A 143,153-nucleotide genomic window follows, 5' to 3' on the forward strand; every position below is an offset into this window, starting at 1 on the left:
GAAATTAACGGAGCTCTTTGTTTTGACAATACACAGTCGCGGAAGTATGTACGTAAAAAGCTAACGCTACATCTATGAGCTCATGAGCAGCACCTACTGGTGGCATTTCGCAAAAGGATATACACACGGCAGTCCTTATGCTTCACCTGCAGGGGAGCCAAGGCGACGTGTTGTTCGACAAACTTATCGAGGACGTCACCGATCTCATCCGGACGATGGACGTGCCTCCCACAGGACAGTCGCCGGCGCAGAAGGCCGCGCTGGCCTACCGGACGTGCGAAGACATCGTCGCCAAGAACAACACCAACCTCACCACCCTCGTACAGATCCTTGAGGAGGCCGGACTATACGCGCCACCCGGTTGGAAGGGGCCCGTCGATGCTCTGAACGCGACGTTCTTCCTGCATTTCAAGTGGCGCATTGCCGCTCCATTGAAGTTCACGTATGTCCGCCCCGCGCACCGAGGGATCACGTTGCGGATGGCACCCAGTGAGTCACTGAAGGCGTACGCCCGCAGGAGGCTGGAACCTGGCTTTTACGATGGGCTCAGAAACGATTACCAGGTGTTTCACACGACGTTCGAGCCCAACAAGCTTCCCAACGTGACGTACGACGACTGGAAGAAGATGGACGAGAACGTCGTTACGGATTCGATGAACATTTTGAACACACTGGACTCTACGAACGACTTCGCCGGTTGGAACGAGACTACCATTCAGGACGCGATTCGAGGCGTCTCACAGCGACAGTGGACGAGCATTCTCGACATGTACTTCAACCGCAGTAACTCCCTCAGGTTTTACGTAGACTCTGTCTTCCTGTTTAAGAAATTCATGCACCTTCCTAATCAATTTGGCGCCATGGAAGCGCAAGGCTATTTTAGGTGGTACATGGTAGAAATCCTGACGAGGAGAGTGTATGCGCCCTGGATAATCAGGGAGTTCCCAACGTACCAGGACGCGATGAAATACCAGTACCGCTTCTGCTACGCCATATTAGAGCAAACGGCCAGCTACGCGTTTTTAGCGCCGTACGTCTCGAAGATGTTCACCGCAGACGTGAAGCACGACATAAGACAGCTATTGCAAACGGTGCGCGAATCTTACAACCACTTGTTCGCCAAGGGCGACCAGCTACACTCCAACGTCAAGAGGCTGCGCAGCTACGCTAACGATACGGGACACGTTTTCGACCTCCTGTCACTCTCACAGGAAAGTTCACTCCAAGAGAACTACGCCACATACGAGGACATGACATCGGATCCGCTGCTGAACTGGAAGCGACTCATGGTCGGCCGGAGCACTTCCCTCTGGAGTCACGTGTCAATGGAAACGGCCGGCGTTCTTCCATCGGACCTGCTATATTACCGAATCAATGGCGTGTCCAACGACATCATCCTTCGGCCAGACGTGGCCGTCTTGCCGGCATACGACAGCGGCGCGCCCCTGCTGCTCAAGCTCGCAAGCCTGGGTTCACTCATGGCGTCTGCCATGGCCAAGGTCCTGTGCGTGACGCTGGAAAACACGGCGCGCTGGCGCAAGGCCGCTGACTGCATGTTCAGCCTGCGGGATCCCAGCAATGACACGGAGTCAGGCGGCAAGATGGTCGTTCTTCAGCGCGTAATTGCCCTAGCGGTCACCGTCTCTGCGGCCATGACAGCGACCAAAGGCGACAAGCCATTGACCATCCCTGGCGTGCCCGACCTTTCTGGCATGCAGCTCCTCTACGCTGTTTGGTGCTATCAACAGTGCGGTGAGAGAGAAGGCGGGCGTTTATGCAACGAACCTCTCAAGGAAATCGGTGTGTTTGCGGATGCTTTTCAGTGCGACGCTAACGCAATGATGAAAAGGGCGAATACGTGCACTGCGAAATGGTTTAACACGCAATTGCAAGCTACCATTGTGCCAGAAGACAGCGCGCAGTCGGAAGGCGTCACGAAGCTGGGCAATACAACGCAGGCACGAGAAACTTTGCCGTAGCGATATACGTTATTTTTATAGTAAAGTGGTGTCGATTGTGTTTTGCTTGGTACTGTAGTTCGCCCCATAGAAAAATTAGAAATGGCAATGGAAACTGCTGCATACATGCCTTGTATCCTTAAGAGTACAGATATGGCACCTACAGCGGAAGTTATTTGCGGCTTGAAGTAAAAATGCACGGCATTGTTCACACTATGTCGCGTTTTCTCTCTCCTAATAGCAAGGGTATAAGATGCGTACTTGTTTGCACGTGTAATTAGCTCTCCCAGGCCCTGTTAACCGTTGGGTTGTATAAGGATACCAAAATCTCCCGACGCCTCCTCCGAGGCTAGCGTACTCCAGAGTTTTGAGGACAGCTATAGATCGGTGCTGCGACAAAGAGAATTGAAATATGTGCTAGTGTATTAGCCGCAAGATATGCGGCAATTCGTATAGTGTGGAGGAACACCAGTGAAAGGAAAGGTTGGGCATCCTTCCTTGTGGATTTATTATGGGAAGTCCACTGGATATGCAGGAATGGAGACGTGGTGGTGCTGCTCTTAATGGCAAATCTGCTAAGAAACTAGCTTTTATATGCCCCCAGAACGTTCAGTCGAGTTTTATTATTGTAACAGTGACAGCTTGCATAGTCGAATGGCAAAACGAGTGTGGCTCCGTTGGGTCGCTATAGCAGTCGAGAGTAAACTACACTTGTCAGTGGCAGAGCGTGGAACAAGTCGTCTGGTTATGCAAAAAAGGGGTGAGGCGTGCAGACAGGATACAAGAGAAGTGGACAACACGTGTTTTCCACTTCTCTTGCGTCCTGTCTGCACGCCTCACCTTTTTTGCATAATGAATCCTTACCAACTAGCCCAGCTTTCTGTCGTTCTAATTTTGGTTAAATGACGGCTCTTATCACAGGTCGCTCTGGTCGAGTCATTTTCGTTAGTGGAGGAAGCATTACCGCTGTGGAGATGAGGTGACGAGTGCCATCATGCTCTCGTGGTTGTTTGCTTTTATTTGAGAGATCGTGCCTTTAATGGAAGCCAGCAAGATTTTAACGTGAGGTGAAGGCCATGGCCGTGCAAACAACGCAGCTTCTCGCTTCAATGGGCTATGCGTGGCCCCGGGAGGTCACTGGCCATGATATGCGAATTCCGATAGCGCCGCTGTTTCCAAGAACGGCGCTCTTAACCAACGTGTTGAAGTTGGCATCCTCCACTCAAATTGTGTACTGGATACTATAGCGAGCAAGTGTGACGTCACAAATGCCGAAACAGGATACTCGCAAATCCAAAAGCAATTTATTTCTTTGCGTGTCGTCGTCATGGAAGCATTACCACAATTTGGAAATAAGGTATCGGCACATACCTACAATCCTCTAAGCAAACAAATAGAGCCGAATTTCCTCTAGTGGAAACTTTCTACAACGTACCCCTTTATCCGCCGCGGTATTCTACGACGTCTATACTGCTGACCGTGAGGTCGTGTATTCGACTCCCGGAAATGGCGGCTGCATCTGGATGGGGGCGAAATGCGAAATCACTGGTGTACTGAGATCCAGGTGCACGTTAAAGAACCCCCAGGTGGACAAAGTAGCGGGGCGCTCTCCATTACGGCGTTCCCCATAATCCACTGAGCAGTTTCAGGAGGTTACCCACAATTTAATAAATAAGACACAATCTCCTTCGGATGCGACTTTTGAACCTCTCAAGCTTTCTTATAGAGAAAACACTGGGAAGGCGCGAGATGGAAATTCAAGACGACGAGTAAAACGAGAACGAGGTAAAAGAGGGAGCATATGTCGCCTTGAAAAAGACAAGTCCACTTGTCGAAGCGTTGGCTCCCGTTTTTACCTTGTTCTCGTTTTGCTCATCAAGCTTTCTTATAGTGATATGCGACATACCGTGCAGGTTTTGGCACCTTTGCGAAATTCACGTAGTAGAATACAGTTTGTTTGAACGAAATGTTACATGAGGGTGCACTGCTTACGTATATATGTGTATCAGTATTGTGTGATATAAATCCAAAGCTATAGTGGCTCTACATTCTGCCTACAGCAGAGACCATGAAGAGTTCTGGTTTTGCGCATGCTCGTGTACCGCTCAACCTGCTCTCCGAGCAGGCTAAGCCGTTTGAGTCCGTTTTCTCCAAAGCTGTCTAAGTGGTGTAAGTTTGTGAAATACTGCAGATTTCATTACGAGGCGCACGGCGCTGGCTTAGCGCTGCCGTGGCCGTGGGGGCATATACGCGGCGGTAAAAAAAACCGCTCGCCCCTCCTTTGCCTCCACGCCTTTCGTGCGTTTGCAACATAAGCTGAGATACCGTGCCACGTGTTTTCAGCGTTAAATGGCAGAAATGGTTAAGACCCGTTAAGACGAATTCGAAGGGATCGTGAAAATTTGTCTCATCAGAAGCTCATCTCAACAAAAGTAATCCACAAAACTCAAAAGCTGCTATTACTGCTGTGTCTAAATATCCACGAGAAAAATGGTAAATAAAACATCGTTAATTCTATAACGCAGATGTAGAGAAACGTTTGTATACATATGGCTCGTGGGATACAAAGCATTGCCTTATTGCACGCTTAAACAATTGATTAATCGTTGCCTGTCGTGGTTGTGCAAATCCCAGCGCTGTTACAAAATTAGACATCTCACTTAACTTGCTCAAAAACATTTTAACATTTTGATGCTCTCATGTTGAACAGAAAATGCACCGAAGCGTTCAGGGATGCATCATATTTTAGCAGCGATGATTCTTGTAGCTGTAGGGTAATGTCATTTCCATAGTTACGCAGCCTGCAGAGGCAATACCCTGTCATTCTCGCACGTCGCCTGATTGTTCATTTGGTTCCCGCTATCCCTATCTCCCAGTCATCCCCTAGTCAAGCTAGACTTATAGCTATAGTCTAGGGGATGTTGGCAGAGGCACGTCGAGGACCTGCTGAAAATTTTGTTTGTATGGTGTCAGCCCTGCTAGTTTCCGCGTCTCTGTCGACGTTGGCATATAGCTGTTTATGCCCACAAAGCACCATTTGCATTTCGTGTAACTATAGCAAAGACGCCTCCTCCAAGTCTGCCGACCTGGGTCCCTCACTGAGCCGAGCATAGCAGGCGCTAGTGATGGCTGCAGAAGTTCAGCGTAACCAAATTAGTGGCTCGTGTTAAGCGGATTATTCTTGCCGTTGGACTTATGGGAAACCAAACAAATGTTCCCACTTCTTCCTCATACTCGAAAATTCGACTTCACCGGGTTCGTCTTAATGGGAGTTTACTGAAGTTAATTTGCGGTGATTGCGATCTCCAATGTCCGGACACACAATCGATTAATCAGCGAGCTGTCACTATTTCCTCAGAGGAACACTATAACAGAACGCAGCAGGCTTTTTCCATGCCGCAGTGAAGGATCAACCAAGAACAAGTGACAACAACGAATAAAATGCATTGGCGACACTGTAATACTGTAACATGGCATAACTTATCGTCATGGTTCGTGCAAGGGAAATGTCGGGTGATAATACACAAAGCAGGAAGTAGTAACACGCCTGCACCGAGAAGCGCACCGGCAAATTGTTTAGTTTACAGTCGGCCGAAAATTAAGCACAATCACAGTGGCATACAGCAAGTCTCAAAATACGCACCGGCAACTCTGAGACGGGACATCTTCTCGTTTATTTAAGCTGCGTGTCGCATCACTGTAGCTTCTAATCGAACAAGCCATGTAAGTCACACAATCGACGGCATTTGAAACGGGATTTTGATCGTGTTCTTTGTTTTTAAGCTCGACCGACTGTAAAAGAGACAGTTATGCAGTTTTGGCAGCATTGGAAACGAACGATTAATGCAAATATTGCAGTTCGTCTCAGTTATTGCAGCACGAGTGTCAGTACAAAGACAGCACATGCTCTTGGAACAACGCCGGCACAAGGGGCGTCCTTTCTTTTTTACATAGCATCTAAGAGCATTTATTCACCAAAACCTTATGGGTCGGCCCGAAGGGAGTTGGCGACACGACGCTGCATTGGTGTTGCACTCTTCCCGATTTTGCTCATGCTGCTTACTGGTTGTCCTGAATCAGTCATTTCTTTCATGACTGAATTACATGGAATGATTCACGCTGTGCTGGAAGTGGCGAAGAAGAATCTCGCGGGTGACAGCCGACGCGTCGAGTCCGTCAAAAGAACAGGTTTTTTGGCACATATTGTCTTCTTGGTGGCTTGGTGTCCAGAAAAATGAATGCGGGGGGGGGGGGGGGGGAGGGGAGGGTAAGGGCATGGAATGGGGCGTACGTGGCCCACGCAAGAAGGCGGGGAGCAATACGATGGATGCACTTTGTTGTTTGTACTGTGCGAGTACGTCCGTGAAACCACCCGCAGCCATGTTGGACTAGGTAGCAATCGCAGGGGGGATGAAGGGCGATCTGTACAGGATCCCACGTGGTTCTATAGTTTACGCCTTGCGCCGACCGTGGGTGAACGATTAGACGCGGACAAGAAAGTTGGCGTAGTCGCGTCTTTCTTCCTCGAAGGAGCAGCCTACCTTCCGGAACTCTGGACGTTCACGTGAACCTGCATAGAGCGCGTTGACACATGACATACGTCATTTACGTAGTTGAAGAAAGAAAGGGAGAAAGGAAGAGAAGTTACCTAATATATATACATTTATTTATTTATTTTTTATTTTCATACATACTGTTAGCCTCCATTTGGAGGCTGTTGCAGGACGTGGGAAAATACATTGCATCAAAATAAGAATGACAAACTTATACACTTGTTAATATTGTAGTTTACAAGAAGACGTAGTTGAGCAATACAATAAAAGGGTGTGACCTTCCTGAGTCAGCCCTTAAAGGTTAATGAACAGAAATGCAGAAGCATAAGATAAACAACAAAAAAAGTACATCAAAACCAATTAGAGACAATATGCGGTGTCTGCAGGCGATACTGGTAAATCAAGATGCGTACTCAGACATATTTTTCCAGCATAGGAAGGAAATCATCAGGTGAGCAAATTATAATATCACTAGGCAATGAATTCCAGTCTCTGATTGCCTGGGGAAAGAAAAAATACCTGAATGTGTCTGTGTGGAACCTGCATTCAATTAAATGTTTATGATGTTCAGTTCTAGTGTTTCGCTGTTCAGTGAAAGATACATATTGTAGATACATATACGTATTGTAGATACAATTTGTAGCCCCCCGTTAAGGAGGTGGAACAGAAACTTGAGGCGTAAGAATTTCGCACGCTTGTAAATAGTCGGGAGGCAAGCTTTATCAAGGAGTTCTGTCGGAGAATTATTACGGTTGTACCTATTATAAATGAATCTGATGGCTTTTCTCTGTATTGCTTCTAGGCGTTTTATGCACTGTTTGGTATGGGGGAACCAGCAGGTAATACCATATTCTAGTATTGGACGAACGAATGAGGTGTAGGCTAGCATCTTAGTGTCTGGTGAGGCAGAGCTTAAAGAGCGTTTAAGTGAACAAAGTGTTGTAAATGCCTTAGAAGATATGTGTGACACATGTTTGTCCCATTTCATATCAGGTGATAGGACAATGCTCAAATATTTATAATCATCGACTATATTTAATTTTTGCTGTTCGATCGTGTAGGTGAATTCTAGTGCGGTTCTTTTTCGGCTTACTCTCATAAAAACAGTCTTGTCTAAATTAATCTTCATTTGCCATGCCTGACACCAATTTGCTACTTGCGCAAGCTCATGATTTAGTGTTACTTGATCATTATGGTTCCTAATCTCCCTATATATAATGCAATCATCTGCAAACATGCGCATCGTTGATTTCATGTTATCTGCCATGTCATTGATGTATAGTAAAAAAAGAATTGGTGCTAAGACTGTTCTTTGTGGTACTCCGGATGACACCTCTACCGAATCAGATTGCTGACTTTCGATTTCTACGTACTGTTGTCGACCTGCAAGATAAGCTTTTATCCAGTTTATTATGCTGCCAGATCCGAGAATGTTTGCCCAGGAGTTTAGGATGGGATACCCGGTCGAAGGCCTTCGATAGATCTAAGAATATATAGACCGATTTACAACCCTATACAGTAGCGGCGTTTACATGGATACAGTAGAAGCGTATCGTAATCGCCACCGTTTACATGAACCCGCATTTGGTTATCCAGCAAACTAATGGCACCTACTATCGTATTTGAAAGTTAGCGCTGTCACTTCCGATAAGCCTGCTTTTGCTGCCATGTTGTAAAATGCACAAAAAAGAAACCCCGCAGGGTGACGGCTACGTTTCTCACATTCTTTTTCATTTGTCCGCATAGACAGATTTACGCGACGTTTATTTTGCGGTAACGCACCGCATTGAAAAAGAATAATAAACATTTCCCGCGTGTCTCTGTGGTTTCCATGTCCAATGGTAGGGCCGCCTCGGCGCCTAATACCTCAGAGAGGATTTGACAACGTTAATGACGCCAACCAAGTAACTCGTACATGTCAATGTCATTCATTAATGACCATGACGACACTTTCAATGCACCTAATGTGCTCACGAGTGAAAAGAAATCGCGAGAGGCCTGCTTCGTAAGCCGCCATTTTTGTTTTGATGTCCTGCAGTTCTGCATCGGCCGCTGTCGGTTGGTCGGCCGGTTGACATCCCGCTGCAAATGCTTTCCCATATTACTTGATACGATACGATTATGGCTACATACCATGCACTGCTGAAATGTGCATTCACCATCTCAAACTACCCTTGTTTGGCGCATTATAGGTGCGATACGCTTTCCTAGCGTATCACCTCGTTTACACGAGATGAAATACGCTTCAAAGTTGATACGATACGCTTCTGTCGCATGAATTTATAAACGCTGCTAGTGCGAAACAGCCCACGGCCCCTCGAATGCAAACCTTGCTGAGCTTCAGAGCAAAATACCTCCCACTAATGTCTCAAACGGGCAATAAGAAGTAAGCAGTCCGGAAACACAAATTTTGAGATATATAATTCACTCGCGACGTTTTTATCGCATCACAATAGCATCGATCAGTGGGGCCCATCAGCCTTGTAACGGACGTATATAAACAGGTGGTGGTGGCGATTTTGGCGAGATCACATGGTTTGCGCGACGTGTTTGACAAGGTGAGCGTCGCTTAATATAGTGGCTTCATGAGCTCCGCAAAAATCTTTCTAATTAGCAGATTGATACATAATCATGGAAAAAAAGTGTAGGGAAGCGTAAGACGAGCACGAGAAACTGTCGATTGCAATTACAATAGTGACGTCGCTCACTGACCATTCAATCGATAGCGCTGCCACTGCTGGGGCAACGCAGGAAATTAAGTGTTCTCTCACTTACTGCTCAAACTATAGGAAGTTTTGTTTACTCAGCGTGTTCTCGCTCGCTCGCTCACTGCACTCACTCACTCACTCACTCACTCACTCACTCACTCACTCACTCACTCACTCACTCACTCACTCACTCACTCACTCACTCACTCAATAAATAAATAAATAAATAAATAAATAAATAAATAAATAAATAAATAAATAAATAAATAAATCGGCATTACGTGGGTTTCTTCACAAACTGCAAATTTCTTCCGTTACCGCATGATATCCGCAAATGACAACTATTCTTCAATACCGGAATCAACGCAATTACTGTAGCAGCGCGCCGTTACTTATAGCGCCCATGGACGCCACTCACCTACGGATAACCGCGCACGGGGGTCGCGCGGTGGTGGGGCGTGCTTGGCGATCAGCACTTGAACATGTCGCAGAGCAGCTTCTCCATGGGCGTGTTGCCGATGGTGCGCTGGAAGTAGAGGGCCTCGACTCGTTCCGCCGGCACGTACCGCAGGGAGGGCAGCATCAGCAGCAGCCGGCCGAATCTGCGCGAGCGGAAGCGTCAGTGTTTTTGCACTACACCCCGCGCACAAGCTGCGGCAGCTCATTCGCGCACGGCACTTGCGCGTACAAGAGTAGTGGGCGATTTTCAGTGAAAGTCCTTGCGAGTGCGTGAGAATGTAGCGCTATCGGTAAGCCTTCACGACACGTCGCAGACGCCATATTCAGATCCCGTTCACACCTCACCACTGCAGTGAAGGCGACAAGTGCGGCCCTGATGATGTCAATTGACGACATTACAGAAAAAAAAAAAAAAAAAAACATCGCTGGCAAATTATGAAACGAAGTAAATGGAAAAAGTTAAGCTTTCGATGGGATGCTAGCATGATCTTGAGACAAGTACGAGAAGTTTAGGGCAAATGGGGCTAGACAAGCATTGTTCGACGGAAAAATCAAACAAGGAAAATCGATAGTAACATCAAAACTCTTCGTTTTACTTTAGGACGTCGTCAGAGCCATACAACTTGGGCATGTGGCTCGATAATATTATTGTACAATAAACACATGTTGTATAGCAGCTGGAGAAAAACAGCTGAGCAACGTGCTCTTCGGGGATCATATAATAGGTAATCTTGCGGTGTAGGAATGTGACGCCATCAGGGCTCAGTGGTAGTAAATTCAAGATTGTTGTCGTGGTACCTTGATAATATGGCACGCACCCAGTATGTGGGATGTGCCAGGAATATTGATTGGAAGCAATCATTTCGTTTTCTTTCATGTGTTTCCCGAAGCGTTTTATACAAGCCTAGTGGGCATATATGTTGTTTTTCGGCTATTATTTAGCTGAACATGTGGTGTAAACCCATTAGACATTAAACTGCATGCAGATTATTCATCAATAATAACAAAGGAGGCTCAAATCGTGTGCCCATGCTGTTCGCTATGAGAAGAAGAAGCTGGAGGTTGCTTCGAGGAGCTTGGCCTACGAATATCACACTCAACGCGTGCACTGCGACTTAGAACAGCAGGTCTCTGCACCTGTGATAAACTTATTTTTCTTTGGTACAATTATATTGCTATGTTTGAACATTAAACTAGTCAACATAGCGTTTGGCGGCAATAAAATCCAACTTTTTCAGTATTACGTTTTTCAAAGAATACATCACGTGTTCATTTGAAACCGCGTCGTCATTCGACACCATATCAGCAACTTGGCTAAAGATGGTAAAGTTAAATTTTTTCTTTTGGTATCATGATTCTGAAAGGTTTTTCGCACTAAATATGTCGAGCAAAAAAATATCTCTGCCTAAACTAAAAAAAATCAGCTACGAGAAGTGTTTAAGGTGCGGCTTCTCACAGTTCTATAACACCAACATGGTGGCCGTATTCCCGTTAGTGCAAGCCAGATGTTGTGAAGGACGCATACTTTACTGCATTCTTTCTCCACATCATTTCATATTGCACCATTTCTTCATGCCGCACTTGGCGCTTTTCTCACAATGTGTCTACTGAGAACGCCAAAGGCACACGGTGGCTTGACTTGCTACTCCATTCTATAACTTGGTGAAGGATGACGTGACAGACATGCAAGGAACACACACTTGCCGCAGAGTGCAGACACATTAAAAGCTACAATGTCCTAATAATTCCTGTGGTATTTAACAACACCAGCATCGTAGCATCGCGTGCTACGAGCAGGTAGAAATTACGCTCGGGTCGAGCGCGCTCCGCAGCTTAATGTCGATATCTTAAAGCAATTTTATTGCGACCTGAAGAGATCAGCAGGGGTCTGTGCTTGCATGCACGCACAAAGGGCACATTGTGTGTTATCCGGATCACAGCTCTCTTCGCAGACTGGCGAGTGCGACTGCCCAATTTGAGTGGTAAGGCGTTAAGGATCGACATTCCTTCCTTTTCACTTATTCAGCTGTTCGGTTGATTATCCGGCTGATCAACAGACCACAGCGTAAACACGTACGTCAGCGGAGCGATGCTTGACTCTCCCGGCGTGCGAAGGTCATCGCTGGTTGCGTAACTGAGGTCAGGTGGTCGAAGCCCCAGCTCACCTGACAGGATGCGTTGGATGCTGCGTCTTGACGTGCTGCTGCAGCATGAGCTGCGCCTGGTCCTGCAGGGCTTCCACTTGGTGCGCGTCCTTCAGGCCTCGGGAGTCTGCGTAGGCGGCAAGAGTGGTGACGATGTAGGACAAGAACACAAATTGTCATTAATACTTAAAAGAATCTAGAGAACAGTGAGAGCTTAAGCTGTCAATAAAGTGGTACTCATTGGCGCTCCGAGTGGCCTGACAATCCGGCATACAGAAAAGCGAGAATAGTTCACAAGGTGCAAGCTACACGTGCAATTATTTGAAAGTCGGTTTTCAGCAACTGCACTGTGTAAAGGTGCAGCTTCGAAATTGTACTTTCAGCAGATAGCAGGGCATATTTCACTGCTTGACAACTCAGTTGGTCCTGTAATAGAATAAAAGGGATGCTTAGACTTGTTCTGCTTCATTCACTTCTGATGCGTTCGCTGGTAATGTCAGTGTTGTGTTTTTTGAAGGGGCGCTCGGCCACGCAGCCACGCGGCCATATATTGAATGCGATCTGCGCTGAGTACAGAGTAGAGGTACGCCGACGGCTCACAGCTTCGTGTGCGCTTTGTTTTCGCCGCTTAGTTGCGTTGAAGCGAGGCAGCACGAAGGTGAATTCGCTTGCTGCTGTCACGCTTCTTCACTCCATCGTTCTCATAGCGAGTTTCACGGTCATCGAGTGAGATGTGCTCGTGTTTGCTCGTGCGCGCGTAACACAACGCTTGTTAAATTAGTTAGTAACCGGATGTTCACGAGTTTATACGGGTGATAAAACTATACTATCCTCACTTCGCATACCTGCCGACTAGTTTGCTATTGCAATCGATGCCTGCACAGGGAATGCTCTAGACACAGCCTTACAATTTAGTGTGATCACGTGGTCACCAACAATGTGGGATTTCATAACTTTAGACCAATAATCACCGAGAAGCGTTATTCAAGGACAGTGATCAATCATCTCGAAGAGCTGCACTGCCCACCAGTTTCTGGCGACCAAAGTGGTGGGATGCCTAACAGAGATACGTTTAAGAATACTGGGGTTTCGTTAACATCGAACGGATGACCCCTAGCCGCGGAATAGACACTGACCGGCTTTGAAGAGTAGAATGGCCTTGAGGCAGGCGAACTCAGCGGGGTCGACGCCGATGGCCCGGAAGCGCGCCAGCACTTCCTGCAGGATGCGCACATCGGTCAGCGGAGCCACCTTGGAGTTGGGGTTCTGTGCTGCGCCCTGTTGCCCTTGCTGGCCGCCACCTCCACCCGGGGTTCCGTTGTTGTGCAGTGCGAGCGCGGCGTGCTCGGCTGGGCTGAACAGTGGGCTTGCCTCCAGGGGCAGGCACCACTGGATGGCGCACAGCAGAAACAACTCGGACCACGTCTCCTCCAAGATGATCACCTGCGCAGGACGAGAGGGCGCGATGCTGTCATCGCGGCTGCCCGAAATCCATGCGCAACAGTTACTTGGAAGCGGCGTCCGAAAGGAGCATACATGTCGCCTTCCTGTGTCAATAACTCGGCATATAGGCTCGTACGTACCATGACATTTGGCTCCAAAAGGACAGCTTTAAGAAAGTTGACCTTTCTTTCCCCCTGTGTTTGGTAAAAGGTTGGCTATTCCGTACGTAGACACTCCCGAGGATGCTCGCAAAAACAACATTATCAAGGTCTAGACTTTAAGAAACGATAAGAAACTCACAGCGGATTTTCGCGATGAACGCGTCCCGCAGCGGTCATCAGCAACGGTGCTCCTTCCACGAGCAAAGGTAGGTTTTACTCGGGGACTATTTTCTCGGGCAGTCACCATATCCTGCCCTACTCGGGCAGTCACCCTAGTTTCCCTACTGTGCTTCTACGTAACAATGTCACCGTAGCACTGGCCAACATGGAAGCCAGCCAAGACCAAGCAAGGCACGTCGTCGACCTCATATTAGCCAGAGACCGCTTATGGGCGGACGACGTCGCTGTACAATGGAACGGAAAATTTAGTGGGACTGCCGGACACAATCTCGTACCTGACGTCAGTCACTTCTCGAAGAATGCGGTATCAGCCCGTGTAGCGACAATGGAGCTTTTCAGAGTGGCCCACACGTCCGGAGGAAAACATTCGTCGCGGTGTCGCTGATCTTGAAGGCGCTTCTATATTGTCACCTCCTCGAGATTGCGTACGTTGAAGTAGACGACTGAAAGCGCTGCTGACACTGTGCGAAGGTAGCGAGCTTGGCGTATACAGGGTGTCCCAGCTAACTTTGGCCAATGTTTAAGAATATGCGAATGCCACGTAGCTGGACAGAACCAATGTAATGTTGTTTGCCGTCGCTTGGAGATACTCAAACTATATATTTTTTTTCATTCCGCCAGTTAAGATAATTAGTCCGAATTAACTAATCAAGTTCTCTAATACTATAATTAGATGAATAGTGTCAATGAGAGAATTGTAGAGACAATTAAAATCTCCCGATACAGCTAATTGTCGCTCAATACTTGCTATACACAAAGGTGTTTTTCCGAGCGTAAAAGAAGATCACAAATGCACGCAAAATTGCCGCGCGACTGGCCGCTCAAGGCATCTTTTTGCGTGTTTTTTTGCAAAATCACGAATAAGGGGGCCGACAGATGGAGTAGCACACTGTGTTATAGAAATTACATGTTCATAGGCCCACCTATTGAAACTAAAGGCCAGCCTTTCTGAGGCACCTTATCCCTGTTTATAACTGTGATAACACGTGGTCGCTGAGTATTCAGTGGTTATATTATATATATTATTTAGCTTCATTAGTAAGTCTACGTATTCCACTAATTAAAATAACAAATGATAAAAACAATCCGCGGTTCACTCATTCACTAAACCGACCGAGAAAAAAAAATATTGCACGCGGCCGCAAAGCGCGCGCGCTGCCACGTACTGGACAAAATACAGGGTTTTTTTAGAAAGCTACTGCTCTGCGATACGCGCTGCCCGGGATAAGTATTTTTCTCACGATCTACCGTAACTGTTCATAACTAACACAAAAAAGTTTTGGGAACAAGTGTGTCCGGAACGACACCATAACAACATCACCTTGCAAAATGACGATCACATTCCCATTCCAGAACATGATCGTCTTAACATCTTCAATGCATACTTTTCATCAATTTACGTCAAGTAAGACCATTCAAACGTGCCTGAAGTAGCTGATCTTGAGTATACCTTTATGGGCAGCCCATTAACATCACTGTCGACGGCATCGCGTCTATTATAACTAATATGAAACTGTCCACATCAGCAGGCGTTGACGAGATTAACGCAAAGATACTAAAATATACGATCACCAGCCTCGGCTAAAGTACTATATCACATCTTTTGGCAATCATTATCCACAGGACAGCTTCTACATGTCTGGAAAATCGCGAAGGTCTTTCCCATGTTAAAAAGTGGCAATAGAAATTCACCTAATAATTTCAGACCCATCTCATTAACATCCGTCTGCTGTAATATGCTTGAGCATATCATCGCCTCCCATATTTATGATCATTTTGAGCAAAACAACTTTGTCTTTTCAAACCAACATGGATTTAGGAAAGAATTATCGTGCGAAACAATTTTTCGAGTTCACAACTGACCTACATTATAACTTAGATCAAAACCAGCAAACCGACTGCATTTTTGTTTTTTATTTTTTCAGAAACCTTTGATCTTGTTGCTCACTGTCGACTAAATTCTAAGCTATCTCCCTTGTGCATATACTCGCTAACGCTATCAAGGATCAGAAACATCCTTATCAGCCGGCAGCAGTTCACCGTTGTCAATTACTTTTGCTCCTCCCTTTCTTACGTTTCTTCTGGTGTGCCGCAGGGCTGTGCATGTGCTAAGTCCGCTACACTTCTTCTGATACACATTAACGACTTACCGAATAACACGTCTTAACATGTGTGAATTTTAGCTGACGATTGTATCCTTTACCGAGCGATTACTAATACTAATGACCACGAAATAATTCAAATTGACCTTGATCTTATTAGCAATTGGTGTGGCTCTTGGTTAATGTCGCTAAATACTAATACATGTAAATAATGCCATTCACTTGCAAACATTCAAACTCAGACTTTTGTTGCTATATTAATGACAAAGCCGTGTATAATGGTTATTCTTTCAAATATCTACGCGAAACCTTAACATCGAACCTTTCTTGGTTTACGTATATCGCTAATTTCTGCTGCAACGCCTCGCGGTCCTTGGGCTATTTATGCCGGAACCCGAGAAAGACGCCGACTGATGTACGTGCCCTGGCCTGTCTAACATTTGTACGCCCCCAACTTCAATTTGCCTCTGAAGTATGGTCCCCTCATTACACTTATTTAATTAATGTGCTAGAATCAATTAAAGATAGGGCCACTAGATTTACTTCACAAAATTAGAACCCCAAAGCAAGCATGACTCAAATTAAAAACAACTTATCTATTTCTCCTTTGAACATCCCTCGCGATATAGCCCTCCTATCCTTGTTTCATAAGTACGTGCACGAATCGAGGCCATTACCGATAACTTTGCAAGTCTCTTCATTCGCGTCACGAAGATTACATATTCATCTTTCCTTCACGCACATCTATGGCAAAACAGACACCTTTAATACCTCATCGGCGCTTCCACGCATCATTCACTTGTGGAATGACCTTCCCGATGTCATGGTAGCTGAACATAATAACGCATTTCTTTAATTAGCGATTTATCTGCATTTGTTTCTCGTCGTGCTTTTATGCGTTACAAAAGAACTTTCAGTGCTTACAGTAATTCTCGTGCTTGTCAGTACTAGCGAAGACGTTTTTTTTTGTGCAATATTTACCAATGTTCTTGTTTTTTTATTATTATTTGTATAACTGTATGCTGTTTAGAATTGATACGTTTTTGTAACCCTTCTTTGTATATAGCACTTTATTACTTTGCGTGTTTGATCTTCAATGCACTTGTTGTTCATTATTAACAATGCTCTCTGTAATAATTATTTAGATAACTGTTGCAGTGTTCTATTCATATAATTATTTATATAAGTGTAAGCTGTTTAAACCTTGTTACATATTGTGGAGCCCCCCTTACCAAATGCCCTTTTCAGGCCTGTATGGTATATTGAATGAATGAATGAATGAATGTGTGTGTGTGTGTGTGTGTGTGTGTGTGTGTGTGTGTGTGTGTGTGTGTGTGTGTGTGTGTGTGTGTGTGTGTGTGTGTGTGTGTGTGTGTGTGTGTGTGTGTGTGTGTGTGTGTGTGTGTGTGTGTGTGTGTGTGTGTGTGTGTGTGTGTGTGTGTGTGTGTGTGTGTGTGTGTGTGTGTGTGTGTGTGTGTGTGTGTGTGTGTGTGTGTGTGTGTGTGTGTGTGTGTGTGTGTGTGTGTGTGTGTGCGTGCGTGCGTGCGTGCGTGCGTGCGTGCGTGCGTGCGTGCGTGCGTGCGTGCGTGCGTGCGTGCGTGCGTGCGTGCGTGCGTGCGTGCGTGCGTGCGTGCGTGCGTGCGTGCGCGTACCTGGTCTCTGAAGGGCAGGTTGGAGAAGGACGGCAGGTTCTTGGCCCACTTGACCGCCATAAAGAGGAGGCGCGCCGACGTTTCGTACACGCTCTCCTGGGCCACCGGGTACAGGGGAAACTCGCCGTAGCCCGGCATGGGCTGCTGCGTCTGCTGCTGGCACAGCAGGGGCGGGGGCAGCAGCCCCACCGGAGAACGCCGGCTGGTCGCCGTGGTCAGCGACGCGTCGCCGAGCCCGCCGCCGTTGCCGATGTCGTCCCGGCAGCCACCCGACTCGGAGGTGTCCTCTGCGACCGTGGCGATCGATCCCATTCATTTCGTACATGCCTTGTTTATTGGTATTGTTTGCGGTGTACGTAACAACACTGCGTATTAAACAGTACAAAATAAGATTATGTACTTAGTGTCCGGAAGTAAAACAAAGACTATGAGGGACTCCGCATTTCAAGAGCTTTTAAACGCGCTCCCAATGCACGATACACGATTGTTTTTGCACGCCTCCCCCGAAGAAATGTGGTTGCCGAGGCCGGCGCGCGTTAACACAGTGGGATGCGCCGAAGTTAAGTTTAGAGAAACACAAAGTCGGCTTACAGTGTTTTTAGAAAAACTGCATTTCCATTTCTGTGGCAGTAAAATTTCGATGACATCATAGGGATGTCATATACGGCACCAGTTTTTTTTAAATGTGTGTGAGGTCAGTGCTTAGTCCAGGAAATTCGCCCAAGAGTTTGCAAATTTATGTCAAGTCTGCATATTGAATGTAATGAGTATTTTTTTATTAATTGACAATCAACTATAGCCTCGAGCCGGTGTACGCTGTCAATATCTATGACGTCACGTTAAATTGGTGCTGTGATTTCAAGCTCGTGTCTCCACCAGCCTCACGATTTTACACTATTTCTGCCTTACATACTTCTGCTGATGGTCTAACTATAACCCATATCTAGTATTCCAGGGACGCAATTCACCAACCTATAGCTTAGCTTTACCCTAATCTCTGTGCCCTCTTATAGCACAGAAAGGAAACCTATATACATTCGCTGGTGATGCTATTGGATGCGTCAAATAATTGCACACACTGAAAATAAACAGTGATTAGGCGATTTATATTATACGGAGTAGCTGTCGTACAAAAACGTATCGTCATATGTAAGTGTAGACATATGTTACAAGAACTGTAAACTTGTAGCAAACAGACTACGACGCATATCTATAAGACATATTGCCTAGGCATGGGCCGTGAAATTAATTACAGTAGAAAATTGTATGTTATACGCCGACATAAGCTGATGTTTTTATTCAGTGCTTGCTTCACCGTTGTGAAGAATTTCCAGCAAGTTCGAATTTCGCCGCGGCCAGCGCAGCTGTATAACGGAGGTTCATCCGGTTTCTACGGTCGCTGTACGACCTCAATTGAAAAAAAAAGAAGAGTCTGAGAAAAAAAAAAAAACGTTAATATGCTAAATGATAACTTTGTGTTGAATGAAAATTAGTCCTTGCACTTAAGACTCTCAGGTATAGCCCAATGCCGGATCAAAATCTACAAGATCCCTTCAAGTTCGTCAAAGTTGTAACAAGCACACCTCTCAGTATACGTTTGGCTTAGGCCGTTGTATGGGTCAAGCGTGTAATCACAGTGCTTCTAGTACGCATCGATTGCCTTCGGACAGACCGCACTGAGGTGCGCGTCGGATACAGACTAGCGCGTGCATTCACGAAAAGCTCTTACGGTAGAATTTTTCGTAGGAACAAATTCCAGCCAATCGTGATGCTGAACACAATTGACGAAGGCTGCCGGCAATGGGAAAAGCCCTGGACCCGGTTTCACAAAAATTACTTCGACAAGTAACCGTCTTCTCATGTGTCTTACGGCAAAACCGTTTTTCTTTGCCTAAACACGGAGACGGAGATATCGTGTGCGGCAGGTTGGCGTCTTGATGCCACATACTGAATTTTCCGTCCCCTCGTGGTAAAATCAAAGATGGCAAGTATCACTTATGAAAGAAAAGCTTTGTGAATGCGGCCTCGGAGCCGTAATTCGCAAAGCTTTTCTTTCCTAAGTACACCTTGTCACTGGCCGGCCGCACTCTCTAAGAGTATGTTAAGCACGAGTACTGGCTCGTATTTTCTCTTATACGAACCATCCTAGCATCAGAACGTTTTGGCAATACGGGCCCACATCTTTTACTTCCGAGAATGGTTTGTCGTTTAAGCGGCTGAGGCTATGGTATGCAGAGCATATCGTTCACAGTTGAAGTGTATAGATAGCGCCACAGAATGCGTTCTATAACTTCGTCACACCCGCTAGAACGGCATGCAATCGGATGACGAAAGCGTAAGTAAAAGCGACGCCCAACCACACACGACCCATCAAAGCTGTTCCGCGACGGTGCAGCCCAGTTGGCAGGCGAAGTTCTGAGCGGATAACACATAACTAACGCTTTGTATATGGTGTACTATGCATGAAGTACGTAAATAGCTTTGCATTGTATGTATTCATATATTTCGTTGAACATATCGGGGCACAAAGTTGACAGAGACATTGGTAGCTTGAGAATACGTATAGCGCGGGTGTATACGTGCTCAGAAGCCAAGGCTGGCTTCAGGTCACCTAATGTATTACTTATCACTGCGACAGCAGTTAGAAGCTCGAAACTGAATTTTCTTCGTCCGCGAGCGCTTGATCGCGGTGAAAGCCTTAGACGACGGCGTGTCCTCTGAGGTCGCGGGTGCGCGATCCCGACCGCGCGCCGCCCGTTCTCGGAGGCCGTGCATGCTCGCGCGGTGCCGCTCACCTTCCTTGGTGGGCGCGTCGTCCCGGCGCTCGTACTTGGCGGGCCGGTGGTGCTGCAGCTCGCGCGACTGCTGCTGCTGCTGCTGGGAGGCGGCCCTGTCCAGCGCCAGGTAGCGCGCGGCCGCGGCTGCGGCGGCTGCGGCGGCGGCCGCGGCGCTGGGCGCGTGCGGGAACACGCCCACGGCGGCGCCCTCGCGCAGCAGCCGCTCCGAGTCGGCCAGCGACTCGGGCCGGATGGTGGCCGTGTTGCGCGGCTGGCGCTCGTTCTGCACCGCTGCTTGACGAGAGGAGAGCGAGAGGGGCCTGCTGTCAGCCTTGTGCCGAGAGGGTGTCGCTGATTGCGCCGTACGTACGCCCCGTGAGCAAAAGTATACGGACCACAGGGTCGCCGAAAAAACAGAATTTCTTCGTAATTAACACGCATAAGCGGAAACTGACCAGTGCGCTAGAAAACTTGTAATGCCAAGTTTGGACTGCAGTCTTTAATTTCAAGTTGCATTTACAGAAAATGAGTTTTATTGCGCGATCCCAGGTCCGTATACTATTGCTCACGGGTGTACATATGCTGTTGGCTGCCCCGCCCCCCCCCCTTTTTTTTTTGTTTCTGATTTCCCTATCGAAATGAAAATCAATTGAAGAAGCCTTTTCCTCCGCATAACAGGGGGACGGCTATTTCTTCCCAATTTATAAATAATTGATGATAACAAGGAACTCGGGGTGGTACCTTCGGGGGATGACTGTCGAAGTTAAGGAATAGCGTCCCGGTATAGGTCTGCTGAGATACGCTACAGGGAAGACACTTATTGGTCAGGTGCGTTCGTTAAATCTCGTGAGGCGTGCGTTTTCTGTGAAGTGGCATTGCCTCTGGGATTGGCCCGTGTTACAGACCGCATTAAAGCCCTTGCGAAGACACATATTGCGCACAGGTACATAAGGATCGGCCCGTCGAGTCACCAGCTTTATTAGCACTGCATGTCTCCGCAGAATATCGGCCTATCCATAGTTAACTCGGTCATGCAGACAGCCGTCTATGCAAAGTAGGGGGAAAGACCTAATTAAATTTCAGCTTTAGGGAACAGGCCCTGCATCGAGCACAAATTAAAAATTTGCCGTGCGAAGCTGTGGCGCGCCGCGCCTTGTCATGAGGCCTAAAAGATTAATTTAAAAATTGCTGTTGTCCCATTAACGCCTTACACGGTAGGTAAAAGTGAGTTGCTAGGGATAAACTGCAGATTCTTGCCACGCTATTCGTAGAACATTGTGACGCCGCAATGTGACACACACGCATGCACGCACAGGCAGGCAACTTGTTTCAACGCTCCACATATATACACTCACAATCATTCCGCAATCACTCGTCGTCGCGAGGGTCGCCGCACTCGGCTGGGCCGTGCGCGAGGGGAAATTTGAGGGGCGAAACGAGATCAGGAACTCACTATATACCACTTGTGGTGGGATCGAATTAGACACTCTATACTTCCACACCCCCCGTTTGTACACTCCCCTACTCTCTCAGGGCGGCGCCTGCCGCGTACACTCGGCGTTTCAGGGCAGCACAGGGTCCGCAACGGCGTCAATAAGTCCTCGACTAACTCACCTTAAAAGCCTCGGCACCCGCTCACACACACTCTCTCTCTCCTTGCCGCCTTGCCGCCAGACGCCACCGAACCCTTCCTCACGTGCTCCATCGCCGATCGTGACCGGTGGCGTGAATCCAATCAGTGCACCGGGCCCCTCGAATCAGCCACCCCCTGCTCGCCATCCCCACTCCCGCGTTCTGCACTCGCGCACCCTTTCGAAAGAAGGGGCGGGCGCTCGGGCCCCATCGACCTCTAACCTCGTTAAACGCGACTGCGCTAACCCTCGACCGCGCTGCTGAGTGTGTCATAAAGCGCTCTGCAAACGCTCTTCTGTCAACGCTGCGGCAGCCGGCGTGCACGTGTGGTCCAGCGAAGCGAAGTGGGTGCCGGGTTGGATGCGGTGCAAGCGTTCAAGTGGCAGTAACCGGCACAAACAAAGCGTTCAGCCGGTGTTTGTCAGCTTGCTGTTTGCACAGTACGAAAAGTAAAGGGACGTACACAGACGTTCAGTTTTCTTTCAAACGGCGCTCCGTGTATGATCACTAATTATAATTTACAGTGCCTAATGCGCGAACTATACAGTTATATACAGCAAGCAAATTAGAGATCGACATGCAGGCGAGAGTTGTATTGTCTAAAGTGCGCATTTGCTTTTCTCTTTTATATATTTGGGGAAGGGCGGGTTTGGGTTCACAGCTTTTTCAAGGTATATGCATGCTCACCGTCCTTGTTCATGCCCATCTGGAGGCACTTCTTGAGGCGGCACGCCTGGCACTGGTTCCGGTGCGCCTTGTCCACCAGGCACCTACCGGTGCCGGCCTGGCACCTGCGTTTCACACGCGCGGAGTCATGCGCCGGGTCTTACGGGATAGACGCCTGTACGCACGCCCTCTACAAAACCAAGGCTAGTAATGGCAACTGCTTTACGTTTATGCATGGCGCGGAGATTCGGCTCCATTTCCGAGTGTTGTCCCTTTCCCCCTGCGGGACACGTTTACTCTCAAACTTTATGAGCGAGGCCGTGAAGCGTTTGTGGAACACCGTGCGGATATTTTGTGAATATGCACGCTTTCATTTAGTTGCGTGCATACACATCACATGTTTGGATAGTGTGCTTGTGATGATATGTGTATACGTTCGCATCTTGTGCATGCACTGTCAGACACACTACGAAAGTATGCGGCAACGGAAAGCAGGCGCTTGCTCCGTGCATTATTATTTCTTTTTTTTTTCATTTTTTCTGCCGATTTCCGTTTCGCTATTCACCTTTTTCCCTTAATATACTTCTTTAAATATCTATTTTTGCCTTTCTTCCCGTGCAACGTAACAAACCGCACTTTTTCCTCGTTGACCTCGCTGCCTTTCCTTCGTTTTTCTTTCTCCATCTCTTTCATCATCATCCTCGCCTTCTACTTTCTTTATGTTTAACCATTTCCGTTTTATCCCAGTGCGGAGTATCCGGCCAGAGGCGTGTTCCAGCGGCCAACCTGTCCGACATTGCTCTCGTTGAACCTTCTGTCTCGCTCTCAGAATAGGACGTTCATTCCGATTAACTTCCCTAATGCCCCTTTCTCTTTCTGTATTCTCTCCGTGTGCCTAGTCAGACCGAACGGGTTTAATATATAGGGGTTGCGTTCACAAACTAAAAATAAAGAAGCACAGGTTCGCGTGCAACATGAAGATACAATACAATGCAATATACTACAAAGTACAATATATATCTTAACGCAAGTGTTAGACGGTGTCGTGCGACGTGACATTATGCACATTATGAAACCAAGGCATCGGATAATATAGCTAAATTACAACTCGACGTTGAACAGATGCTTCAGTGCATTAACACATTAGTCGAGATCGCACACAGTTACAACATCGCTTGGCAGCTTGTTCCAATGATAAATTGCAAGAAACCTTGGTGAGTTACCATGCAAGTTAGTGCGCGAAACGAGGGCTGTGTTTTATATGCGTGATGCAAGCGCAGAAAAATGAGATGGGCTGGCCTGATTTGCGAATGCATAAACGGCGAATCCCTGAAATAATGTCTGCGAAAGGGCGAGAGAGCGCGGTAAGCCTTCGCTTTTCTAGTGCGGGTATAACTTCCATGAGGCTTTGATAGATGTCACACAATGGAAGCGTGGATATTTTCCTTTGATAAAGTGGGCTGCTTTATATTGAATGACTTCGAGTCAGTTGATTAGGTATGATTGACTAGGGTTCCAAATAAAAGCGGTGTATCCTAATTTCGAGCTACCTAAGGTTATCTATGCAAGAAGTTGAGTCGAAGGGTTGGCAGAGTGCAAGTTGCGTTTACTTAATCCTAGTGCTTTTGAAGCCTTATTGGTTACTGCATCAACGTGCACGTTCCGAGAGAGATTAGAAGATGGATGCCTAAGTATTTTATTGTAGATACAATATCGACCGCCACATTGTGGATTATGTAAGAGTGCGGCTCCGGGTCGTCAGATCTTGTAAATTTGATGTACTTCCTTTCTGAGGCATTTATTTCCATCTGCCGTTGTTGGCACCAGTGCACTATTTGACTGATGTCAGATTGCAATGCACTTACATCGCCACTATTAGTAATCTGCCTGTATACTGCGCAATAGTCTGCGAATGGTCTGATTGGGGACGACAAGTGGTTACTAATATCGTTAATATAAATTAGAAATAAGATTGGCCCCAACACAGTGCCTTGTGGAACGCCTGATTTTACCTTTATTGGTGAGGATAAAACATTATTAACAAAGACAGACTGATAACGATTGGACAAAGACTAGCAATTCATTTAGAAATCTTAGTGTTAATGTTTAGGGTGGTAAGTTTCATACTTAGACGGTTATGGGGGACCTTATAGAGCGCTTTCGCAAAATAAAAAAAAAAATATAGCATCGAGATCTATATTATTATGAATTGCTTCATGAATATCGGTTATTAATTAGTTCAAATAATTGAGTTTTGCAAGAACGGCCTCGCTGGAAACAATGCTGATTTCGTAAGAAGTTATTAGTTGTTAGATATTTCATAATTGCAGATTATTGCAGATTGCAGAAGTGCCCAAGAAGTTTACATAGTATGCTTGTTAGCGAGGTTGGCCGGTAACTAGAAAGAACAGAGGGATCACCTGATTTAAATAAAGGAATAATATGCACAATTTTCCAGGCATTTGGTACGTTACCGCTATCAATTTATTGCTGAAAAACAGATCCTAATATATGATAAAGAACGATTTGTTATTAGGTTATCATTACATAATGATTCTATCGCAATGCTATTCCTTCCGCGCTTCGTCAGTGATCCGAGCGGCGCTCAGCCCACGCAATCACAGGCGTCGGCCGGTCAACTGATAAGAAATAAATAGAACCGATCGAAAGGAATCCTTGCATTACGTCTGTCGAGCATTCGGTATGCAGCCTCCTGCGTAGATAGTTTCCTCCAAGATATCACAACTGCTGATGCACATTTATCTGTACGTGTTTCTTAGAACTGAACTCTCTTTCTTTTCCTCCCCACATATATGGTAACAAACAAGAAGGGAAGTCGTATATACCGCTACGATCAAAAAGAAAAAGAAAAGCGATCGGCCCACTGACGCGATTAGATAAATCTTCAGCTTGACCAAGGTTGGCTCGACGTTTGCCGTCCGTTACGCTCAGACCACTGCGCGCGCACCACGGTGTGGACATGCGCACAAGTAATCGGCAGAAACGCTTGTGCGTTGCCTGTGCACAGCTCCTGTACGGCAGCAGCGGAAGGCAGCACACGGCCCCGTGCAGAGCCAATTGAGCGGAACGTGACGGTGAGTTCACTTGGCTATAGGCCGCTTTTGCGGCTAAATTAACGCACTGGGCGCCGTTCGCGTCTTGGGAGACATCCCGTAACCTATAACTGTAACCATTCTGTAGCTGCGCGCGCGACTCGCACGCGCCGCTGATACCGTGACATCACGACGGCCTCGAGTGCCCGTATAATTGTTATCGCAGTAAAGGCAACTTGCTATCATCACCAGTAAACTTGTCAAAACCGTACAGCCTATCATTGACTTCAATACTTTCACGGATGCCAGACTATATAACTTGGCTGCAGCTTGCCTGTAGATGAGCTTCCTGCGGACGCTTCGCTTGAAGAAGCCGCTGCACCCGTTGCAGGCGAGGATGCCGTAGTGCTTGCCGCTCGACGTGTCGCCGCACACGACGCACGTGAGGCCCGGCGAGGAACCGCGCCGCGAGCCGCCCGACGTGCAGCGGGACTCGTCCGACGAAGCCTGGCCGCCGCCGCCGCGCAGAGACGGGGGCGGACCGCCGCCGTCGACCTGCGCCCGACAAGCGTGGACGCGTCGCAAGGTAAATGTCACGTCGTCTGGTTCGGGCGACAGAGCCTCTTTCGTCGGAGCTGAAAACATCTGCTAGTCCCCGCTCCCCGCTCTCTCGGAGGATAAAAAGCGTGTGACAAAGGCGAAACCACGTGACGACAGCGAAAATTCGATTTCGAAGTCGCGGTCGAAGCTTCGAGCCAGTTATGCTCCCGACGCTGCCGACGCCACCAGGCGAAGCGGCGGTGACGCCGATAGCACGAGCGGCGAACCTCTGCCGTGGATCGGCCCGGTATTACGCTATCTTGGGGATCGGCCCACCTATGGGGAGTTTTGTGTCTACACACAGACATGACCGAACTAGGACTTAACAAAAAAAAAAAAGAAAAAATATCGCTGTAAAATTTGTTACGTCCTTGTGTTTCTTAATTAATTATGACGACGACGAACGCGGGAACACTGGCACGAGCGTGTTCGCGCGGTAGCGCAGAGGGGCGCCAGCGAGTCAGCTGTGGAAGACGACGACGTCGGAGCCAGTCGTGATGAATAATAGGAACCTTTAGGCTGAGGCCCAACTCCAGCGCGGCCTATTCAAATACATGTGAAACGCTAAAACGCTTTTCTGAGATAACCCCTGGACCGATTTTAATGAAATTCGTTGAACTTGAGAGAGATAGTTAAATTCTAGTGACTGTTGGAAGCGGAATTTCGATTTAGCGCCTGAATTCCGTTAAAAATATTTTCAAATATTCGACAGTTTGAAAAGAATAGAAGCACGAAATTTACAAACCTATTGCTCTGCATCAAGAACAGATATCGCAGTTCTGTAAACGGCATCCATTAGATCATTAAAAGTGGACAACTTCGATATGTCAATTTATATCTTACGTGAATTTGTTACGTTGTGCACAAGGATTCTGCAAAAGCTGTATTTCCACATTACTAAATGCCTTTAGACTAATGTATAACATATCGATTCTGCCCACTTTACATATAATATTAGGCGAATTCACAGAATTGTAATATTAATTTTCATTGCTGAGTTATAGAGCTGTAAACTTGATAGTTTCGGTTTCTCAAACTTTTCGGTTTTTCACTATATTTAATAAAGATTGACAACCTAAATAAAATATTCGAGCCCGACAGTCACCAGATTTGAAGTTTTTCTCTTAAATGCGACAAACCTCTTCAAGTTTGGTGCAGTAGTTGCCGAGAAAAACGAATTCTCCTTTTACACGTATTTACATAGGAGCACCCGACCTAAAGCTTCCTCTTAACAGCTTCGCTGTTTAAAAAAGAAAGAAAGGAAGAGAGAGAGAGAGACTTTGTGTAAGGCCAGCGCTATGACCCAGTAAGGAAGAGCACCTGCTTCGCTAAGGCCCGTTGTTGATCCACCGAGCACGAGTGAAGCCAAGCACTCCAATAAGGAGGGGTAGGGCAAGGGAAGTAAGGAGAGGTAATGACAGTGTAACATGAGCATAAAGTGTGTGTTCTGCATCTGCCCTTATCTCCGGACAGTTGGCAAAGTGAGCTGTGCTATACGCCATCAGAAGTTGAAGAGCATTAGTGGGGTGACCGAGGACAGTATTATAGTTTTTAACTTTGCGAAGGACATGTGCTTGTTTCTTGTTGAGTGGAGGGTGAGGCTGGAATAAGATAGTGCAGTTTTCCCGGGTGTTCTTCTAGTGCTCAGCTATTTGCTCTTTGCACGTGTCGATGTCTTTCACTGTCGTTGGATTTGACCAGGGAATCGAGCGGGCCCGGAGGTCAATTTCGGGGGCACGTTGATCGCTCTACGCACTTGGAGAGCGATCTAAATGAACCCTGCAGCCGAACACAAGGCAGACAATGCTGCTCTCGACAGAAATCCATAGCACTGCGAAACGAAAAATACAGGATGCCGTATACGTGCAGTGCGCGCAAGAGCGCCCCTGACACACTTAACGCGGGAAGCGGCCCCACCTCCAGGTTCCATCCAGCATTGCATGGCAGCCTGCACATTGTGACATGCTGAGACTACGTGCATATCGCGCGAGCTCACAATTTATTGTACACTATTGCTGCTTCTCTCTTCTGTTCCATTTCCTTCTTTTTTTCCCCCCAATACGTATTATATAGCATAGCAGGCCAGAGACGAAGATCCTCCCGTCGATCTTTCTGCTTTCTTGGCATTAAAAATTTTGTTTCTCTAGGTCATCTTACATACGGGGCCAAATTGACAAAGCTTTTTCGTTTGTTCGTATATATTCAAACTGTCTGTCATTGGTCGTTCGCGCTCACTATTAATACGCTATCACTATTGTTGGGCTTCTGTTCTGGCCTCTTGCCCAAGTCCCCGGGACCCCGGAGCCGTATTCTGGCCAGGGGCCGGTATTCACAAAGCTGTTCGGTATACGCTAGAAAAATTCGTAATAACAGGCCCGGGCCAATCGCGATAATGAACTGTGGAACGTGGTCAGCAAATGGCAAATGATTATCACCAACAGACGGTTTTGTGAATACACCCCTATATAGTGACTGCATATACGCACAAAGCATTTCGCACGTATAATCCTATGTTCAGCGTCAGGATTGATCGGAATTTTCTCTTATGAACAATTCTAGCTTAAGACCTTTTTTTTAATGCGAGGCCAGGCTGGCTACTGGGCAGCTGTAAAACATTCGCTTTGATGCGCAACAATGGATCGGTGAATGCTCGCGAACACTATCAGCTTTTCTCATCATATATTTATTTACTATTATTATAATGATATTTTTTTGCACACATAAAAACAATAACAGCGAAGAGGAAGAGAGATGCCGGCAATAGTACGGTAACCATGCATGCAGTGGCATGAAAATGAAAATATGACGGAGACCGCATTCGTGCATATACACTATATATAGTATATACAGGAGGCGACAGTAACGTGCGCGCGTGCACTCACCGTGATGCCAAGCTGTCGTGCGGCGGCAGCTGCCCCTTGCAGGTAGCCGTGCACGGATACGGTTGCCGGGGAGGCGCACAGCGACAGCCGGGCTCCGCACGGCGACGGGTCACCCGATGGGCACGGGCGGGTCACCGGCGATGGGCTAGACTCTGCGGCACAGTCAAGAAAAGAAACCGCGGTCTTTATTCCATGGATACACGTATCTACACGTGATTCATAGGAGAACCTTAAAAGTAATCATGTATATAGATATTTCGACAGAACGAACGAACGAACGAACGAACGAACGAACGAACGAACGAACGAACGAACGAACGGACGAACGGACGAACGGACGAACGGACGGACGAACGGACGAACGGACGGACGGACGGACGAATGAACGAACGAACGGATGGACGGACGGACGAACGAACGAACGAACGAACGGACGGACGGACGGACGGACGGACGGACGGACGGACGGACGGACGAACGAACGAACGGACGGACGGACGGACGGACGGACGAACGAACGAACGAACGAACGAACGGAAGAACGGACGAACGGACGAACGAACGAACGAATTGATTCAGGGGCTTTCTCATGTTGCCACCGGCTTGGGGCGAACGTTCAAGGTTTAGAGCAAGGCACGTAAAAATATTTTATATACTGAATCAGCCGTGATGGTGCACAATACCCGCTCAGTAAATAAGGACCATCGGTCATATGTGATGCTTAACACTCTGGTTGTCATGAGACCACCTATAGCAATAACAACTGGCCTCGGCCTGTCACAAAGTTACTAGAGTAGGTTTAGGCAAGGTAAGTTTTGACTCTGGATGTGATCAGATCTCATATATAGCAGCATTGGCGTGTCCCTGGCACATAAATTTCCTGGGAACTCTTAGTCGCGATGGCTCCTTTATACCGCTATGTGGTTCAGGTGCTCACAGTGAGAAAGACATTTATATGGTCTCGATCTTCTGCGGAGTGAGAAGAACCCAAGTGAACTGTTGTCAGAACTATCGGCTGCACTTACTTTTGAATGCCTGTGGTACACACCGCCAGAAATAAACGAAAGGGTAGGGCTGTGTCATTCGATCGCGTGGTCTATAGACTTCACGCGGACCTTCCGACGACTGCGCAAACCGTAACCGTGATGTGAAGCGACGCTTGGCCTGCGGTACCCCTCCTAAATACGTCACTCATAACTTAAGTAAGCCTCATAGTGCCTGCGGAGCTGTCGTTGTTAAGTCCGGTCGTGCAATCTCTTAGCTGCCTTGATAGGTTCATAGATGGAATCCTTTAATGTGTTACATGAAGGCCGTTAGCAATAGCAAGCATGCTATGCGGAATTCTTGAGGTACAGTGGCTAAGCCATCCATCTCCCCAAGAAGTGAAAGAACGTTCGACGTTCTTAACTCGTTCCTCAACTAAGTCCTCGCGCCGAAGTGAGGTATCACAGATAAATAATAATCTCTGTCAAACACTTGCTTCTAGGCTTTCATGAAAAACCTGGTTTCGATGTGAGGCCAGGGAAAGTGATTTTGAAGTGGAAAGAAAGAGAGAAAAGTAAAGCCATTTCCACGCGGTGAAAGCTGTCAAAACAGCGAAGCTGGTGGTCGTTTTTTCAAGTTTGAACTCGCGTTTAGCGCTATATTCATGAAAGCCTTTTGTCTCGTTGTCGTCGTTTTTCTATAGATTCGAGCTTCAGTTCCGGATTGTGCACACTCTTCAGTTGCGTGAGGTTGCGATCAAACCACAGTCTATCACCCGCCTTACAGCTGTGGCAGCAGTTACGGTCGAGGAATTCTCTCTTACAGCCACACCTTACAGCTCTGTGGCAGCAGTTACGGTCGGCCTCCTTAGCTGAGGGTCAGCTTGCCTCTGCTGGAGCTTCGCTTGCATTCTCTTGAAAGTGGGGGTTGGCTTGCCTCCAGCGGCGCTTGGCTTGCGCTTCCCGTTCTCGATCCTCGGCGGTAACGGCTTCCCTCCGCACGCGCTTGACTTGCACTTCTCGATCTCGAAGCTCGGGATTTGCTCGACGTCGGCGCTGCCGCTCTCGTGCGAGCTCCCGCGGCCGCTCGCGTCGAGCGGAATCCATGGAGCGGAAGGGCGCGCGCCGGCGAAACACCTACTCCTATACTCCCCTCCTCCGCCCTCCCACAGCACGCGCTCTGCCCCTTGACCCCCTGCGTGACACCGGATAACGGACGGCGAAGGCTCGACTTAGAACAACTCAGCTGTTAAAAGTACAACGCTGTAACTGCCACTCACGTGTGGTCGCCTCAACAATATCGCCTATACGCCTCACAGCAATCGATTGCATTGATAGAAGCTTCCCATGTCTTCGTTTCTCTGCACACGTAAAAGCTGTGGATGATCATATTTGGACTACTATAGAACACAACAAAAGCGACACGCTTTCTGCCTTTCTTTTTTCCCCCCTTCCAAACATGCAATCACGCGTCCTCCATCAGTGCATCGTGTTAACGTGGCCGAAGGCGTGAAGCTGTTCATTGAAAGCTGCACAGTTCTGCGGGGGCTTCCGTCGCACAGGAAGTTTCTTTTCCCGACTGAGAACGGAGGCCGGCCGCGTTCGCTTTGAAAAGATTGCATAATAAGAGAGGCACATCGTCCTTCTTTGCAGCGGGCGCCGTGCCACATGCAAGGTGATGTGCACAGCGATTCCTTAAGCTTATATGCGGGAGCACCGTTGCCTCGTTGCGGCTATACGAGCGGAAAAGACCTCGTTATCCGTAAGGAGGATGGTGGTGCTTTTATTCCCTGATTTCTCGCGGAACAATGCAACTTGGCCGTAGGTCACTATTATAGTGACCCTGTCTGTGGTTCTCAACAAAAGACGCTCGGCCGAGGCAAGGCGCCTTTCTTACTTGCGCAACAGATATGTGGTCTGCGGAAAGTATAAAGACGGAACGCCACCCGCAGTGTCGTTGTACTGACTGCGGTGCTTATTCTCCCAGGCACGCGTCGTTGTCGGCTGCGGATTCGGCAAAAAGACATTGGGTGGAAGGTGTCCGCCTCTTGCGCAGCATATTGTTGTTCATTTTGTCACAATGTGTTGGCGCGTAAAATCGCAGAACTCACTTTAATTTCGTCACGCGAAAGAACAGAATTTATTGCGTTCCTTGCTTTTTTTCTTCCATTTGCAAATCTGCGCACGCACGCACACACGCACGCGCGCGAACACACACACACACACGCGCACACGCACGCACACACACACACACACATGTTTATTTTTATGTTATCTAAACATAAATACCCCAGAAAGTGAATGGGAGAAAGGCGCCGTGGTGGCTCAGTTGGTAAGAGCATCGCACGGATGATGCGCAGATATGGGTTCGTATCCTACTGGCGGCCAGTTTTTTCATCTACTTTAATTTCCGTATTTCCATTTATTAATAATTTATTTAATTCAATTACGATCAACAGCTAACTTCTCCTATGCTGTCCTTAATGTCATTGTTTGTTGAATTCTTGTTATGACTAATAAAAATCGGGCCCTCCGTTTCTTCTCGATCATTATATATATATATATATATATATATATGTGTGTGTGTGTGTGTGTGTGTGTGTGTGCGTGTGCGTGTGCGTGTGCGCGTGTTTCGGGGCTCCATCGGCATGCAGCCGCTGCGGTACCCGCGACCTCGGCCTTCGCAGCGCAAGAAGACACCGGGATCTGTACCTCGCACGCTAAAACTACTAGACGTTAATATTCGCCACCACAACCTACCAGCCAACGGGTTAAAAGCAGCTTGTGGCGGCACCTCTACACAGCTCACTCTCGGCTAAACTCCCTGTCGCAGACATATAGAGAGACAAGGGCAAAAGTTCTGCAATCTCTGCAACAGTTACGCCGATCTGGGCAGGCATGACAGATGAGCATGGTCGACTTGAAACCAGCGAGAATAGCCATGGAAGAGAAGAGAGGGCCAAGAGCTACAGAGACCGCGAGAAAATCCACTCGCGTCCACGGTCACTCCGAGGAAACAAAGGCGCCAGCCTTATCCACAGCGCCAGCAACGGTCAGCTGCGTCGAGTGTATATAGCGTGTGTGAAGAGGCGCAAGCTGAAAAATGGGCGCCTTCCGCTCCGAGGAGTCGGTCGGCGTTTGCGGGGAGCATCACGGCGGGAAGAAGACAGAATGGCTGCCACTTGCTTCTCGCCGGGGCAGATCGAGCCAGTGCAACGTCCCCGCACCGAGAGAAAGAAGCCGGGGGCGGGAGAGGGACGCCTATATCGATCCGGCGGTCGCTCCCTGATGCCGAGGCTCGCACGAATCGAGCCTGGAGATTCCTTCTCGTGATTCTCATGAGCGGCTGTGCGTCGCCACCCGCAGGCTGTGGGCTATGCCTCCCACCAGCGACAGAGTCGTCTCGTGCACTTATGCGAAGATCACAAATTTCATCTTCAAAAGATTGAACAGACCACTGAAAAGAATCGCCAATCCCTCACCCTCACCTCGTGCTTTCCTCGGCTGCATATGGCTTCCTGCATATGACGAGCGTATATATTATGTGCGCTTAAAACAAAAGAAAAACTCATTTACACCCTTAAGGTTGCTTATTTGTTACAATGCTAACACCGCTAGCCTCGTGTTTACCCTGTTTACCTGCTGAGAAACGTAGCCAGAAAGAATACTTGATCTGTATGTATGTATGTATGTATGTATGTATGTATGTATGTATGTATGTATGTATGTATGTATGTATGTATGTATGTATGTATGTATGTATGTATGTATGTATGTATGTATGTATTAAAAAAATTACATTATGGGGTTTTACGTGCCAAAACCACTTTCTGATTATGAGGCACGCCGTAGTGGTGGACTCCGGAAATTTTGACCACCTGGGGTTCTTTAACGTGCACCTAAATCTAAGTACACGGGTGTTTTCGCATTTCGCCCCCATCGAAATGCGGCCGCCGCGGCCGGGATTCGATCCCGCGACCACGTGCTCAGCAGCCTAACACCATAGCCACTGAGCAACCACGGCGGGTGTGTGTGCGTGTGTGTGTGTATGTATGTATGTATGTATGTATGTATGCATGTATGTATGTATGTATGTATGTATGTATGTATGTATGTATGTATGTATGTATGTATGTATGTATGTATGTATGTATGTATGTATGTATGCCCGCACGCACCGCGCAAAAGTCTGTAATCAAACCGTTTACTCAGTGCAGTGAAAGCTGACAGATGAAAACTAGATCAGTAAGCCTGGCCGTGATATGCTATGATAAGCCGGGATATGCACATACGAAATACACCCTTAAAGGGGACACATATGTATGTACACATTTGGTGTTGTTATATTTTGTACGGCGTCTATACAGATGCAAATGATAGAAGCTTATATTAGAAATGATTAAAGCCAAACTATATAATTTATATGTTTGAGTTCATGAAATTGCTTGTTTAAACCGGGACATTACTGGTTTGAAATTATGGAAGTATTGACAGCTTCTACTGCTCGACGGAAATATAGGTTTTTAGTTTTAGTCATCCAGAGAACTGAAGGTTACGAGTTATGGTTTTAACGTTAACACGGAATGCGTGAAATGTGAAAAATAACATAAAAGAAGCAGTGCGAAAGAAGTCGTGAAAGGAAGCCTCCGCTGCTCCAATCACCTAAACCTTGTGATTGCCATTACCCGCCTTGCACTATTCAAAAGAGCACCATCTCGCGCATTTTAGGACTGCGAATGTTTATAACCAATGATATGCTCACAAGAGCGTTTCTGTTTTCTTTTCTTCGAGACAGCTCGCGCTAAACTCTGAGCAACATAGGCGACCAAGAACATCTTTCTGGCAGCGGCGCGGGCGTTGGCCCATGATCTCACTTCCAGCCACCCCAGTGAACCTCAACCAAGCCTAGCAAACACTGCACGTAACTCCGGAAAGGAAGCAAGCTGAGAGTAGAGCAGTCGCTTTCGAACTGGCAGCGCGCGGCCTGTCGAGTCGTCTTTCACGCACAACAACGAGCTTGACTTCCACTGCAGTCGCTCGCGGATGGAAAGCCTGATGGCGGCGGGGGCACCCACCACCACCACTCACCATCGCAGCCAGCACCACCACCCATAAAGCAGAGGAGGAGGGAAAAATAAGGGCGTGGCTAAGTAAATGTACTCTCTCCCGTCGCCCGTCAGGGCAAGTGGCGGCGCCAAAGAACTCCTCCGGTCTCTCCTGTCCGCCGCCAATCACAGTTCGCGCCGGCCACCGTCGCGCTCCGCCCCATTTGTCTTGCTTCTGTGTCGGGGAATTGCGCCATGGCAAGCGGGGGGGGGGGGGGGGGAGCTGGATTGAAAGAAGCAAGGGAGGGGGTATTGAGAGAGGCAAAGGTGGGGGGGAGAGGGGAGCGTGCTGGGTGCCACCACACCGCTCACACGACAACCACCATCATCCAGGAGATGCAGACGCTGCTCCTTCCCCGCCGCATTCAAGAAGGACGCGAAGTGGGGCTGCCTGCACGCGCGAGAAGTGCAATCTCTCCCGTCGTCGCAAGCCCCGCCGCCATCGCTCCTTTTTTTTTTTTTTCCCGTGATCGACTCGCGCTGCGCTGTTTTTTGGCTGCTTGATTTTCCCGCAGGAGGCCAGAAGGAAGCCGTGAGGGAGGTTAGGGAAGTCGAGATTGGACGCTGGAGGAGAGTGCCAGGCACAACGCCCCCTGGCCTTCCAAAAACGCGATCCCGACGTGCTGTCTGTCAATCTCCAATAGCGCGCGGGCAAGGCGCAAGCACGAGAAACGCCGTTCGCTGCCTCGAATTTGATGCATTGCTCGGTTCCAACCCGTCGCATCCCCGCGCAGCTGCGATGGACGACGAAGCGGAGACTGCCGGCGCTAGCCTTTAGATACCGAGCCGGGACTCATCTGGTTCTGCTGCTGCCGCCTTGGGATGATGACGAAACGTGGGGCTGGAAAGGGCGACTCGCCGTCTTCGTCATCGCCCCCCCCCCCCCTCCCCTCCTGTGACCTGGCTTGTACTTGATCATTCTTTTGGCGGCGCGTGAAAGGCACGTCGCTAAAATTTGAGCCCGAGCAGTTGTCGCTATAGATTTATATTAAGAGACTACAAAAGGGGCGACCGCACGTAGTGCTACAGTTTTTTACGAGTCCGACCGTATCATCCGTTAGAAATTTCGTTACCTAAAGAGATGGGTGGTACACTGCGACAGATTATAGGGGGGGTGTAATACACGAGTGTCTTTGTACACTAAAGTGGTTCGTAAGGAGAGGCACCATCAAATCCTCATGACTGACATGCTGTTGAGGAAGTTAATAAAAATGTAATCGATGATAAAAGGCCCTTACAAAAGAAAAACAAACTTGATGAAATCGGCCAGAGTTTAATTATTTATTTACTAGCTTATCTGTTACGCTTGCGCCTGGGGACTGATATCAAGTGCTGAAGAGCACCAGATGTAATCACAAGAATTGTCTTATGTAAGAGCGTTTATTCATTGGCGGTCGTTAGGCTACAGCCTCATGATTGAAACCAGCGCATGACAAGACTCTCACCGCGGCTGTGACCAATCGTGGGCGGCACATGTACCGGAGAAAAGTAACCTTATTTGATTGGTTTTTCGTGCATGTTATAATCCAGGCCGAGGCCTAGACAAATCTCTCGGAGCGCTTATGTGTTCTTTCTTCTGAATGGATTTCCTTCCAACAGAATTCAACGCAGAGCACGTTACTGCTTCAGGTTGAACGCAGCTAGCGTTCGCGGTGCTTTACCTCAAAGAAACGCCACGTGCATTCAAGGTCAGAGGCATACCTTACTGCTTCAGTTTATATTGTGCCCAAAGACTCGAGTCATAAGGAAACAGAAGCCGAATTCACAAAGCTTTTCGGTTATATAAGTGCTGCTCACTGCTGGTCGGCAGATTTTGCTGTTAGTACACATGTAAATAACATCACCACTGGCTACAAATAACATCGACCTGCTGGTATACGAACAACTCAAGCGCAAGTAAATATATTAATGTGGCTATACGTCCAGTTTAGTTGTACGTATATAGTGAGATGATACGTGCGAGGTGATCAGCTGTGCCATGGCAGGCTCTGCCGCAGGTGTGTGCGATTAGTGTTATCGCATATTACTCGAACAAGGGCGATTTTGGAAAGTAAAACGCTATATATAGAATTAAAATCCGTATCTACCACAACTTCATTCGTTTCTTATAGCCTTCGGAAAACGGTACAAGGGTGTTTCCACGACATCCTACATTTTTTACATTGTAGCACACTGAACATTGTAGCATGGTCATTGTAGCACACTGAACATGCGGTTATTTTTGGCCCGTCAATCGTATTTCGCGACTCTAAAGAGCGCTGGTATACGCTGTGAAACCGGCATGGCCCGTATACATTCCCGCTATATGCGGCTTCGGAGAGCATCTGCGTAGCGGCGCCATGCAGCGTATCTCGGAAGCGCGAATGGGCGGGAGGGGCGTTTTCTTAGCTTCAACATTTCCTTAGCCTCTGTCACGCATGATCACTGTAGGCGCGCGATCCTCTTGCATTAGTCAGCTTATATTACAAATCGCCTATTTGACCAGCTGTATATATATCTGGGACCGATATTTTGTAACAGTTCATTTGTCATTCTTATTTTGTTGTCAAGCGGTGGACAGAGTGAGCAGTCTCAGTGATAGCGGCGGTGTGCGAACCATGGCCAAGCCAATGACTATAGAGGTGATGAGAACGGAAAGTGGATTGATGGTGCACGTTAGAAAATATTGTGCCAGGCCTTCAGCATGTATACATACACAAGGTGTTTCAGCAAACACTGTCAAAATTTAAAAAAAAAGCGCCTGTGGCAGATAGCCCAATTCTAGTCCATGAGCTGGTCTGCTTGAATAGGCGGACATTATATGCACGAAAAAATCGAAATGCATAATCGACCAAATAACAAAAATTAACTAATGTAGTTTTAAACTAATTAGCTTAGGGCACACATGACAATTTACAAATTTTAGCGGGCGAGACTGCAAGGCATATATCCACTTGAAAAGATTTGTTTGGATGACACCATTTACGAGATATGCGCAGTCAAACTTGCGGTAAACATGCACTGTCGTTCCATCTAATTAATTTCTTAATCAAACGTCGTTTTGTGCATTGAAGCACAGAAGTACCTAGAACGCCGATGCATTTCTGCGCACAGCTCGGAAATTAATATGTCGAAACTGGTGTCATCCTGATAATTCGTTCCAAGTGGATCCGCGTTTCGAACTCCCCGGCTTGAATTTGTAAATTATAATATGGGCCATAAGGTAAATCGCTCAAAAACTTTAGTGATTTTTGTTAATTAGTCGATTATGTATTTCAGTTTGTTTGCCTGTAATGCTCGCCTCTTCGAGTAGACCAGCTAATGGACTAGAATTGCGCTATCTGCCACAGGCAAGCTGTGAAAATTTTTAAGCGTTCGCTGAAGCACCCGGTATGTATATACATCGGACTCGATCGACATTCGTAGATGCAGCCTTCGTTCTTGGCGTCGAAGCAAGCGAAAGCGGGCGGATCTACGAGGCGGAAGTTGCGCAATTAAAGGCGTATGCAATCAACAACGTTAATTGGTCAATCCTGATAGCCGGCGCACTATATACGTCTTCTGAGGGCTTCGTGTATCCAAGTGCTGCATATATAGCGCGCGCGCGATCTTGCAGAGACAGCGCATTCAAAGACGCGCGGATGATTCGATCGATCCTGTTAAATTGCGCTATTGCATTTAACCATATATACTACGCCGTACGACATGTGTAGCATGAATGCACTGAGTTTTTATTTTGTTTTATCTTTTCAAATGTTCGTGTCTGATTTGGTTTGGAAATGTAAATGTATACTATAATATTCGATACGTCAGACCATTGTACTGTGTGCCCTGTTTCATCCACAAGCAGAAACGTTTGTATGTACTATACTACACACGTCTGTGTATAGGCACATGCGTTCACCGCCAGCTTGACACGCGTTGGCCGCGAACGCGTTGACGGCATGCAACAAACTTGCGCGTGATCGAGACGGCAGCCCGCGCTGCCTTAGCGAATTTCGCACGTAAACGGCACCGCGGCTGTGGATTAGACAAGTCCTCGAGGAGCGTGCTTCAAACGGGTTCGTTTCTTGGCCTTTGTTTTCTGCCAGCCCGGCTCTTCTTTCAATCTGACCCGAGCAACCGCTTGTTCTCGAAACGCGCATTCAGCCAGTGCCTCGTCGCACGACAGCACGCGTGTGTGTATGTGCGCATGCAGACGCGGGTATACACTAGAGTCGACGTGCCCGTATGCACAGGGCGAGACAAAAGTCTGTCGCGTCAGCTGTCACGAGTGGGGAAAGTGAAATACTGTCACCAGCGAAATTAGCGCTGCATTTACTGGTGATTGTCGCCCCGCAGCCGTGATCTGGCCTCATTCTCGCCTTGTATATATATATATATATATATATATATATATATATATATATATATATATATATATATATATATATACACACACAACAAGCACGGCTGGGAAGCATACGCAACTACGTGTACCCGTCCACCGGGAGTACACGCGTCATGCTTGTTCATACATGGACTTACGCCTGCGTGTAAAACCTGTGTCTACCACGGCCGCTCGGTGGAAAGGCGTGCGTTTACTCACTCGATTTAGCCCGCGAGCGACTTGGCCCCTATTCACTAAATTTCTCTTATATACGTGAGAACGTATCCTCCGCGGCCGGGTATGCATGGTATGTGGCTCTTAAATCGGGGGACCCGGGTTCAATGCCAAAAACAGACACGTAATCAGTTGTTGATGCTGTCGAGGGAGCCCGAAATGAGGCGCTATATAGAAACCTGCATTTATATATGTACACATAGACTGCAAGTACTTGGTATAATAGTTTCCTGCGATAATTACTAAAGGGAGCTCTGGCGTTACGATCGTTGAGCCACCGTGGGCACGATGGTTACTATATGGGATTTGTCGATTCTTCGTACTTGTGGCTTTACCTGCCGTGGTTGCTTAGTGGCTATGGCGTTGGGCTGCTAAGCACGATCGAGGTCTTGGGATCGAATCCCTGCCACGGCGACCGTATTTCGATGGGGTGAAATGCGAAAACACCCGTCTACTTAAATAGGTGCACCTTAAAGAACTCCAGGTGGTCAAAATTTCCGGAGTCTCCCACTAGGCCGTGCCTCATAAACAGATCGTGGTTTTGGCACGTGAAACCCCATTGCTTGTGGCTTGAGACGTTCTTGCGGCTTTGTTTATTATGCTTTATCTGCCTTCACTGTGCTAAATTTGAAGACAATTTATACTTTTTCTAAATGTAAAAGAATGCGTGAACACGGATAAGCGCTACTAATTGCAGCGGTTCAGCCTGTCGAAGTGGCCAAACCGAATCGCGCCAAGGGTCTCAGCGCGCTGGTTTGCCCGCGAGAAAATTTGCACATGCCTTTTATGCCGCTTGTCGACGCATGCGTGGGTGGCGACGTGGTTTCCATATTGGGCTTCTGTGTTCGAATTCTGCCGTCGGACAAGCTTGGTAATGTTTATTTAGTTGTATATAACGCATTACTGTGTTGAACATAATGAGTTGCAAAGTCACAGAAGCTGTTTGAAACCGGAAAGACGAGATTTAGGCAAATCCATGCATTAAGCATGATTCCGATGCTGACTGAACCTCCTCGCTTGCAGCTCCTGTAGACACTAGAGCCAGAGTTCCCGTTAGCAATTACTGTACGAAACTCTATGCCTGGAATGAGGTAATGGATGGTTTGCATTAAATGCTGTACAGTGCGCAGATACAATCGCTTTCCGTCGTGGTGAAGCAGTTGCACGACCAGCCTCTGTCGGAAGAAAGAATTTTGCAACACCGCGCGACTTTGCACCGTATCAGAATGCCACGCGAGCGCTAATCCTCTTCTTTAAATCGACCGGCCTGTGTGAACGCCTGTGATGGGAACGCCTTTTGTGTTACCTGGTTCTCTCTATCTCTCTCTCACTCTGTTTGCTCTCTTTCCAACCCGGCTATATCCTCCAACTCAGCGTAGCAAACCAGAAGCTCGCCTGGTTAACCTCTCTGCCTCCCTCCCTCTCTCCCTCTCTTGCATTAAATAGTAAGGCTAATTATACAAGCACTTGAAAGTCGTCTGTCGAGTAGAGAAATGATGCGCTGCCGCTACATGCTTCCAATATTTCTATGCAGATGGAGAGCAACAACAAAAAAAAAAAAAAAAAAAAGAAGAAAGATGTCTTTATTGAGTCCGAATCGCAATGGTTTCTACAGTCATCACGAAGTAACGCAGCATGTCCACTATTTGCCAAGCTCAACCAACACCGGCCGTTTTCGCACAATCGCACGGCAGCAGCATATTGTCGCGAAAAGAGTATAGCGCGAGCCTCTTTGCTTGTTTTCTGGGAATTTTGACGCGGAGGCGAACCTTTGTACCCCGAATAATCGCGGCGGCGCCAGGCATGTACTGCCGCCCAGCCGCCGCGCCTGACGTCACACGTGCACCTGACGCGTCCTCGTCCCACGCTCGGCTGTCAAAAGCCGATTAGTTATGGTCCGAGTGCTTTTGTGTAAGGAGTGTTGACGCGACCATTTCTTGACCCCTTGAACTCTGCCGCTCATTGGATGATGTCGGCTTGCCTGATTGGTCGGGGTAACGAAATACCTCATTGGTGGAGAAAAGTGTCTCTTGGATGCTGTGTAAACTTATTTAAGGAGTAGTTCGAGTAGTTTTGAGAGAGCAAGTAGACAGCAGCAGACACGGCGCAACTTCACCAGGGGAGACCAGGCCGGTCAGGCAGGCCGACGACGACGGGTATGACATCGTTCTGTTTGTAAATATTTTTATACAGTTTAAACTTAATACGGCAAATGCCAAGTGAATAAATTTAGTTATTGAAATGCTACTCTCGTCGTCGTACCTGTGAATTTGGACTTGCCCCTGCCAGAACTCATCCCCATTCTTCTTCCGTCTCCCTGGTGAGTTGATGCGTCAAGTATCTAACGGCTGCGTCACTTCGCTACAAAGTGGTGGAGTGTGCGGGGTACTGAAGTCCACGCTCTAATATCATGGGCCGTGGCAACAAACCCGAAGAACCTAGCTCTAACAGCTCGACTATGACCGAACCCCCTACTGTCCTCACTACCATGTCCACCCCTCAAGCGGAACCTTTCATCGGACCGCCAGTATTTAAAGGCACACCAGAAGAGTCAATATCCGAGTGGCTGCTTTGCTACGAATACGTAGCCTCCCTCAACAACTGGGATGAAGGGACGAAAGTAAAATTCTTATATTTGGCATTAGAGGGCAATGCAAAAAAGTGGCATACCACGAAAATTTTAACGGGTGCCCCTAATACATGGAAAGAGTGGACGACGCTCTTAAAAACGTCTTTCACAAGTCGCCACTCAGTTGAGATCGCATATTTGCGGCTCCAAAACCGAACGCAGCTGCCATCAGAATCTCCCGATGATTATTACTATGACGTTGTGCAGCTGTGCACGAGAGCCAATCCATCTATGACGGAAGAGGAGCGGATGCGGCACCTCGTGCGCGGATTGCGTCCGGACGTGCTGGAAAAAATTCTTGTTGCAAACCCGGACAGCTGCTCTGCTTTCCTCGAAATTTTACGCCGAATTGATTGGGCAGCTTTTTTGATGGTGCGTGCTTCGCAACCAGAAGTGACCGGCACCTATTTCTCTACCGGCCAGCAGTCGTGCTACCCATACGCCTCGGCACCTCCAGCCGGAGTGACACCCGCTGGAGCAAGAATGCAACCGCCTCCGACATGTCTCGCCACCTGCGCTGCTGCAGAGCGTCACTGCCCGCGAGAGGCCACCGACCGCGACAGGGACTTGAGGGCGATCGCGGCCTCTATGGCCCCATTATTCGACCGCCTGAAGGCTATTGAAGAAGATGTATGTCGCCCTGCAATGCCCTGGCCAGCGAGAAGTTCCCGTGACGACGACGAGCGACCACGCTGCCAGCTATGCGGCCGCATCGGCCACATCGCGCCCCAGTGCCTACAACGGTTCCGCGAAAACGGACCCCAATGGAACGAGCAGCGCGGCGGTCGGGATGAGCAGCCTGGGCGACCATGCGAAGGGGACCCGCCCGGCCGACCATTTGGCAGTTTGGCGAAAAGTCAGCCCCTCGCATCGCCTTTCCGAGAGAATGGGACTGACGCAGAGCTACGGCAGCGCTCTAACTTTGAGCAGAGCAACTCCGGCTTGCTTTCCCGACTTCCCCATGATTCCGCACCAGCAAGCGAAGAAAATCCATTACCGTTGCTCGTGCTGGATCATGTGGACATCGGCGAAAGGCAGAGAGAGGATTCCTGGATGCAAGAAATAATACAGCACCTAGAGCAGCCGAGTGCGCCCGTTGTCAGAAGAATGAAAAGAACGGCACGAAGCTTTCGATTGATCGACGGTGTGTTGTATAGAAGAGCGAAAGGCTTTCAAGAAGGTCGCATGACACTCGTTGTCCCAGGGTGTTTGAGGTCGGAGGTGTTACGGCACTGTCATGTCGATAGCTCGGCGGGCCACCTCGACGTCAGGCGCACCTGGGGGAAAGTTCGCCGCCGTTATTTCTGGCCAAAGATGTTTTGCCACGTCAGCAAGTACGTCCTATCCTGCTCTGACTGCCAGAAACAGCCGCTCGCCCACAGAAAGCCAGCCAGTGTCGCCCCCTTTGTAAGCTCCAAAAATGAGCCTCTACTGCAGGTAGGCCAAGGAACTCAACGCGGAAACCAGAACGCCAAGAAAGTGGCCCACCGAGTGGAGCCTCCTCAGATGTTGGTGAACCAAACCGGCAAACAACGCGACGATTTTAATGTTGCGCGGTTAGAACCGTGCAACGTCAGACAGTGCTCGGATGATGACGACACAGACAGCGAATCTAATAACGAACGTCCAAAGAAAAAGAAAATGTGTTGTGTTCCTCGCGTGGTGCATCAATGTAGTTCGCGTGGTGACCGGAGGCATGCCGCGTGTGATCGTCTGTGTGAGACGTGGACTAGTGATCGTGGACGACAAGACAAGAACCCGGACGGGATTAAACTTTACTCCAATTGGAGTACATTTAACTGGAGGACATTCCACAACGAGGCCGATCCGAGAACTATCACTGCTTACGACACGGACACTGATGTGTATCACAGCGCAAGCGAATAATCTTCCTTGTTAATTTTATTGTGTAGCGCGCGATTGAACTTTGATGTTTCTTGTCTTGTGCATTTTGTTTCCATTTTGTTAAAACTTGTTTGTTGTTTGTTTTGTTTTATGTGATGTTAAATCTTCCTTACGGATATTTCAGTTTTTTATATGAATCCCTAAATGTACGTGTTTAAATTGTACGTGTTAATTTGTTAATTTGGTTTTGTAGTAATGCTTTGTAACGAGTGGGACACTCTTTTTCGTAGGGGGAAGGTGTCGCGAAAAGAGTATAGCGCGAGCCTCTTTGCTTGTTTTCTGGGAATTTTGACGCGGAGGCGAACCTTTGTACCCCGAATAATCGCGGCGGCGCCAGGCATGTACTGCCGCCCAGCCGCCGCGCCTGACGTCACACGTGCACCTGACGCGTCCTCGTCCCACGCTCGGCTGTCAAAAGCCGATTAGTTATGGTCCGAGTGCTTTTGTGTAAGGAGTGTTGACGCGACCATTTCTTGACCCCTTGAACTCTGCCGCTCATTGGATGATGTCGGCTTGCCTGATTGGTCGGGGTAACGAAATACCTCATTGGTGGAGAAAAGTGTCTCTTGGATGCTGTGTAAACTTATTTAAGGAGTAGTTCGAGTAGTTTTGAGAGAGCAAGTAGACAGCAGCAGACACGGCGCAACTTCACCAGGGGAGACCAGGCCGGTCAGGCAGGCCGACGACGACGGGTATGACATCGTTCTGTTTGTAAATATTTTTATACAGTTTAAACTTAATACGGCAAATGCCAAGTGAATAAATTTAGTTATTGAAATGCTACTCTCGTCGTCGTACCTGTGAATTTGGACTTGCCCCTGCCAGAACTCATCCCCATTCTTCTTCCGTCTCCCTGGTGAGTTGATGCGTCTGATATCTCACGGCTGCGTCACTTCGCTACAATATACTACATAGCTGCTCTTTAGGTGCACAAATTTTGTCAGAATTGCCTGTGACAGATAGCACCATTCTAACCATTCAGCTTCATTACTGAATGAAGTGGCCATTACATATACCAGAAATCAAAATGCCTAACTGACTGATTGACGTAATTACACTAATTACCATTTTCATTAATTACTCTAGGGCACATATTTCAATCTACGAATTGTAGCTAGTGAGTTTGGAAGGCATATTGACTTAGAACGAATTCAGAGGATGGCACCGGTTTCGAGATTTGGGCCGTCAAACACGCGTTAAAAATGCACTGTTGTTTCACTTCTTTTTTTCTTTTTATGCAAACGCCGTTTTATGCATTTTCAGAACCACAAGAGTAACTGAAACGCCAGTGCACTTCGTCGCACACTTTGAAAATTAATATCTCGAAACTGCATGGTGCAGTTCTGAGGATTCGTTCTAAGTGGATACGCCTTGCGCTCACCGGCTACTATTCGTAAATTGAAATATGAGTCAAGTAATTAATTAAGAAAGGTAATTATCATACTTATGTTAATTAATCAACTTCGCATTTCGATTTATTGTTGGAGTAACGGCCGCCTCATCGAGTAATTTCGCTCAAGAGTCAAAATTGTGCCATCTTCCACAGGCAGTTAAAAAAAAAATTTCGTTCGGCTAAACAAAATTACCTGGAAATTACATTGACCACAAATAAAGAAGGGGACAGCGGGAGAGAACACATAAACAACACAGTCTCTCCTGCTGTCCCCAGTGCCAAATCACCGCCACTGAATCGGTTCGGATAGACGACGAGGACGATGATGATATGCATGAGCATCCCCTTGGAAACGGGGCGCCTCGCACATACGTCCAATTAAACTCGTTCTTTAAAACTCTCCGGTGCGTTTAGATATTTAGGTATTTTAATAAAATAAGCTATACCTTATTCATAGTAGGAAGTTCGCTTCATGGTTGGGACTGCCATGAAGCGTGGCGGGAATCAGCAAGGTGGCCCAGTCCGCTCCTAAGCGTTCAGACTGAAGCTATATAATCTAAGGACATTGCTTGTCACCATGGTTATCATCATCACCATCATAATCGCCGCCGTTGTCACTGTCATCATCATCATCATCATCATCTGCTGTCACGTTTCCGGTGTTCTGGCATTGCGTAAATTGTTTCGCATGCAGACAGGCTGTGGAACGCTCTAGGCGGAGACGAATACCACGGCGAAGAGTCGCGGGTGGGAATCAAACATAGAACAAGTTACGTCAAGAGGAAACTTGATTTAATGGACCGGGCGTTTCAGCGAACGCTCACAATATTTTTCAAGAATTTCCTGTGACGGATTGCACAATTATGCAGCCCGTGAGCTTGTCTACTCGATGAGGCGAACATGCACAAGAAACTTAAATGCATAATCGGCTAATTAACAAGAAATCAGTAATAATGTTCTAACTAATTACCTTATGGCACATATTGCAATTTACAAACTTTTAGCCGGCGAGTTCGCAAGGCGGATACACTTGGAGTGAATTCTCAGGATGACACGACTTTCAAGATATTGATTCCAGAACTTTGCAGAGAAATGCATTGGCGTTCCAGTTACTTTTGTGCTTCAGTGCATGAAAGGAGGTTTTGTTAAGAAATTAAGTGGAACCTGCACTTCTGCCACAAGTTTGATGGCCCATACCTCGTAAATGGCGCCACCCACACAATTAGTTTCTAGTGAACATGCCTTGTAGTCTCACCCGCTGGAATTTGTAAATTGCAATATGTGCCACAAAGTTATTAGTCAGAAACTTAATTAGACATTTTTGTTAATTGGTCGATTATGCATTTTATTTTATTCTTGCAAAAGACGTCCGCTTCTTCGAGCAGACCAGCACATGGACTAAAATTGTGCTCTCTGCCACAACCAATAACAATAATAATAAATAAAAATAAAATAAATATCGAACGTGTTCGCTGAGACCCCCTGTATAGTACGGTGTGCAAGCGTAGCATAGTACGGCAGCTATGCTGCAGCCTGTCCGACATCACGCGCCGGCGAGTCTAAAGCGCGACAGGTGACATGAAATCACTCGTTAAATATTTCGCAAGTTGGGACGGACGCTGCCGCGACGGCGTGCCGCGCGCCACAGCTGCGGCGCAAGCGAAGCGGTCGCGAGCGAGAGGCGATAATTGAATGACGAGACGGGCCTCTTCATCCCATTCCAAAGACGGCCTGTGTATATCGATGTTATATAGCCGCGCGCATACACCACGCTTTCACGTTGTGCAGTGCCGATCTTGGCTTTTGCCCGTCGCTATTCCGTCCGTAGCTCCCCCACCCCAGTCGTGTTTTCCTTCACGAGTTCTTTGGACCGTTCTTCCGTCTCGTTCGTTCTTCGATGCAAGCGGACGCGCGAGTATACCTGCGGACACGAGCGGCTCGCGTTCTGGCCCAAAGCACGCGCTTTTTCTTTTAATCGAACGAGCTGCGACGTAGAGGCTGTCGTTCAGGAATCAGACGGAGCCTATATATTTCCTTGCCGCCGTCGAGGGGCGTGTATACGCGCACGTGTTGTGTAACTGGGCCCAAAGAGTCGATGTAAGAAGCAAAGCGCCGCCAAAGGAAACGCCGACACAGACCCGCGTCGCCTTGCGGCGGTCGCTTCCTTTTTGGGTTCCGTCTGCGCCCCCCTCCTCTTTCCTCCTCCTCCCGTGACTCCGCGCCGCATCGCATGCATGCATGACAAGCGGTCGGAGCAATACGAGACAAGAAGGATAAGTGACGAGCATGCGGCATTATCCTCTGCAGGGTCGGGGGAGACTCGGAGAAGTTTGTGCCTGTATGTGCGCTGTAGTCGGCCAAAGCGTGCGTGTATATATGTACCACCTGTCCGAGTTCTGCGACGCGTGCGGTTCTCGACGGTTGCACAATGTGCGGAGATGGACTTATGGCACCGAAGGCGGCGTTCTCCCTCTGTACTTCGCGCGCCTTTTAGCTGCGGCCAGCTTGCGCGTGAACACGGACGACTAGACCTGCGGGCGCACACACACGTGCGCGCTGAAACCAAGAACTAAGCCGCGTGCCTGATTAACCCAAGCGAAATTCCATGCACTATATAGTACCCATTACCCCGGCAGTGTTTGATTGACTGCAAAGCCGAAATTTTCGTTTAGCACTCTTACAGTACATACGTATGCTGTGCCTAGTTTAGTGCACGCAACTTTCTGAACTCATGCCTATTGTCTCTCTCTTTCGTTCCTTTTCCCACCAGCACACGAAGGGTAAGGTCAACTAGACCGAGTCTGTATATAGTAAACTTCTACATTTCCTTCCTTCTCGTTCCACATCGTGCTGTATGGAACACGCCCGTCCTATCTGGCTTCTCTCAAACTAATTTTCTTTATCCTTTTCTCTCTCGCTCCAATCAAACATCCCGCTCTTCTAATTAACATTTCAGTGGAACAAGCGCTTAGGTACAGGCGTCTTCTCCACGTCGTTTGACATACGCTTCTTGTTCCAACGTGAATTACGGCTCGCGTATTTGTTCAACGATATAACCTCGCGACACACGCCCCGCTGCGCTGAAGGTCTGCCTATACACTATAAGCGGGAAAACGCTATATATCACCCTTATAAACGGCGCACACGCATGACCACGCGGTAAATAACGCACAACGATTCTTTATCGCTGTAGAACCAAGAGTGGTTTCGCGCGAATTCCCTATGTTTATATATAGATTTATATATACGCATACACACACAAAGACCCGCTGCTCGAACACGTGTTTCGCACGCGGCTGTCTAGGCGTTGCGTCGCGACCGGCGTTCGCGATCGACAATTGCCACCGTTTTCCTTCATTCTCTCACTCTACGTTTTACGTCCTTTGGCGCCGTCAGTCGCCTTGGCTGTTCTACGCGGTATACATGGCAGGGGCGCGCTCTATTGTGGGTGCGTAATTTACTCCCGCGCGGTTTCAGCGTTCTGGCGACAAAGGTCGACGTCTCGCGCGCCTTCGAAAGCGAGCCCGTAACCACCGAGCCGTGAAAAAAAAAAAAAAAAGAAAGCGTTTGAGCTCGTGCTATTTAGCAACGCTCAACCCATCATAGTTCATGTGTGGATTCCGAGAACGGGAGTGTATAGTATATAAACGTTAAGAAAACGTTTCGATTCTGTCATAGGCAGTGCGAAAAAGAAATATAACGTAAGAAAGTAGATAAAGAAATAAGAATAATAATGAGGCGAAAATGGAGCAGCAGTATCACGCACTTGCTAAAAAAAAATCAAAATAAAACGACGTTCTGCGTCTTTGTGCGTGCTTGCACTACGGGTAGATAAATGAGAGAGGAATGGGAAAATTTTTTTTTCAAAGACGAAGCTGCTACTGGCGCGTGGATCTGGATACCGGACAAACGAGGAGTGCATTCGGCAAAGGGAAATAAGTAACATAAAAAAGTATCGAAAAAAAGAAATCGGCCCTTCCTTAAAAAAAAAAAAATAAAGCAAGGAGGACAAGAAAAGATGTTAATTGTTGTATGCTGTCACGGATACACATGCTGTTGCGGGGGCGCAAGCTTGTTCTGTCGCTGTTTTCGCCGACGTATACTGCAAGAGGCCTGCGAAGCGTATACGCGCCAGAGAGCGAGCGCCCACGAAGCACGCGTTCCAGGCCATCGAAAGCGCACATATAGGCACGCGCGCGCAGGGATGAGGAGAATAATAGGCCGAACGCGCACCGTGGCACGCGCTTTGAAGCGCGAGAGATTGATGGCCCCTTTCTTCCCTCCACGAGTCGTGTAGCGGCGCCACAATGCAACCATGCCGAAGACTCGCGGGCATTGGCGGAGCCGCGACAAGCTCGTATACGAAGACGTAGCTGCGCGCACTAAAAAGCGTCCTCGCGACGCAAGCTGGAAGAAAAAAAAAAAGCAGAGGAGAGATACGCGAACGAACGTTGGGTGCACCTGCCATGCGCTCTGGGCGGCGACGTATATAAGGGCTACCGTGCAAAGTGCGCTTATATGCACTCTAAAAACCGTTGCACCCTTTGGGGTCTATATCTGCCACGCAACAATAATCGTCGTCTGTCTTGCTTGCGTTTCCTTTCTCGAAAACGCTGCGCTCGTTCCTGTCGAGAATGGTCTGTCACGCTGCTAACGCGCATGCCGTTCGTGACTTGGAAGTACCGGGCCCGCCGCGTGAAAGAAAGGAAATGTGGGCAAGACAGATGACGAATACCGTTGTGTGGCAAATATGCACCCCAAAGGGTGAAATCGTTTTTAGAATCTAGGTTACCGTGCACTTGGGCGCGCATTTCGCGAAGACGGGGCAGCTACTCGATTGATTGATTGATTGATTGATTGATTGATTGATTGATTGATTGATTGATTGATTGATTGATTGATTGATTGACGGGGTTTAACGTCCCAAAGCAACGCAGGGGCCATGAGAGACGCCGTGTGCGGATTAATTTTCACCTCATGGCGTTCTTTAACGATGCACCAAAGGCACTGAACAGAAGCGATATTGCATTTCGCCCCCTTCGAAATGCGGCCGCCGCGGCCTGCAGTAGAACCCGTGAAATCGTGCTCAGCCGCAAAACTCCATAGCCGTCGTGCCACCGCGACGGTGTAAGACGGGGCAGCACTTCGTTGAAGGGACGCAAAAGAGAAAAAAATAAATCTCTTTAGACTGATGAAGTATATTCTCTCGTTAATTTAATCTTCTTTCCTAAAATAGTATTCTTTCATTACCGATTACTAGGAGAGAAAATGAAGGCCATATTGCGGCCGGACTGGGTGACGCGCGCGCTCCCCCTCATAAACTTTAATTTAGTGAATTTCGCGCGCTGAAATTGCAGCGCCGCTGCGTCAGCGTGACGTCACGGACATTAACGCACTTTTCTCGTATTTGGGCCGTTGTAGCGCGGTAAAGGTTCTCGACACTTGCTGAAATCAGTCTTTGGCTACATTGAAACACGACGTGGCACATCACCAAAAACACATTAATGGGTCCAGAGCCAACGCGGTCCGAACACACGATGGCACAGCGAGCTATTGTGGGAACTTCTATGTATAGGCAGCAACGCCGCCCGTCTTTTCTTGCTTATTAACCCTCCTCTCACGGTAGGATTCTGGTATTGCAGACGGGCAATTTACTAATGTAGCTCAACTTATTTTTCTCTTTAGCGCCTCGTCCCCAATCTAAATGCGGCCGCGCCGCCGCCGGAATTCGAGCCTGTGACCTCGTGTTTAACAGCGCAACGCCACAGTCACTAAGCCACCGCGCCGGGTCGCCAATCAGCATGAGGAGGATGAATAAAGGTTGAGAGCGAGGGGAGTCTGCACCCAGATGAACTTAACCTTGCAAATGAATGTCGCGCGCAAATTCTTCTCCAAGGCGCTGTACTTAATTCAATAGCATTCTACACTGGCCAAGCCTTGAGTCTTATTTCGCGATGTGTGGAAGTATATGTCCCCGGCGGACGGGCAAATGCAGCCGTATGGGAAACATACGGAGTGGGGACTGGGGAGCAGCAGGGTATATGGTGTGACGCTTTTATATGCAGGGTAACGCACGACAGGAAGAGCGGCGGTGGTTGCACGCGCCTGTTCACGGGGCGCGCTGCAGATTGCGCAACGTTCTCCACTATACACTGCGCAGTGTAATGGAGGTGGCTGTATGCATACTAAAGGCGACAGCTGTGATTCGCATATTTCTGCGCACGCGCTTATGTGGTGACATATATATAATCAATAGGTAGAGAGTTCCCTATATTAATAATAAATAAATGCGCCCATCTGATTGACGAGACGGTGAAAAATACGATGAAAGAAAAGGTAAATACTTTTCTACTAGTTTTTTTTTTATTCCGCTCTTGCGCAGTCTGGTTAGTGAGATGGATAACTGGGCGCTTTCGTGACATGATAGTATGTATATGCATTGAAATTGTAGCTTAAGAGTACACATGACGTGCTTAAGAGCAAAAAAAATAACAGTTGCGCTTTTGTGTTTTGGTTGACCATATGTGTGACATTGCAGACCATACGTATAGTAGGCAGTAGAAGGAAAACAGCGGAAGAGTATACATCATGTGGATTAGATATAGTCTTCAGGAGGATAGAAACAAGTAGCGTCGTGTTTAGTAAGAGGGGTCATTACAGTTCCCACATAGGCCGTGCCCCTAGCTCTTCAAATCTTTCTATGTTTATTGTGCGTTGTGCGGACGTGATGCTAACCCTAAATAACCACCATTTCTCTTTCTTTTCCTTTACATGCAGGTGGCACAGTGGTAGTAGTAATTGGTAGTAGCGACCACCTGTCGCTACTACATCGCTCTTCGGACCGATGTCCGGCGCGGCCTTTCGGTCTTTCACAGTCTCCTCAGTGAAACGCCAACCTTTGTGCTTTCGTTATTATGTGCGGATTGATCACCAGAGTTTATGTAACAGGGCGAAACCGATCAAAAATGACCTGGTGAAGGCTCCGGCGCAGTAAAAATGCCGAATTGTCGTGCTTGTTTTGTTAACATAGACGTGCTAAGCTAACTTGAGACTTTGGAAGTAAGTAAAGACTGAAGTTGAATATTCCCAGTACTTCTTACATCGAACAACTTTGGGCCCGCCACACACACATACACACAAAAAGAAAAAGAAAAGAGCGGTAGAAAAGAACAAGAAACGAGTAGTCAACAGAGGGAATGAATTAATGAATGAAAATCATGGCCGCTTGGACTTGTTGGATAAAAATTAATATCGCAGTTGGTGGCAAGAGAAAAGAAATGCAGTCAGCTTAAGAAGACGCGACAGGACATACTTGGTGTTGTTTCTCAGGCATTCTCGTGCATGAGAAAGAGCATGCATTCTCGTGTGGACGCGACTACCTGTGCTAAAGATCAGAAACGAGACGACGGAGGTGGAAGAAACAATCGAGCACGAGACACGCGCCCAGATTGCGTTTGACGCGCGCGCTGGTTTCGCCGTTAATGGCTGCATTGTGCGTCGCTTTCGGTGACGTGTCCTGAAGGCTCAGCGCGGCTATATAACCGGTTCCGAATAAAGGCGCGACAACTCGACACGTCCTGTTTGCGTGTTGAAACCGCGCGCTTGTCAGCTGCCTAACGCTAAATATCGGGAGAAGCGGTGTGTTGCACGGCTTGCCGAGCAACAGCGGGCGTCTTGCACGTACCACCCATTTCAGTGACTGTCTCTGACTATTAAATACAAGGATTTGAAGCAAGATGATTATATTTGTGGCTCGTAATTGTATCGGATATTAAGAGAGAAAACTTGTTGTCAGGTAAGGCAGAGAGGTCGACCTGAGCTGGTGTCCTCTGGTCTGCTATTATACTCTGAACTGGGGAAGAGGGAAAAGGAGCGAAAATATTGGAATGGATGATTACGAGGACAAGAGAAGGAATAAATGCTAATGTACATTCGACATCGGCCCTACTAGAGCCGCTCGTCTAGTTTTGTGTCATGCAGGAACTTCAACAGCGCCTTTATTTTTGTCCGTATTCCAGCATGCAGTGTCAGGCCATGGGCCGAGAATACCATCCTCCGTCAGTGGGTGCCTGCCAACGCTGCCTAGATCATCGCCCAACGTCCGCGCTCCAGCACATGTACGTGTGCTGGGCAATCACATAATATCACAGGTGAGTGAATATAAACTTTTCCGTATACGAATCGAATGCGAATAGCAAGTATCGAATATCGAATCGAATATCGAATAGTCAAACGCAGACGCATATATTTACAGCATGAATATTTATTTCGGCATAACTAGGTACCACGCTTGTACTGACTAGTGAAAGAAAGACAGCTATAACTATCATGGACAGTTAGTATCAGTTTTATGTACAAGATGACTGATAGTCATTAAAATAACCGCACGAATACTCTCTTGATCAACATCTTTAAAGCCTTGTTGCAAACAAGCTTTCCAAAAATGAATGATTCCCGTATGAGTACTTTTCCAAAAGCAGTAAATAAATGGTTCTTGAAAAAAAAAGATAAGGCGTGGAAAAAGAAAAGAGCCCCTGAAAGACTTGTACGACGTAGGCACATGCATGTGAAAGGGAGCGTTGCAAGGAAAACATCACTGGTGCAGCATAAAAAGATAAAACTGCTTCATGATTAGACTGCAAGAAACATTAAATTACAGACTACAAGCAGAAATCACAGGCTGTCGTGTAGGCTTCTACCGCGAAACAGAAAACAAAGCTTGCTGACAAGGAAATTCATTCACCCGTAGGCACCTGGCACATTTTAACGCGACAGCGTTAAGGAGCTGGTGTCGCAGAAAATCCAACGTCGGACGTCGTTTCGGCAAAACGTTTTTCGAACCACACATACCCAGGCCTTCCATGTAAAGCAAGGAATTGACTGAACAAATAGAATTTCTCAAGCTAAAATATGTGCAAAAATCGTAAACTACAACTTAAACACAACCTGTAGGCATGATAGCTCTCGGGCTGTAATATGAATATACGAGAGAACATAATTCTGTTAAGCGAAAACCTAAATAAACCCCTTTTCCAGTGTTTCTACAACCCATAGACCGGAGACGGCGTCCGCCATTTGCCCACGCCGGCGCGTAAACATCTCGGAGTCCACGGAGCGGCACGCCCGCTTCCTTGAAACACTTACAGATGGCACTCGCCTTCGCCTCAACGCCGCCCGGGCAAGAGGCCGCGTTTCTACCAGAAAGCCCGCCTTCGTGCTTAACGTTCGCCGCGAGTGTTTCCCGCTAAAAATCACGGTTGCATACTCTGCAGTACCGCGAAAAGAGCGATGGAACGAAGACTGCAAGGCAATGTTAAGAGACAGGAAGAGCGGTTTGGGATCAGAGAGCAACGGGTATAACCGATATTCTACTTGATATTAAGACAAAAATAAATGGAGCTGGACAGGTCACGTAATGCGCAGGTTAGATAACCGGTGGACCACTAGGGTTACAGAATGGGTGCCAAGAGAAGGGAAGCGCAGTCGAGGACTGCAGAAAACTAGGTGGGGCGATGAAATTAGGAAATTCGCGGGCGCTAGTTGGAATCGGTTGGCGCAGGACGGCGGTAATTGGAAATCGCAGGGAGAGGCCTTCGCCCTGCAGTGGACATAAAATAGGCTGATGATGATGATGACGCTGCAGTTGTCAGGAAGCGTGAGAAGCACTCAGGGATATTTGAATGCTATCGTGTTCCACTCTTAAAGGCGATCTTAAGCGTTCTCCAAATTTTTGTTTCAGCATAGCTTCGAAAACATTTGTTAACTCACTTGTGAAAACTTGTGATACTTTGTTTAGCAGACGAAAAACCGTAATCAGATTTTAACAGTCGGTTCTTGCGAAATATTTGGTTAGTTTCGATATTCGAAAATACCGAATAGTCATTTGCGAGTACGAATAGTCAGTGTGTTATATTCGATTCGTGTTCGAAACTTCCAATATTTGCCCACCCCTACAGTAATGTAAGTTCCATGCAGCAGTTCATACGTCTGACAGCAAAACCACGTTTCAGTCTGTAAGTTGTTATTAAACAAAAATTCACCGATTGACCAGTTAATTCGTTCTTTCACGGCGCACGCTTTACGATGTGAAATGTGATATGTATGGAGCTGGTCGTTGTGGATTTTAGGTGTTTTAACATCTCACTGCGTTGAGCCACCTGAACCTCAGGTTGCGGAGGGTAGGTGTTTTAACATAGGAACAAACTTATTGAAATTCTAATTAATCCTTTTTACAAAGACAAGCAAGAGCCTAAGAGCGTGTGGAAAACGGCCCCGCCAGAAATCGGCATCAAGATGGACACATCTCTCACATCACATTCTGGCTTTGCTGCTGACAAACTCAACAGCTCCTGCTCTGGCAAGGACATAAGCAATGTCTTTCAATGTATGCAAGTAATCATATCGCTTTAAATCGTTACTACTGCTCGCGGCACAGCCCAGGAACTTACAACGAATACGGCCATGCCGGCGCTAACATATCACTTTGCCTCCTGCCGCGTCCCATTTCTTTCTTCTTTTTCCTTTCGGAAACGCGTGCAATTCTATTATCTTCTAACTTAAACAGTGTTTCTGAGTTCGATATATGGGTGTGGTAATAACTTCAAAGTAATTAGTCATTCCCAAAGTCAGTCGCAGAGGAATGTCTACTGTCACAAGCGCTCGTACAGTCCAGTAGCCTTCAAGAAGTGCAGAAGAGATTTTGTAGCCTTTCGCATGCAAGAATGCAGAGGCCATGGTCCCAAGATCTTTTCCTCTGAGAGCACTCTATTATCTAATAGGCTGAGTTTAACTTGTAGAGCACGTCGTTGAGCGTCATTATTTTTCTTCTCTCTCCTTATCTATTCTTCCCCTTTGCCCTTCCCCAAGTGTAGGGTAGCCAGCCGTGTACGTTCTTGGTTAACCTCCCTACCTCTCCCTTTTCGTTTCTCTCTCTCTCTCTTTCTCTCAAAACAACTACGAACGCTGAGATAAATTCTGGGGTTTTACGTGCCAGAGCAACTACCTGATTATGAGGCACGCCGTAGTAGGGGACTCCGGATAAATTTTGACTACCATGAACAACGAATGCTAAGGTATATACGAGTATATATATATATATATATATATATATATATATATATATATATATATATATATATATATATATATATATATATATATATATTAATGCTGTGAGGAGCGTCGATACCACGTGTGGCATGCTGCACAGATTTATTGCCGCTGTATGAACTCTATCAGCAGTGAACAGCTATGATTTCCGACTTACTTTACAGGGCTGACAGGCATCACGCCGCTATAGCGTCCCGGAGCGGCGCTACATGCATGCATGCGAGCACCATGCAAACGCTTACGAACGACAGCGTAAAATTTGCGCTTCACTTCCTTGCTTTTGTAACGCCGCGCCTACTCGCTAAGTACACGCTTCAATTGACTGGTAAGACATTTCACCACTTCTAAATATGAAACAAGAAAAGAGAGAGGTGAGTTCACTTTTTTGAGGCAGCCACTCGGCGACGCTACACGACAAGTGGTGGCTTCTGAGCGCCGAAGTCACTATAAAATTGTCCCAAACGAAAAGGCCGCTAACAAGGCCGCGCACAGCCAAATGACTCGCTCCTCTTTCTCGCTCCCCGCGCGTCACCGCGCTGTTCACTCCCCACCCCCACCCCGCGTCTGCGCGCGTCTGCGCTCGCACCTTTTGCGCGGGCGCACGACGCACATCGGCGGGGCCTTTGACGCGGCAGAGGCGCCTTGAATCGCGGCGCGACGCTCGCTCGTTAGGCGCCCATTGAGACGGGCAGACACGCGACGTCTGCTCGCTGCTGCCGCTCACAAGGGCGCGTACACGCGTCGCCGCGCGACGGCGACACGCTGGAAAGTTGACAGGTTCGGGGCGCTGAAGAGAGCGGCACCAATAGCGTGCAGCATTCGCCCAGCTAAATGATTTACAAGATCTGTCTCCTGTGCTCTGGTGTTTTCTGTTGTAAACACCAAATATGCGCAACGTTTGCCTCGCTTCAGTCAGAGTGGTCCATGGCGCTGGCTGATGCGTACAACCACTGATGTTCGGTGCTTACTTTTGACATTCAGCGCAAAGAAGCGCAGCGTCGTTTTTTCCCTCCCCATCCACAATTCTGCAATTATTGGCGAGAGCCTATAACGATGCCGTCTATACCAATAAGGGGGGAACACGTGAGTGGTGTCGAACTAGCTGCTGTGCATGCCGACTGGAATCTGGTTACAGTAGCTATGCGAACCAGAATGTTCAGGTATACTGCCGAGTGTGCCCCAGAGTGGGCCTGCAAGGCGTTATATAGCCGGCTTGCACCACCATTACAGTGTGGCACGTCCTTTCTTGCACCCCAAAGCGCCATAGCTGCAACGCACACGGTGATCTGGTGAGGCGTGCTGCTCACCAGAAAGATCTGGTGCTGGATGGTGTGCACGCACACTAGTGTTACGGGGTGCCGTCCGCGGAGCGCCCTGCACGATAAACATAGCTCTTCGTATGAAGAGTCGCCTTCCGTGAAAGCGGCTGGCTAGAGACAAGGGGACCCGTATTTACAAAGAAGTTCTTATGCTAGAACTCTTCGTAAGAATAGGAAGGAAGGAAAGAGAAAAGCAGAAGGCAGGGAGGTTAACCAGAATAACGTCCGGTTGGCTACCCTACACCGGGTGAATGGGAAAACAAACGTGACAGGGAGAGAGAGGAGGGAAGGAAATTAGCGGTGAGTTCGCTGACGCGTGTGGGCTAATAGTAATTGCACTAATTGTCACAGACGTTCACACAAGCCCGTCGTCCTCAAGAAACACAAAAGTGCCTTCACCGCTTTATGGGCTGACGAGCGATGGGGGCGGTGTTCCAGCAGCACCTGCACGGAAAGCGGCCGATTGTCCAGTTTTTGGAGAGCATTAGCAAGTTCTTGTCTTTCTGGTGCATATCGTGGACAGTGGCACAGCAGGTGGTTGATATTTTCTTCGGTGTCGCAGACCTCGCATGCTGCAGTGTCGGTCGTTCCAATTAAAGTAGAGTATGCCTTTGTTAAGGCAACTCCTAATCAAAGGCGACAGAGAAGCGTAGCTTCACGTCGAGGAAAGTCCGAATGGAGGTCGGAGTTGCAGTGAGGGGTTTTATCGATACAGTCGTGTAAGTCTTAAGTTTTGCGAGTTTCACTCGGTCAGTGAGAGACCGCTTGCCAGGTGTCGAAGCTGCCTTGCGGCGTCTGTCATCGAAAGCGGAATTGGAACGCTGTGCTCTTCTTGATGTGATGTGCGAGTAGCGTTATCGGCGGAATCATTGCCACTGATTCCACAATGGCCAGGTACTTCGTAAGAATATGTTACTGCCAATTGTCATGCTGGTCATATTATTAGCGAAGGAGGCATGCCTAACACCTCTTAAGAACAAAAGCTCTGCGGAGTCGGCCCATCTTCTTTCGATCGGGAAAACCTCGTGAATATATATATATACAGCCCCTGTTGAGGCGAGTGAAAGGGCTGGTGCACATTTTCTCACCAATCACTAAAGTTTACGCCGCAATATAGAAGGCGATCACCCAAATTGCGAACGATTCGTGTACGTAGCTACAGACAGCGATGTGCGTGTTGTTGTGCCATTACCACAAGCCCGGATTCCGAATCTGCAAGATGCAGAATTTATCCGGCGAGCGCCCTTTGGACAAACCCGGGGCTGCGCCGAAAGGCGCAGCGCCCTAATTCTCCCTTGACAAGTCAAGATGCTGAGCCGTCAGGCAGTGGTGTCCTCCGGAGAAGCATCGGCATACAACGTGTTCATACGTGTCGCCAAGTGCCAGACAGCCCGGCGCCGTAGACATCCACTAGGTGACCTCCGGCCCTTGCCTGAAGGTCACCGCGCCCGCCACAATTGAACCAGGTGGCCAGCGCGGTCGCTGGTTGGACCTCTCGGACGACCGTCGAGTGCTCGCTTTGTATTGGGCCGTTTGGGTGACAATGGTTTTGGGGGCTTATAAGCGGAGGCGCGCCGCCTGAAAAACCGGATCCGCCGACCCACCGGGAGCCAGTGCCGCTCTCGACTGGAGCGAGATGTGTCACGCGTTTTCGCCGGACGTTGCCGTGCGGGAACAGTCGCGTTTGCTGTGAGCTCTCGGCCCCAGTGCCGATCCCTTCATGTCCTGTATAATGACCTGTATATAGTGTATAAAGTCCCTTTTGTTATTCTCATCGACGCCTGGCTCGGAGTCTTCGCTACCAACGCTCTGTCACGAAACGGGTGACGAGCGCTACGGGACCACATAGTCGTAATAGTGGTGCAGCGGTGCAAAGTCGTAACAGTGTGTACGTCCCGTTGATATTCTGCCGGCAACTGTATACGTGTAGCTTCCATAACGCTGCACGGGTGTTTAGCTAGGCCTGGAATGTATGCACTCAAACTTTTGCTTTCTCTCTCTCTCTCTCTTCTGTCTCACTCGGAAGCTGGCCGCCCGCTTTGTCACGGATGTCGCGCCGCCAGCACACAACACGGGGGGGGGGGGGGGGGGGGGGGGAGAGCATATATGCGCTAGCGTCAAATGGCGCGGCGTTAATAGCAACGCGCGCGACGGCGGCGTCCGTGCGTGCCCGAATGCGCACCGGCGAGGCGACCACGACAGGTCTGCGTGGGAACGGGTGTCACACAAGTGTACGGGAGGAGAGCGGGCGCGTTACGCGGGGCATCCATTGCGCACCGCTTTTATTTCCTCGTCCCGATGTGTTCCTTTTATTTCTTTATGACATTTCTCTCTTATTCTTTTTGTTACGACGGTCGTTATTGTCGACTGTTGCGCGCCGCCCGCACTTGTCCATCGTGATATCGCGAGCTGCATTGGCGTGTTACGCGCGTTCGACACGGATGAAACGATGGCATCGACGTGAGCCAAATGGAGGCGCTCAGTGCGGCTGGGGCCTTATAACTTTTAGGATGCCAGGCGTTACCGTGTTAGCAAGTTATTCTTCCAGTTGGCGTTTTTTTATACAATACGCCAAACCCTACTATTGACAAATTTTCACAAATTGGCAAACCCTACTCAATTTTTTTAATTGGCTTACGCCCGTTATTGCAGTGCAGTAGGAACCGGCCTCCCCCCCGCTATCACTTAGATTTATTTCTGCACATTACAAGGGGAATGAGAGCTTGAAAGTATTGTACCTCGCCGGTTCCCTCTCGACTAGCAGGATCGAGGCGTCTTTTGACAGCGCTGCCATGTGCGAATCATTTGCGTAATGATTTGTTATTAATTTTTATAGTTACACGTCGCCCAGCGGGCACTACTGTAACGGGAACATATTGCACAAATATTTCCATCCAATGCACATGTCATCGGTTGATATAATGATTAATAATAATTACGAACAGCGATGGGTTACAACTGAAGGAATAATAGAATAAATCGGCTGTATGAATTGACGTGATTGGCAGTTATACTCAGCCAATTGCAAGATAACTCAACACCAACTTGCCCAATTTCGTGCTGTAGAAGTGGACAGACAGAAGATTAATATAATGAAATCGAGTGAACGATACAGCCTATGTGAAACAATAGTAAACGAAATCAAGTCGATATGGTCCTAAGCATTCCGTTGTATATTACGGAATGGATATTGTCTAATACGGAAGCTGTTTGACGAACAGAGCAGTAACAATGGCTTTACGAAGTCTTCGAAACAGCCTTGCATCAGGGAGGGACAAAAGACGAGACGAAAAAGCAAGCCACGCCAGCCACACACATGCATAATCATTGTGCAAAATGGTAATTCCTCAGTTGGTTCAAACTTATCTTCCGCACTTTTATTTCTTTAGTTCATTGCTTCGAGCGCCTTGTATTTGGGTTATAGATTATATAGGGTTCCATCTGCCGTATTGCTAAGTCTCTTGGTTGACCTCAAGACAGAGGGACGTCGGCGATGAGGCAGTGGTCACTCGACAACGTCTGTCCATTCCGCTAACCAAATGCGGTCTACACATTTAGTCTGCATCCGTTGGTCCAAGAGAATTGTAATCTTACGGTTAACTTTACTATCTCTTTTATTACTTTATTTATTATATGTTGAATAGGGACTCTTATTTTGGCAGTAGAGCATAAATAAATGGAGTAACTGGTGCACTCTCTACCTCGATCTCTGCAAAGCAACCGACGTATAACAGAACAGAACAAATCCAGTGTTCACACTGCAGGTCTGATTCCAGAACCAGTACGACTGGTTTTGAACTGCGGCGTTTGCTTTTCTAGGACATTGAAAGTGTATACATTTGTAATACTCTGCCACATTTAAGTGGATAGCGATTTTGCGTGAGACTTCTACCGCATTTCAGATTTCAGCAAAACTAATTTTGGAATAGAGAACGAGAGAAAGGTAAATGAGATGCAGAAGGCGTGAAGGTTATCCGGAAGTAAACATCAATTTTGCTACAACCTTACACTGGAAAAGAGGTAGAAACGCAGAAACACTTGTGCACTGAGATTCCGGCGATCTAACAGTTTTTCTGCAAAAATTTGCGATATATTGGCCATCGTCGCAGCAAATAGTCTTGCTACCAATCCGATCACTGGCTTGAAAGGAGTGGGCTCAACCTCTGAACAACGAAGAAACGCTCCTACGTATAAGCGAAATTTTGTGAACGTGGTTCTCCGTTTCTTTACGTGTGCCGATCGCCAACGTATACGGCAACTTTGCCGTCTTCGCCGAACGATCATGATCTTACTTCCTGTTCTAATTAAAACGTGGACGTCAAAGAAAACATAATCTATAAGGCAACGTTCAATTTTCTAATTATCTGGGCTGCGTTGCTGATTAAGCGGGTGGGGAGGACAAGAGTGAGCGGCGCCATGCACGGTCGGCGCCATGCACTAGCACGTTCTTCTGAAACCAATGCACGGTCAGCGTGAAAAGTTTGCGGCACGACGGATCTGAGCAATTGTTGATCTTCAAAAGAGTTTGCCCCCGTAACTACTGAAACCATACAACGCCATGTTTTTGGCGTATAGCTTGTACGCGCTGGAAACCCTAATACCTGGCTGCGTGCCCAGGCTGCGGAAATACTCCGTGTTCTCTCAAATGCTGTGGTCTGTAAACTTTTGACACCGACTATACACTAGTCGTCAAGCTGTAGTATAGTTTGCAACCACTTGTCTATGATGGCTTGTATGATACATATTACGCAGCCATGCATGCACATAGTATAATATTAAAGGAAAAGCGAAAAAAATAATTACCCCCCCCCCTTTCCCACGTCTTGCTCCACCCTCTTCCTTTTAATTTTAAATTCTTGTCGGTTTACATAAAAAGAAGAAATCTGTATACCTTTCTGTTATGATGGTGATGATCGATAACTTCTAATAGCATCCCCGTCGAAGCGAGGCGGCAGCAAATAGTGACCTAGTCTGCTTGAGCTTATCAGGTATCATACGTATGTACATATATTGCAGTCTAGCATTTTGCCTATCTCTCCTCTATCTTTGCTCTATTCATTGAACATCTCTATCAAAATATTGTACAGTTATCTAGGCCTGTAACGACTCCGACTTTATCACTCCCTTCCGTGTATCTTTTTCCGCCAATACTCAAAACCTGTCTTGCTTATCTCGACTGCAGACCAGCTAATGCTTCCACCTGCGTTGAATCTCAGCGCTTCTAAAAAAAATAAATTACGGGGTTTTAGGTGCCAAAACCACTTTCTGATTATGAGGCACGCCGTAGTGGAGGACTCCGGAAATGTTGACCACCTGGGGTTCTTTAACGTGCGCCTAAATCTAAGCACACGGGTGTTTTCGCATTTCGCCCCCATCGAAATGCGGCCGCCGTGGCCGGGATTTGATCCCGCGACCTCGTCCTTAGCAGCCAAACACCATAGCCACCAAGCAACCGCGGCGGGTAATCCCAGCGCTTCTGAAAGGTGGACGTTCCCTACAGCTCTTGCTTGGTGGCATTACATTACGATGTGCTGAGTCGTCCTCGAACTCTTGCTACAGCAGACATGTGCCTCATCCCGTTGCGAATATTTCCTCCGGTATGTTTTACTTTGTTAAAAAAAAAAAATGGACACCCGGTCGTGAAAATTGTTGTGGCGTGTGTAGTTGAACGACGGGGATTAGACCCTGACCCGGATGTCTGACCGATTCGTCATCTGGCAGCAACTGAGTGAGCCAGCGCCCATGGCCTCTGCTCGTGTATGGCGCACCTTCTTCTTTATCTCCAACCGTGAGTTCGTGTTCTATTGTGCGGGTGAAGATGATTCTCTTAGACGTCACAGGTATACAGCCTTTCTTGCCATGGCGAATTGGGAACAAGCCCATAGTCAACCACGGTGTGATGTCATCGACCTAGATGAAAAAAAAACATAAGAAAGAAAACGGACATTGAGAATCTATATAGACGACGGCACCGAACCACATAATGCTACATGATTTTCCATCCAACTTGTCGTCCACCCACTCGTGTTGAGAATGTTCGAGAGGAGTGGAATGAATATATTAATTTATCCACTCGACGTTGCAGGCCCGAACTCTGCACGCCCTTAAGAATCGTCTCTTGAGGAATGTCGTCGAATATGCGGTGACTCAATTACTATAGTACAACCACAGTACGCACGAGGTTCCTGCAAAGCTATAGATGCAGCACTTGATCTGCCTGGACTGAAAGAACATCGATCCTCGGTGCTTGCCCAACTATGCACGGTTAAATACGATTTCAGGCGGTTGTACACTTCCGATTGTGTTCGAGCCCCCATGACTGCCACAGTGGTGATCGCCCTCTCAAAGATACTGCAGCTCTTATTAGCATCAGGAAAATGGGTGAGGTGAGTGGAAAACTTGTGGATGGGCTGTGGATGCAGAAAGGTACACTTCAGTCCTTACCTCATTCGTTGCTTGCGGCAACGCAATACCAGAGTCATCGCTACACCTTTTTTGAAGAAAACTTGCGAAATAATATCGCCACCAATGGAATAATGCCTTCTTTCAGCTTTGATGGCTGAGATGAACCCAGTCTGCGTAAGCAGACCCGTAAGGTCATTATGCACCCGTTTCGTCTCTCGTTGCAGAAGCAGCCGCTGGTGTTTCAAAGACGCGCTTAGAGTTCGATGTGCGAATTCACCTGCACGGGTGGTAAGTGCCAACTGAACGCTTGGTGAATAATTTATTTCCTTTTGGAGACGGTTGAGGTCATAACTTAAAATTCAGCAACCACCACTCAATATAATTTGAGTTTTTTTTCCCTTTTAACGCGACACATTTCATTCAAGTTTCAACGGCTGCCTACTGAGCTCGACTCTGCGCTTCGCACTCGCATTTCAACCAGGACAGCCTCGGCTAAAAGGTTTCTCCTATAAGCGTTCTCGTAAGCCATAATCACGCAATGCGCGCATAAGGCACAAAGAAAAGGTAGGCGACAAGTGTCGCTTTCATAAACGCGAAGCATTACGGAATTACCCAATGCATCTTGCCGTATGACAGATGCTTGCATGGAACACGCAAGGATGCCTCTGTAAGAACACTTACAGCATGTGACTCCCTCATTGCGAAAACTTGGTTAGAAGTCAAACAGTGGTATTGGTGCCTATATGTATTTGTTTTTTACAATGATCTGTGGCAGCATGGCAGCCACCGCATGACCATTGTCATAAGTCTGATACATGCACTTGTAGGCCCATTGCAGTGCGGCCACGATGTAAACTGTGCTGTAGAAACGTGATGAAGCTCCCACTCGAATTCAATAGCGCCGATACAATTCAGTTCACACGCAGGGAAAACGTTGTTAGCTTGAAGAATGTATATAATTAAGCGTTTCCAAAGTGTTCTTTAGTTATAGATAAGGCAGGCAAGATTACTGTGCCCCGAAGTTATTGTTATTTCGCGATCGGTTGTATATTGCGTGTAAATAGAATTATTAGGAAAGGCCAATACATGTACGCGCACCTCAAAACACGTAATAAGCCCATAACTTTTGCGTGAAAAAAGTTGAGGGTGCTCTAGGTTCAAACAAGGCTGAATTAAGAAACAATATCCCTAGTAACCATAACCGAGAAAGTGTAAGAGTAGCATTGAAGTTTAATACGTAGAATACAGAGGCAATGTTCAGTAGCCCGGAAAGGGAATAAGAATTTATGATCGCCAGTCCGCTTCTATTGAGTCTGTGCAGGAGTACGTTTATCTAGGTCAAGTACTCACAATTACTCACCCTGATCATGAGAAGGAAATACAGAAAAATAAAAATGGGTTCTAACGCCGACGACAGACATTACTAAATCATGACTGGGTGCTTAACGATGTCCTTGAAGAGAAAAGTCTACAATTATGGCATTCTAACTGTAGTTATGCTGTAGAAACTTGGAGGTTAACAAAGAAGCTCGAGAGCAAGTTAAGGATCGCGCAAAGAGCGATGGAACAAAAAACGTTAGGCGTTACGTTAAGAGACAGGAAGAGAGCGGTGTGGATCAGAGTGCAAAAGGGGGTAGCTGATAGTTGACATTAAGTTTAGTTGACATTAAGAGAAAAATATGGAGGTGGGCAAGTTATGTAATGCGTAGGGTAGATAACACCGGTGGACAATTAGAGTTCCAGAATGGGTGCCAAGGGAAGGAAGCGCAGTCGAGGACGACAAAAAATTAGATGGTGTGTTGAAATTAGAAAATTTGCCCGCACAAATCGGAATTCGCTCGCGCAAGACAGGGGTAATTGTAGGTCACTGGGAGAGGCCTTCGTCCCGGCACTGTAGGCTACTGATGATGATAATAGTAATCCCTAAAGTTTGGTTAGACTAAGAAGCTATGAATAAGTGGAAAGAAGCGAAATGGGGCTATAGGGTGAGATTAGAAGAAGCCAAACTGGCTTGTGTTCGCAAAACTCCGCATACGTAATGAGCAAAAAGAATAACGAGGGGCATAATTTTTCTTTAGTTGCAATCATATGAAGCGAATAGACGACGAAGCTTAATAAAGAATTCAGGAAATTAACTGTTCTCTTAACCGATTTTAATGTAGAAATATTAATGAAAATGAAAGCGGACGAAAAGACAACTTACCATCAGTGGTAAGCAAACACATCTTCCACATCACGCTTGCGAAGATCTACCAACTGAGCTACAGCAACGGCTGTCTGATCTCCTTCCATTTTCTTGTGTATCTGTACTATAGCCCTGGGAGTGTTAGACATCGTGACCCACGGGCAAGGAGGCGGATGCGGAACATCTTTTCAGCCACAGCTACCACGTTGACCAATAACTTTAGCATCAGGCAACTGGCCAATAAACCATCGTATGCTACGGCATTGAACCAAGGCTGCGAGGTTCGAGGCCCTCGCAATGAAGCGAGCTGCCTGTAACTGCAGGTGCTGGCTGGAAGCGGCCTTCGCCGCAGCAATCGTCTCGTTATCACGTCGGTCGCTATCATGAGTGGCGGGCGTTCGAGTGCGCGGGAATGAGGAAACACTCCTGCGAAAATTCTTACGAATTTTGCGAATACGGGCTGCTGTGCCCGTTAATGCCATATCTATAGAAATGCGGGCTGACCGAAAAGGATGTCATTAGGATATCGCGTAGTCGCTGTCGTCCCTTTTTAGTCACCGCAGGGCGTTTAATTTATTTTTCTTCTCTAAGCGTGCTGTCCTCCTCCAATCTGCGGCTGTGCTTCGTTGCAATTGGACAAAGTCTTGGCAAACGCTGTCTCTCACGTCATCAAGTAACACGTCAAATCAATGGAAACAAAACAAAATAAAATAAAAATAGAAATGAAATGACAAAGAACTCGAATATTTGGTTGACGTTAAACTAGAATCGACGAAGCGCGGATTCCGATGGAGGATGCTCTATCTTCTACGTCTTGAGCATTTTCATTTTTTGTGGCAATACATCATTACTGATTGGCCGGACAGCTTGACAATAAGGGCGGTAACTTACTAAAAATGTTCGTATACAGGCTCAAGGAGGAAAAACCAACGACAACCAACCGGCCATCAGGAGCCCGAGTATACAATAGTCGCATTCATTCAGAGAATGGCTGAAAAGTCGCAACTATGCACTAGGCGAATATTAGCAGCTTCCTCTCAGAAGGCAGACGCCGTATACCGGAAAGGCTCGACGTTTCTGAGTGGCATACGTGTCTTTACAGCGAATGGACATCCAGTAAGTATAAACGAACCCCATTGGTTGTCACTTTTGTTGAACAGTACGTAACTAATTCTATGCGGCTAAATTCTGTTCATATTTCATCCAAAAGTAGAGCGCTTTACGAGGCAAGAGTAAATCAGCACTGAGTAGTTCCAGTTTGGTTGCACAGCCTGCCGTGTATGCCTCTATGTGCCTAAATCTAGCATGCGTTCGTTGTAGGTCCGAGGTAAAGCCTCCGAGAAAACGTTAAGACGAATAAGGGTGGCCACGTCCTCACTTCTTTTGCCCCAGAACTGAAGTAAATAGGCCAATAAATCAGCCCATCTCCCAAAGTTGGTTGGGCCATTGCAGCAGCAACAACCAACGAACGAACTGAGGCAAGCTCATGAACAGCTTCAGCAGCACCCAAGGTGTATGCTGCAGCTCACAGCGCTGGCATATGCGCAAGAGAGCCGCCCCACCTGAAGCAGCCAAAGCTCTAAATGCCGAAGCCTTGCGGGTTAAGAACGAGCAAGCTTTCGCAAGAACAAACAACGCCGACGGAAGGACGATGGCTGTGAAGTACGAATTACGAGAACTAAGGAAATTAATATAACAGTCCGACCTCAGCAAGCTATTCATATGCGTCAGGACATGTCATGCTTCATTTTAGTTTTGGCTGCGGAGGGTAATGATGCACCTTCGCCGATAACAGAAAGAAAGTATGTGAATTTAGCCAAGTAAACCTGATATAGCCATTGCTCAGCTGTTCGAAGTCGTTTATATGGAAGTGAACCACCGGCTAACGTGACCGTGACGATTTCGTGTTACGAGCGACGGCAGCTACGCATAGAACCACCAACCCCCTTGACCGTGTGGGCTGCACAAACATCTTAAACACATGCGTACAGCGGACAAACTGTACCCAAATGGACATAGGTCATTAAAGACTCAAGTGGTCGCGCGGCGCCGCAGGAAATGTCGCTAATAGATGGCATCGCGTGCCCACTGACCGTGCTCGTCGGACGACGCGAGGCTGCTCCGCGACGGCGGGCTGTGGGTCCTGGTCGCGGCCGCATCCATCGAGAGCCGAGACGCTGATTTCCTGCACCGCGCGCCTCGCCAAAAGCCACGCGTTTGCCGCCCCAGCCTCCCCATCGCGTCGCTCACCTTCCCCCCTCCCCTTTCCCCCCTACACCCCCAAACGCGCAGTCTCCCTCCCGCTCCAGCAAACGCGACTTTTCCTTCTCCCATCCCGCCGCGACGGCACGGCACACCTCTTTCCCTGTTACTCTCTTCCACCATTTCCGCTCACCCATTTCAGCCAGGGTCCTTCTCCTCTCTCTAAACTCTGGTTAGAACTTCGAGCACCGCCAGTCACGCCTTTTCTCCTTCCTCGCGCGCCAGCCTCGAGGCCTTTCCTCTTCCTTCACCCACCGTGCTCTCCCGATGTGGTGGTAGCTCTTCGCTCTCCCAATCTCTGCCTACCGCGCTCTCCCAGTCGCCGTCGCCCAGATGTGCGGTGGCGGCGCGAGCGATTCCGGCGCTGTCGCGTGTTACGCCTTCGCCATTGTTTGTCCCGCAGTGGGCGAGCCGTGTGTCTGATTGTACCGACGTTTGCGAGCTTCGTCTCGGTATGCGCGCCGCGTCTTGCTTCCTCTCCCTCTCCGGATTAGAACCCTACCGAATTCTTCGCTTCTCCGAGCACTTCCATTTACTTGTTTCGTTGTGTCATCCACCCTTTCCCGCGTAAGATTCCCCCACCTTCTTTCTCGAGAGCTGTGCGCGAGTGAGTTTTGGTTTTTTGTGCGCCGTTGGTTTCCCCCTTCCCAAGGCACACACGTTCAGTCAGCGGTGCGTGTTGCGATAGCTTGTTGCACGACTTTCGGCCATAGCGTCAAAGCTGTGCCACGTATTGCAGCGAAAGGCGAACACCAACGAAGATGGGTTGCGCGATCGTGTTTGTAAAAGCAGCCGGACAGCAGGAATGCGCCACTACTAAAATATTCAACTCACGAACGGTAACTACTTGCGAGGCACGCCATGCGGATGTCTGGGTAATTTATTCTTATTAGATCATGTGCACCTAATTAGAAGTTTGCGCGTTTCTTCGTAGTGCTATATCCTCTCTTTCAGACCCTTCTGCTGCCGTCTCTCAGGGTTACTCCTTGTTGTAAGTTGCTTGTTAGGCTTGTATTGCGATATCCAGGGCAGTAGTGATATGCGGTCAGACAACTAGGAGATGAATTCCAAGCGCGGCGCTGAATGATTATTTTGCAGAAGTATGAGGGTATAATTTGTTTATCGCGTTCGCCATTACATTTTTGTAGTGGCTTCTTAATGATTAGCTACAGTCCAGTTGCCTCACTTTATTCGATCATTGACAGTTAGGGAAGCCAATCTACTCGCTACAATGCTAGTTATATTTAGGTTCACGGAAGGCAATACTTTTGGGTCGCATTTTGTTAAGACTATTTTCCTCCGATTTCACCCATTTCTTATCGTTCCTCGTGGCGAGTGACCGCTCCTGACGGCACCAGAGGCGTGGCATCATGCGGAAAAGCAGAAATAATGGGAAATTAAAAAACTGTAAAATAGTAAACAGAAGCGATAACGACTAGTAAAAACACCGCTGAACAAACAATACATGTCGAAGTACGAAATAAAAGTAAATATCCGAATAGAACATTGGTCTTCTCCATGTTTCTGCTGCTTGTACGTTCCTGCGGTTCGCTTGATTTTAGAGCAAGGGGTAGCTTCACGTAGATATCTTAATATGTGCAACGACAAGAACCGCATGTTTCTTGACACACGCAAAGATACACAAACAAAGAAAAGGACAGGAAACATTCGTTCAATAACGTCACGCTTGCATTCTAAAACCTTTGGTGTGGCTGGTACAGAGACAAAGGGGCCGGGGGGGGGGGGTGGGGGTGGGAGGGTTAAAACTCTATCGTCTCCACGGAGCACGTAGCGAGCTGTATGTTAATGAGCTTACAGAGCATTTCCTTTTTCTACACTCACTGCAGCGGCTTGCACACAGCACGCATGGAACGGCCGCTTCGCTTTACCACTCCATTTCGCTTTAGGTGGAGCATAACCTAATGCAACGGACGTTTCCCAGAACTGCCTCTCACGCGCGCGCGCACAAATTTCAGCCGATGGCGTAAAAGCCACCGCGAATGCTTCAGAGAGTGCCGCGGCTTGCACAACAGGCAACCCTACCGAGCGGCGAAACGCCATGTCTGCGTTCCCTAGAAGCGAGCGAGAATCCCGAGGGGGTCGCTGAATGGCGTTAACGCGCACTGGAAACAAATGTGGGGAAAAAAAGAAAGAGAGAGAGAAGTTAAAATAGGAAAAAGGAACTTGCTAAAATGAAGGCTGGACGAGAAACGCATGACTCTAGCGAGCAGTCAGAGTCAAGAAAACGCACTTTCTGAGTCAAGTGGTCAGAAGCCTCCGATGGTTTCCCCCTCTCTCTCGACTTTTAAGAGAAAACAGAACTAAGGGCGCCTGCATCAGAGGCGGGGCACACCGGCCAATTGAAGGAAAAGAAATTAAACAAGAGCCAAAGCTGGAAGAGAGAGAGAGAGTAAGAGGATACGGAGGCGTGGCCTAGCGGCGGCGACGCCCACCTTGGCGCCTGCTCCTCGGGGCGCGACCGATCAATGCTGGCACGACGTCGGCGCGCCTTTTCTCCTTCTGGCCGCGCCAAGAGCCTGCCGCGTCTAGGAACGCCAGCGCGACACCAAACTACTCCCGCCCTGTGCAGGCAAACCTTGTTGTGACTTTGTTCGCTTTGCCACTGCGCACTCCTCCTCTCCACGTACCATTTCTTATTTGGCCAACCCTTGCCACAATCTGTCGGCTTCTCCGCGCGCCTTATCTTGCAGAGGCAAAGCCCGACTCGCGGGAGCAGCTCGGCGCATCTCGCACCGTTACGAGTTGGATTGCAACTACTCGCGTCCGTAAACAAGAGTCGAGGGTCTCGCGCTACTGAGTTTCTTACTCTTGTTCTTCCTCCCTTAATGCATCACGCGGTATGGCCGAGCGATGATTTTGCTCGCTTCTGAACCGGCAGTGACACGCGTGGTCGAACAAACGGGCGTAATCTCCGCTGTACGTCGTCTTTAAGTAAACTCAAACTAAAGCTCGTTTTTTTGTTTTGTTTTTCAGTAGGGTGTGCTTTTTTAACGCATGAGGTTCACAATCTCATATGCTGACTAAAGTAAACTTCTTCTTGCTCCAGAGACACTACCCTGTCAAAGAATGAATATATGCTTCAGGCATGCAATAAAGATGTGGATAAGGGGAAGAGCAACAAGATTTCATATCACACGGACCATGTAGTATAGCTTCGAATCAATTTTGAGAACCCGAGGTCTTTTAACGTGCGCCTAAATACAAATACGCTCAAGGTATTGCCTCGCGCCGTAGCATCGGAAGGCGGCCGTCACATGGCCCCAGTTTTCCTTTCGCGTATCTTTTTTTTTTCTTGTAAGGTACGCCACTGCTAACTAACTGCGGGCTATAGCTAACTGCACTTCGTGTACTTGCCAAAAATGTTCATGGGATAGTTCTTGTGACCCTGTCAATATAAAGAAAAAAAAGGAAACAAATGTTTTATTGGACCTCTGTTTCTTTATTTTTATAAATACACATGAAGAGCAGGAGCTATTGCTAATGGTGAACTTAACAAAAGCAGAGGCTATATTGGAGTTACAATAAACACCACAATATAGGCACCACAAAAATTCATCCAACCCATGAAAAGTCAGCTAGGGAAACACGTGTGCGGAGCGGAGATCAGTTTCAAGAGGCAGATTATTGCGCTGGGTTACAGGACGGGTAATAGGGTTCAGGTTAGGCGCATAATGAGGAAATAAATGGCTGTGACTGCGCAAGCCTGCTTGTGGCACAAGAAACACGCGTACAGAAGTTAAGTTGTCACATATAAAACTAAAGTGCGCGCAGTAACAAACAAGCACAATGCGATCGCCTTAGCTTCGACGAGCAACAAAACCCTCTGCAAAACGTGGTCTCATTGGTAATAATATTTGCACCCTAAGAAACGAAAGCCGGACGAGCAAGGAAGACGACTCTGAACGCCCTAATTTTTTTCTTTTTATATTTTTATATGGTCTATGTTGTTGCAGACAGCTCAGCAAAACTCTATAATTTTGCTCGAACAAGAATAACTTACCGCGAAAGAGCAAAGATACTTCATAATTGTATCATGATACAGATACAAGATACTGCGAAGATATGTATTTGAGATAGAGATGCAGGATAACGGAGCATTAATTGTATCTTACACGATATTCCTCTTTTGTATGTTAAGATACTTAGATACATTAGTTAATTACTTATTATAGCTTCTCTGTAGGGGCCACTGCATAGCAATAATTGGCTTGAAAATTTCGTAACTCCTGTCAACAAATCGGCTGTCTTTCGAATGTCCTCCATTACCAGGTAGTATATTTTAACGATATATCGCATTACGAAATTGTCATTAAAAGAAAGCGTTACCGCAGAGCCAAACACGATATACATGTTAACAGAAAAAAAGCACTCTTATTATACAATATCTCGACCGATTTGAATAAAACTTGATGCATTTATAACAGGAAGTGAAATTACACCGATAGTAGGACGCTCAATTTATATTCAGGGCTTCATAGTTAAAAGAAAAATATGGCAGAAGTTTGTTTTAAACTCGAGGTACATTGTTTACGAAAACTGATATCGCAGTTTGGTAAAGCACACGTGTTACAGCACTTTTGGGGATACAGGTGCTATATGTTGCACTTTACGCGAATTTGTTGCCACGGTTACAAAGGTTGCACGAGAAGAAAGAAGTCATCAGGGGAAGGGCGGGAGGTTAACCAGACAGAGCGCGGTAGCATACCCTGGACTGGGGACAGATGATTGAAATATGAAATGTAGAAAAAAGTTCACAGGTTGCACCGGTACACGCACAATCCAGCTCTCGTTGCTGAGCCAATCACAAACGGCCATATAGGATGGTACATTTCTACAAGCACATCAGCGCTTCTTGCGGATTTGTATAGCATACGCACGAGGCCGCGGTCCCAAGATCTTCTCTTCTGCGAGAAGCTAAGCGCCCTAAAGCTGTCCGAAGGGCAATCCTTTCATTTTCGTATGTCGGGCAGTCACGCAGGAGATGTTTGATCGTGCGAAATTTCTGCTAAATTAGTACTTCAATTTGTAGCGGTGTATTACAGATTACTTTCGTCCCTTGTAGATGCCCCAAGAGGTGCAGCGCACAGAATGGTGATAATACCTCTTTTGCTGAGTTGCAGATGGGTAAACATGCTTTCGTTTTCTTGAACTTGGCGAATTTCGATTAGTGGCCTAACTCCGTAACGTACAAAATATTGTTGCCATTTCTTCTAAATGCACAAGCCTTACAGCGGAAGTAAAAAAGAAAAAAGAAACGTTTTCTCTGTTCCCCGCATTTGTACAGGAGGCAGTGAAGTAAAGCTCCCAAGAGGCTGGCAGGGCTTGTATCAGATAAACGCGGGCACATTTAATCGGTACGAGGCACTGGTCTGTCCTAAGGCGGGTCAGCTTGCTTGTGTTCGTTTATGCAATGTTGTAATCGCCCACGGTATATGTGCATATACATTATACCGTGCAATCGCCCCACATGAATGGTTAGATTACGCATTGAGTAGGTTGGCACGTGAACGGTGGACATAACAATTTTTATTGACAATACGTTGAACAACGGGATTTTTGCCTTTAGGTGGCATTATATGTGTCCGAATGTCAATGGCATAGAAAAATTTGACCATTATTTAAAGCGCTCGTAAGTTTACATGAGGATTAAAGTTTGAGGTGGAGCTGTATGCGCAGCTCATGATGGCTTCGCAAAACACTCATCTTGCTTTCGCTTTGTCGCTGTAGATCATAAGTTATGCCACAGCAAATGATGTTCCATCTAAGATAGCATGCCCACTATCAACATCCATGCTCAGCTATTCGGTATAAATTTCTAAAAACAGGCTCGCAAACAGTGAAATCGGCCTCGCGGATCGTCCTCATTTGGCATTTGGCATTCGCCTTGTTGTAATACTGCGTGTTTTGCATTCCATCAAAAGGGCGCTGAAAAAATACGGAAGAATGTTGGCAACTATTAAAAATAAGTCAACTCTCACTAAAGAAAGTGAGCCACGATAGTAACCAGTAAACATTACGTTCACGACATGCACAGCAGCAGTGAGAATGGTGCAAAGTAACGAATGGTGAAACAACGCGGATAGGTGCGACGAACAGGAAGCAGCTATCGAATTACTATATCGAACAGCAAAGAACTAAATCAGAAGAAGATTTACAATAAATCAGAAAGCCGAGCCCTACTGTTTGAAGTGAGGTCATGGTATCTGATTCTGATAGTGCGATATCATAGGAGAAAATCTGCCGATGAGAACTTTTCGTCTGTCGAGTGTGGAAACACTGGAGTAACCTTTGAACACCTGTGTTAACATGTCAGCATTCACTCGGGGCTAAATGAGAACGCAGATATTGATTTTAAGGATAGCAGGATAACGGTAAATGAACCTGCCGTGGAGACAGCTGGGCTCATGTAGTTGATACGAAGACCCCATAGAGCGAAAGCAGGCTCCGCATTCTCCCGTACGCGTTCTCGCGCTGCTGGTTCATCATGACGGCAGCCATGTTGTCCTAACTCAAGGCATTCAGGTCATTTCAGGTGGCGAACAGCTGACTAAATTAAGCGCAACTAGCGCGGAATAATTTGGAAACAAGTGTTATTGTATACCACGGGACTTCAAACAGCATGGGGCTGTGGGAAAGCAGTACACAGCGGGACTAGTTGACCGCGCAGTGAGCGTAACAAGTGCGCTAAAGCGTCGTTCTCATGTGTATGGCACCTGCTTTTGTGGTTTCGGAATTGCATTTTGAAGCGTCTACTGGGGTCCTTACAGTGACGGGACCTCCGCTCATAAAGTGCGCTTAAAGTGCTCGAACTCCTCAGCGAAATGCATTGCTGTTTAAAGATAACACGCACGCTTACGCACTGCGGAAAATTGCAGCGCGGAGAACTAAACAGCATTTTTATAGCGATGCCTCTCACGACACATTTTGTGCCAGTATTTTTCTTAACTGGCCCCATACGCATGTAGTTCCTGCAAAAGAGTATTCTTTGAGTGCTTGCCTGACTTCAAAGCCACAATATGATTATGAGGTACGCGTAGTGGAGACTCCGGTTTATTTCAGACCACCTGAGATTCATTTACATGCACATAAATCTACTTACAGAAGCGTTTCTGCATTTCGCCGCCTTCGAAATGCGGCTGCCGCGGCCGGGATCGAACCAGTGACCTCGACCTCAGCGGCACAGCACTATAGCCATTAAGCTACCGCGGTGGGTGCCTTAAAATAATTTTAAAGGTTTCTTAATAAAAAGTGTAAATTTTTATAATTTAATTGCAGTTATGATGATCTCTTGCTTAAGCTGATTGATCATATATGATCTGAAAAGTTATGACAGTCGCTTTTAGTTTCGTCTCAGTATGATTCTTGTTTTTGATAGCTCCGTAGAGGTTTCAATTTTTGGAAGGAAAATCGAAAGGGATAGCGCTTGCAATTCGCAAAGTTCGAAAGTGATTAGTTTCAAATTGACACTGCGTTGTAACTTGTTCATATTTCTGGTCACATTCGTTTATTAGGATTGCGTGTTAAGATAAAATTATCGTCTGTTAGAATAAGTGTTGTCGAAATTCGTATCTCTGCAGTGACTCCTGCCCGTTTTCGTCCATTTCGTGATAAGGGTATATTGTATCTTAATATACACGATACATCAACGGATGTGCCAAAAATGATACACATTCTTTTGCGTATATCATGATACAGATACCAGATACCAGAATAATGTCTTAAGATAGTATCTAAGATACATGTATCCTTGATACTGCCCAGCCCTGCAAATTACGAAATAACACATTTCAAATGGGTTCATTATTCTTGGTATGATGTATAATTACGCATACGCATGAGTTTCACTTACAAAACTGGACAAGTGTGGATCGAACGTACCCACATGCAGCAGTGATCGAGGTTGCATGCCGGTATTTCGATCCCAGTTGATGAGTGATCGTGCTTACTCAGAGAGTAGGCTATCCACACCTTTCACAGAGCTGACATTTTGTTTGGCTCGGAGTATGTCGAGCGCGACTTAACGTGCCTTCCCGTATCACACAGCGGTCTAGAAAGCACCCGGGTGGACACCAAGGCCGTGCATTTTTTCACGACCCACTTCCGTTATACGTTTCGTGAGGTTCACCCCCGCAGTCAGCCATTTCTTTCTCGCATTTCTCTCTCTCTCTCTTTCTTTTCTGCACGGCCAGCGTCCAATTGCGATCGCCTTTCCGAAACACTTAACAGCGTTCACGCCCCGGCGATGCACTGCAGAGAAGCCGCGTGCCAGGCTGGCGCGTGGCACACAAACCTGCGAACTACACTCGCCGCGAACCGGGCTTTGCAGCCGCGGGTGTCAGTGACGTCGCTCCGTGGGAGCCGCAGCGTGACGTCGCCAGCTCCTCGAGAGGCGTCCGCGACCGCGCCGCGGGGCGCCGTCAGCGAAACGCGTCCAATTTCCGCTCTGCCACGCGCCCCGGAAGCGACGCCACGGCGCAAGGCGACGCCACAGCGTCGAGAGACGCGTGCCGATAGCTAACAGCAGTCGCGCGACCAGCCTCGCAGAAAACGCAGCGGGCTGCACGGGCACTCGCGCACGCACGCATGCGTATGCCGAAACAGCCGAAGGCGGGAGCGTGCATGCCCAACGGGAGGCACGGATCCGGGTAGCAGACGAAGTGCAGACGACGTGGATCGCGACTCAAATGGACAACAGCGCGGTGCGACACTCCGACGCTGTGCTCGCTCTCTCAAAACGAGGCGACATTGTGTGCATGTGGTTAGTGGCGGGAATGTTTTCTTTTCCACGACGGCTGAATTTGCGACTATTGAACACCGATCGGAGGCGCTGGTTGGATGAACGTTACGCTCCAAAGCTGTAGATATATTATTGAGTCTATGGTGGGGAAGCCTTATGAGCGATGCGACGTAATGCAACACATTGCGTCAGCAGACAGTAGGCAATCCCGGTTTGGTTCTTTCTGATACGTATAGTGCCCGTAACACAATTGCTCTGCTTCAGCACACTCTGCGAAGCGATGATCACAACGAGCCGAGTGTTTCTTAATAAAAGAAAAAGAAAGAGAAAGATACAATGCAGATACGCCGAATATTTGCTAATTTCGTGAATATTCACGAAGAGATGCTTTAGTTTGAAATGACAAATGTCTGTCCGGCTCGCAGCTTATGTTGCGAAACTAACTAATGAGTGGTAATGTTAAAACGGACTAAAACATGCCAATGTTAGCACTTTTTAGAATGTCCTACGCTATATAGTAGAAACCATAGCTCTTCAAACATTCCAGTTCCGGAATTCCACTTCAACTGCGAACATGATCTGATACCTTTCCGTGGGAGGTTAACTGAATCACCCACCATGATTGAGTGATTAGATAAAACTCGTCTCCCTTGGACTGCTTCGAAATGTTTGATAGTGACTAATCTGACTGTAAAAAGAGAAGTACTGATTTAAAATAGTGTTTAATGGGGATTTCATTAGAGCGCATGCGTGTTCACATTTTTTTGCTACGCTTTAAAAGTGATATTTTGTCGTTAGCATTGTTGTTAACGGGTGACGCAACAGTCATAGACGCAACAGTCATAGGTCATGCGACATAGGTGACGGGGCAGGACCCCACACGACGCTGTTCGCTTATCGCCGTGTCCAGATTTGAAAGCATGGGGCCTACGTGATGTTTCACAACTGGTCAAAATTAGAGTTCTGCATTGACTACACGCAACTTTCGCACTCTGCGACCTGGATGGTATGATGGTGGCAGTTTCGATTCCCGGTCGCGAAGACTGCATTTCGATTTGGCTGCAGTGCAAAAAATACTCATTCACAGAATTTCGGGAAGTGCTAAACAACCCCACGTGTGTCGAACGGACGAGGAACGCATCGCAACTGCGCATCTCGTATCCCATGTGTTGTTTTGTAACGCCAGACCAGTGATAAATTAATGAATCTTTCTTTTTTCTTCTTTCGCATGACCATTCAGGCGTGTTAATTTTAGCTTGTAGCTGATGAGTTAGGTGTTCTAAACACGCGTCTGTTGCAGCGAACGCGCACATGTGTTGCCCTTTTACAATTTCCTGAATATTATTCCTGAGACGGCTTGTACAAAGCGGGACATATACCGGGTGTCTCAGTGAACACTTTCAAAAATTTTTTAAAACATTTCCTGTGGTAGACGGCACAGTTATAGTCAATGAGCTGGTCTACTCGAAGAGGCGGACATCAATTGGGAAAAAATTGAGAATCATAATTGACTAATTAACAAAACTCACTAATTATCATTTAACTAATTACCATATGACACATATTGCAATTTAAAAATTCTAGCAGGGCAGATCGCAAGGAGGATGTACTTGGAAACAATTCTCAGGATGTCGATGACACCAAGTTCGAGATATTAATTCCCGTACTTTGCGGAGAAATGTGTTCTTATTTCAGTTAGTTTTGTGTTTCGATGCATAAAACGATGTTTTGTCGAGAAAGTAAGTGAAACGACAGTGCATTTTTACTGCAAGTTTAACGGCACATACCTCGTAGATGATGTCACCCACACAATTCTTTTTAAGCGGATATGCCTTGCAGTCTCACCCGGCCACTAGAATGTGTAAATTGCAATGTGTGCCATAAGGTAATTAGTTCAAAATTTGTTAGGTATTTTTGGTAATTCATCGATTATGCATTTCTATATATTGTGCAAGTAATGTCCGCCTCTCCCAGTAGACTAGATTATGGACTAGAATTGTGCTTCCTGCCACAGGCACCCTTGCAAAAATTTTGAATCTGTTCACCGAAACATCCTGTATATTCAAATTTTATATTCCTACTCGTCATGTAAAGTATAACTAGCTGTTTCTTAATTATTACATAGTGAGGAACTTAACATCACATATACAATGAATAATTTGTTGTGAGGAGCTCAGTTTTAACTTGCTGCCCATATATTCTTGTTCTTTACCAGCGTCTCTCGTGGCACATGTGAATGTGTGGTGCTTTGTTACAATTTTCCGAGTATTGTGCAACTGTTCCTGAGTGCCTATATCTGACGTTCCTTCTTCCAATTTTCGTTCGCTTTTTTAGCTTGATAAGTGCTATAGATTCCCACTTTTTCCTATGCTGCTGGTGTCAGCTTTTCTTTTCTTCAATATTATTCGAGAGGAAAGCATGCATCGCAAGATACGGCTTCCGTATACGTATCGCAATGAATTTCGACGATGCAAGAAACCGGAACGAAATCACCTGCCATAACTCATCAATGAAAAGAAATGAACCACGCTTGCTCATGCAGCCGAGTCATAAGGGTATTGAATCTCAGAAGACAAGAATGGTTACATATTTCTGTGTAGCAGAACTTGTGTCGCTGTCTTTTTGCGACTGATTTCGCTGTCGCATTCTTGTTGTTTATGCATGCGCGTGTACAGTTTGGTACGTCAGTCCAGCGACAGTAGAAAAGGAAAGAAAGAAAAAGAACAGGAGACGAGCGAAAATAGGAGAATTGTCCGCGAAAGAAAGGAAATGGTGCTGACACGTGCACTCACACTAAGCTACAACCGCAGTCTCTTTGTGCACATGCTCAAGCAATCACCTCGGCAGGTGCATTCGGAAGGCTTTGATCGTAAAATGCCCGGCTCTCAATATTATTCTTTTTTTTTCCCTCTGAAAAGAGTGGCATATGGCTGCTTGTTCTTGCGCTTCTTTGATGGCAAACGAGGATGCCGGTTCACCAGTTATGCCGGCACTCGTGCGCCAACCTCGAGCCAATATTTCATCCTCAACGCGCAAGCGACGTGATCGAAAGCGGGTTCGTCTGCTGCCCCAGAACGTCGTGCTCCATCAAAGCTACAACGACGATGAACTTCGTCCAGAAGGCACAAAAGCGACGCGGTGACTATGTACGCTTGAAGAATTAGCAGACAAAGAGGCCAAAAAAATATGCAGCTGGTCTGACAGCAACGACTACAGGACAGGATGAAAACGACAACGGCGATGAATACGCAGCGACAATGACGACCACATTGCAAGGCTACCACGAAGTGACGACGACGTTAGCACAACGGATTGCGTGTCGGGAACTCGGGAAGAAGAAATGTGTAAAAATGATGATGATGGTGGTGCTGATGATGATGAGAATCTTGTCACCTGCGATAGATGGTCACAAAATTTGACTGAAGTTCCCTTTAGCAGCCATTGCTGTGAACATGAGGCCTGGGAGAGGGTTCTAGATAGGGAAAGAGTGACAAGGCTCGAGAAAGAGGCACTCGAAACGGAACGGAAGTCCCGCGGAAGAGCCAGCAAAAGCGCCCTGGTCTTGCTGCTGCGCGCCTCACGGCAGCCGTCGAAGTCGCTGCTTCTGCTGCTGCTGCTGCTGCTGCCGCCACCGGCTCCCCGCTGCTCGCGCGAAGCGATGCAATTTGCATATCAGGGGAGGGGGCTCACGCGAGGCGTCGGTAGTCTGCGCGCGCGTGCACGCACAGACAGGCAGGCAGCAGCGCAGGGAGCGTCGGATCGGTTCAGCTTCCGATGAGGCGCTTGATCCGTGCCGTTAATCCGAGCCGCGCTCTGCCACCTGAGCTTCGAAAGGGCGCCGGGGCCAAGAGCCTTCCCGTCGCCCACCGCGACCAAGACTGCACATGCGGGCTGTAGCGCGCATGCGCCATGGCGCGGCGACCATGATGGCTCCCCTGGGATATATGCGCGTTCGCAGTGGAGGAGAGGGAAACGGCGGCTGCGGGGATCCTTCTTCACTGAGAAACGAGTGCTTGCCGAAGCCGTCCTTCCCCGCGTTCCACCATTCTTGCATTCTTACAGTCGCTTTTCTCTCTCTCACTTCGTTCTTAAGTTTCCCTCTTTCTGTCACCCCTCTCTCTCACCAGCCTCAGGCCCAAAGCCTAGCCCTCGGCCCCCCCCCCCCCCCCTTTGCCACGTGCACCACCACCCCTCAACAGCCACTCCACTTTACGCTTCGCTGAGGAGAAATTAATTCGAAAGCGCAGTTTATGCATTTCGTCCCTTCTCATCTGTTCTCCCCCGCTTTTTTTAAAGTTTACTTATTTTCTGTCGTTTTCTCATTACCAGTGTTTCACCCAGATGGTGCGTTAGCTTCCTATGTTGAGGGTGCGTGGAAGCTGGAAGGGGGTGATGGGAGAGCGGTCATCTTGCTTTTCTCCTCTTTTGCGAGTCGCCACTTTACTGTCGATTCTCAGCTGCGGTCTTCCTCTTTTTCATATCTTGGCGCTGAGGTCCCGTGCATCTGCCCCGGTTCCCGTCGACCTTTCCAATTTCGCAGCTTTTCTTCTTACCACTTATCGGGATATTTCCCTAACGAACAAGCCGGTTTGTGTCGACAGAAGAGGCTGAGATCTTCGTGTTAGAAGGAACTCGGTCATTCGTTCGGCCTTTATATTTTTATGCCCGCCGAATTTCGAAAACCGCGCACTGCTATTCTAAGTGCTGTGGCGCTTAGAATTTGTCGATAATAAATTCTGCCATTTGTACAACCTCTGGGTATGTCCCCCTTTCCAGAGCATTACAACGACTGCTCTTCTTGGACATCCAGTACCTGACATGATGTTGCTTCTGGCCGAGCGCTATCTTCTGAAGATCAAGACGTTCGGTAGGCTTTCGGAAACAGATTTACTTTTTAATTTTCAGATGAGGAATACTAGTAAATGATGTGTCCAACATCTGAAGTGCGGAAAGTTTATTTACTACCCTCCCCACCTCTCTCTCTGTCTCTCTCTCTCTTTATATATATATATATATATATATACCAACTCGTCCAAGCCTCTATATACCTTTGTTATAGTTCTGCCGTTATTTTCCTAATAAAAGAGATAATGAGGCTTGTTAGAGTTCGAGGGAGAGATACCGATGCAAGTGAGGACTGCTGCGACTGATACCGCTACAGGCGAACCACGACTGTTGTCGCTCATGCACCAGCTGATCAAAAGTCAAGAATAGGTGAGCTGACATGGAAGCATGGCTGAATTCAGAGCGCGAACTACTGGGACACAAGCTAAGGCACAAGAAAAGACAGGACGCGGTGCCATGTCCTGTCTTTAGTTGTGCCTTAGCTTGTGTCCCAGTAGTTCGCGCTCTGAATTCAGCCATGCACCAGTTTCTGAGCTAGATAACTTGGGCTGAATAATTTTTGGTCATTCGTTTAGAATGCCCCACTTTATAGCAGCCTATATATATACATATATGAAATTGGTGCCTAAATTTAGGCAAACTGCTTTGTTATTTGGTGATTCTCACCATGTTTGCATCCCCTTAAAAACAATGTGTGGGGCTGTATTGTACTATCGCGTTCTCTCCTTCAACGAACATTCTACATGAACCTGGTGATGCGCTATCACCAGGTTCACGTCAAGCTCTTGCCTTTGCTTCAGAGTTGTTGATGAGCTCGACTTCGCCCTACCATCTGCTAGCCGCCTGGTTAGCTCAGATGGTAGAGCGGCTGCCCCGGATAGGCGATGGACGCGGGTTCGTGTCCCGGACCAGGACGAATTTTTTTTTTCAATTGCGAGGCTTTTCTTTCGAGGAACCCGTATGAGTTTCCTTTGTAGCGATTGCTACGATTGGGTGGATGTCTCATTTTCACATTATTAATTAAGCTGTATGTGAGGAAGGAGAAAATATTCGATTTGACATCCTAACGTCGTTTTATCCCATATTTGTATTATAGGAAATTTCACTTTTCGGACACTCCCAATGACAACAACAACAAAATAATGATAATCGGCTTTTATCATTCTAATGATTTTCTGGACTACACGCTACCGTGTAAACTTCTGCATAAGACGTCCCTAATCCAGAATAAAATAATGGAGGCTGGGGGAGGGGAGATGGGCCCTGACTCGGCAAAGCGGTGGTTTCGGCTATTTAGTTGGCGTATGCACGTGAACTTGAACGAGGTAGCACACAGCTCTGCGCGAGAAATGATCCGCCGCGCAGATTCGGAGACAGCCATTTCGAGTTCGGGCCCCCTGGTGCGAAACATGCGAGAACGCTTAGATACAACATCACCAAGCACTACCAGCTAGGCAGGCGGCTATTGCCTCCACCTCACCCCAAACTGAAACGTAGCCGGGTAGTCGTCTGGCAACGATTGCAAACACAAAGCTTCCCCAGTCCGGTGCGATTGCGGCACATTTTCCCCGCGCAATACTCGAGTGCTCTTTGCAAGTTATGTCGGGCAACTAGAGCGACGCTCTCGCACATGTTGTGGGAGTGTCCTGCTATATCAGCTAAAATGGCAGTAGCTCCGGAGGCTCTTGCGTCGAAGTGGGCGGCCGCTCTGCGCGGCTCCAACCTCAAGACGCAAGTGTGCGCAGTCCGGCGGGCCCGAGCGGCAGCGACGAGGCAAGACCTCGAAGTCCCCTCATGGGAGACCTGAGCCCGGGTCATTAAAATTTGCCTGAGTTTCTATAAAGTTGTTTCCATCCATCCATACGTACGCACGCGCATATTGAACGAAATAATAATGTACAGCTATGTCGTGAAAAACAAGGAACGCAAAAATGGTCCATTATACCATAGATTATGCTGTTATCCAAGTTCCCCGTAAAAGGCACGTGAAAAAGAAAATTCGAGAACGGAATGGTGAATAAACGAAAGGGGCTCGTGGAAATCCGTAAGGTGGAGGATGAATCATGAAAATGCAACATGGCGTCCACCTGGAATTGGCTTGGAGCTATCATGAAACAAGGTGCTTTCTTGTATACCTTCCGTGCTATAAATTCAGGTAGATATTAAATTTCACTTTCATGAATTCTTCTCCGCCACACGGATTTCCGCGAAACCACTCGCTTCCAAGTCGCACTAGCGCGCATACAGCGCACTGTTGGTGAAAGCAGCAGGTACCCTGCCATCGAGACCATTTTGGTGTAGTATAGCGATAATGAAGCCAAGGCCGTGATATACAGGCCTTATGCAAATTGCCCTCAGATCGGCGGCGGCGACTAAAGCGGCGACGAGAAACCAGCGCCATCTGGCGCTCCCCCGTCGTTTGGTGGCGTCTGCGGTGGGTGTTTCGGCGGCATTTAGCGGCGGATGAGCCGGCCCATATTAAGCCCCGCGTCAGTGAGATTAGACATAATCCACCAGGAACCCACAGCGTATAGGGCTCAGATGCCGACCGTGGATCGATTCTGCCCGTCATGCCGAAGGGAGGCGATATTAATATTAAAGTCACCGCAGGCTGGTGGGGGGCTAAAACATCAACGCCATTTGTGTGTGTTTGTTGCCTGCGTGTGTGGATTGGGGGTGGCGGTGGTTCTCGACATCTATCGAGCGTTGAATACGTACTCCCCCATAGGCTGGACAAGATTTGCTTGAGGGAGAGCAACCTAAATCGACACATTACGTGCGTGGTATGTATGTATGTATGTATGTATGTATGTATGTATGTATGTATGTATGTATGTATGTATGTATGTATGTATGTATGTATGTATGTATGTATGTATGTATGTATGTATGTATGTATGTATGTATGTATGTATGTATGTATGTATGTATGTATGTATATTGAAAGAGCGTAGGTTATGGCGTGTTGGTATTCCATAACTGAGGTTCTTTAGCGCATGAAAAGGGACGGAAGACAGTGGCAAGACGCGGACACAGCGCTACATACATATGGACGCAGCCATATGTATGTATGTATGTATGTATGTATGTATGTATGTATGTATGTATGTATGTATGTATGTATGTATGTATGTATGTATGTATGTATGTATGTATGTATGTATGTATGTATGTATGTATGTATGTATGTATGTATGTATGTATGTATGTATGTATGTATGTATGTATGTATGTCGCTTTGGACTTGGAGGCGCGAAGGGTAAATATTAAGTTGCTCTTGAGTGGTAGTCAACGCTTCGTAAACTGCAGATGGGGTTGTCTCAGGGTGAGCATAGGCTTGGTGGGTCAGAAAGTGCGTAAGGACGATTGATAGGCGACGAAACAATCTTCATTTTCTGGTAAAGTGCTCCGTGACGTGAGATATGTGACATTCTATTGAACAGGATAACTTACCGTTTGTAGACCAAAAAAATATTCAGTGTCGTTTCCCTCCGTGAAGGTGGATGACCAGTGAAGCTGTGTATGTGGGCCCCTTAATGGCGAACTGTCCGCTGCCGTGCATAAAACGCCGTACGCACACAAATGGAAGGCAAGGTGCGACGAGCCGCTCCTCCACGATGTTGAGCCTCGGATGATTATGAGGCACAGGAGGGTATACATACCCATGTATTCTTCCAAAACGCGGCACGACACCTTTTACTAAACGAATCTCGGCACGTAGAACAGACACGCACCTCATCGCACTCCGAGGACACACACTGCTTCACAGCCAAGGCGATCCTGCGTTGGTCGACGACCCGCAGTGCAGTAATGGTTGCGAGGTCACTCGAAAACCACGAGCGGTCACACACAAGACAGACCACACAAAACTGGTGCCCCACAAGCTCCCTCTGAAACCTGGCCTTTGCTCCGGTGAAACGTTCCGGGTTTGCTGGATCGGGGCCAGATGGACGGTTAACATTCCTTTCCGCCTCGCGCTCCTGGAGGGCAGCACGCTTATGAGACCGCCACCACGGTAGGGCGGAAGACAAGGAAAGGAGATACGCAAGCGCTTGGAGCGCCGACAAATAGAGGGCGGTGCAAACGTACACATGGCCGACGCGGGTCAAAGTGTGGTATCTGTTCTTATCAGCTTAATATTTGATACGGGTTGTATTTGGACCTAAGATATCAAACATATTTTTGCAACATGGCGGAGTGCTTAAAGTCTGCTTCACCTCCATCGCGGGTCGGCCCGGTATGGCGCTATCTTCGGGAATGGCCCACGTATGGGAAGAAATTCTCGATCTACACGGCTGGATAGACGCACGCAATTTCTTTCCCAGAACCTAGCCATATACAGCTTCGCTGAAAAAGAATGATGCGCTACATTGCACATTGCTACGTTGCAACTTAAACAAAGAGCCACCGTTTAGCCTCTGTTGTGAAGGTTTCTTATTATAGAAGGACCGAAATACGTAAAATTACACTGAATGTTGTTACTACACCAGAAACTTCAGGGGTGCTGCGATTCGGGCATGAAATTAAAGAAGGAAGAGAACTTCGGTTGTTATTTTTCTCGCCTTATAAACAAACCTTGTTGGTCAAGAAAATGCAAATAACGTTTTCAAAGAGTAATCTACAGCTCTAGACTAACCTTTCGTTTCTTTAGGGTTTCATTGGCGACTATTGGGTGACTGCGTACGAAATTCGTGTGCTTAATTCTTAATTGATTTTGCAATTACATTGACTGACATAAGTGCCTGAGTATTCTGCGTGTGCATTTCCTGCCAGTAAACTATTTCTCTCCTGTAATGCGTATGGCAGCCATTCCTTCAGCCACAGCGAATAAAAGAATATTACCTTAACAGGGTTTGGTGTTGGGCTGATTGCTAAATGGTACTAAGAACGAAAACAGGGTGAAAAACTGGACAAGAAAGCAAGGATTGCGGTCAGGCAATAGCTGGCCATCTTGAGATATGTTTACTTATTTATATGTGGAGGGGGGGGGGGCTTAGATTTTGAGTTAGTATAGCGTTTTTAAAAAAATAAATTGGGAATGTAGGACGAGTTGGCATCATAGGTGATGCCCGCTACTCCGTCTCTCCTAGGTTGGTAAACGATCTCATGAGTCGAGTCGACTCTTTCAGGTTGAGCCGTGTGTCTGCCGAGTGAGTCGGGCTGAGTCAAATTTTGATGAGTTTGAGTCAGAGCGAGCCATGATGAGCAGAATTCTGGTGCGACTGAGTCCGTATGATTCCATCACAAAAAATATATTTTTTGAGTGAGTCTGAGTGAGCTCTGTTTAAAAAATTATGGGGTTTTACGTGCCAAAACCACTTTCTGATTATGAGGCACGCCGTAGTGGAGGACTCCGGAAATTTCGACCACCTGGGGTTCTTTAACGTGCACCTAAATCTAAGTACACGGGTGTTTTCGCATTTCGCCCCCATCGAAATGCGGCCACCGTGGCCGGGATTCGATCCCGCGACTTCGTGCTCAGCAGCCCAACACCATAGCCACTGAGCAACCACGGCGGGTGAGCTCTGTTTATATTGCCAACCTATGCCCTTAGGTAAATGGTACATAGCAAGGACAGGCCAGTTCACACAAACAAACGAGGAAACACCACAGAATACTTACATGAAATTTCAATAAAAGTCGCGGAACGTGCTAACGGATAGCTCAAATGAAGTTCGAATTGCCACGTTGTATGTCACAACCTGCAGAATTTGCACGACACGTAAACTCCAATCGTGTAAAGAGAGGAAGTAAAAATAAAATTATAGTGCGCTCACTTGCAGTTCACATGTAGTTTAAAGAAGCGCAGCCTACAATACAATATATCCTGCAAAGTTATACCACAGGTTGTAACACAATCACGATTAAGGCGCACTTCGCGAAATCTTAAACTGTGGCACATGGATATTTCCGCAAAACGTAATTCATGCAGAACATGTTACATCACACTAGTAATTAGCCGCAATTCTTGACGCTTTCAGAAATTCTTTTAATAGTTAATTACACGCTTTTGTAGTTCATGTGCTGCATATGGCCCCAAACGGCCGACCATTTCCAGAATATTGAATTGTACTTTGGATCAATCCTAATAAAATAGATTTGCGACCAGCATTTTAATATCAGATGTCTCTCGGTGTTGGGACGGACAGCTGACGTAAACTGTTTTGCGCATCGATATGTGAGACAGGTATTATATGTGTCTGAGTTTCAATGTGCAATGTGCACAGGGCGTGATAAATTGTCAGTAACTGTGTTGCCTGGAACATCACAGTGAACAAGAAATACGCTGAAATAAAATTTAATTATGAAGGTCCCTATCACCTTTGTATATGTCTTTCGTACTTGACATACTAGAGCGTGATCACTTTTGTTCATGTTAATGCTCACTAAGGACGCTTGAGAGTAGCTGAGTACGATTCATTTGAGTGAGTGTGGTTGTGACCATACGTCAAGGCAGACATATGACGTAGAATTCAGCTTGAACTTTCTCTCTTCAAGCCATCTGTGTAAACATGAATGTAATCCCCCAATGCAAATTATACATGACAGTGTTAATTGTTTCACAGCTATTTTTTGTGGTATTTACGAGAGATGCCCGGAACTTTTTTGGTTGAAACCTGTGGAATGAATAGCAGCCATGGAGGATACTCAGCTTCTGCTGACCAAAAATTATTCTTTGGGAGGCACATCTTCACATTTAGTGAAGGATTTAATAGTTATAGAGGTATGTGATTTTTCATATTATATTCAGTCGTATGTCGGCGTTAGCTTTGCCTGTCTTTTGTGTATTCATCAGTTTTACACTGCATAAAACAATGAAACAACATGGCCCTGAAAAATAGTCGCTTGATGTATGGTCAGTTAGACTCGACTAACATCAGCGTCTAAAGTTATAGTCAACTCTCTTCCCTTATAATAACAACGCAAATGACTGCTGCAATTCATTCAAGTCTTATATATATTATATGTATGTGTATCGTGCTACAGTGTAAGGGAAGAACTGAAGGGTCGGTTATTTTTAAACGTGAGCACACACATCTGCATGTGATCGCTCGATGCACCTGAGCAAGCTTTCATCTTCTGTTCCACATATGTCATCGCAAACACAGAGAGAGAGAGAGAGAGAGAGAGAGAAAGAGAAGAGAGAGAGAGAGAAAAGCGCATATAATTCTTATGCCTCGCAACAAACAGAATAACGTAGACAAGTGACACCGCGACAATTCTTCGTGCAGATGTATCCTTTCAAGCCTCGCTCGCGACTCGAGTCTGCGCCGTCAACAATACGCTCTGTCCTTATTTCGAGCATCACTTCAAAAGGCTCGCAGGCGGACAACCTCAGACACGTGGAAAGCGCCGGTACGCGGAGAGCGGACGACACAGCTCATATCATCTCTGCGCGCACCGTCATTTCAAAAGACGTGCACGAGCTTCCGCGGGGGAACAAAAGCTCGCCGCCCCGAACAAACTCGCCCCCCCCGCCCCGTGCACAAAAAGACACACGCAAGGTCACCAGCTGCGCCGACGTCACCCGTCGCCCCATCCGTCAGCGGCCGCTGCCGGACGTTCGCGAGCAGCCATTGTTTCCGCAGAAGAGGACCATTGTGCGCGCCGCGACCTGTCTACTAATTCGATATAGAACGACCACCGGATCCCAACATAGCACGTAGGACCTTTCGCAGGCCGCACAGACGACGCCGCTCGTTCCGCGAGGACAGCCGATTCGTCAAAGCGCCGGAGATGCAAGATCCGACGGTTCCGCTCGCCTGACTGCAGCGCAGCTGCGAAATGCCAAGCAGTGCACCACGCCACGTGCTAAGGAAATCTTGACAGCGGGCTACACTTAAAGACACATTGAATAGGCCAGTTAATTTTTCAAGACTATTTTCATTCGTTAAGGTTGGTTATTGTTGGACAAAATAAATGCCAATGTTTTCTTTCCCAAATTTTGCGTCAGAGTGACCTCTTGGCTTTCAAAGTATACTTTTTTGTATTTAGGCCCTCTTCGTGGAGGACAAGTTCTCGAAACTTGCTTTGTTGAGCCTTTTGCTTATAGAGAACCAAATGCTGTCATTATTTATAGGTAAACAATTAATTAGACCTGAGAGGACGTTGTTAAAATGCTTCACGCCAAGGCAAGTTGGTGCAGGAACTTCACTGTAACTCGCCACGTGTTTTAGGCTATATATATTTTACAGCGATGTTGTTCGGGGCTTGGGTTCCGTGCACTTCTCGCGTCCGTCAACAAATTTGTGCGAGCAAAAACTGTCATGATCAGCAATGGCTCCTGCTACTGCTCGCTCGTTCTTTGTCGTCTTCTACCACAGCTGGCTCCATTGCCGCTCACCATGCCAGCGTTCCCATACAGCAAAGGCGCTAACGGCATTGACCCACTGCCAGTCGGTGCGCTGTTGGGGGCGGCTCCCTCGGCACAAGTGACGATTTTCAGTCGTTCCCCGAGCTCGGCGGCAGTCCCAAGTAAGGCCTCCCTGGTAACTTTGGAGGGGGCTGACAAAAGCGGTGTTGGAGGAGGTGAACTCCTACATTCCCAGAGGATGTGGTCTTCTGTTGCCAATTCGTTCATGTTACAATTTTGATATATGGGGTTAAGTTCCCCATTGGGGATACGCCAGTCTGCGCGGACTGAGAAAAGAGTGGCTTAAGCTGGCGAAGGACGGTGGCCTGGGCTCTGGTAAGGTCGTGATGAGGAGCCGGATAAGTGCGCCTCATATCTTTAATGCAAGTTTGTGATTTCATTATATGTGGTCACCGCCGCATCGGGAGAATCCGACTCGGAGTGGCGCGCCTCCCGGCTTGTTGACCTTCGGACGAGTTGGTGCGCCTCCTCGTTCCCAGGATTTCCGGAGTGGGCGGGGACCCATACTAGATTGATAAATCTGTCCGCTTGATAGAAAGTGTTGTAAATTTTTGGGGGGATTTGCTACGTAGTTTTATTAACAGTGCCTTTACGATAATTTAACATCGCGCTTTTTGAATCACTCACGATTGTATGAACGAGGTCATTCGTGATGGCTATAGAGCGATCGTAGTCTCCTCCGCCTCAAGTGCGGCGAAGGCCTCGACCGTGGCCGAACTTAAAATGCGGCCGCTCTCAGTCACTACGCTCACAACGTACTTTCGGTTACCCTGCGCCGCCGCGTCCACCTAGGCAACAGAGTGGTCGCCCTTATGTTTATCGAACTGTTTTGCCCTTACCGTACGACGATACGACAGTGCTCCTGATATTTTGCCATCTGAGCCAGTGTTTGTCCAGATTGTTATGTCGTCTGCATGTATTGGAATGGCTAACGTGAGGCATTGCATCTAGGAAGGGTTCCAAGTTTCTCATGGTAATGTTAAAAAGGAAAGGTGAGAGAACTGCTCGTTGGGGGATCCCTCATTTTCTTAAGGTGAAGCGTTCGCTCTTGAGGTCGTCCAGATGAATTTCTGCAGTTCTCTCCCTGAGGAAGTTTGAGATATGCGAAACTGCGTTTCCCCATGTTCACCTGGTTCAGATTAGTTAGGATTGAACGATGCGTAACACCGTCAAAGGCCTTGCTTACGTCGAGCGCTAGTATGGTCCTTGTTGCTCTTATAGGGTCTGGCTGCAGGACGTCGCGTTGCAGTTGCCGCATTATGTCCAGCGTGGAAAGATTGGGCCTAAAACCCACCATCGTGTGAGGAAATAGCCCATCCGCCTCAGCGTAGTCATTGAGCCTTCTGAGTATAACATGCTCCATGACTTTTCCTAAGGAAGAGGTCAAGGAAATTGGTCTGAAGTTTTCAAACTCGAGCTTTTTGCCCGGTTTTGGTATAAAAATGACTTTTGCGTGCTTCCTCTGGGAGGGATGGTGCCAGGTTTCCAATGAGTGTTGAAGAACTTTACAATTTCTGTGACTGAATGTTCATCTAGGTTTCTGAGCATCTTATTTGTGACCCCGTCTTTACCAGCCGTAGCTGTTGTTTTTATGCTTTTAGGAACAGCTCAGACTTTAGCCTCCTCAACGTCTTTATCGAGGGCTTCATTTTCTTACTCGGTGTAGGTATTTGAGACTGGGAAGTCTTTGTCGATGTTGAAGTAGCGATCGTTTAACTCTTTAATGAGAGTGTCGCCAACCCCGTTCTTCAGGGATGCATACTTGGTTTGATTAGGGTCGATTAAGTGCCCAAGCAGGAACCACGTGTTTTTGTTGCCCAACTGTCTGTTCATTCAATCGTAAAGCTAATACCAATGTTCCTAACTTAGGAACTGGAAGTGCTGTTCAATTTCCCTTTCTAATTGGACAAGCTTCTTGTGAATGCTTTTGTTATGCTTTTGTGACGACCATCGGTTTTGTAGGCTCTTCTGTGCTTCCCATAAGTGAATTAGCCTCGAGTCCGGAGTGGGGTCGTCATCTTCCATTCCCGTCTCTATGGTTGCATTATTGGCGTCTTGGAGTATGGTACCGGCCCATTCTTCGAGATCTTCGAGGTTAGTGATGGGTGCGGGAGTTCGATGAACGCGAGCATGACGAAAAGCGTCCCACCTGGTATGCAGGATAGTAAGTTTACGTTTCCTGTAGCCCTTTAGAAAGGCCCTGACAGAATGTAGTGATCACTTCCCACGTTCATTTCAGTATTGTCCCATATGGTTTTTGCGATGTTTTTGACGAAGGCTAAGTCGGGGGACGTATTTCGACTCACACTGTTTCCAGTGCGTGTAGGGCACCCCAGATCGTTTATAAGGGTGAACCCATAGCCTTGTGCTGTTTCCCATGTAATGTCGTCTTTATTTTCACCCTTTGGGTAGCTCCAGTCTGAGTGCCGGGTGTTAAAATCACCCAGCACTACGAGTGGAGCTTTATCGGCGGACTTATAGGCTATGATCATCAATTTGGATGCGGATGGACTTTTGTCTTTAGTGAGGGCTATGCAAATTTAGAACGAAAAGAGATTGATCGGCCCGTTTACTAGGTAGAATTTCAATGGATATGTACGTCGCCTCCTCACATTCCAAGTCTACTTGAATTGTAGTCGGTGCGGTGACTTCGGTCTCAAATTCGTTGCCTCAATATATCGTTCGCGCCTTCGCCATCGTCTTCTTCCACAGCTGGCTCCGATGCCGCTCATCATGCTAGCGTTGCCATACTGCCCCTCCCTCTGCGAAGGTGCTGGCGGCACTGGCCCACTGCCAGCCGGTGCGGTGATTTCGGTCTCAACTTCTTTGCCTCAATATATTACGAAATGAAAACACGAATGTATATAACGAATGTATGACACGAATCAACATGGAAGTATAAACATAAATGTGTGTGCGTACCTTTTGTCACGATGACCACAGATCAAGGCAATAAATGTGTTCGTACCTTTGTTCAAAAATTCTGTGTCAGCTCTTTGTCGTGTGTTGCACTGCTTCGCTGGTCATCCACCTTCACAGAGTTTATTGTTCCTGATTTTAATTGTTGTTGCTTTTTCGCGCTCTCTACATCTTCGTAAGAATACAGCCGCTTTGCTATTACTCTAATATGGTTTAGTAAAAGAAAGGAAAGCTGTGACTAACACTATTCTTTACTCTCCCGTCAAAGTTGTGGGCTAGCATTACGAAACTAGACTGGCAGGGAACAAGCGAGCACATTTCATAGTGCGCAACTACCAACTGCTTGTTATAGCAAGAAAGATGCTGGCGATACCTATATGCGTACGAAACAATACATTAGTAGGTATGTATGTAATTGCGCAGTCTGAGCAAAGTCGAATGATACTTTTCCTTCCGGGTTGCGTCCTATAGTCTATGAAAGTTTCAGCGCTCTCCTAAAACAGAACACCTGAATTTTCGTGCGCTTTCCTAGACTCGAGCCCCCTTGTTTTGTATTTCATTCCTTTCTGGTTTCTCTGATTGTCCTACCCCACGTGGTGTGCAGTGGACTTATGACATTATCTAGTATCATAACAAGCAACATATATAGGCGGACATAGTCTGCGCTACATCTTAAACCAAGCAAGCCGATAGTTTCGCCAAACCAGGCACCCCGAAAATTTGCCGGTGTGTATGCGAGCAACTGTTGTATAAAATTAGCAGCGATCGGCCCGTTAAGAACACGTTCACCTAAATATCTTCAATAGTGAATGTGGGGTTGTTGTCACCGAGCTTATAGCGGCCGCGGAGTCCCTTTCAGCAGCTCGTTCCACTATTTTACGATTTTATTCTTTGTTATTCACTTACGAGGACCTCGCAGCAAAGCACGGAGTTTAGAAATGCGCAATGAGGTTAAGACGAAAAAGTAAGATTAATGCGCAGGAGGTAAAACGACTCTCAGAGTAGGGCTGTCAGCCCATTTTCATTTTCCCTTCCGAGCAGCGTTGCGCTATATAGAGTAAACCAAACCGAAAATTGTCCACTTTCGCTAAAGGAATTGGAGAGTCAGTTAACGCGGCTGAAATCCGTCTGGGGCAAAAAAAAGCTGCAGGGACCAATTTCTCAGCACACTTGTCACGAGCGAAGCAAGAAAGAAAAAACAAATAGGAGACCAGATGGTTGCAGAAGAAAAAAGAGAATCATCAAGATGCCTAATAAAAAAGAAAACGGAAAGAGTTACAGAGAGAGTGAAGTTTAAAGATCTGGTGAGGCTAAGACTAAGGGGAAATAAAGGGGGGGGGAAGAGAGAGAAAGACGTCCTCTAGCAGTTGCCTACAGCACGTGTCCGACTACAGCCTCTATACACAGCTCGACATTCGCACCACGCATGCGTATAGAGATGACACCGCGTCGCAGATGGCCGCGCGGCGGCGCAAATTCTGGACTTAAGCCTGCCGGCTCACCGCGCGCGCGGACCGGCCTCATCTCGAGAGAAGTTAACGCCGACGCGGCTGTTCTGCTCCACCCCTCGCTCTCTGTCTCGCTCTCTAACGCATATTTTTTCTCAGCCTCTCGCACCCCAGCGGGACCCGACAGGATAGCTGGACCTGCAGAGCGTCGAAAGCTGAACCAGCAGGCACGCTGCGAAGGTCCCCCCCCCCCCCCCCGGCAGACCCGGCCGAAGCACCGTCCGCCGTCGCAGCGCGCACTCCCGCAGAGCCGGCCTGCACGTCGGGCTCGTCTCTCGCGCACGGCGGACTCGGAGCACGGCTCGCACTGGCACTCTCGCCGATGAGACCCCCGGCTCGGGCCGCGAGCGAGCCTCCGAACGGAGGGGGGAACCGCCGCTAACCCGGAGGACACATAATCCTCGGCGCGCGCGCGCCCTGAACCCTGCCTAATCCGCGCTATTTGCATCCCATTCAAAAACCCCGAGAGGTCGCCACCGACAACCACCGTCCCGTAACGCCCCCCCTTCCTACCCCAGCTCGGTCCCCGCTTCTGCGCTGCCCCCGCTGTTTCCATCGGCAGGATGTGCGGGGGCCACAGCGCTGCGTGTGCTGCGAGAGCGAGACCGGCGCGAGCGCTAGCACGCTAATTGATTGACCCCTTGTTCTTCCAGTGCACCCTCCGTCTCCTCTCTAGCATTGCTTCGCATTCTTGGCTGACGGCGCACGCGAAGAGCGGAGTGGACGGTGTGCGCTCGGCGGTGCTGGAAGGTCGCATTAGAACCGTCGGTGCTGGTATAAGTGGTTGCGATTGAAAGCGCCTTTTAAGATTAATGCCGCCCCGTTAGTGACGTCAGAGCACACCCTGGAGAGTCATATGTCTCAAGAATGCCCAGTGACGTGCGCGAAGGTGCGAGTTGTGCGACGATCGAACAAGGTGCGATATTGTCACGGCGCGTTTGAGCTTATGTGCACGCAGACAGGGGCACACAAACAAACTAAAGACAAGCAGACCAATTACGTTCCAGAGGTATATAATAGGTGCGTCGAAAACGTCCCCTGAACTCAAAATGCACGAGCATTGGGCTAAGGCATTGCGTAGTGCAATTATTTAGTTCTATTTTTTAAAATCACGTGATATTTAGGTGACCCTGAAAAAGAAAGGAAAAGAAGCACATGTTACTTTATGAAACAGTGACGATGTTGCTCGCCAATAATGATAATGTTTATGTAATACAACATTTCCATATGGACAACAATATCGCTGTTCTTGACTTGCACCTCGCAGTGACGGCTTAGTATAACTACATTGGTGCAAGGAGTGCCCAGTGACAGTGTACGCCACAATCAAAACGGGCGTACAGACATTCTGTGTTCCCTCCACCGCTATGCCGAAAGGCAGAGCATAGCGGAACCTGCAAAAATCCGAAGTTAGCAAGAAGCAGGTCAAAAAGTGAACACAAATATTGCGCCGCTCCAGTGTCGAGGTCCAGAGCGAGAACGCAGGGCTCCCTCGGCCGTACATATCCCCACGTTTACCGTCCCCTACAAGAGAGTCACCGGCTTCCCGTGGCCTGCGCTTAGGCTTCGTCCCGTGGCTTCTGCGTTGGCACAGCGAGTTACAGCAGCGGAGCAACCGCACCGACGTGCAGTGGCATGAAGAGGGGGGAGGTGCACTTGCTGTTCTTTCTGGTGGTCGGGACCACCACTTGAGCGGGTTGGAAGCAGAGGCGCGATAGAGGAGGGGAGACGACGGGGAGGAAGGATCGAGGGAGGGAATTTCTAACTCGATCGGGATTACCGGATTGCAGAGTTTGGCCTTTTAATCGGCCCCGCGTGACCGGAATCAATCGCTAGGGGGACGCATTTTGATGGGTCTGCGTGCGTCTGTCGGAGGGTGGGTCGTGTCATGCCACAGCTGAGCCCTTGCTGGCACGCGAGAGACGAGATTGAAGGGCCGTGCCAGAGAGAGGGAGAGACGCCGACGGCCCTCAACGAAGAGCCAACACTCGGACCTGTGACAGACGCGAACCGCGTGCTTATAAGGCGACCAGACAAATGTGACAGAAATGAAATCATCAATGGGTGTTGCGAACGGTATCTATTGGCGTCCATGCGGCAGTCAGTGAAGCGATGTTGTGCTGATATGTCCTATCAAGAAATGTTTTGACTGGTCACGCTAAAGAAAAACAAAGTAAAGGAAATATATATCTGACGGCAATGCCTGCGTCGCCTATTATGTCGTTGGCTTTGTGTAATATACTGTGGAACTAAACGCCGGTGTGTCATTTTACCTTTTCTTGCCGTATGGAATGTTCATAGTCTTCTAATATTCTTAACAATATTAGAAAATGCCTCAGTGCTTCAGGCTGAACTACACGCACCATTTTGCATTAGATTCATGGACTCATTCTTAATGACGTTTCACTCTGCCCTCGCTGGATCCTATTTCTCGTCTTGTTGCTTGCCTCAACTACAGTGATTGTGCCGTACGAGGTTTAAAGCTGAAATAATGCGACCCCGTTCCCGATATTTATTTCTTCTTACACACTCTTGTCACACGTAGCATAGTTGCGCATTCTAAGTCAATTACAATGTACGCGCCAAAGGAGATACAGCCTCGAGAAATAGAGAGAGAGAGAGAGAGAGAGAGAGAGAGAGAGAGAGAGAGAGAGAGAGAGGGAGGGAGGGAGGGGGGCTCTTTAATGAATCCGAAAGAGGCTTGCCTTGCGGCATGCCTAACATGCTACTCCAGGTGTATAGGATGAAATATTAAATGATGAGCACAGTTCACAACAAAGATACACCGCATACACAAAACGCAAACATCAAGAAAGCGAATCAGCGGGACAGGCAGGCCGGCAAACTTTCTGCAGGAACTTCCCCGGGTCTTTCCCTTCGCTTCTTTGCCACGCAGGTGATCACGTTATACCCGACACCGTGTCATAATTGCGATGCATGCCATATGCCACACGCGTGCCTGCAACGACCGAAGGAGGAAGGGCAGCGTTTGCGAATGGCGCCTGCGGTATCCATGCGCGTTCGCGCACGAGGCGTTACGAACTTGTTTACCGCACGTCGCGCGCGGTCTGGCGTTCCTCGCGCTGGTTGTACAACCTTACATAAAAGGCGGTCGAGCCCAGCTGCAGCGATGAAAGGGGAAAATGCAAGCTTGCGAGCAGGGAAGCGCGTCCTTCGCCAACCGGATTATACGACGTCACCCTTTTCAAACACGTTCGTACTTCAGCCGCCCCCATCGCCGTCACGCATGCCGTCGACCAAGGAGATGACACTGGCAACCGAGCCGATGACGTCGTAGGCGACGTGAATGTGACGTGTACAGGTGCACGTTTATGAGTATAGGGCCGCTGACGTAGTATGACGGTCACGTTGGCGGTCTTCTGAGACCTGCCGATTACACAAGGGCGTGAAAGTTAGATGACATAATATTGTAGCACTTATTTTATACCGTGCGGCTGAGATAACCGTTGACAGCCAGTGTTTGAGTGATGACGCAGAGCTCGCGGGAAAAGAAGAAACGCGATGACAACTGCGGGGTGCGGTAACTCACATTATTTGCATCGCGTTGCATTCTGCTACGAGGCAACAGCGCGTAAACAGCTGATGTCACGATCAACGCATGCTGTGGGCGGTGGCCGAATATGACTAGTGCTGCCATGTGTTTTTCGCACGTGTTGCTATATTCAGCCAAGAAAGGTAGCTACAACTGGCGCTAAACCTATTGAATGAATTTTAAATAACGTAGTCTTTTCAGAACACTATAACATAATCTTACGAGGTCTCCATCATCTACCTAAACATCTCATGTTTACCTCGTGTCCATGCAGGTGAAAAATAAATAATAAATTTACCAGCAGTGCGTATAGGGCTTTTAATTTACTAATATACCTACATAACAACGGATGAGGGAAACTGAAAATATTGCGTTTCCTTCAGATCGTATAATGTTTCAAAGTTTCAGAGCCAGGCCGATCAACAAAGCACAACGTGATTTTCTTAGCACGAAAAATTAAGGCACTTGGAGCACATTATCCTTGCAAACTTTGTAGTTCTTGGTGTCCGCGAAATTAGAGCAACATTTTTCGACACGCTTGGCCGTGTTTTGTTAACACGGCGACGACACTTGCGCGATCTTTACGTGGGTCCACGGCAGGTCTTCTGGTATACCAGGCACCGCACGCGCGCTCCAGAGCGGCCGTGTTGGGTCAAACATGACGCTTCTGTGCCTTAATCCACCTGAAAGCGTCGTGGAGTGTTGATTTATTCGAAAGCTGTAAGAAAACGGAAGCGTTGCGTTCATATTCGCGTGAACGAGCCCAGCCGCTGCGATATGCGTACCCTTTAGAGCGACAGCTTTACTACTCCGGTTACAAACCCATAAAACGCTTGGTTCCACAAGTCTGACCTTGAAGCTCAGCCAAGGTTTAAACTGGAACGCGCAGATCGCCGTCGGCGCCGAGCAGCGTCTGTGCGTTTTCCGTTGATCCCATCTCGTGCGCCACCGAGGGGTGACACCTGCAACGCTACTGGCACAATTATCACGCCAGCTTCCTTAGACGCCTTCATTGCTGCGCTATACCACGCTATCGCTTTGAATGCTTTGCCTTCGGGTAAAAGTGACAATTTTTTTGTACAGTCCATTTGCCTGATTGCACATCTGCTGCGCTCCAACTCTCACCATACACCCTATTGCAGTTAGGTTCGGTAAATTAACTTACTGCTGCTGTTGCGAACGTTCACCAGTCGAACGTCTTTAGGGAAATTGCAGAACCCGCACCGTTAATAAAATCGGTTGTGTAAAAAAAAGCAACTGGCATTGTTGTGAGCACAATGTGAAGCCTGATGTTAAGGCCACCATGCTGTCAATCACAAGAGTGAAGTGAACACCACCGATACGAGGACAACCATTGCTTCGTCATGGTCACTGAGTCCACACGCAGTACAGGCAGTTCGGGCTGCTTACTTGCAGTTTTTAAACGATAAGGTGAGTAATAGAAAGGCATTTTCGAAAAAAAGACTTGCTAACTTTGACGTCACTAAAATGTCGCCGATTTTCCAGTCTTGTCGCTAAAAAAACGTCGCCGGTCACTAAATTGAAATATTTGTCGCTTAACCAAGGTAAATATACCTGGTAGCGAAGCTTCCATAGGAGCCCATAAGTTCAAAACATGGCGGTCCATCGGCCGTCCATGGGGCTTAGCGCCATCTGTATGTGGTGGGAACACTTCCGGCGGAAGAAAAAATAATGTGACGCCATTTCCGTTAAAAGCAGAAGTGACGTCATATTGTTTTCGAAGGCGCGAAATTTGTTTTGTTGTTCTTCCTTTGGAGCTATATATTCAAATGCCCCGCCATTCGATTTGATGGGCGTTTCGAGCTTTCAGCGTGGAAAGCGATGCAGGAAAAGGCCAGCCGTACGGTTGTCGAAATCGCATCCCTGCACAGAACATACTTTCTTTGGAGGCCGACGAAAGCTTTAGGTGTAGAGTGGTGATCCTATTGTTGGATGCCAAGCCCGTCGGCCAGCGCAGTCGCACGAAAACAACTACACAATTATCTGGCGGTCGTAACTCACTACTTTTGACTGAACAGATTAAAAAGCAATGAAGCTACCCGCGTCACCAAATTCAGACAAACTTCGACAAGCAAGAAAGCACAAACTGTGAGGGGGGCGTATTTCAACAGGTGATACGAGTGCGCCTTTCTGCCCATTTCAAGACGTGCATTGCATTGCGAGTGATAGTGGCGTCAACGCCCCCTGTAGCGATGGGCGCTGAAAAGAAATGCATTTATTAATAATAATAAAATTAAACTTGTATTTTCTTAACTCGTCACGAATATATAAAATTGACTAGGAATTTTATTTTCGTGGAATGAATCTAACTGTGTCTCGTTTCAATTTAAAAACGCGTTTTTCTTTCTGAATGTTTGTTCCCTCCAAACATAGTCGCGCTTCAGTCGCTGCTCCCATAACCCCCCATGCTGATGTCAGTGACAATCTGTACTGAACCGCTTTTCGCCCGAAGCTTCGCGACCTATTTGAATCGACCTTGGCTTAACCGTCAAGAAAGTCGCTAAATCCAGCAGCAAAATCGCTAAAATGGCAACACTGAACATGACGTGCACACATAGAACCGCTTACAGAGCTCCTCACGCTGTTTGTGGATTCCGCGACTATATCAGATTTGGAGAAACGTTAGAAGAAATACTAATACGGTGCCGGTGCGACAGTAGAAAACAGCAAATGTGCGAAAAGAACGCCAGCCAAGGCGTGGCGCCGATTATTAATGAGTGAGCTCCACTGGCGTTTTCTGGCGTAATGCTGGCGCATGATTGCGATGAGATGCGGGGACGATGGCCGGGACCTTCGTGATGCAATAACCGCACGAACAAACATTATTATTTGTTATATTGCAGTGACTTTGATGGTACAGTATAGATACGGACGTTGCGGTGCTGACATTGAGAACAGCGGCTGCTCTGTTTTGGTGTCTCTACTGTATACCCTTCCGAAAGCAGTCCGTCAAGGTTGATAACGGCCGTTAAGAGCTGATATGGTTCGGATCATCTCCCAACAGTTTTTTCAGTTTTGCTGTTGTCTGCCTTTGTACCACTCCATTTCATGTATAATTTTTGTTATCTTTTGCTGTTGGTTACTTTCTGTTATCTGAGGTTATAAATGTGTGCTCTGTATATTATTTATACTATGAGTGTGTATACGTCATAAGCGTTACTAGTGTGTTCATAGAATTTCAGCTTGGCATTCTTTCATAATAATCATCTAGGAAGCTTTACGTGTATACGTTTTGCTTTGTGATGACTCTCACGGTACTGGATTTCTGTTTCTGCCCACCTTCTATGATCTCGGAAAGATACAGGCATTATTAAAAATAAGTAAAAAATAACTATCCGATAAGGCTGATAAGGACAGATAAGGATCGGATAGATTGCGATAAGGTTGATACCTACGGATAATTGTTGATAAGGCTCGCATCGGGCCCGATAAGTTGATAGCAACGAATAAGTGTTGATAAGTGTTTACACTGGTCGGATCAAGTTTCATAACACTGATAATGTCTGTGCATAACATGATGAGTCCTGCGCTGTGCATGCGATAGGCTGCTTATGAATACCTTGTGTGAGTGTATGCGTGCATGTGGGCGCGTGTACTTGTGTGCCATTGATAAAAAAGTCGCAGTCGCCCGAAAGGCGAAGCATCGATTACGACATCAAATCAGACAGCTATACGAAGTACGGATAGTAGCTTTATTGGTCGTATAAAAGTGGGAACATTCGCTTACTAACTAAATTAGCAAGCGTGGTGTTACGCGCGCACACGCAAACATGAACGCACCTCACTAGATGAATGCGCACACTTTCTGGCCAAACACTGGAGTGAAAAAGCGGGGCGTCGCCAGCGAGTGAATTGACCTTCGCGCTGCCTCTCGCTTCAGCGCGAAATAAGCGGCGAGAACACAGCGAACACGAAGCTATCAGCACTCGACGCACTTTTTACAATGCATCGCAGATCACTTCCAAGATAGCGCGCGCGGCCGCGCTAGAAGCAGCCGTCGCCGGGGTATAACGCACCTGTCTTCTCCCCCGGGTGCCTTGAGCGCGACGAAAGACTGCGCGCTTCCTTCCCGCTTTCCTCCCTTGCGCGCGCGAGATAGCACTCTGTCCGATGCATCGCAGATTGCTTTCAAGATAGGGCGTTTAAGCAGTCGCCGCCGGAGTAGAATTCCCCTCCCCCTGCCTCCCTCACCCCCAGTGCCTTGCGCGCGACGGAAAACGTGCGCTTCCTCCCCGCTTTCCCTCCTGGCGCTCGCGAGATTGAGCCACCATCGTCGGCGCACTCTCGTATGCTGACACTCGCACATACAAGGTACTGCGAGCAGCGACAAAGTTATCGCCCTTGGCTTTTACGTGGAACATCACGGCGACATCAACACCGATGGCGACGGCAGAAATGCGCCTGGAGTGTCCAAATAATTTAAATAAAATTTCGCTGGAGGTCTTTGAATGGTGTTATTGCGCGCGCTTGCGACATACTGGTGCGATGCAGCAACTGAGGCAACTGCTGCGCCGTATAACAGCGCCATGGCAGCTACTAGGCATCTCAGAACGCCAGCATGAAGAGCCGGCGTCGCGCAGGCTTCGCACCTGAATGGTACACGAGATAAGACCGATGGAGACCCGTCGACAGAAACTCGTCGACGCGTTTGTTCTGCAGCAGGAACGGTAGTGTTTGTTCGCAGCACGTTTATGCCAGCAGCCGAAGTCCGCACGCCGCCCTTTCTCCGCTGCACAGCCCATTGAGCCGAGTACGAACGTGCGTACACAAACGCACTGCACGTCTCGCGTTTCTGAAGGCCTTCTAAGTTTCCACGCCCAGCCCGCGCATGCACCGTCAATACCGTGACAGCATGGAGGTGGCGCGAACGCGTCTCGAGCGTCCGCCAGGAAAGTTGCAGGCGCCGCACGCTCCCTGCTCGCCCGTGGCCGCGGCTGCACACCGCATCTTGCGCTCCGAGTTTATAACTCGATCGCTACTTCGCGAGCGCTCTACGCACTCCCGCTCACCAACGCCAGTGCAGCCAACTGGAGGGCCGTTGACGTCGAGCACCGCACTGCAGTTCGCCAGATATACGCGTTTCCCCGCTTCTCGCAAGTGGGGGCAACTCTCGCCGAAGCGGGAAACTGGCCGCCCTCGCTTCGTGCGAGGAAACAGGCGCTTCACCACATCGAGCGCCTGCAACGGTCGCCACAGGGCCAGTCTCTCGTGTGCCGCCTCCACACCCTCGAGGGCTCGGGCATGGGTCAGCATGCCACCGACTTCAGCGCCCGTATCGCGTCTCTGCCGCAACTCCTTCCCTTGCCGCCATCGCCGCACGCTTCCCCGCTGCTTGACGTTAACATAAGCGTCCCGGGCGTCACGAGCAAGCGCCGAACAGCACTATGTGCCATGCAGCAGGAGACGGCTGCACTGCTTCACGAACACCTACGCGACCGCCTCCTAATCTGCACTGACGGCTCTGTCTCCAGTGACGGCTCCGCTGCTGCTGCGTGCACGGCACCGGACATTTCTGCGTCCCGGCAGTGCCGCCTCCGTTTCCCTGCCTCATCGACAGTCGCCGAACTCGCGGCCATCGACCTTGCGGCTGACCTTCTTCACCAGTGCGGTGTCTCGTCTGCTGCGATCCTGAGTGACTCGCGCGCGGCTCTGTGCATGCTGCGGAAAGACTATGCCGGTGTCCCACTTGTGCAGCGCGTGGGATCGAAACTGCGCCACGTCGTAAATCAGGGCTGCGACTTGGTTTTGCAGTGGGTCCCCGCGCACATTGGCCTGCCCGGAAACGAAGCAGCCGACGCCCTTGCGAAGCAAGCTCTCGCGGCTCGCTTCCCCCTCGCCATCTCCGTCACTCGCTTCGACGTGGCCAAGACGGCCATACTGCGCACCCTCCACGCGCATCATCCTGACTCACGTGTTGCTGCGGGGACGCCCCCTCGCCTCCTCCCCCGCGCCGGCCTCTCCCGCTGGGATCGCTCCTTTCTCCTGTGGCTGCGCGTCGGCTGCTACAGCACGGCCGCCCGATTGCACAGACTGCACGGAACAGGCAGCCCCGCGTGTACGGAATGCGGCGAGGATGAGACACTAGAACACCTTCTCCTGCGTTGCCCATCCTTCGACGTTGAGCGCACCGCGCTATGTGCTTCATATCGCCGAGTCGGACTACCGTGCAGCACGGAGGGTGATCTCCTATTTCCCGCAGCCCCCGCCTCCATCGCCAAGAGAGCGCTTGCTGCCCTCCTTGGCTTTTGTGACGAGACTCAGCTTAGAGCGCGGCTGTAAGCCCCGCTTTGCTTCTTCTTTAACCTTCTTAGTTTTTTTTTGTTTTTTTCCGCTCTCTTTCATTCTCTCTCTAATCTTTTTCTCCCCACTCCCCTTACCCCGTGCAGTGCTGTTGAGGTGCCCTCCCTTGAGAGACAGTTACGGCACTGCACTTTTCTCTTCCTTTCATCTTAAAATCACTACTACTACTACTCTCGAGCGTCCATATTGCCATAAGAACAGTTTGCGTCTGTACTCGCGGACAACGTTTTGTAGCAATGAAGGGAAAGCTACGGGAGGCAAAGCGTGCACAAGTGAGAGCGCTTCTGAAAAGAGTACCGCGCTTTAACCCATGTTTGTTTAGGCTGGGGAAGACAAAACATAAAGACTTTATTACCAACAGTTAAATAAGACAGAACACATCACTGAGTGTAAGAGAGAGAGAGAGAGAGAAATAACTTTTATTCTTATGCCAGCGTCCGGCGCTCACCCCCCGTCGGTAAGCTACCAGTCCTCACCGAACACGTCTCTGACGTGCTGGATAAGCACCGGCAGGAAAATGTTAGTGGCATGGAGTGGGGGAGTGAGCTAGTCCGTCCATGACCATGGCTGTATGTTAGTGGGAATGGTGGAGATGGCTCACTGCAGTTTGGGTTGAGTGTGAGGGCAATGCCATAGGCAATGCTCTGGGGACGGATATTCCATGCAGTTCGGGCATTTTGGTGACCCAGGTAGGCCTTGAATATAGTGACGGAAAAGAGGAGTCACTATTGAGTTTTTTTGAAGTATTCGGAGAATAGCGCTGTCTTCTCGAAAGAGGTTAGCAGGAGGAGTAATAAAGGCGACGGAATTGGCGCGAAGTTCCTTTCGAAGTGATGTGCGCTCCTTGTGCAAAGTCTTTCTGTGGTTCCCATGGGCTAAATTCGTATGGCCATGGGCACGGAGGACCCTGAAAACTAACTATGCGGGTGAGCTCATGAGCTCGGGACTCCTATACTAAGAGGGTATGGCGCTGAAAGCTCTCCATTGATTTGAATTTGTATTGAGCGACCGCTAAGAAAATCTTTAATATAATTGTAGAGGCAGGCGCCGGTTCGTAAGGTCAAGAGGTTCTTGAGGATAGCGAAGTGTTTCACATGGTCGAACGCCTTGTGTTCCTACACCTGCGATTACTCTGGTTTGGACGAGACTGTGATCTTTATACACATCTTCTGAGGTACGAAGCATGGTATCCTGAGTGCTAACATGTGACCTACAGCTTGTCATTGTGTAAGGAAAAGTACTGCTGTTTTCTAAGTGCCAGTTGAGACGGTTAAGGGCCATGCGTTCCATCGGTTTGCTTACACACGACGTTAAAGATACAGGACGTAGGTTCGTGATACAGTTGGCCTGTTTGCCGGGTTTAGGGATTAGTATTATTATTGCCTTTTTCCACTCCTCTGGAAGAATTCCGGATTCCCAAATATTGTTGATGTGTTTTAAAAGTTGCCCTAACTGAGAAGAGGGTAAGTTACGAAGTGTATTATAAGTAATCCCATCTTTGCCAGGCGTTGTGTTTCGTTTCAGCGAAGAGGGAGCCGTATGTAGCTCAGCTAAAGTAAACAGGTTGTTTATGCCTGTTGTACTCTCTTCGAGTGACTCAAGTAGGTAATCCGGAAGTTGTCCTGCATGTTGTTCCAAGGGATAGAACGTCTGACGAATTTCATCAGATATTTCTTCGCGTGTCTGGCCAGAGTTCATCATTATCTTGTCCATGGTGTGTCGTGGTTTTCCTTGGCCCAAAAGTGACCTTAAGCTATTCCACACTCTCGCAGTATGTAGGCGGCCATTGAGCTTGTCACATGTTTCTAACCAGTTTTCGGTGCAAAGTTGTTGCGCGTATTCTTGTGCTTCTAATGTTATTTGCTCAATAAGGTTGCGAAGGCCATGATTCTGTTTATGTTTCTTCCAGTTCTGCACTATCCTGTGTCTTTTGAGATGAGAGTCTATGTGTGGGTTTTCAGGAGTAGCCGCAATCTTTTTGGTATACTTTTTCCTCGTCTCGCTAATATTCTTCACCCATAAATGTAGATCCGGCTATTCGTCGGCCCTGTATAGGTCTAATCGGAATCGATGCCAGTCAGTAAGTTGTGTATTGGAAGCTGCATTAGCAAGACGATCCTTAGAGTGAGGAATGCTTAGAGTAACTTCAATGATGTAGTGGTCACTTTCAACATTTTCGCGAAGGTTCGCCCAAGTTACATTCCCAATTTGGCGATACCAGCTTAAATCGGGGTTAGAGACACGTTCGACACTGGTTCCTTGGCGCGTGGGCTCGGTTGTATCATTAAGGAACGTATACTTGTTATCTTGCATTTTTCTTTCGAGGCGCTGCCCTGCTTTCGTTGTGCGCTGGTAGCCCCATGATATGTTATGTGTATTGAAATCCCCAGCTATAATGATGTCTTTGTCCCTTTGTAGCTTTGTGTACGTGTCCAGCCATTTCAGAGAAGGACAGTCGAGCCTTGGGGCCCAGTATGCATTGATAATTAGAACGTCACGGCTGCCGAAGCGGCATTGGACAGTAACGTGCTCCTGAGTCGAATTGTTTATGGAGTCAGTATCGATTTGTATAGCTGGAATATGTTTGGCCACATATTTATTTATTTATTTATTTATTTATTTATTTATTTATTTATTTATTTATTTATTATACCTCAAAGGCCCCAGAGATGGGGTATTGCATGAGGCAATGGGATATAGTGGTAATTGGAAAGGTCACACCCTGTGGAGCTCTTTTGTCTCGTTTAGTAATACTTCCTTGGGTAAAGTGTTCATATCCCGATAATATATAGGTCCGCAAGCATGTTGAATTAAAAGGATATCTGGTTTTTGCGCTTCTCGGTAGATGAATTGTTGTAAGAGAGCCTTCTTCCTTCGAAGGCTCCTGCAATCCCATTGCCATATTACTAGAGGTCGATTAGGACTTTCCATATCACAGATTTGCCGAGCCGGAGGGCTCATCGACCTTGGAATGCGTGGATGTCTGTGCCCGTGCGAATATTTGCGCGTTGGCTACTAGCTGTTGAACGACGACATCAGTGCGTGCAATTTTTTGTTTCAGATATTGCATTTCAGCCTGTATCGTGCGAATCACTGCAACCTCATTCGCGAGGCTGTCTACTTTAGCCGTTAAAACCTGGACCACTCGTTCAAGGCGCTGCATGCTTGTTTGGTCCTGCATGTGCGATGGTGTTGTAGATGGTGTCATAGGGCGCTGAAGAGGTTGAGAGTACGAGTAATGAAGAACTGGAGTCTGTAAAACAGAACAGGTTGACTGTGAAGTGTTAGGTGAGGGTTGCAAGGAATTAGTAGGTAGGTTTGGACGGACTGGCTCACCGATATCAGAGGCTAGCTGGCTCTTGTCATTTTTGGGACGTTTCGGCTCCGGAGTGGTAGATCGCTTGACGGCCTTATACGGCGGGCTTCCATTTGGAGATTTGTTTTCTGATGGTTTGGTTGGCACTGCGACTGCGGCTGCGACCGCGGCTGCGGCTGCGACTCGTCTGGCGAAGCACGGCAAACCGGTTGGAAGTAGCGATGGACGTGTCTGGAGTCTTGTTGTTTATGGTGACGTTTGTGTCCTGTTGACGGGGACGGTGTGTCCCCTGTGGCAATTCAGGGAAATCTGACGTATACTGGAAGGGCTTCGTGTTGCGTATCCGTCGGCGACGGTGCTTGGATGCCCGCGAACGCGCCGCGTGGTCCGGTTATTTTCTTGCTGGGCAGTCTTTCGAAGTCAGCGAACGTTCACCGCCGCAATTACGGCAGTAGGAAAAGCACTCATGGGGGGAGGAGGGTATGCTTTCGCACTGGGAAATGTTCTACTGCATTGATGGCACATGCAATAAATACGTCGAACGATTTGGGCATACGTCGGTGGCGTGACCGAGTGTCAAGCAGTGCGAGCACAGCGAACTGTGTCGAAATGGGCAGAGGCGCTGGACAACGCGATTAATAAGGGCAAATCTGGGTAAACGTAGGCCTTCCACCGTCACCATCACGGTGTTGGACGAGCCTATTCGGCGAATTGTCAGGAGTTTAGCTTGTTCTACTTCCACAATACTCTGCAGCTCTCCGTCGGAGACCGAGGCGGGTATATTATGTATGACGCCGCGTGCGTTCATAGGATCAGCGGCCACGTAGGTGTTAGTCTCGTAAGCTGCATCGTTGATAGTGATGCTCTTTGGTTCCACGAGTTTGTCGGCAGCAGATCGACGATGGGTGTCAACGGCCACCAGGTTTTATGTGGTGCGGATTTTGAAGTATGTGTCGCTGCGTTCCAGTGCGTTGAGTCCTGCCGCCGAGCGGATAGCGTTGCGGAGGGTACAGACGTCGATTTCGGCAAGGTTCAGGCGTGAAGTGGATTTAACAATCACAGTGGTGGCTTGTTGCTGGTGCGGCGTTGTCCCTACGGTGCGCCAGTGGCCAAGTGTCGCAGCGGACGCCGCTGCTTGCTCGATTTCCATGCTTCAGAAGCCCGCGAACGCGCGTGGCGTCGGTGGTGTCGAGGTGGCGTCCAGCCAAGGAGTAGGCTTAGTGGCAAGATGCCGGCTAAGCCGGCCAAGTTTCTTCATTAATTGCGCAGAAACGATGAAAACTTCGTCTCACCGGAAGGTGGGTACCTTGAGACGTCTTCCTAGCACAAGTTTGGAGTCCTGTCAAAGAAGGTTCCGTTGATAGGGTGAAAACTTCGAGAAGCAGATGTGGATCCGTGCTGACTCGGCGACCGCGTCTCGCGTCTCCTGCGCATGTGAAGTTCGCATGTCGAGTGAAAGGGCTTGCTTATTTCGCGGCTTTTCCCTTCCGCGTCTGGGGAAGCGCGAAACCGTCGCACGCGCAAGCTGCGCCGATTGAGCGTCTGTCCCGAGCAACCAAAGGCACCGTCAAACGCTGCCGACCTGCTTGACGCGCTAACACATGTGCAGCAGCCACGCGCCCGTAGCTTTCCCCTCATAGCCACAGAAAGTTGTCCGCTAGTATAGTACCTGTTACACAGAGCACTTTCCATCGTGATCGAGCCGAATCAGGATCCAATTCCTCTACCACGATTGCCTCCCTTCAACAGCTTGCGTACAGGAGCCAATCGCGATCGAGAAAGTGGATACCGATCGGGCTCACTCGTGACCGAAAGTGCCCCGTGTGACTGTAGGTTATAAATGCAGCGTTACGGTTAACTGAGGATCAACATCAGGTCGTGTGATTCCGCAAGCATTTCCCCTGTTCTCAGGCTTTATGTTTCCACGGCTTTGCACACCTAAATTAACAGCCCAGAGGAACCCGCAGGTGCCTCATTTCAACAGCAAACAATAAGATCACTCCATTTTATATTACGGCGTCAACAGTGGACTAAAGCTCGAAATTATTATTTCGTGTGTGCACAGTCGCCGAAGTTGACCGTAAGAGCAAAACTCTGCTATGCACTATAATCGCCCTGTAAATGGCTCGCGACGAATGTTCTCGAACCATTCACCCACCGGCGATTTCATTTGCATAACGCTTTTATGTCACCCCTGCAACGGTATCTCGCCAGTTTTCAGCCTCGCAAGAGAAACGAGCGATCACGGGCCATTCCGTTAGCTTCGACGCAATGAATGGATATATATGAAAAAAAAAAATGCGAGAAAATCCTCAACGAAGAGATTACGCTACAGCCGACAGCTGAATTGCTCCTCTTTCTGCACTTGCCTCCGGACACGAGAGACCGAGCACAGAGCGTTTATTCTTTATTTCACTACTTGCACAGCGTTGCGCCTCAAACCATAGCGTCCGTCATCTGCCCGCGACGAGCCGTCAAGGGGAGTTGCGTAAAGGTTTCGTTCATCAATAGGAACAGCGTTATGTCACACGCGCACAAGTGCTCCTCTCTTCGTGGCAAAAGGAAATAAGAATGAAAATACCGAGAACGAGATATGATGCATCCTGGCGTGGAGACGAATAACCAGCATCATCTTTGCCTCGGCCGAGCAATTACGTCATTTCGTCTTTGCTCAAGCATTTCCACAGCTCATTCTCCTGCTTGTTCCGTCTCATCTCATTGTGCCTAACTGCAGGCAATCGCTTATTTGAATAGAAATACTCGTACGCTTGTGCTCTGAACGCGAGATATGTGTTAAAGCCTGCTCGATGTCGTCAGCTATACACGACAAGCAAATTGCATATAGCGACTCACCACCTAATTCGAATAACGCCGGGTATATCCCTGTCATACGAGTAGTTTCAGCCCTCATTGAAGAAACGGCACTTTTCCAGCGTGATACAGGCCCTCTCAAACGGGCTTGAATAAGTCCTGATCGTACTCAGTGCCGATGGAGGCGCTTGAGGCTGTACTTGATAAACGCACGCACACGCACGCACGCACGCACGCACGCACGCACGCACGCACGCACGCACGCACGCACGCACGCACGCACGCGCGCACACAGAAACACACACACGCACACACAAAATTAACGCAGCTCACCGTTAATCATAGGAAACTGCCAGTATACGAGAGCGCAATGAGTGGGGTAGGTTCTAAGACAAGTGTGTTTGAAAGCGACGTGTATAGCAGCAGCGTTCGATCTCCACTGAGTTCGGTCTTAAGTAGCTCGAGCGTGCTTGAAAGTGGCCGTGTTACAAAGTTATCATGCCATAGGCTTCAATCAAGCTGACTGCCGGCCTAGGAATGTTTGTGTTGCGCTGCTAAGCCTGGGAGCGCAGAATCAAATCCCAGTTGTGGCGGAGGCGGCATTGTGGTGGAGACGAAATGCAAAAATGCACTGTGCAATGGCTGCACATTAAACAACCCGAGAATTTAATAAATTAAGGTTTCAGTCACGCTGATTAGAGCCGGCATGGTTACGTCAATCTTTTGTCGAGCTGATCCACTATACTGTTGCGGCCTCCGAGCGGTTACAAGAGTCGGATAGTCGCGCTCTTTGTTGCGTTGCAGAAAGTACGTAACGCGATATTCCACGCTCGCGTAACAGGTTCACATCGCAAGACGCCCGGCGCGTCTTCGCAGAATGGCGCAAGCGCATGCCATTATGCTTGCTGCATGCAGCTGTTTCTCCTACCCGATACGGTCGCCTTCGAGTCTCTGCAGCGACGACCTTTGATTAGGTTACCAGGGGCGGCTTGCACGAAAAGTTAACAACGAAAATAATAACGAACTTGAGAACTCGTTCTTGCGCGGACTAGGCGTTGTCTATGGAAGCTTTAAGAACCCGTTCTTGAATTAGTTATTATTTTTGTTATTAAATGTTCGTGCAAGCCGCCCCAGAGCTATGAACCCAGCGCTATGACCTCAATTACTGCAACGAACCAACTAACCCGAAAATCTGCACTCTTGTATATCGTATAGTCCCAGCGGAATGGATAGTAAGCGTCCAGCTCAGGTTGCATAATCCTTCCATTGGGCGCTGACAAACGCAGGCGGTTTCCCGTTGGCCTAATTTCGGGCACCGTCGAGGTGCTCACAGCGGCAGCGCTGTGACACGCTGAGCGCTGTTTCTGCCGCGCAGTGGCAGTTGTCACGCGTGCCGCGTCGCTCTTTGTCGCCTCCACGTAGAGTTTGGAACAGCGTGTGAGGAGCTCGGGAGCAATGATAAACCTTGCTGTCACTAAACCTTGCCGTCGCTATACCGAGCGTCTCACAATGCTGGCTTACGGAGCCTAACTATGCGCGCGACGCGGAGCCGCACACGCGTATGCATGGGCTCCTTTCACTGGCTTGCTGAAGAGCGCAGCCAGAACCGTTGCAGGCGCCCCACTTCGATGATGCACAAGATGAGACCGACGGTAAACTGTTCGCCCTTTAGTCAGCAACCAATGAAATATTAGATAATTCAATTCAATTTTATTGCCTTGGTAGGAGGATACATGACAAGAAGCTGTAAACAGAGCATGACACACGTCCTACCCTCTATGGCACTACAGCTGCAGCAGAAGTGCAGCGGTTGTATACAGTACATAAAGACACAAGAGAAGCGCTCATACTAATCAGTGCATAAATATGTGAAAAATATAACGTTATCTCGACGTTCAATGCCCATTCCGCTCACACCAGTGCATGCATACAGCAGCTCAGTGGGAACGACGGTGTGCTACAAGTATGTGTGCTCACAACGCTCATACCCGCAGCGGGAATTATGTCCTGGCTCCGCCACCGAGCTGACTGCGTTGACGGTGCGTCCACTTCGTTCCGTCGTTTTTTTTTCTTTTTTGCAGCCAAGCGTCTTCTCTGTGTCCGGAGACACTCTAAGCTTCCGTGCGCGAGCGGCGCATGCGCCACTCATAGCGGAACAGCAAGGTAATTGCGCAATATCGCAATACTGGATGGATGGATGGATGGAATAACTTTAATGAAAGGTCCTGCGAGCTACGGGGCGCAAGGTCCCATAGAGCGGGCTACTCCCACGTTGGGGGAGTTGTAACTCCCTGGCCGCATCGTGGGCTCGCTGGACAGCCCAGAGCTGCTCCGCCTGGTCCGTGCTGCGTAATGCTTCTTGTAGCCTGGCGGAGTCTTGATCCTTGCTTGCGTGGGTCCGACCACACGGCCAGAGCAAGTGATGTACGTCTAGTGTGCTATGGCAATTTTCGCAATATGATGTTTTGTATAGGTCAGGCATGTAGTGATGTAGTCTGTTCTGCGTGGGGTACGTTTGTTTGAAGCATTCTGAACGTGAGGGCTTGAGGCCTGGTGAGCTTATTGTGAGGTGTGCTGCATATTCTGCGGTCTAGGTAGAAGTGCTTTGTGATCTCGTTGTATGTGGAGGGAGGGTCCCGATTCTCGCTGGGATGGTCACGACCAGAGTAGGTGGCGTCGCGGAGGGTTAGGTCTCGCGCGCTCCTGTGAGCCATCTCATTGAGATTGCGATGGGCGTCCTCGATATCTCCGAGGTGTGCCGGGAACCAGCAGATGGTGTGATGCTGCAGCGGTGCGGATCTATTGAGTATTTGTAGTGCTGGGCTTGCAACTGCTCCTTTCTGAAAGGCTTTGACGGCCGAGCGTGAATCGCTGTAGACGTGGGTGGTGGTCGGGTCTGTGAGCGCGAGTGCGATGGCGACTTGTTCTGCTATTTCGGACTTGTGGGTCTTAACTGTGAGAGCGTTTGTGACTTGACCTTGCTTATTGATCGTGGTGGCAACATAATGTTGCAACAATATCGCAATATTGCGTTGAAAGAATGGATGGATGGATGGATGTTATGAGCGTCCCCTTTGGAAAGGGCGGTGGGTTGCTCCACCAAGCTCTTGCTATTATACTGCCTAATATCCTACCTAGGTTAAACAATGAACAAAGAAAAAAAAACACTATGAACTACCACGCCCAAATTTTCTGATCCCGTATTGCGAACTGTGCTTTTGTACGTCTTCGTCTTTTGTCGTTTCCCTACTTTTCTTCCACGAATCCTCCAATCGCCTCTTACTTCAATGGCAATCCAGCGCTAAATGCGAGAGAAATATGCGTTAGCATTACGACGCATCTATTTGAGGTCCAGGATGCACAATTTAAATCGCGTAATACATACATACATACATACATACATACATACATACATACATACATACATACATACATACATACATACATACATACATACATACATACGTACGTACATACGTACATACATACATACATACATATATACATACATACATACATACAATACGCCCCTACCAGGTGACCGGCTTCCCACATCTCTCTCTCACACACACACACACACACACACACACACACACACACACACACACACACACACACACACACACACACACACACACACACACACACACACACACACACACACACACACACACTTTTTCCCACTTTGACACTCCTATGCCACCGCGTCAAGAAAAGTCGCAATAAACTGGCGGGATACGCGCACCGCGCCAAGCTGCAAACTGGAAAGCTGCTTACAGTGGTCAGACTAGAATATAGAAACACGGTACAACGTATACACGACATAGAGGCTACATTCACTAGTGTGTCTTGACGCCTTGCACCCCGTTATAATGTGCAGTGCATCAAGCCTCGCGCGACGAAGGCAGCACCCGCTTGTAGTACATCTGATACATCTTTGCGCTCATCGGATGGTCGAGAGCAAACGCCAGCTGCCTCACTGTTGTTCTTTGTGGTGGCGAACTCACAGCAGCGATCGTCTACCCAGGTCGTTCTTTTCTTTCCGTAAGCGCGAGCACCGGTGCCTTTTGTCCACGACACGGTCGTTTGTTTCCTCCACTTTCGTTGCGCATGCTATTTGTTCTTGTAGCCAACCCGTGTGGCAACAATGGCCACATTTTTGTTTAGTTTTTCTGTACCTTTATTACTATGCCCCTTTCAAGCGCGTTATCCCTGTTTAAACGAATGCGACGTGTTAAAGCGATGGAGTTACGAGTCACAGGCGCATTGATGTAAGCGCTGCTACGGGCTTTCAAGCGTGTGATTTCCGTTTATACAAGCGTTCTGCACTCGTAAGATCGTGTGATGCGTTACAGACTCACTCCTACCAACGCAACGTGTTGATTGGGGCAGTCCGGCATACTTCATCCAACATTATTCGTGCACTCTGCACGAATAATGTTGGATGAAGTATGCCGTATATTCGTGCATTCTGCGCCCTGTGGCGAGATTCATCGTCTTTCAATTTGATGAACGCCTGCAGGGTAAGCTCCGTTGCGCAGGTCTGTGTTTCTTTTTCTTGCATTTTTTTTTCTTTCCGCATGCCGGCTCATATACCCGCGGACAACTTTCCGGGGCTATGAAGGGAAAGCTACGGGGCGCGGGGCTGCTGTACACGTGTTATCGCGCCAACTAGTTTGGCAGCGTTTGACAGCGTTTTTTGTTGCCAGGGACAGACGCTCAATCGACGCAGCTTGCGCGTGCGACGATTTCGCGTTTCCCCAGACGCGGAAGGGAGAAGGCGAAAAATAAGCAAACTTTTACACTCAGTGATGTGTTCTGTCTTGTTTAACTGTTGGTGGCAATAAGGTCTTAATGTTTTGTCTTCCCCAGCCTAAACTAACGTGGATTAAGACACGGTACTCTTTTCGGAAGCGCTCTCACTTGCGCGCGCTTTGCCTCCCGTAGCTTTCCCTTCACAGCCACAGAAAGTTGTACGCGAGAGGCGCCAAGGCGCGTCGTCTGCGACGTCCAGGCATCACGCGTTTGCCCCGCGATCGTCCACAGCGGGGCCCTGCGGTGAGGCCCATCCATCAGGGTGGCCCGACGGCTCGATTAATTTTCCGGTTCCGACGTCTCGGAATCCTTGACGTGCCCGCGAGGCTCCGGATGGAGGCGGCTCCTCCTTCGTGCATCCTCCTCTGGCGCTCCTTGCCGTCGCTTCTCTCGAGATGTAATCACTCGCCACGCTCGCGGCCTCCCCTGCAAGCCTCATCTGTCATGGCGCGTCCCGCGCGAGGAGATATCGCAAGGAAGGAATAAGATACAGCAACAACAACAGAATCACCATCAGCAACACGAGCAGCAACAACAGCAACTAAAGAAGGAAAAGAAAACGAAAAACGGTGCAGCTAGTTTTTTCCATTTCTCGTGTCTTTTGCGCCTTCACTCCTCAGCACCCTTTTCTTTACTTCTTCTTCTCGTGTGCCCTGGACGTACGCGCAATGCCGAAGCCACGTCATTTACAACGCAGCGATCCCTTATTTCACGCTTTCTCTCTCGCCGTTTGTCACCGGCATTTGAAGCTTCGGCGACAACCTTCGTTGCAGTCGGCGTATCATCTATAATAAAACATTACTTGCCATCTCCAAAGCACAGCTCATAATAGAAAAAGTGGGAAGGGTTGGTGATTAAAGTACATTGTGCAGTCTAAGGGTGGCTCTAATATTAAGTGTTCAATTTGAAATTTGTAAGTAAAAGTGGCAACGAGCGCTAATTTCGTGCACTGATAGGTGTACAATCTTTTCAAAAACTTGCGGTATCTCCGGCAACGACCTCGCTGACGAAGCTGCTAGAAAAGCACACGAAGGAGCAACCCTTGTTTCAATACCTTTATTGCGGACCGACGCAGCCCAACACTTAGGCAAGCTAGCGCACTCTTTGACATTAGAGAAGTGGCACACACCTGAATTCACTCAACATCGCTTGCATTCCCTCGATCCCTCTATGCAACTGCGGCTGTTACCAGGTCTTCCGCGAAATGAGGAAATAGTGCTGTGCCGCTTACGTTTGGGCGTCGCATTCACCAATGCTTATGCATTTCTGATTGGAATGGCTGATAGCGCCGAGTGCAATGCCTGCGGTGTCGAGGAAACCATAGAACACATACTGTGCTACTGCCCATCTTATGAAAATGAAAGGCAAGACCTCTGCACAGCTCTCAATCAGCTAGATGGAAAGCCGTTCACCTTGAACAAGATCTTGGGACCATGGCCTCGCATATCGCAGCTACAAAAGGCCACAAAAACGCTGCTGCGATATTTGAAAGCGAGCGGATTGAATCAGCGCCTGTGATCCGGACTGAGTGACCGACTGATATCTCCAGTGGACTTTCTCTTCTTTTAATCTTTACGTCCCGCTTTCCCTTTCCCCAGTGTAGGGTAGCCAACCGGGCTCAGTCCTGGTTAACCTCCCTACCTTTCATTTATCATTTTCTCTCTCTCTCTTTCCGCTCTGGAACCTACTAACTTTTAAACATTGACAAGAACCTTAAAGCTGAATGGTATCAATGTTTCGTACGTGATCGAAATTTCAACAACTGCAAGCAGCTGTTTAATGCTTATTGGAGGTCGTGAGTTCCGCTAGGAAGTTTCCAGAGCTGCTTCTGGGCTGTTTCTACAACATTTTGCATACAACGCCCGCATGCAGGAGTTCAAAACTGTGCTGAGGGAGAAATAGAGGTGAGTTGAGTTGCTTAGCGTTGTATAGCGAACATCAACATGGGGCCACCCACATAGCCGTTGTTGGCAAACAACGTGGCAAATGGGGTGAAACCTGGGTGTCCGATATGTACGCAGCACGAGAGCGAAAAACAAGCAGGAGTTGACTTGACGTTCTCCTGTCTGTAGACACAACCACGTCGTCCCTAGAAAACTGAGGGCGCCAGTGATGTTCAACTCTAAGTAGTCACTGCGCTTTAACAATGACCCTCATCAATTCCCAAGGAAAAATTTATTAACGTTATCATGTTATAACGTCCTTACGTGTCCTTTTCCACTTCGTTGCGTTTACACCCATCCACCTTAGTGGCGAGAGAGAGAGAGAGAGGCTCTTTATTAGAAAAACGGATTTTTGCCGGCACGTATACAAGCGCTGGCACGACGGCATCTATAAGGATTGAGAGGTGGGAATGAAGATTATGAGCTTCTGCAGCGAGCGTTGTTGGGGCCATTTCTGGCGGTGCAACGTTATTGAGACATGATCATTTTTTATGCGGTACAGCGGGTCTCCTTAGGACGGTCACGCAGATAACGTTGCGGGGGCTGTCTGTATCACGCTTTGTTTGGCTAAAATGAGGTATTGGTTATGTGCAAGGCGTCATCCATGATTTAGCTGATAGTGTACTTGGAAATACAATCGTTCAAACTTGGCTTTTATTGAAACGTGGTTGACTCCACCCGATAGGTGGCGCTGTTTTACGAGCGGCGAAGCGAAGGAATGGCTTCAACTCCATTCGCGAAAACAGGGTTATGCGTGTTTTCAAGCCCCTGACTGTCACCAAAGCTGAACACACACAGGTCTACCGCCCACACAGGAGAACGCGCAGATGTAGCTTACAGAGAGTTGTCTAACTCTGGTAAGCGGTTTATCTTGCAGCACAAGCCACTCTTTAGTTCTGTTGATCGGTATTGAACAAGATGTGCCAGTCAAGACGGCAAAGCGCATGTGCAAATGTACCTGCTGCTTTAGAGCACTGGGTATCTTTATGCCTAATAACAGGGCGCGGTTCCGTATTCATCGGCCCCGCAAATTCTGAAAAACGTTGTACACGTTTCTAACTCAAAACGGAGAGGAAGGGGAATGATATGTCAGGATTGTATCAGATGCAAATATACACGAGGTACAGTGGGGACCCAGAGTATAGGAAACACTCATAGCTTTCAATTTCAGCGCAGTGTTGAACATTTTGTCATTCCTTGTAATGTCTCCTGCATGCCAAACTGCGTTGTTGCCATCACCGTAGGAATAACTTGTAGTTAGAACTCACTGCTAACTATAGGAGCTCCAACAAATGTCAGCATAATAAAGCTACAGAAGTCCCCACAAGCAACTCATTATTAGGAGCTGGCGCTTTGTAGAATTTCACTCCTTACATTGTTCAGATTATCCTCTGATATTAAATAGGAATTATACGATCACATCGGCTAAAATATTAGGCAGAACTCGAATCTCGGCCAACTTGAGCATGCTAACCTCGGGAAGAAGTGATCGTAGAACAGATGTGGAAAGTGGTATAAACTGAAATAAAGGCAGTTGAATTTCATGTTTCTTACGTGCCGTATGTCACGCCTCTATGGCGAAAAATTCATTTTACGCGTGAAGTTGAAAATAAAAATTTCCGATTGCGCGGCTAGCCAACCGCGAGTTAGTCCTCGTACCTGCTTCTTCTTCCGTTGCTTCGCGAATAAGAAACAACGTAACACCTTACTCGAGCGTTCTTGAGAACTTCGTGGTAAGCACGCGGTCATCAAACCACTTTGTTTTGTTTCCCCAATATCGGTTTCCCGGTGCTTTCATTTTCCATGAAGTTTATTGCTTCCCTAACGGTGTGTACTAGTGTGCACACTGCTCACTCTCCACTCAGTACACTCACTTCTTCGAGCAAATAACGCACAGCAATACAAATCAGCGACAAACCATGAGCCATACTGCTGAGCCGAACGCCATTCGAGGCCGTTGAGGCGAACAACAACCCCCACCGATTGCCGACCAGCCGATTTTTATGGAAGTACACCCGTGTCATGCAATTTCTCTTTCCACAGGCTAAGCCGTCGCCTAGAGCTCGATACGATGAAATATAATGTTCTGCCAGGGCTATCTTCCGAGAGGGGAACGGCGACCGTAGGTTTTCTGGCACAGCACCCAGCACCTCAGTTTGTCTCCTTACTCACGATGGCTGCTGTGCGCGCTCCCTAGCGTACGGTATTGAGAGAATGCTAGCGACTAAGTAAATATGAAGAGGCGACTGCGCTTTAAGCTTTCTGCGCATGTTTTGATACGGACTCGTTCCCGCGGCCTATTTCGTTGAGGAGCATCAGATGCGGCAGTTTGCGAATGGTCCCTGGTCTGCTCTTCCAAGATCTCATTCGGCCACCTTTAAAGCTGGGCTCCAGTTCATGAGGATGCTATACACCGCAGCCATCCGAACGATTGAAAAGCCATCTTCCAAGAAAGCGCCAAATACTCGTTGTTTGTACCTCCAAGAAAGAAAGGAGTCGGTGGTTTCGGTCTAATCGCAGTCTGCAGACTCCTCCTCCGCGGTATCAGAGGGCGAGAAGTGCCGCAACATCCGGTTCGCACTCCGCCCCGGAAAGAAAGGCGTGAATTTCTGTGCGAGATGACGCATTGCGAAGTAGGTCCCCGCCATCATCGTCAAAATTGTGAGCAACATACGTGAGCTTTCCCGATACGGAACGATAGCAGCAAATAGTGGCACCCTGTTCCATCCTCACGAACGTACCTGAAATGACGCTTCAAAACCGCCATGTCGCCGCCAGTTAACTTTGCTTCGCCTCTTCCACATTGAAGCATGCGAGCTACAGAATCGTGACCCCCGTGTTGTGTCGGATGCGGAGTGGCGTCAGACATGCCAATTAAAGCTCGGCACCTACCGGTGTCAATGCGCCGGTCTTTTGTTCTGTCTTAAATATTGAGCTATATTTAGCAATGTTACAGGCGATTCTTTCCTTTCTGTTCTTCTGCCCTTTCAACGATGTCGTACTTCGAAAGTCAACAGACCGTCTTATATTTGCGGACGGACGGACGGACTGACTGACTGTCCGACCGACTAATTAATTAACCTATCAATTCATTCATTCATTCATTCACATTTATACCCCCTAAGTCAAATTTAGGCTATAAGGAATACGGTTGTAAGAAGCAAGGGTATTTGACCGACCGACGTTGACTGACTGACTGACTGACTGCCTGACAGACAGACAGACAGACAGACAGACAGACAGACAGACAGACAGACAGACGGACGGACGGACGGACCGACAGACAGACGGACGGACGGACGGACGGACGGACGGACGGACGGACGGACGGACGGACGGACGGACGGACGGACGGACGGACGGACGGACGGACGGACGGACGGACGGACGGACGGACGGACGGACGGACGGACGGACGGACAGACAGACAGACAGACAGACAGACAGACAGACAGACAGACAGACAGACAGACAGACAGACAGACAGACAGACAGACAGACAGACAGACAGACAGACAGACAGACAGACAGACAGACAGACAGACAGACAGACAGACAGACAGACAGACAGACAGACAGACAGACAGACAGACAGACAGACAGACAGACAGACAGACAGACAGACAGACAGACAGACAGACAGACAGACAGACAGACAGACAGACAGACAGACAGACAGACAGACAGACAGACAGACAGACAGACAGACAGACAGACAGACAGACAGACAGACAGACAGACAGACAGACAGACAGACAGACAGACAGACAGACAGACAGACAGACAGACAGACAGACAGACAGACAGACAGACAGACAGACAGACAGACAGACAGACAGACAGACAGACAGACAGACAGACAGACAGACAGACAGACAGACAGACAGACAGACAGACAGACAGACAGACAGACAGACAGACAGACAGACAGACAGACAGACAGACAGACAGACAGACAGACAGACAGACAGACAGACAGACAGACAGACAGACAGACAGACAGACAGACAGACAGACAGACAGACAGACAGACAGACAGACAGACAGACAGACAGACAGACAGACAGACAGACAGACAGACAGACAGACAGACAGACAGACAGACAGACAGACAGACAGATAGATAGATAGATAGATAGATAGATAGATAGATTCAGTCATTAATTCATTCACTTGTACACCGCCCTAGGTCATTTAGGCTATAAGGAATACCGTTGTGGGAGGCAAGGAAGGCGATTCAGTGGGATTCAGTGATAGCTGGGGAGAGTTGCTTGCATGTTTGTCTGGTGAATTTGCGCAGCGCATGCGCAGACAACCACTCACAAGCTTACGTTTGATCACTTGCGGGCTATGCGCCGGCCCGTACGGTAATTCGAGGCGGGCTCTGTCAAACGCGACGCGCGCGCGTGGCCCCATAAAAACCTGGCAGAGCCGCTCCGGCACCGAATTCCGGCGACCGTGGGCAGGGCGAGCCACTGCTCGAGCGCCAGAAGACCCCTCGGGGGCCGCAATCTGGCCGGCTGGACATTTTACGACCCGCGCGCAAGCCTCCGGGGCGAAGCGGCAACGGGCGACCCACGCGCGCGTCGGAGCGCCCGCGGCCCGGCCGTTGTTTCAGCCGAATCCCTTAGCGCCGTTCCGCCAGAGAGCCATTGTACCTAATTGAAGCGAAACACGTCCTGTACATTCGGTCGCCGTATTTTTGCTTGCTCCTTCCTTATTTGTCCCTTTGTTTTTTTCTTCCTTCATTTCTTTCGCCTCATTGCGACTTCCTTCCGCGGGACGTTATACGGGTGCGTGGCATCGCGGCTGAAAATCCTCCTCGGATAAAGCAAGCAAAAACAGCTGTTTCGAGAGCGCCTGTCCTAGCTTCACGTATAGGAATGCCTGGCCCCGGCAGTTGCCGCCGTTCGTGCCGAGCCTGCAAGCTGCATCCGAGTATATAAATAAGCGGGAGGAGATTCGGTAAGTCGGTGTATGTGCGCGGGTATACTATATAAACACATAAAGATAACAGGCAGTGCAAATCCCGGATAAAATTAAGAAAAAAAAAGAGGAAACGAAGATAGCCTCAATCCGAGAGGTATCTGCAGCATAGTTTGGGGAACGCTGTCGGATGCCTACGGGACAGAGGGGACCCTGTGCTCTGGAGGCATATCAGCGGCCCATAGGAGAATCAATTCCGCAATCGGTAGACAAAGAGGACCCGCGCGTGATTTGCTTTCCCGGGCAAATACGACCTCTTCCGGAGTTGCCGAATGGCGGCGCTTTGCAGGGTGGAAGGGCGTCGCTGTCTGCGATGAGCGGCTGCGGGGAAATGTGCTGCATAGGTGAGGGAGAGGTGCGATATGCGGAACCCACAAGAAAGGAAATTCGGAAGAGGCAGAAGCCGGAACGGGCAATCGTCTTATATGACTGCGTCTTCCGATGTTTCCCCATACACTGTCTCGGGACATCCCGCATTCTTTGCGTGTCTCCCTATCGCACAGGAAAAAGCGAGCCCTGACCTTTCGGACAAATCCCCAGCACTCTTTCTTCTTGTGAACTATGCGCAACGCGATCATCATCATGTAGAGCTAGCGTATGTCGGCTCAGAGCTGGGCCCGCGGCAGGTAACTTGCAGATTCCTCCTATTAGGCATACAACAGCCGCCCGTAAGCACCAGTGCCAACAGTCGATAATACTTTTGCACCTACTCATTTGCTGCCTGCAACGTAAAAGACAGGAATGTTTTTTTTTTTTTTCATAGATATTGCCAGGTGTAACATATAACATTTCCTCCCCAGTTACACTATTACTTAGCGGGACACGCCTTGTTCCACTCACAGATTCAAATGACTCTGATGGCTCCGATGAAACTGGCTCTGATGCATTATCTTTATCTTCATTTTATTTGCATCATTGTTTCAGACACAACTTGGTCTTGACAGCCTACCCCCGGGACCATAAAAATGCTTCCTACTGCTGCTACTACTACTACTACTACTACTACTACTACTACTACTACTACTACTACTACTACTTCTACTACTACTACTACTACTACTCTATACAGCTGTCGCCGTCGTTTGACACGCACGCTCTCTCTCTCTCCTGTCTTCCCCCTCATTAGTATTTCTTCTCCCGAATTTCAGTATCAACTTGGCTTAGTCGATGCGTAAGGAGTCAAGAAGGAAAGGAAAACAACATTGCCAGCGCTGCAGCCGGGCTATAACCACGAAGCTAAGCGAACGTATGCGCAGCGGGAGCACAAAAAGGCGAGGGAGGGAAGACGGAGCAGGTGCGCGGGAGGTGAAACAGCAGGGTAGGCGCTCGTTTTCCCCGGCTTGTAAAACGCAGAAGTGCGCGCCAAAAACGCGCGCACGCGACCGCTGCCAAAACTTCTCTTCGCCGCAGGAGTGAGTTGGCGACACGTGGCAGTCCCGCCGAGGGCGCGCGTTCAGGCGACCTCTTTCGTCGCCCGACCAACAACCTCCCCCATTCCCTGTCTCCCCCCCCCCTTTCTCGATCGCAGGCTGTTTAAGGCGCGGCGCGAACGCACGCAGTGCCGGCAAAGCAAAGGCGGCCGACCGCTCGGTCTTTCGATACGTGACACATTCAATAAAAGAGAGCCGGGCACACGGATGGCACCGCGGGACCCGCCTAATGCGCTAATGGCCACCGCCGCTGCCGATTCCCCAGTGCCGTCGCGCTGCTGCTACTAGGCTGCGTACAGCTCCGCGAGCTTCTCTCACTGACCCGCGCACCGGCGACAACTGCTGCACGACGGGAGGGGCCCGACGCGCGCACCGTGTACTCTGTAGTACGTTTGCGGGAGGAGTGCCAACTTCGTTAGGAGTAATTGCCGCCGCTTCCAGTTGGTTAGGCCCCGAGCTGCACTCGCCCTGCAGTTGGCGGCACTGGCTGTCAGAGATTCGGCTGCCCACCCCACCTACGCCCTGCACTCCCTCCCACCTTTCGGCGCGCACACGATTGCTAATGAACACCTCGACACGCGGCCTCCTCTCTCTCTCTCTCTCTCTCTCGGCTGCGCTTTTCATTCGATTGTGCGCGGTGCGCACCCTTGCCTCTTGCAAGGGCCGCAGGGCATTCGTATTTAGAGCTGTCCGCTCTAACGCCCTTCCGCTCTCGCATCACCGTTCTGAGTGCAGTGTTAGCGCGACTGGTGGCGAAGCGGCGAGCGCTGTAAACCCCCCCCCCCCCCCCCCCCGTTTTAGTTTCGGCGTGTAACCGCTGTTCTCTTAGGAATAACGGTTGGATGTTAGCAGGTATACGTACACCTCTACCTACCTTTAGTGGGGACAGGCAATTAACAGATCACGTACGGACCCTTGGTCTGTCGGTCTGTCATCAGTTTTGAATGTTTTATTTATTTTATTTATTGGTACTGCAACCCCCGCCGGGATTTTAGCAGGGTGGGATACAATACATGAAAGAAAATACAACATAAGGGCAAACAAAATATGTGTACATGCATAGGTCACAGTCAAGAAAGAACAAAAGAAAATTTAAACAAAACATTTATCGAATGTGCAAATGAAACAGAGGAACAATCAACGCAGATATCATATAGACAGTCACTATAAAAGTGACCAATTATGTTCCAGCCATCAAGAAAGGATGCGAAAGCTCACAAAGAGTCTGCTTGAACGATGCAGCTGCTGAGGTTATTCCAGTCTCTGACTGTTCGTGGAAAAAATGAATATTTGAAGAGTCATTATGAGAACGAGAAGGTGTTATTGTTAGTTCATGTCTTTGGCGTGTTGAATGACCGGAAGAAAATGTAATCCTTTCGCTAACATCGACTTTATAGAGTCCCTTAACTAACTGATACAAAAATGTTTGGCGTGATGAGCGGTTTCTATCGGATAACGGTGTTAGGTTAGCGCGAGCTTGTAGTTCAGTCACTGAGCTGCGTCGAAAATTATTGTAAATTAACTGTACGGTTCTTTTTTGGACATTCTCTAGTTTCAGAATATTACCTTCTCTATAGGGGTTCCATATTTTAGCAGCATGGTCTAAGACTAGGAGGACAATGGATTTGTATGCTAATCTTCTTACAGCAGGGGTAGCCTGAGTTAACGTTCTTCTTAAAAAGAATAACTTGCTATAAGCATTAGCTGTAACGTAACGAACATGTTTATTTCACCTAAGATTGTTTGAAATCCATAGCCCAAGATATTTGTATTCGGACACCTCAGACAGAAGCACATTGTTAAAATGGTACGAAAACGTTAAGGGCCTCTTCTTTCGAGTGATCCGCATAAAAACAGTCTTTTTGAAGTTTACGCACATCTCCCACCGCTTACACCATGAAGCAATACGCTGAAAATCATTGTTTAACAATGCCTGGTCCGATTGATCATTAACCTCCGTATATAGAACACAGTCGTCCGCGTACAATTTTATTTTGACAGTGATGTCTTTTACCATGTCGTTTATATACATAAGAAAAGGCAGTGGCCCTAGGGGAGTACGTTAGCGCGATTAAATGACGGGACAAAAGAAGACGCATAGGGACACACACAGCGCTGTGAGTGTCCCTATGTGTCTTCTTTTGTTCCGTCTTTTAATCGCGCTACCGTACTCCCCTTGAAGATGCATTACCAACAAGCCCACATTGCAACCCTCGTGGCCCTAGGGCCAGATTGATGGCCTCTAAATGCAACAAACTGGTGGCGATTGTTCAAGTACGCTGAAATCCAATTGACAATTTGAGAGTTTCTAAGCAGACTATGTAATTTAAATAACAATTTACTGTGTGATACCTTGTCAAAAGCTTTCGAAAAGTCCATAAAAATTGCATCAATTTGTTTTACGTTATTTACAGATATAGCAATATCAAGGATGGTAGCAACTAGATGTGTACAAGTTGAGTACCCTTTCCGAAATCCATGCTGGCATTCTGTTAAGATGTTATGTGTATCTAAGAAATCCACGATATCTTTATGTATTAGGTGCTCTAATAATTTGTAAGTGTTAGAGGTTAAAGACACCGGACAGTAATTCTTTATACAGGGTTTCGTACCATGTTTATGAAGTGGTATTACTCGGGATGTTCTCCAGTCATTCGGGAGTTGACCTTCGTAAAAACACAATGTACAAGTATTTCGAAACCCATTCGGCATACCTCTTTAGGAAAATGTTGGGTATATCTTCTGGGCTTGAACTGTTCTTTTCATCAAATTTAATATATCATATTATAATAAAATAGAAACATTTACCCATAATCTTCTTCATCTCCATGGTCTCTGGTGTGTTCTCGCTGGTTTCTTATCCATGTTACAATGTATTAGCTGGTCCAGTTCGCCGCTTTGCTGTTTGCCCATCCACACCAGTGCGGTTGTGGTGGCATGGCAGACGTATATTCTGCCACTGCGGCAGTGCGCAACTGGAAGCCGGATGCTCTGACCCTTGGATATCTATAACCCCCTTTCTTCGATTCTACCCCTGCTACGTTCTCTCCTTAATTCCTTGCTACACTAACCTTTATCCACATCTTTTTGTCATCTTTGTTCTTTCCCTTTCTTCCTTGACTGCTTATTTCTTTCCCGCAATCGTTCTTTCCTTTACTTCACTCCCCTTCTTCGTTGAAATTTCTTCTTTTCAACGCTTCTGCCTCGTCGCCGTTCGTCCTTTTCTTCTTTCCTTCTCTCCTCACGGCCGCCTTGACGCTTCGCGCCCAGCAAGGTCATTACGCCTCGCGTATTTTCGCAGCCGTGTTCTGCGTATAGTCCGCTTGTCGGCGCCCCTGCAGCAATTGGTTTACAGCGGGCTCCCGCGTTCCGCGGGAAGCTAACTCGTTATTTCCGAGTGACCTTTCTTCTGGGGCGAGACTTTTCCCCGGCAAATGTTTCGCTTCTGTCCCGAATGTCATTATGGTGCCGGAACGCACAACGGTACGGCTGCGGTGCTCGCAAATGGACCAGGCCGGCCGACGTGCCGAAATTCTCTCGTGCTCAACGAGCGCGCGACGCTTCAGTTTGGATGACGATTGGTTTGTTTCGTTTCTTTCGTCTCCGCTTAACGAGTTTAGGCGTGCCGACCGAAGCGAGGGCCGGGAACAAGGAAGTCCTAGTTATAACAATCCTAACCATCCAGTTTAAGGAAATAAAGGACGCAAATAGCGCAGGGAAAGGGTTAACAAAAAAAAAAAAAAGAAAAGCGATTTCCACGCGTTTGCATACGGGGCACATTTGTTGAAATTTCTCTGCCGAAGGAGAAACCCGACAACACGTGTTCATCAGCTAGGTAGAGGATAGAAGCGCTTTGATAAAGGTAAGCGAAAATGGTGCCGCGGGAAGCACGTGTCGCAGGTTGATTGTTGTGCGCCGTGGGCACCGCGATATACAGTAGCTCGCGGTCACGTTCGTGTGCCCACGTATGGCAAAATGGAAAGCCACGGGAGCGTCATAGGTTCGGACTTATAGACAAGGGTGACTTATGGGTGACATCCCTATAGTGCAACAATGCTGCCGTAGATTATACCGTGCTAGGACAAAAAAAAAAGAAAAAGAAACAGGAATCGATGGATTCTAGTGGCGAGAACATTATTATTGGTCAATGTTAATGGCATGGCCAAGTTTTCAAAAATGTAGCTTCGCAAAAGTAATTGTTAAAAGCGGCGAACACCGAAGTTGGCAAGAAGCGTCAGCGTAATCGTCTGCCCTTTCATGTGGCGTGAATCATATCCTGGTTTCGGCATGTATAGAACCCCGGGATTTTAAAAATTTTTTTTTACTATTTTTGCAACTTGCTAAAAGGTTACTGCACTCGGTAAAAAAAAAAAGAGACTAATTTATTACTTCGGCAAAAAGTGATTGCACGGTTCAAGCAAACAAATTTTCTCTGCGAAACAACAGACCATTATATTTCGCTTGTGCACGATACTCGCTAAACGGAAAACGCTTAAACGGCTTTGCCGCTTAAACGAAACAGCAGCGCCTTATGGTTGGTCAATTCTGGATCAAGGCAATGAAAAGAAATATAGAAACACAGTTGGTTAAACGGAACCACATTCATTCCAACTCTGGGCACACGGAACAATACATTGCACGGTAAATGAAACTGAGCTGCTCATCCCAGCGGCTTCGCGACAGGCATGCGGCACGGAAACGCCTGCAAATCGATGCCTTCGAGAGTGGTCACTTTACTGTAATGGTCCTTTATTTTACTAAATGACTCTTTTTTTTTTCTTTTTGTAGTCACGCTTTGTACTGCTAACTCTAGTTAGCGGCGGCGTGCAAGTATAAACTTTTGCGTGAGGAAGCTTTGTAATCAGATCTTCTACTCCTATTATCTGCTGTTGACAATAAAGCATATGCCCCTTTCAAAAGAGGATCATGTGTACCTTTGAGTTAAGACTCTCGGTAACCGAAATGCTATATAACCAGAACTTATTTAAGTGGTCCCTTGAGGTTCCGTTTAGCGAGAGTCCACTGTATTTTCGAGTGGCAATTCAAATAGTGCGATTAGCAGCAACACCTATGTATAGTCTTATTTGCGACATGCACTTGAGTTGAATTGAATTTATTCTACAACAATGTTGAGAGGATGACCAGGTGAGCGTGCTGCAGGTTGCAGCTTGAGGTGAACGTGGCCACCTCACACACGGGGCAGCTTCGTAGCGGCTGACCGAAAGCACGCCTCATAGATAACGTTGTTAATAAAAGTAAAAATAAAATAAAAATGAAAGAAACTTCGTATCGGAAGACAAAAAATAAATCACGATCAATTCATACACATGAGTGGACCGAGACACGTGGTGCCTAAAGCTTTGTAACGTGTAATTTTGTTGCGATCATTTCTGATAAAAGTAGTTCTATAGGCATTTTTGCCGCAACTATGTTCTAATCGAAAAGGTACAGCGCGAGGAGGCATCACTGGCGAATTATCAGCAGCGACACAATTTAGCAGATGTACAATATCGCTCTGCATTTTTACCAAGCTTGTCGGGTAAGTTAAGAGAAGCTTTAGCTCAGAAACTCCTGTCTGTATACATGGCGATGGAGAAACCGTTTTTCTCCGAATCCGCTGCGGCTAACTTGATGAAGATGGTCGCATTTAGGGAGCCGAACTTAGAACACAGAAACTGTAGGAAACAAATTTCTAATTCAGGCCGTCGATTTTCTTTTACAAGTATTCTTGAAAATCGAAGAACGAAATGAAAGAAGGAAAGGAAACGTCAAGCTTACAACTCTGTAAGTATTCAATAAAAAACGATACCGCACTTCTGTAAGTTGCACCTATTGAAACACCGCTCTGTAATATATCACAAATTTTTGAGTAGGGCCTTTGCAAAACTCTCGTAAGCACTGCAACAATTTCACTTAAGCTGTAGTCTGGCATAGCGCATTTGTTCGCTTGAGATGCTCTGATGCAGCTTACAGAACTTTGATATTTGTTTTTCGCGCAGAGTTAAAGGTTTGTAAAATTTGTGTCTCATTCCTTTTTTGATATTTATAACATACCGATTGATCTCTGCTTTCTGCTTCCCGCTTACGTATCACACCTGCGTGAATTGTTTGTGTGGTCCAAAGATCGCACACCATCATTCTATCAGTGTTCTGCGACACCTCTACATGGCGCAGCCTTTTCCGGCCTGCAACGAATGAACTGTCGTGAAGTTCATGGGTAATATGACGAACTGCGTAAGCGGGCCTTCGCAAGTCGGGTAACAATGTGAGCGCTCACATTGATTGCATCATTGGGAGTGTGAAAACACAACTCTATAACGACAAGTAATATCTCTCAAATTGAGTGATAATATCACCAGCGCTGATAGTAATGGCACTATTCGAAACGTTCGAACGAACGAACGAACGAACGAACGAACGAACGAACGAACGAACGAACGAACGAACGAACGAACGAACGAACGAACGAACGAACGAGCGAGCGAGCGAGCGAGCGAGCGAACGAACGAACGAACGAACGAACGAACGAGCGAACGAGCGAACGAGCGAGCGAGCGAACGAACGAACGAACGAACGAACGAACGAACGAACGAACGAACGAACGAACGAACGAACGAACGAACGAACGAACGAGCGAACGAGCGAGCGAGCGAGCGAGCGAGCGAGCGAACGAACGAACGAACGAACGAACGAACGAACGAACGAACGAGCGAGCGAACGAACGAACGAACGAACGAACGAACGAACGAACGAACGAACGAGCGAGCGAGCGAGCGAGCGAGCGAGCGAGCGAACGAACGAACGAACGAACGAACGAACGAACGAACGAACGAGCGAGCGAGCGAGCGAGCGAGCGAGCGAGCGAGCGAGCGAACGAACGAACGAACGAACGAACGAACGAGCGAGCGAGCGAGCGAGCGAACGAACGAACGAACGAACGAACGAACGAACGAACGAACGAACGAACGAACGAACGAACGAGCGAACGAGCGAACGAACGAACGAACGAACGAACGAACGAACGAACGAACGAACGAACGAACGAACGAACGAACGAACGAACGAGCGAGCGAGCGAGCGAACGAACGAGCGAGCGAACGAACGAACGAACGAACGAACGAACGAACGACCGACCGACCGACCGACCCGCCGTGGTTGCTCAGTGGCTATGGTGTTGGGCTGCTGAGCACGAGGTCGCGGGATCGAATCCCGGCCACGGCGGCCGCATTTCGATGGGGGCGAAATGCGAAAACACCCGTGTACTTAGATTTAGGTGCACGTTAAAGACCTCCACTACGGCGTGCCTCATAATCAGAAAGTGGTTTTGGCACGTTAAACCCCATAATTTTTAACGAACGAACGAACGAATGAATGAATGAATGAATTGCAGTGAAGAAAAATGCTCGGCGCCGCAGTCACATCTACGGGGTGGGGGGGAGGGGATGCTTGCCTGGGCTGCTCTGGTTGAAAAACGCTAACAACGCTTTCTGCTGCTCTCGTGTGGTGTCCTTTGCTCGCTTTAGATAATAGTTAATTCAGTTGAAATCTATGTACAGCTTGAGCAAGCATTCATCTAAGCCTTTTGCATGACTGTTAGTCACGGGTTCATGCAGTTGCTGCATAGGTACAAACTCAAGCACATATTGTGTTATGAAAATATAGAGATAGAAAAAGAATGCAGAGCAATAATTTCTCACATACGCGTACCTACACACAATAACTCGAGGCCGCATTGTACTTATAACGCACATAACAGTGCAATATTAGTGTAAGAACAATGACTATGTCGAAATACTGTTTGTGTTGTAAACAACACGCAAAATACGTCTGTAATCTTCACGGCAATCATGTGGATGATGTTATTAAATAACGCCTTCCGACTCCTCATAATATAATGTAGTATATTTAGGAGAAGAAATAGAGAGGGGGTAGGACATCTCGTTTGTATAGCGTTTCGCGTCACGAATATAAATATGGCATTTAACAGAAGTGGTTTTTACTTTTCTGACAATCTCAACAAGCGGCTTCCAATTCCGGCTCTCAAAGGTGATAATTACATTTCAGCGCAATTTTTGTCCTTCGCAACCAACCTCAACAAAATGACCTAACGAGTCCAATTACAATTCATAGGTTCCCCACGTCTTGGTTTAAGTATACAAACAGCGAATAATAGTAAATTCATAGAAAATCTAGATTTAAGCACCCTCCTCCTCCCACCTCCACCATGGCACGGCCCTGTGTCGCATTTTGCGTGAACTACAACGCTGAAGAAGCGCATACGTAATCAAGGCGAGCATGGAGGAGCCCGTGGTAATGTGTACATGTGCATGAACTTCTAGCATATACGACCAAGCATCAATACGCTCTGAACTACCACTGGCGCATGATTATTACTTTATTGCTTTCATCGATCGGCTCAGCAGGATTACTTCGAAAGCATACAAAGTCGAAAATTGCCCTGAAAAACGACGCAACAATTACACACTATCAGATTGGCCCTATTTTCGAAGAAAGCGGACGTTATTATAGGCAAAAGAAAATTAGAAAGAAAAACACGAAAGACTTGTACCACCTTGAAGAATCAAAGCTCCATTTCTAGCGCAGCTGCTTCTTTCAAGCAGGTACATTAAGAATTCCAATTGATTGTAATTAAATCGCACTACAGTTATAAACATTTCCCGCATAAGATTCATGACATGGGCCCCATTTCGCGCGAACTTAAATTTTATATTCGTTGTCACATTTCGTTGTAGTGGGACACCAGGCAAACATGCGTATAACGCTTGTGTAAGGATGTGATAAGGCAACGTGTACACATGAATATTTGCATGCATATCAGATGTATCTTATTTATTTACTTCGAAACCTACATCGCCCACTTGGGCATTATTGTAGGGGGGTCGAAACAAGAGCCACAATCAAAATGAGAAAATAGACAGGCACAACTGTCACTTGAACATTAGACTAAATCATACATCTGGCAAGGAAGAGGAAAACATATTTGCGGGTATATCGATAACACTCGCATACAACTGATTCCATTCGTGGGCTCATCGTATATAAAATTTATGAATACCAATTTCAAAATAAAAATGGAATGAAGAAATTTTAATCGCAAAAACTTTCTTCGCTCCGCTGAAGAGGTTTCCGACCTAATTCATCCTCAATGTGAGTTATACTGGAAGTAAAGTTATAATTACCACAGACAAAGCGTGCGCCATGGTTTTGCATGCGTTCAAGTTTATAGATTAGTATTTGGCCGTGACAATCCCATACTGTACAAGCATATTCAAGGATTGGATGCACATTGGTGACACACAGAGATTCTTTAAGGCTTTTGGGGGTAGATTCGAAGTTTTCGTTTATTGAGATTTAGCACACCATTGGCGTTACCGGTTACATAGCCTGTACGTTTATTCCATGATAAATCAAAAGACAAATAGACACCAATTTATTTAAAATCTTCAACACGGTCGAGCAATGTACCAGGCAGGCTATAACAAGAATGGAAGGGCTGACGTTTCCTAGTAAAACTGATAAAACAGCACTTACTTACATTCAAACGCTTTTTCATTTTTTTTTGCACCACGATACCGCACTGTCAAGATCACTTTGGAAGACATAAACATCATCCATGCCGTGTATAGATTTATAAATGATACAATCGTCCGGATACAGCCTGACATTAGAGGTTAGGAGATCTGACAGATCATTATCATAAACTAAAAAGGAGTAGTAGTCCTAGCACTGATCCCTGTGGCACTCCGTGAGTCATGACACCATACGAAGAAGAAGAACCATTTAAACAACGGCCTGCATTTTACAAGATAGATAATCCCTCAACCAACCAAGAACAGAAGTAGGAAATACTAAAATAGACAATTTATATAGTAAAAGAGCATGAGGAACAGTGTCGAATGTCTTCTGAAAATCAAAGAATACCGAACCAAGTTGTAGCCCCCTATCGTATAAACATAAAACATCATGAGAAAATTCACACAATTGTGTAACATATGATAAACTGCATCTGAAAACATGCTACGCACTGGAGAAAAATGATTGGATTCTAAATGTTTCATAATAGTGATATAAATTGGGTGCTCATGCGTTTTACAGAAGGCGCTTCTCAAGGAAATCGGGCTGTAGTTAGTGACGCTATTTCTGTTTCCGGACTTTTCTAGTGGTACAATATTCGCGAATTTCTACTCACGTGGGAGTTTCTGGTCTTCTAGTGATTTAGAAAACAAAATAGTTAGAAAGGGCGCCAAGGCTCTTGCACATCTCTTTAATACGTGGTTAGATATAACATCAGACACTGCAGCCGAGTTTGAATAAAGGCACTCGAAAAGAGTGCACATACCATTTGTGAAGACTACAATATCAGCCATAGGTGGTCGAAAGCGCGGTGCGTAACAGATGGCATTTCGCCTTGAAATGGTTCAGAAAGCACAAATTGAAAATGTCTGTTAAAGCAGACCGCCTTGTGTGTGAGCGTTGCAGACTCTTTATATTGAATATATACAACAGCCCCAAACTCCAACACAGATTTCACAGACTCCTTGCCGCAGCGGATAAGGCTGCGAAAGGTTTCCCCCTAGTGGTCGTGGGTGACTTCAACGCCTCGGCATCAGCATGGGGTTACTCGTGCGACCGAAAAAAGGCTGCCAGTTGTGGACGGATATCCAACAACTACAATATGCAGTGGTCATGGACCCTACCCTTCCCTCGTGCATTGGTAACAACGTGAACCACACCGGATCTCACACTGGTGAAGCGAGCCTCCCTAACGGAATGGCACAATACTGGCCGAACTTTCGGCAGCGGTCACTGCATTCTGGAAACGCTCATCACAGCTGGTCCACGTAAATAGCTAGGGGTAACGCTCAGCGTCACGGACTGGAATGCTTTCCGGGCCTGCAGGGTAGCACGTACCTCCCCTGAAGGGCCTGGGCCCTACCTCGATACATAGACCAGCTACCTTCTTGCTGACGTGGAGGTGGCGACCAAATGAGTGTCCAAAAGTGCAGACGCCCAGCATCTGGACAGCAAATTGCGACACATGTTAGAGGCTCTGGAGGGGCTCAGAAAACGCTGCCAGACACAGCTCATGAAACTAGCGAGCTCAGCTTTAATGAAATCCCAAATACTGGTAATGTTCATGACTAAAGAACAGTTATGAAACCCAGTCAAAAACACAGTAATGAATGACCCCAATTTCCTGGAGTCGGTGCCACTTTGACTTCCTTGACGTCAGCGCGCAAGCACTCCATGCGATTCATATAGCGCCTCAAAATATAGTTTAAAACGAGTATTAAGTAATTCCAAAAGCACTTCTTCTTGGGCAAGTTGGTGCTTAGATTTCCTAGGTATACTTTGTGGCGCAAAATACATTTCTTGAAACGGGACAGAATAAAGGAAGACAGTGAAGCGCCAAACTACCAACTGTTTAATGACAGCCTCAACAAACGTATAAAAGAAAATACAACTTCCGCTCATGCGCAGGGAGGCAAGGTGCGACAGAACAACATGGTCATGATAACATACTTTGGATGAAGCACATTTCTGCGGAATATAATACGATATATGTATCGCTGACACAATCAGACTTTTTCTTTTTAATATAAAACGCTTCTAATAACTACCTTGCAGTTTGGCCCCTACTTTTGCGAAGAATCAATACTTGTTCAAAGCATGGCGTACAACGACAGGCTTTACAGTGCGCAGGAAGATGCGCCTTGTCACACTTGCCGATGCTATTAGCGTGCTCCCTCAGTCTGTCATTAATACAACGTCCCGTTTGTCCGACGTATGACTTGCTGCAATCTAGGGGTATCTCGTAGACCACCCCTTCAACACAGTCCCTGAAATGTTGGCGTTCTGCTTCTGGCGCTTCACTGTCTTCCTTTCTTCTGTCCCTTTTCAAGAAATGTATTTTGCGCCACAAAGTATACCTAGGAAATATTCAGTAATTAGTTACAACGCTCATAATTAGGCCAGAAACGTCAAATTTCGTTTACAGTTTCCGTTTTTTTTTTTCACATTTCAGTTCACAACACGTTGCAAGAGAATCAACGGTTCACTGTAGAACAGTTATATGGTTCATGGGAACCATTCTCTATCAAAGTGTGACTGAGTTGCATTACGTAGATGTCATTTGGAGTTGAGTCTGCTTAAACTTTTGAAATTGACACATTTAATCTGGCATGCACGTCAACCACAGCGTTCCCCATGGTTACAAATTTTTATCTGAGTCGCAGTTTCTTCATTCATTTATCTTTCATGTTATTTATCCTAAGTTACCCCTAGGGGCATTACATAGGGGGAGACAATAAATACAGCAAAATGCAACATATGAAGAGAGCAATGACATAACATAGTACAGCAAAATTAGGACATTAAAATTATACGTTCAAATAAACAGCAGCAAATGCCGCGTCGTTAGCATAGGTTTGTGCGTGAATGACGTCAGGGCGAGTAATAAAAGCGACAAAGTTTGGAAGGAAATTCCGCTAATTTAGAGAAAGAAAAGTCCATTCGACCTGGGTGCGCAAAGGGCGGCTAAACATTAGGAGGGTGTAGAAATAAATAGAGAAGGCAGGGATGTCAGCCAGAAATGCGTCTGGTTGGCTACCCTACTCTGGGGGACGGGAAAAAAGGAATAGAAATATAAGATGAAGTAGAGGGAGGGAGGGGGAGGAAAGCCGCGTTGAGCTCGCGCACGCACGTGGGAGGCCTGAGCGATTCAAAGGCGTTCACACAGGCCAGTCGCCCTCAAGAAAGAGAAAAGTGCCGTCATAGCTTTGTGGACCGACGAGCGATGGGGACGGTCTTCAAGTAGCAACTGCACAGACAACGGCCGATCGTCCAGTTGTCACAATGCGATAGACAATGTTTGTCTTTCCGACTGAAATCGATGACAATGGCGCAATAAATGTTCGATGTTCTCTTCCACGCCGCAGACGTCGCATGCAGCACTCTCGGTCATACCAATCGTAGTAGTGTACGCTTTCGTGAAAGCAAGTCGTGATCAATGCTTGGAGATAAAACGTGCGCTAGTTGAATAACTATTTGAATACCTAACAGGTAATTTATTAGTTGTAGTTGATGTTAGGTAATAGTTATTCTTAGGTAGTAATTTGGTTAATGGCAGAGATTATGAAAAAGAATGTTAGGCTGGTAGTGTACCTTCTTCCTGAACAGCCGGCTAAAGTCTACGCCGATCGTAAAACACACTTTCAACACTCGGCAGTTCTTGAACACGCAATTTACTGCAATGGACATAACTCCCATGCTTGGAATTTCGCCTACATGTCAGTCGTAACCTGCCCCTTATTTCCTCATCTATAGTCCACCGAGAACAACGGAAGAACCTATATACCACACACCACCTAGTTTAACGCATGAAAATGGGAATAAAATTAGCATTCCGCGATTATTCGCAAAAGTCACTACTAAGCCACAAACGTTAAACTTTCGCCACTGCGTTACCAATTAATTTCCGCCTAATGTGAACTCACTTTCCCGCACAGCCCTGGAAATCTGGGAAACATTGCGGATAACGGCCGTATGAAACTTTTGAGCGTTGTTTTAGATAAGCACCCTGTTCTGCCCAAAACAAAGAACAACATCAAAAAGGGACACAATACACACCACATTATTGCCCTCCGCGTGGCGCGGGTCCCATTCCGTTTTGAAGGCGTGCTTTGCTTCGCGCAGAACAGCGCGTCTATCCAAAACGTTGAATAACCAACTGGCCCTAATCGAAAGTTTTACTAGCTTTCGAGCACTTGCTCAAGTTATCTTTTTCGAAGTCTATATAAACTGACCCTCTTGAAGGTTTCCCAAACATCATCCATAAGCGGCTCCTGTTTAATGGAAATGTCAACTCTGTCGATCGGTTAGTTCTTTCAGGACATTAAGCAAATTGTGTACGAAGTTCGTAATATTCACTTCTAACGCTCCTAAACGTTTAGATCAAAATTTATGCAGTACTCTAGAGAGGCTGTACCTTCCCTGCACAGCTTAAATTTTGATCATACATCACCTACAAATGCTCCTTCCTCTCCTCTTCCCCTTCGACCCCACCTTGCATTTGTGAACTTCTTTCTTGCTGGCACGCCTAGTTCTCACAGGTTACGGACAAAGTGCGCACTTTTTATAACACCGTTAAAATGGAAGAAAACGAGTATCTAGCAGTCATTTTTAAAGCCCCTACTTGCACTTTCGGTGCACGTCACCCATAACATGGCTCCCATACTGGCCAAACACAAAATTGCTGCCACTTTTGATTCTCTCAGGGCAGCATGCAGGGAAGCTAGCATCGTAAGCGTTTTAGAAAACGTCTCAAAACAGTCAGGAAGCGAGTGTTTAGCAGTTTGATTCAGCCCGGGATTAGCCCGCGCGCTTCAACATTTGCCTATACATCGCCCCTAACGTGCCCCGCATTCTCCAAGTAGACAACGAAAGCAAGAAACATCTGTTTAAGCTTTGTTAAAACACCACCAATTGTCTCTGTTCCAGAGAGCTTTTTCATGCTGTTCAGCATGCAGTTTCTCGGCGCTCATATTTACACCGTTCAGGCCAGTCGCCGCTAATGCTGACTTCATATCGAGGACGGCGTCCAGGTTTTCAGCTCCACGCCTATTACATCTTTTTGGTTTGACATTAGTCATACTATAGAGAAAATACTTTCAGTGCATGCGCTATAATGTGGTAAAAATAATATGATCCGGATCACTGTCGAGAAATCCTTGAATACTTTGATGCTATCGCATGCCTTTATGTTCCAATTTCTGCCCAGAATGACGTGGTTGATTGTTTCACCAGGGTGGCCTTCCCGCAACTGCTAAAGTACGCTGGTAAGCGCAAGTCCTGCTCCGTGATTGCGGGGCTAGGCAGCAAATGAGCATAACGCTTATGAAATGTGGGCAGCACAGCCAGCTCCACTCTGGCATCCACACTGAGAGCAGCGGCGGGCGCTATGAACTTGACCTCCCGAAAAAACGAGCCGGAGACCGCAAGTCTTTTTTGACCCCGGGGACAGTTGTTTGATAAAACAAAAGCATCTGACAACGAACTCGGAGATATAGTACTTTATTTTTCTTACCTGCTTCAATGTCATGCAGCTATGCAGCGCTTGCAGTTTTCACCCGAGTAGACATCTTCTAACGCCAGCAAAACTTATGGGTTTGTGGTGTCAATGTCACTAAATTTTATTGCTCTGTATTCGACGAAGTTGTACAAAAGGGTCTTGAGAAGACGCTCGCTCTTTGCTTGGAGCTGTGCTAGGAGATTCTGATGACGCTGGAAAAAAAGTGCATTTAGCTTGTCGAGGAAGTTCACAACATATCTTAGGAAGCTTAAATAGGCCTCGGTGACGGAGTTCATGTCGTTGAGGATCTTCTCGGTCATGGGAACGTGATTATTGATGGCTTCTTCCTGGAAGAGCAGTCTCGGCATATTCCTTTCTTCTATTACGTGCTCAAGGCATTTGTGAGGAACCAGCGGTCGTGGCTCACAAGCACGAATGTTTTTTTCTCCGTTTCGATATATTCGTGACAAGCGACCACCTGAGTTTGTCACTTGCTGCTATTGCTCAAATAAGCGGCAATATTGCGCGAGGCATCTGCAACGTATCTTGGTAACTACATTGAAGCTCTGCTTGCAGCGATGTGGGATGAGTGGACAAGCAGCGTATGACCACGAAGCTTCGATCTTTCTTTTCCTGTAATCTCTGCATCGAAGAATTGGGTTGACCAAGCATTACAATGGCACTGTCACAATCACACAAGCAAGGCAACTATAACTTGAAAAGGGATTTTCCTTTGCATGAAGCAGTTTTCAATTAACTGCCGCGTTTCAAATAACCTCGGCAGAACAACTAATGGCGTCCAAGAGAACCACTTCTAGGAGCTAAGTCATGACATCTGTTTTTTTTTATTGAAAAGTACCGCACAACACAGCAGAGGAGCTTATGCTGGAGGTGTCGGCACCATTGTCGACGAAAAGTGAGAACTTTGATTTCCTTGACGTTGTTGCGAGCTGTTCAGTCACGGTCATCATTTTGTGCAGTGCTACTGCGCTTGTATTGCAATGGCCGAGTAGGAAAAAAATTCGGTACAATTTCTCCTATAGATTATCGATTGCTGAAAATGCTCAAAACAACCTACGGTGGCTTAATTATCCCACGGTTGGCAACACTGCGACAAAGTCACCCTACACTTTGTTTAAAAATAGCCCGACGGCCCTACGGCCCTACCAAGCAGTCGCACTGCTGAAAATACCCTGCAGTAGGGTAAATACCCAACGGTTGGCAACACTTGTGAACTGCAGTCACGGGTGTTTATTTGCAGTTTCGAATACGGCACCGCTAGTCGCATCAAACGGCGCGCGACAACCATGTAGACGGCCCTCCCCGATTATTGCCCCCTCTATAGACCATTTCCAAAAGTACAGGCGCGAATTTCTCCGGTTTGGCGAGGGATGGCGATAGCGGCAGGCCTGAAATAAAGCCTGAAAGCAGCGCCAAAGAGGCTAGCCCAGCTTAATCGCCATGCTGCTAGGTTGATGTTCGCGTCCATAGGGTCCGTAGTCTATTACTGTAACCATGCACCTGCAGACACGTGCCACAACTTCTCTTCCAACCACCACTGTCTATCCACTTCAGCCGTCCTGGTATACCAATTGCTGGTGCCCGTGGCTAGTGACCTTGACCGCTTTTCTCTGCCTTGGTGCTCACAATGTCACAGGTTCGATTCCCGGCAGTGACGGCGCCTTTAGATGGAGGCGAAATGCGAAAACGCAACTCTATTCAGATTTATGTGCACGTTACAGATCTTCAGGAGGTGAAAATTAATTCGCAGTCCTGCGCTATCTCTGAAAGCCTCAGTGTTGCTTTGGGACATTAACATCATTCAGTGAATGAATGAGTGAATGAATGAATCGAAACAATCTTACTGCTTCTTCTACACACCTTCTTCTATAGCCGTAAAAACTTATTTCTGACTCCACTTTGCTAGTTTATCCCGACAGACTTACGTGTGTGTTGAGCTCCGCGCGGTACACCGTATTCCCTCTGTATGCTGCACATTTCTGTCTATAGGCCAAAATATAGTGGATAAGTGAGGCTTCAAATTCGTCGCCGTGTACTTATCGGCTGGATTTCCAGCACTAAACTTCTCTCGACAGCCGTCTACCGGTAAACTTCAACTTTTTCAGAACTGCCCACTTGACTTTTAAGTAGTCAATGGCACTTCCCACAGTAGCCTCCCAAAGACATTCAGTGCTTCCACAGTAAGACGTACGTCTTGAAAACAGGCGCCATTCAGTTCATTTATGGTTTCGTACGACTTATTCGATTCGCTGAAAGTACGCATATCGAGTTAATCCTTTCTCTCATCAACTGCCCTGCCAGTAGCCTGCTGGCGTGAAGTCGCGAGCCACAGGTTTCTTCTGATGCGCTGTGCCGGAAATTCGGTGCAACTCGTGTTCGGCTCGAAGCAGCTGTAGTTTTAAACGCGTGAGTTCAAGTTCCCTTTCGGCACTTGCCACTTCTCTCTATTCCTCCACACTAGCTCCTTCCCGTGCTCGAGCGACGATTATAACCTTTGTGCTCAAGCGGTGCGAGGGGCCCCGCGCTTCGTCCGGCAGCTTGGGTTTGAACGCAGGCATATACTGCGTGTGCCGTAAAGCGGAAGGCTTCGTACGTTAAACACAAGGCACGTAATTCCGAACACTTTTCCCATTCGCCACGCCCCCTCTTTCGCTGTCCGCCGCCTCTTGTATCCCACGTGGTCACATACGTCACGTGGTTCCAAACTCGTAACTGTAAAAGGGACACTTAAGCTAAGTCGTTTTTTCAAATGGCGATACTTGAGATTTCGCGTGTCGAGCAAAAACAAAAAAATACACTTAATAGGAGTAAAGTTATTTGACTCACTCACTCACTGAAAAGGAGCATTCGTACATGGAGATGATGTTTACGTCGGGCAATGCATTGTGCTCGATGAAATTGAAAAAAAGGGGGTACCAGCGAAATACAAAGGACACGCACACAAGGAAAAGGCGTTAGACATGGATGGACGCTGATCCAGCGTCCGTCCGTCCCAAGACTGGCCCAAGAGCTTGCGCTAATGCATTGTGCTCGGATGCGCTAATTCTGAAGCTTTAATGGGACGCCGCCACTAACGCTAGTCCGCACGCGACTACCCTGTCCCGATTGTATTGCCATCTATGCATGTTATGGTGAGAGCAATACGAGAAGAGTTCTCTGGTTCGTCGAGGGATGGCGACAGCGACCGGCGATGGTTGCGATGGATGTCTTAGCGAGGGAATCTCGGAGGTTGGCACATGTGAACCACCACTTCATTCTATGACGACCATGCCGCGCGCCCTATGCTGCCTTTGGTATACGGTAGTTAACAGTTAACATATAACAGTTAACGATATGTTCTCCAAAGAGCGCCATATGCAATAACTTTGCCGACCACGGCTTGAGGCGCTCAGACGGCGTTTAACTCTGGCGTGTTTCTTCAGGAACGACTGGCTATTTGCTGAAGCCGTGTCCATCAAATATTCGACTGTTGTTAACGTACAGCGCACAGCTTCCGGTTGGTCGCATTATTAAGGCGAAAGCCTTAAGCGGCTAATGCCACCGATGGTCTAGAAAACGCGGCGTGCGGCACAGAAAACGTGACCTCGCCTCGCGCAGACACGCGCTCGTGCCACT

At 47.8% G+C, this 143,153-nt stretch overlaps 1 protein-coding gene, 1 long non-coding RNA gene and 1 other non-coding gene across 5 annotated transcripts; 2 read left to right on the forward strand and 1 right to left on the reverse strand.

Annotated features, from left to right (window-relative positions):
* Window positions 1-3,242: 3,242 nt before the first annotated feature.
* Hr51 (photoreceptor-specific nuclear hormone receptor 51) lies at window positions 3,243-68,824 on the reverse strand. 2 transcript variants are annotated; one of them, XM_050189005.3, is made up of 10 exons: window positions 68,679-68,824; window positions 28,971-29,122; window positions 25,823-26,043; window positions 22,457-22,560; window positions 20,156-20,431; window positions 17,361-17,647; window positions 12,959-13,265; window positions 11,844-11,949; window positions 9,638-9,821; window positions 3,243-6,528 (listed from the first exon to the last, which is right to left on the reverse strand). In XM_050189005.3, the coding sequence occupies exons 1-9, from the start codon at window positions 68,821-68,823 to the stop codon at window positions 9,689-9,691; spliced, it is 1,731 nt and encodes a 576-aa protein (XP_050044962.3). In that variant the 5' UTR covers window position 68,824; the 3' UTR covers window positions 3,243-6,528; window positions 9,638-9,688. The 2 variants fall into 2 exon arrangements, with proteins under 2 accessions (XP_050044962.3, XP_050044963.2); XM_050189006.2 differs by having other exon boundaries at window positions 20,156-20,428; window positions 68,679-68,823.
* LOC129387609 (uncharacterized) lies at window positions 25,987-82,542 on the forward strand. Of its 2 annotated transcripts, XR_008614771.2 has the most exons (4): window positions 25,987-26,074; window positions 53,586-53,717; window positions 64,625-64,688; window positions 82,382-82,542. It is a non-coding gene; the product is annotated as an uncharacterized lncRNA (long non-coding RNA). The 2 variants fall into 2 exon arrangements; XR_011892796.1 differs by lacking the exon at window positions 64,625-64,688.
* Window positions 82,543-86,537: 3,995 nt separating this feature from the next.
* Window positions 86,538-86,721, forward strand: LOC126542103 (U2 spliceosomal RNA). Its single transcript, XR_007601757.1, has one exon. It is a non-coding gene; the product is annotated as a U2 spliceosomal RNA (small nuclear RNA).
* Window positions 86,722-143,153: the final 56,432 nt, after the last annotated feature.

This window comes from Dermacentor andersoni, chromosome 2 (genome assembly GCF_023375885.2).
Source record: "Dermacentor andersoni chromosome 2, qqDerAnde1_hic_scaffold, whole genome shotgun sequence".
In the NCBI taxonomy this organism is placed as follows: domain Eukaryota; kingdom Metazoa; phylum Arthropoda; class Arachnida; order Ixodida; family Ixodidae; genus Dermacentor; species Dermacentor andersoni.

Coding starts and splice junctions, on each gene's coding strand:
- Hr51 (XM_050189005.3), bottom strand. CDS start 68,823: ATGGGGAGGCTGGGGCGGCAAACGCGTGGCTTTTGGCGAGGCGCGCGG. Junction 29,123..68,678: donor CGCGTCGTCCGACGAGCACG/GTCAGTGGGCAC, acceptor ACTGTGCCGCAG/AGTCTAGCCCATCGCCGGTG. Junction 11,950..12,958: donor CATTCTACTCTTCAAAGCCG/GTCAGTGTCTAT, acceptor CCGCCTACGCAG/ACTCCCGAGGCCTGAAGGAC.